The sequence below is a fragment of the Medicago sativa genome, chromosome 6, assembly GCF_051527215.1.
Source record: "Medicago sativa cultivar Bolivia chromosome 6, Bolivia_mono, whole genome shotgun sequence".
Classification (NCBI taxonomy): Eukaryota; Viridiplantae; Streptophyta; class Magnoliopsida; order Fabales; family Fabaceae; genus Medicago; species Medicago sativa.
This window is the reverse complement of record NC_140754.1, coordinates 22,518,087-22,656,282: the sequence shown is the minus strand read 5'-3', so window position 1 is coordinate 22,656,282 and position 138,196 is coordinate 22,518,087. Positions and strand designations below refer to the sequence as shown.

The window sequence follows — 138,196 nt, the reverse complement described above, 5'->3', positions numbered from 1 at the left end:
TTCTTGAAGAGATGTTTCATGTATTCTTTAAAATATAATTTAATATTTTTAAATAGTGGTTTCTTTGATGAGGGATCTCTTAGTTCTTCGGTAAGCGTCCTTTGAGCCATGCGGCACGTCTTTACCTTGATGTGACCTTCAAAACCAAATTAGGCTAAAAAAATTGTCATAAAAAGCTTTTTTTTTTAAATCGTAAATTCTAAATATGTAATCTGGTAACATAACCAAATAAAATCACACTGAGGCACAACATGGTAAAAAAAAAAAAAATAGTAGTGGTTTCTTGAAGAGATGTTTATATTCCTCTTTCATGATTATAAAGAAAACAAACCAGAAAAACGAAAAAGAAATTTTAATTTGAGAGAAATTGTAAGGAGTGAATAAGGAGTGTGTTTTGACCGTGAGAATATATGGAACAATGTTTGTTGCTGGTAATTTTGTGGGTTTGTTGAAGAATTTGAAGATTTTGGGGTAATTATTATATCCCAAATTAGACTCAAATCGCAACATGAATTTAAAATTTCTAATAAGCATGTATTTTATCAACTTGGCAAAACACATATGCATTTTTCCATTGTGAAATTCTACAAAGACCAAAAGTAAAGTAATTTACAATAAGGCAGGTTGAATAAAAAAAAGCATAAAAACGAATGATATTCAATAACTCTAATTTAAGATAAAAATAAATAAATGAGATCGAAAAGCTAACAAAGAGACAAGACACATGTGATATTGATATCACATGTTCACCCTAAAACTTAAGCCATTAGGCACCCTTTCATCCAATATAAAATTTTAACTCACCTTTGGCACATTAACACCTCTTATTCAAGTTTGCAAAGATCCATGTCCATGATTACGTGACAGTCAAATGAGGTCAACAGAGGATGCAATATGCTTAAAAAGGTCCATTGGTGATGGTTTCATTGAAAGAGGTTTATGTTCCTTTCTTACATATGAGAGGCAGGAAAGGAAATTCGAACAGTTTGCTCTCTATCGAAAATGCTTACCAGTATGGAGCCATTTAAACAAAAAACAACGAATCAACTTGCTGTGGATTTTTTATTACAGTTTTATCCTCTATCCATTTCTATATGACCACTTTACCCTTGAATGGTTAATGTTTTTTCCTTGTCAAATTTCAATATATGATCTATCCTTGTCAAATTTTCACTATAGTTCATAACTATTTTGTAAAACATGAGACTCAGATTTGAATTAGCAAGATGTAAACACATGAAAATCACAAATTCGCTAAATGTTTGCTTCATTGAAAAACATATGTTCCTAGTTAGGAAAAAAAAGTAAGTAAAACCAATTTAATATGATGATTTTTTGATTCCAATTTGATTGGCTGATAATTAGAAAAATTATTTTTTTTTGAGGGATAATTAGAAAAATTATTCTCAATGTTGATTGACTGTATTTTAAATTCGTGTTGTTGATTGGTTGATAAAACCTTTATTTTATTTTTTACAGAAAAACATTTAGGTTATTTCTATTATTTACTTATTTACACTCTTATAAAAAAATTACTTATTCACATATTATAGATCACATATTGTAATATCCCGCTTGTCAGTATCGAAATATTACCCGTCAGACGCGTCAGAGGACAAATGTTCATGGAAAGTAAGGGTAATGGAAATGTCTATTAATGGCATAAGTCAGGTATGAGCTAGATATCAGAGATTAAGTGTTACAGAACATCAAGTACGACGGAAGATGTTTTTATGAAATATCAGTCAAGCAGGGGTTTATGTATCAGTGTCAGGTTAAGCGCGACCAAGACGGAGGGCATTAAAGTAATCTCGCACAAGGGAGTATATAAGTGATTTTGGGGGTGGAAACCTCATAATTTCTTCTTCTTTCTCTCTCTAGGTTTTGAGAGAAAGAGTTCTCTCCTCCTTCTCTCTACCATGCGCCCTCCCTCTCTCCTCTAATCATCCAAACTTTCTCCCAATCATGATCAAGCAAGGATTATGTTAGCTTAGCAAGTAAGAACACATGAAGGAAAGGATTAAAGCATGGTTTGGTGGAAAAGGCAAGAATCAAGGATGAAGCCAAAAGCTAGGGTTTGAGCTTGATGCTTGAGGAATTGCAAGAAACTTGTTTAGGTGAGTTCTTAGATAGATTATCCTTCCTTTGGTTTGTGTAATTTTAGCAAGAAAACATGGATTATGATAAGTTTAAGAAAATATGATTTTTGTACCCTTGCCTTTGATCTAGCTTTGTTCATGTTAAAATTGCCATGAAAGATGTTTTATAATGATATATAAGTTGTTGGATGTTTATAGTGCATTGCAGGATCGAATTTGACAAGTTTTGGGTCAAAATTGAAAATTCTGCACTACAGGCCCGAAGAAACTCGCTATTAGCGAAATATACGCTAATAGCGAATTTCTTGAGACATGCTGCACAGAAAATTGTGCTAATAGCGCAGGCCTCTGTCCTTGCCAATATGCTTTTGGCCTGTTGGCCCATTTTAGGGTCGGTGGTGCATTCTGAAGCCTTTCTGTCGATGTTTTACAACTATATAACCCCAAAACAACATCTAAGAAATGCACATAACATCAAATGATTCTTGAAATGAAAATCATGGTAATCTTAACATGTATGGCAAGGTTGTCATAGAGAGTTTTAGCCGGATACTTGGGTAGAAAAGAACTAAGAAAGGGATTAAAAGTAGAGCCTTGACATAGTTTGTCAAGAACTAGAATAGTTAGTAAAGAAATAGAATGCTAGACATGAGTAGTATGCTTGATTAGATGTGAAGTGATATAGAGTATTTCCTTCGTATAGAAGCTAGAGTGCCATACGATTATGGCAAGACGTGAATTGATTAGATGTCTCTTCACATAGAAAGTTAAGCAAGCATTTAGTTTACCTCTAGAGGGATCGTTTAAGGATCCGAGGTAAAATAGATATTATATATAGATTTAATACTCAAGAATTTATAGACTCAGACTTTATTAAAGTTGTGAAGCGATTAGATATCTATTCACATAGAAAGCTTAAACAAGATGTAGGTGTCGTGTCTCTTGTGATCCACATTAGGTTGGACATGAGGGGTTTCCACTAGGTGAAACGGGGTTAGCTGTAAGGATCCCGCACGCCACTGCAGGAGTGCCGTTGGTTATAGCTTAGATAGGTTCCATCAGTTAGATAGGGATTGTGCTCGGGTTTACTCCACCACGGGGCTCTCTGTAAAATGAACTCAGATAGTATTTGTTTGTTACACGCTAACTTAATCAATGAATCTGACTATGCATAATTATTAGACATGCTTATGTTATGGCATAGAGCCTTGACGTAGATCGTCAAGAATTAGTAGAGCCTTGGCGTAGATCGTCAAGAACTAGTATGATAGGAAGATAAGGTATGTTGTTAGACACAACGTAAGTATTCATAGAGCAATAGAGAAAGTTATGCCGATGACGATCTTAGTTTTCCCCTGATCGTCCAGTTTAGAATCGTGTCATGATTATGTTATGCTTAGGCCTCGATACGTAGAGCATAATCTTGGCAAAGCGGTCCTAGAATCCCCTTAACAGCCATGACACGTATAAGAAGTGAAGCCTATAGCAAGGTAAGAAGAATCTTATGACGGCCCTAGTATGCTCGATCGTCTAGGAAAGCAAGTCCCCACACATGTATAATCAACCGGCAAGTTGTATTGTAGACACGTGGTGACCGTAGGTTTCCCCTGAGGTTACCTATAGCCTAGGATTAGGTGGAACTCACTAATACATTATGTCTCACCCCAATCCTTATTTGTTTCAGATTAACAGGTTGGTTTAGCAAGCTAGTAGCTGAATGGATGTTTCAGCAAATGTTCGTTCGTACCCGCTGCAGGACGTCAGGGATTTCAAGGATGCATTTTCTATATTTTGGACTAGTAGTAGAGTTTATTTGATTGTAAGAACGCTCATTGTTGTATAAAATATTCATTCAAAGTTTTGTAGTTGTAAATTTTTAATGTATCCAGTATCAACTTAATGCACATGCTAAACTTCCTAGGTACGTTTAGTATGGGTATTACATTTGGTATCAGAGCAGGTCTATTCTGATCGTGCCTTGGGTCATTAAGTTACAAATAAGGTAGTGGGACCATTGGGTTTCGGGAAGTGTTCTAGTTGTTATTGTTGTTAGTTGAGCCAGATCAAATCAACTTAGCATTCGACGATTAGAACGGATGCCTGAGAGCTGAATAGGACCCAGGAGGAATGAAGAATGTGATGTAGATGAACTGAGAAGTGAGAACTCAGAGCAAATTATAGTAAGAGGTTGATCGTTCCAGAAGGTGGCCGGTGAAGTAGACAGTAGAAGTTGGGCCCTCCGGGAATATAAAGCAACGATAAGATGGAATGTTCCGACAACGTTGGGTGAGGTGTTAGTGACACTTCGTTTATCCGAAGATAAGGAATTGGATATATCTAGATACGACCTGGAGATTCGATAAGATTTATTGTTGGAACGGGTTTATTGTTTAGAAAGAAATTGTATTCCGGAACGTAAGCGCAAGGCCATCAGATAGAAAGAAGTCGACGTAGGTTGTCAGTGTTGGTAGACTCACAGGAATAGTGTTATGTGATTGAAGCTACGGACTTGTATGTTCAGAGTAGACAAGATTCTAGTGTTCGGGAGGTTGCGTTAAGCGGCAATGTAATGAGGTAAGCTACTCGTAGTAGAAGAGTGTTAAGGATTTAAGTGAAAGTTTTATGTTATCAGGACTAAGGCATTAATTTCTGACGTACGGAGAATTGTATCGAATGATGTTGATGTTTGCCATGCATATATTATAGAATGTTTATATGATGTTCATAACGACTGATGTGCATTGGGTTGCTGGAGAAATAATATTTTTATGCAAAAGATGTTTTTTTTTTTTGAAAACTCAGTTGAAGAAACTCGTCAATAGTGAAATTTTCGCTAATAGGGAAATTACTCCAGAGGATTTCGCTAATAGCGAACCTGGGGCGAAATTTCAGTTTTTATTTTCGAAAATTGTCCGTTCGTCTCTAGGGTCCATAGTGGCTATTGAGGGGTTGTCTTCACAATCTTTTATGCAATAAATACCCTTTATAACATCAAGTAACAAATGCATATCACATCCTAAGGTTTCTAAAGGAAAAAGGCATGGGCAACCAGTAACGGAATCAATTTGATTCAAGCTGACATTGGAGTTAATGTGTCAAGAGTCGAGAATGAGCTTAGATCAAGAGTTTAGAGGTTCTGGTATCTAGAATTGACGTCACGTATATGAAGTAAAAGTTAAGTGAAATCACAATATTCTCGGATTTTGTGGAGTTATGAGTTTTCCGCGAACCTATATTTTGCTTGATCGGTATGCTAAGGCTTGTTATGATGTTGAATTATAAAGGTTACAAGATTTTAGAAAGATATACGCATATGGGTGATCGAAGTTGACTTTTTTGAAATTCAAATGAATTTTTGTAGGTACCGGTCTGTTACGAGTCGCGTAGTTTGGGCTAAACTCACTAGGACTAAGATTTGATGACACATACGTGCTATCAACTTGTTTTGTGATTTTAGAGTAACGACTGGGGCCTAGGTTCAGTATAACTTATATATAGTTGAAAATCATCAACGTCAATGACCCGTGTGCTAATTTACGAAATTTTCTTAGAAATAAAAAAATTAACGAGCAAGCATAGGAATTATTAAGCTAAACATAGTATGCGAGATGCGAAAATTCAATGTTATATTTTTAAGGAAGATATGTCCAAGTGCAAGATGAGCTTACCATGGGAAGTCGAAAGGACAATTCATGGATATAGTAGGTATGTAGTAGCAAAGATGTGCTCTTTGAGTTAAGATTGCTCGAGAACAAGTTTGAGTATGACATTGATATGTCAAGAGGTAAGTTTACCTTGAAATGTAACCTTACCAAGCAAGTGTAGAGAAAAGTTACAGAGTTGATTGCAACATAGAAAGTCTTGAGAAGAGTTAGAGAAGATAGTAGTGAAATGATAGAAGGAGTGTGAAGTTCACTTGTCTCAACGAATTAGAGTATTGGATAAAGCCAACCGGTGGGAATCAGAGTAGCGCCACGGAAGTTAATCGGTAAAGTTGTTGATAGTACCCATGGAACATGAAATTCGATAGTAAGAATTTTCATGAAGACGTCCGGTGTAGTAGTACGGATTCAGCTAGAAACATAATGAGACTTAAGCAGTCAGAGATGATCGAATCGTTAAGCATGAAAACCGGTAGTTAGGAAAAGTAGCAACACCTGAGCAATATTCAAGTAAGATACTCTGAAAATTCAAGTTTAGTGTTCCTGGAGAAAGACTAGAGTCACCATAGATGTGGTATTCGGGTTGCCTAATTGGTGATGTCGAATACGTAGATGAGCTGTTGATTAGTCAGAAAGATTATGTGTTATGTTAATGGAGTACGGTACATGAGATATGCATGATGAAGTACATACCCTCCTATACCATACTTGTTAAGTGATAACGATACTTGCTAGAATGGTGTCAAGCCATGATTTTGTAACTTTTAAAGTTAAGATAGGTATTAAGGAACTTGGGAACGATGTTTATTTTAAAAAAAACATGAAATTTCACATGTAAGAAACTGATGAGATACGTCGTAAGCGAGTAAGCTCACTTAAGACGTACAGACTTCAGGACCAACTTGCTAGAGGCAAGTGTAAAGGAGAGTTGAAAAACCTTTTTTTTCAGATATAGAGACTCGTCCTGTGGTTATGCAGTACTAGTATAGACTCGGCTTTAAAATGATTTTTGTTTTAGTCATGTAACTAATCGTTCCAAGAACCTATGTACCAAAGTTTAGAAATTTATTGAAGCAAAATACTAGAACAAGTATCGCTACTAACTGACAAGAGTGGCACGTGAAAGTATGCAACGCTTTGGATGTTAGAGTTTGATGAAGTGAACAATAGTGTTCGCTTATAGTTTGTGTGGAATACACAGGTTTTGCTAAGAGTGTCCAAGTGCAAATGGACTTAGTAGAAAGTTTTAAGAACAAGTGAACCACAAGACTGGTTAATAGATGGTCAGATGAATCAGTGTAATTGATTTCGCTTCTCCAAGTCAAATCATGTGAGTTACCCATGAATTCGGATGCAAAGAATTGTAAAGAGATAAGAGATTCGTAGAATCATCAAGATAAGTAACATAAGTAAGAGGCATAAGTCGCTAGGTGCGGCAAGGAAAAAAAATTTATGTATGCATAATAAGATACAAATAAGCGCTGCAGAGCAAATCCTGAGTGTTTTAGTTATGAAAGGTTACTTATTTGAACGGATAAGTAAGGATCCGAGATCACCAATTCACAAGTAGCAAAGGTAAGTTTCAATCCTGATGTTTTAAGATAGTTTTGTAATTTTGAGAAAATATTAATATTGAAAGATTACGATTTTATGCGGATTTAGAAAGAGGATGAGTTACATGTTTTGACGAGGAAAGTATGCTTCTAGCTCTTTAGAGTAGGTATACTCAGACCTTTTTATAACCGAAGCCAAAGAAGGTAGGTTTTAGACGCAATCATCGATAGATGATCTCTAAATTTCGAGGACGAAATTTCTTTAAGGGGGGTAGAGTGTAATATCCCGCTTGTCAGTATCAGAATATTACCCGTCAGACGCGTCAGAGGACAAATGTTCATGGAAAGTAAGGGTAATGGAAATGTCTATTAATGGCATAAGTCAGGTATGAGCTAGATATCAGAGGTTAAGTGTTACAGAACGTCAAGTACGACGGAAGATGTTTTTATGAAATATCAGTCAAGTAGGGGTTTATGTATCAGTGTCAGGTTAAGCATGACCAAAACGGAGGGCATTTAAGTAATCTCGCACAAGGGAGTATATAAGTGATTTTGGGGGTGGAAACCTCATAATTTCTTCTTCTTTCTCTCTCTAGGTTTTGAGAGAAAGAGTTCTCTCCTCCTTCTCTCTACCATGCACCCTCCCTCTCTCCTCTAATCATCCAAACTTTCTCCCAATCATGATCAAGCAAGGATTATGTTAGCTTAGCAAGTAAGAACACATGAAGGAAAGGATTAAAGCATGGCTTGGTGGAAAAGGCAAGAATCAAGGATGAAGCCAAAAGCTAGGGTTTGAGCTTGATGCTTGAGGAATTGCAAGAAACTTGTTTAGGTGAGTTCTTAGATAGATTATCCTTCCTTTGGGTTGTGTAATTTTAGTAAGAAAACATGGATTATGATAAGTTTAAGAAAATGTGATTTTTGTACCCTTGCCTTTGATCTAGCTTTGTTCATGTTAAAATTGCCATGAAAGATGTTTTATAATGATATATAAGTTGTTGGATGTTTATAGTGCATTGCAGGATCTAATTTGACAAGTTTTGGGTCAAAATTGAAAATTCTGCACTACAGGCCCGAAGAAACTCGCTATTAGCGAAATATACGCTAATAGCGAATTTCTTGAGACATGCTGCCCAGAAAATTGCGCTAATAGCGCAGGCCTCTGTCCTTGCCAATATGCTTTTGGCATGTTGGCCCATTTTAGGGTCGGTGGTGCATTCTGAAGCCTTTCTTTCGATGTTTTACAACTATATAACCCCAAAACAACATCTAAGCAATGCACATAACATCAAATGATTCTTGAAATGAAAATCATGGTAATCTTAACATGTATGGGAAGGTTGGCATATAGAGTTTTAGCCGGATACTCGGGTAGAAAAGAACTAAGAAAGGGATTAAAAGTAGAGCCTTGACATAGTTTGTCAAGAACTAGAATAGTTAGTAAAGAAATAGAATGCTAGACATGAGTAGTATGCTTGATTAGATGTGAAGTGATATAGAGTATTTCCTTCGTATAGAAGCTAGAGTGCCATACGAGTATGGCAAGACGTGAATTGATTAAATGTCTCTTCACATAGAAAGTTAAGCAAGCATTTAGTTTACCTCTAGAGGGATCGTTTAAGGATCTAAGGTAAAATAGATATTATGTATAGATTTAATACTCATGCATTTATAGACTCGGTCTTTATTAAATTGTGAAGCGATTAGATATCTATTCACATAGAAATCTTAAACAAGATGTAGGTGTCGTGTCTCTTGTGATCCACATTAGGTTGGACATGAGGGGTTTCCACTAGGTGAAACGGGGTTAGCTATAAGGATCCTGCACACCACTGCAGGAGTGCCGTTGGTTATACTTAGATAGGTTCCATCGGTTAGATAGGGATTGTGCTCGGGTTTACTCCACCCCGGGGCTCTCTGTAAAATGAACTCAGATAGCATTTGTTTGTTACACGCTAACTTAATCAATGAATCTGACTATGCATAATTATTAGACATGCTTATGTTATGGCATAGAGCCTTGACGTAGATCGTCAAGAATTAGTAGATCCTTGGCGTAGATCATCAAGAACTAGTATGATAGCAAGATAAGGTATGTTATGGCATAGAGCCTTGACGTAGATCTTAGTTTTCCCCTGATCGTCCGGTTTAGAATCGTGTCATGATTATGTTATGCTTAGGCCTTGATACGTAGAGCGTAATCTTGGCGAAGCGCTCCTAGAATCCCCTTAACCACCATGACACGTATAAGAAGTGAAGCCTATAGCAAGGTAAGAAGAATCTTATGACGGTCGTAGTATGCACGACCGTCTAGGAAAGCAAGTTCCCACACATGTATAATCAACCGACAGGTTGTATTGTAGACACGTGGTGACCGTAGGTTTCCCCTGAGGTTACCTATAGCCTAGTATTAGGTGGAACTCACTGAGACATTATGTCTCACCCCAATCCTTATTTGTTTCAGATTAACAGGTTGGTTTAGCAAGCTAGTAGCTGAATGGATGTTTCAGTAAATGTTCATTCGTACCCGCTGCAGGACGTCAGGGATTTCAAGGATGCATTTTCTATATTTTGGACTAGTAGTAGAGTTTATTTGATTGTACGAACGCTCATTGTTGTATTAAATATTCATTCAAAGTTTTGTAGTTGTAAATTTTTAATGTATCCAGTATCAACTTAATGCACATGCTAAACTTCCTAGGTACGTTTAGTATGGATATTACACATATTCACATTATTCTGCGTTATTCTTTTACTAAATTAAATCATGATTCACTTTTATAGCAAATCAATACAATTCAATTGTATTAAGTTAGTTAAACAAATATCAAGATCATATATATGTAGCATATTCCACGTGATATGCTATGAAAAATTGAGATGATCAAATTAAGAAACTAAACTAGGGAGACAACCCGTGCGTTGCACGGGTTTGATTAAATTTTTAGGCTTAAATGTGTGATTAGTCCCTACACTTTCACCTAATTTTGGCATTGGTCCCTACACTTTTTTTGTTTGACTTTAGCCCCTGCATTTTATAAAAAATTTGGTATTGGTCCCTCTGTTAACTTTCCGTTAAAAAAAAAAAAAACAAAACTCACGGAGTGCCACGTGGTCTAATCATTTTACGACACGTGGTACACTAAAAAACAAAAATTCGGAATTAAAATAAATTAAATGAAATAATTTAATGGTTCAATTTCTATTTTTTTTGTAACTTTTTTGTTTATGCTATTTCAACTTCTGTTTGTTTCTATTTTAAATGGTTTAATTTCTGTTGAAGAACAGATATGGTGTTAACCATTGAGGGTAGTGATATCTCGTTAATACGTCTTTGTAGAGGATTTTGTTTTTTTAATTAATTCTGAATAAGGAGAATGCTAATTATAAATCAATTATTTTATTTAATTTATTTTAATTCTGAATTTTTATTTTTTAGTGTGCCATGTGTCGTAAAATGATTGGACCACGTGACACTCCGTTAGTTTTGTTTTTTTTTTTTTAACGGAAAGTTAACGGAGGGACCAATACCAATTTTTTTATAAAGTGCAAGGACTAAAACCAAACAAAAAAAAATGCAGGGACCAATGCCAAAATTGGGTGAAAGTGCAGGGACTAATCACATATTTAAGCCAAATTTTTAACATAAATGAAAAGAAAATGTTGGTCATTTTTTATTTTTAAAATAAGATTATTTTTGCCAAGATTTTTATTTTATTTTTGGAGTTGGGTTTGATGAAGCAAAAGCGCATTTGCATACTATTAGATGTAAATCTGCTGTGATTTTAAGTGGTTAAGAATTAGAGATTATATGTTAAAGTTGTTTTATGTCATGATTTCAAGCAAAACGTGATTTACAACCGCCTATCTAAAGAGACACTAACCATATTTAATGTTGATTAATGTGTCTGAGCGGATAGAAATGAAAAGAATGAAAGATACGAACACATAAACAAGCAGTTTTTTCACATTAAAAAAACATAAAAGGAATTGAAAAAAAAAACACACACACACAACTCAATCCTTTAAAATCCTTCTACCCAATCTGAACTCTGCATGTTATGATTGATAATTTCAAGGGCTAAATCAATCCTTGATCCGTATTCACCATCATAAACGATGTCGGCGGTGTTATTGTCGCAGATGGCTCTCTATTGATGTCGAGTGAACGAACCATGGTTCCACTACAGAACTGTTAACCACCGAGAAGAAGGTGATCTCAACATGTAATCGTTGGTAAGAGCGAGAAATCCATCCCTTTTTTGATCAATCATTTCCCTCTTCTTTCTCCTTTGTTCTTCATTTGTGGGTTACTTTTCGCTGAGCTCTCACTTGAATCCATTAATGAGTTTGGCGACAATTGTCCTCCCACTATTGTTGTACACATGTAGTTCCTTATAGCTCTATGAAGCTAGGCATATAACCCGTGCGTTGCAGAGGTTTCAATAGAGGTGTGAAACTTTTTTAGATGTTAAACATTATGTCAGTGTTTTTTCAAGAAGAATTTTAATTAGTTTACAATGAAGTTAGCTAAATATTACTCCCTCCGTTCCTTTTTAAGTGTCACTTTTGGGGAAAAATTTTGTTTCTATTTAACTGTCACTTTCAAAGTTTAATGCAACATTAAATGTTGTTTTACCATTATTACCCTTATTATTTATTGAGGAGAGAGAAATATATGAAAGAAGATATTAAATGAATAAGGTCATTATGGTAAAAGTATAAATTATTGTATCAAAAGTAGTAACATTTATTTATTGTCTTGGTATGTGTAAAATATCAAAATGTGACAATTAAAAAGGAACGGAGGTAGTAATAAGGAAAAATGTGTCATTTATATTGGTCTTGATATGAGAACAATAAGCACAAAGAGGCTTGAATATTATTTATTTTTTAGTTGATGGCCATATGCCCAATTTTTCTTTTAATCTTTCTTATTTAACTAATTTTGTAGAGGATAAAACATATTAAGAAGTGTTACTTGAAATTACTTTCATTATTATAGTTATTAGATAGAATAAGAAAGGGTGAGAAGTTAATTATAAATTTATAAGATATGTGAGGAGATTTTTTATATGTGAGAATGTTTTTTCAAAAAGGAATTACACTTGATGAACATTAAAACCCACTTCCAAATTTGTCCAAGAGTTGCATCAGGTAATAGAGTTTTTGTTGGCTACTCTATTCGATAGAATAATAGTCGTGAAACTTGTTTAGATCTTACACATTATGACAATATTTTCTGAAGAACAACTGAATTTAGTTTACAAAGAATTTAGCTAAATACTAATAAAAATATGTGCAACATATATTGGTCTTGATATGAGAACGATAAGTTCAAAAAAGCTTCGATATTAATTTTTTTTATCTTCTTTTTTAATATACTTTTTTTAATCTATTCATTTATTCTTATTAAATTAATTTAATGAATGGTAAATAATAACAACAAATTTATTAAGAAGGGATGATAAGTTTTGTAACTTAAAATTGCTTGCATTCTTATAATTATTAGATGGGTTTTTCTAACCTATGCAACATTGCATAGGATAAGGTGCAATAAATGTACCTCTTTTTTCAACAAAAACTATCATATTAATTATCCCTTTATTGAAAAATGATAATTTTCTCTATCATATTAATCATTCACTATTTTTTTTTTATAACTATTTTTTTTAAGTGCATGGAAATTATCCATGAATTAAATGGAACGCTAAGTGCATAGAAGAAAATTTATTTAGATATAGAAGCCAAAAAAAAATTTAACGCAGAAGATTATGAAAGCAACAAATTATGGAAGGACTTAGATAGCAAAGACCAAATTTAACTCCAAAAATGTAGATAGTAGCAACAAATTCAAGGGCTAACCATTCCTTAAAAAAAAAAAATCAAGGACTAACCATGACCACTTTCTTGTTGTAGTTTCATGATACAACTCCAAAAATTTAACTGAGACTTTAAATATAAAATAGGATTTAAAGTATCATTTTCTACATTTTTTTAATCATCAAAGTTTTATTCATGCATAGCTTGAAGATGCCGCACCTCATATGCATAAACCACACTTGTGAAGAGCAAAACACCTAACAGAGACAAAAAAAACATGTTAGCCAACACCTAACAGATGGATGCTACACGTGCTCCTATTGTCCGAAACATAGTATAAACACAGGGAGGTTTTTCCTCTACTCTAACGGATTATTTTTATTTTTTAGTCCTCAAAATACAATAAATAGAGTGGTTAATAGTGGAGAGAGATAAAGGGAAAATAAAATTACTCATCATTTTTCAAGAAAAGGATAATTAATATGATAATTTTTGTTGAAAAAGGAGGTACATTATTGCACCTTATCCTATGCAATGTTGCATAGGTTAGAAAAACCCTTATTAGATAGATATATTAGATAGAATAAGAAAGGGTGAGAAGTTATACTATATTTAAGAATATATTTTTAGAGGTGGCACATATGCATAATTATAACTTCAGAATAATGACTCAAGTTTAGTTTATGGGAAGGTCTTAGAGGTACCACATCAACATCATCACAATTTTGCACCCAAATTTACTCTTAATTTTAGGAAACTCAATTGATGGAAAGTATGAATGTCAGTCAATTCCATGGTCAAGGGTTAAATTTCCATGTTGTCGCTGATAGACGTTTGGCAAGTGCACCAAATACTATCGAAGTAGTAAAAATATCGATCCCACGAGGACTGTTTTTAACTTCAATAATTCAATTGCGTTATAAAAATAAGATGTATAAAAGTTTATTTTGTTTTGCCACTAGGCAGTAGATTTGGTTTGATTTTAATTAAATCAAGTAACAGAAAATAAAGATTTGATTAAGAAAATATGGAGAGAGATGAGATCAGATCCTTCGAATCCTCTAAGTTCCCCTAATTGGTCTACTGCACCTATTTGTTATGAATCCTCTTCTAATTTACGATGATTAACAAAATAGCTCTAATCAATCCCTTGAGTTAGAACCCTCTTCTCAAACTACAGCCCCCAATCCCTTGAGTGATCTAATAATTCTTGAAGGTTTTACCGAACGTTAACCTATTATCACTAACAAACGATTATCTATTCCTAGACTAACCCTGTTTATTAGAACAATTCAATTAGGTCTAAGTCGAAAGCCATGGTCAGTGGTCATTCGTTCTCACGAAATCAAGTTATATGTGATCAAGATATAAAAAGCATTAAGAACAATTGAATTGAATAAACTAGAATTGAATTCATAAACGAAATAGAGTTTCACAGCAACATGTGTCAATTAGGGTTACAAAGATTCATCTCGGATCTAGTCTCTAAGAGATTTAGCTACTCATAATCGAGTTTACAAATAGCATAATCAATGAAATAATTAAAACATACATGAATTGGTAAAAGGTTGAAGAAATCGCCCTTCTAGCCGTCTCCGATGTCTCAAAATCGCACTTTGCTCTCCAAAATCGTAACCCTTGTTCTTCAGATTGAGTGCAGTATTTATAGAAGTCATGGGCCTGACCCGTCAAAATCGCGCCGCGCCTATATATTGGTGTGCTGCGATTTCATTAAAACAGGGAAGATGAATTTTTGCTTCCAAAATCGCAGCACGGCTTGAAATTGGCGTGGCGCGATTTGCTTCAAACAGACTTCAATATTTCAGCTTTTTGCACTCCAGAACAGTATAAATTGCATGAGAACTCTATCAAAATGTCACAATAAGTCCTAAAAATTACGTAATGACAGCATGTCATCAGTCGCATTCAAATCATCAAAACATGATTTTGTCTCTCTAATTTCAGAAAGATCAAGAGCATTCCATTAGTGTTTTGAGTAGATGTGTGCTTCTTCAATTAGTTACCTAGGCATTGATGCTTATTTTTTTTGAAAGAAGGCATTGATGTTAATAACTCTTATAAGAAACTATTCAATTAAAAACATAACACACGGGCTTGGAATGAAAATGAATAAAAAATATTACTTTTTTAATGCATTTTTAATATGTTCCCTTCCACTTCTTTATTAGACTCTTTTTTTTTTTGAACGATTCTTTATTAGATTCTTGATCTTATAACAATGTTAAATAAAAAATAATAAAGGAAAAAAAACTTTAATTTCAATGAAAACAACCACCTTTTCATATATGAAGTGCACTCTCAACAAAACCCTCCCTTTTCTCAAAACTTATGTATGTGAAATCAAAGAAAGGATATTCATTAGAGAATACAAAAAATTATAGAAATATACATATACGAAGCTTGAACAGAAAATCAGAACTATCAAAAAATGAAATGGAAGAAGAAAATGAGGAGCTTTGTAGTAAACTTGTGTGTGTAAGAGGATAGAATAAAAATATATTATAATGCATTCACTGTACAACTTGTATGAAGTGAAGTAAATGCAGTGCTTTTGCAAAAAGAAAATAAATATAGACGTGAGCAATTATCATTACATTTCTTACAACCTTTCATTAACTAATAAAAAGTAACTTTTTAATTTTTTTAATTTTTTTCTTCAGAAATATAAACTACTAGTATGGACACACGTGCCAAACACAGGCTAGAATTTTTTTATATTTAAAATATAGGATGAAAATGTGGTATTATTCTCATTTAAGTGGTTGCGTCTCTATCTAATATGGGTCGACCGACACCAATATGAACTTCCCTATAAGATCCACAGATGGTATCATAGCTTGATTTGACTTTGTGGAGAAGCAGGAGTGGTTCTTGGTGATAAATCTCACATGCAGTCTCGTACTTGAGAGAGATGTTACCATGTCAACTGTGAGTTCAAGTTCTATATTGGTTACAATAGTACATGTTGAATAACATATAAACGATATGACACATATACCTAATTTCTTAAGGTTTATGGTAAAAATACAGTGTCAAACTCACTTGTGTGAATTATCATTATCTAATGTGATGATCAAACTCACGGTAGGATCCCTCAAATGTCACAACATTATGAATTGTTCTTTTGGTTTTTAGATGTCATTTGTCTAATTGCTTATTTTAACATTTAGTTTTTATATGTCATTCTCTTTCATGTGTTTTTTTTTTCATTCAATCTCTATTATTTAAAATTCATTCAGTTTTGAACTTTGGTGGCAAGTGACAATGGAAAACTACATGTATGTTATGTTAAGTTGACAAAATACATGTTTAATTAGACATTTAAAGTTATGTTAGGTTCTTTTATTTGAATTTAATTTTTTTTCGTAAAATAATTAACCAAAAATATCCGACTCCTTCAACAAACCCATAAATTATCAGAAACTCACTACTATCTATACTCTCGAGAACAAAACCTATAATACTTGATTTATTATCTTAAAAATTAGTTTTTATATGTCATTCACTATCATGTTATTTTTTTATTTAGCCTATACTATTTTAAATTTCTTTGTATTTGCTATTTGATGGGATGTAACAATGAAAAAAAATGAAGATGTGTTATGTTGAGTTGACAAAATACATCATTATTAAACATTTTAAATGATGTGATGTGTTTTTAATTAAGTGTAATTTTTTTTGTAAAATAATTAGTCAAAAATCTTCAACTCATTCAACAAACCCATGTAATTAACGACAACTCGGTCTATGTCATGTACTATCGCGGACCAAACACTCCCTACATATATTTTTCCCTTACCATTTCTCTCATGTTCAAATTATATTTTCATATTCGTTTTTTTTTCCTTTATAAATTCCTTTCTCACTTCTTATGAAAGAGATGAACATAAATCACCCTCCGAGAAACCACTTTCCAACCCACCTTTTGTGAACATGTTGTGCCTCCGTTGGACCTTATTTTACTATGTCACATAATTACAAACACATCTTGTTTCACACTTGATTAAGAGATGTTAATGCGTCAAATGTGAGTTGATGTTTTACATTGGATAGAAGAGTAAATTTTAAACTACAAATAAGTGAGATGACTCTTATACCTAATATCTTAAGGTTTTGTGTGAAGATGTGGCGTCATATTAACCTAATATGATGATGCAACCCAATGTAGGCTCACCTGAAAGTCCCAACATTATAAAAACAATTGTTTTGTTATTTCAAATTCCTTCACTTTTGGTGTTCGGTAGAATTTTACCATATAAAACTGCAGTTGTGTTCTGGGAGTTGACAAAATACATGATTATTAAAATTTTTAAAATAACATAGTGTTTTTTTTGTTTAACTTTTTGGTAAATGTTTATCCAAATATCTTAAAATTCTTCAACAAACCCGTGAATTACCAACAACCCACTCTATTCTCTATACTCTCGCTGACAAAGCATGCACATTTTTTTTCTTATCATTTTTCTCATGTTCAAATTCATTTTGTCTTCTTTCTTTTTCTTTATTCTCTCTCCACCCTTATTTAATCACCATCAACCCAACTTTTTTTTTTTATCATGGTATGTATTCTCTAGTCTTATTTAACTATGTTATGATATCATAAAGAGAGCATCACACTTAAGGGAGAGATAATAATACGTAATATGTGAGTCTAAATTCCACATTGAATGTAAGAGCAGAAGGTGAGAAACATAAATGTAATATGGCCTATATATCTAATGCCTTAAGGATTTGGATAACGATGTTGTGTTAATCTCACTTTTGTTCCTACTCAAAGCCTATTTTGATTATCCAACCCAATTAGGTCCCCCAGAAGTCACAATATTATCATGAACTGTTTTTTTATGTTATTTTCTTAATTCTTTTATCATAAATTTAAGTTTTTTGATGAAATTCCCTTTGATGTTTTTTTTGACCCAGTCTCTATTATTTTAAATTCATTCACGTATGGTCTTTGGTGGAATCTGACAATGGTAAAATACAGACGTGTTCTATTGATTTAACAAAATACACACTTATTAGACATTTTTAGTGAAGTGTGGTATCAATGTCACTTGTATGGTTGAATGTGTCAATGAAAAATGCAGATGTATTATGCAAATCTCTACATATTCCTTTTTCTAATTTCTTTTTTCTCGTTTCAGGAAAGAAATGAATAAAAACCTCATTGCAAGAAACAACCACCAACCCAACATTTTTAACATGTTGTGCATCTGTCTGATATTACTTGACTATGTCTCAATATCACAGACGTAAAGAGTCTCTCACTTAAGGGAGGTGTGTTATTGTATCAAGTGTAAGTTAATGTTCTACATTGGATGTAAAAGTAGATGTTGAGAAAGATATAAGTGAGATGACCGATATACCTAATGTTTTAAAGTTTTGGTTGGATACGTGGTAATAATCTCACATGTGTGGTAGCTATTAGCCTAATCTAATTATTCAACCCATTTAGGCTTTCTCAGAAGTCTGAACATTATATGAATTGTTTTCTTTGTTTTTTGATGTCATTTGTTTAATTTATTTAATATTAAACATAAGTTTTTATGGGTTGTTCTCTTTCATACTTTTTTTTATTTAACCTCTATTATTTCAAAATCCTCCACTCTTGGTCTTTGGTGAGATTTAACCATAGAAAAATGTTAATGTGTTATATATGTTGAACTGACAAATTACGCGTTTATTTGTCATTTTTAAATGATGTGTCTTTTTCTTAATTGAGTCTATTTTTTTGGTAAATGAATTATCCAAAAAAATTAATACCTTCATCAAACTCATAAAATTACCAGCAACTTTTGGAAAATATGTTTGACCGAACAATCTCAATCACCAAGGCCAACAACAATTAAATCAATAACTTATTTTAGGAAAATATCAATCCTTTTTCTATATATTTGGGGATTTCATCCTCTAAAGGTTTAATCTAGTAGTAAAAAGACTTTGGATCTAGAGGTCATGGTTTGTGAGCCCTACTGGTATCTTTGGAGATAGGTAAATATAAATTTATTTTTGAGTGCTCTTTTATCTTTAAGGTCTTCCCTACTTGATATAAAATCAACATTTCTTCGTCGTAACTTTTTTGACCAAAGGGAAACTTATTATGATTTTTGTTTTTGAACAACGATATTAAATGTCATACATCAAGAATCATTATGGTCCAATGATTATTAAAGATATATCCCATGTAGATTTATATTTATAAAATTCAAAATATTATTGATTTGTAATGATTTTTTTTAAGGGAAGTATTGTTGAATATAATCAATCAACATAATAATCCTTATTACGGTCAAAAGAAAAAAAAATACAACTACTTAGTAACAAATCAACCACAATAACTTTAGAAATTTAAATAGTAACAAAACACCTGCAAAGTAACAAACAGGCCCGGCCCTAAGGGGGTGCAAACAGCTCAACAGAGCTGAGCCTCCCTCAGCCATGGGCCTCAAATTTTATTTTAATACTCACTAGTACTACTGCCCTCCAATTTTTTTTAATACCCCCAGCCATTTTATGTCCTCTTGTTTTAGCCTTTTAGGCCTATTAGAATTAGGTCCTCTTGCTTTTGGTGTTAGGTGGGGGTTCCTCATGTATACGGTAGTCATTTTCACCTTTGGGTGTACCGCATATATACGGCACCTTGTATTTATCTTTTAAAAAATATAAATAGAACATTGTTCTTTAAAAAAAAATACGTTTTGATTTTATCACTGGCCTCTTTTCATTCTCAGAGCCGAGCCTCCGAATTCTTAGGGACGGACCTGGTAACAAACACTATTTACATCAACATTGATCAACACCTCAGCTAATATGTAGTTAATGTTACTTGTGGACATAGTTAATTTTTCATTTCAATCATCTTGACTATTTTCATTTTCAAATAGTTGATCATACCTTTTTATAAGAGACAACCAGGTCAATAAAAGTTGTTATATTTAATCTATACTAAATAGATCAATTTTTTCTTGTTGGCATAGTTGATCGTAAAATAAGCACTCTCCTGCACAATATATGCACATAAGTTTAAGAAAATTGAGGAGAATATTATGATTCAAACTAAAGCACCAAACGACCAAAAACTGATATGTGATTATTTCAACTGTGTAGTGAATAGTCAAATAGAATAAGAGAAGGTACCAAAATACAGTTGCGGAGCCCTTCATGGGCTGGGGTGGGTATCGGCCCACCCGGAAAAATTAAAAAATCAACGATTATAGGTCTATTTTGCGAGATTTTATACAATTTTGTGTCGGTTTTAGGTTTCGGTTGATCCAAATTTCCACAAAGTGATGTAGTGGCCCACCCGAAAAATCTAAATAATTCAATTGAAGGGCTATTTTGCGAGATTTTATACAATTTTATGTCGGTTTTAGATTTCGGTTGATCCAAATTTCCGCAAAGTGGTGTAGTGGCCCACTAAAAAAATTTAAATAATTCAATTATAGATCTATTTTGCGAGATTTTAAACAATTTTTCAACGGTTAATTTTAGTGGCCCACCCGAACTTTTATTTCTGGCTCCGCCACTGCCAAAATACATATCAAGATTAAATAATATATATATAATATATGCAAGAAAAACGATAGTACATATGTTACTTAAGTGCATATGTTATCAAGATAGAAAAATGTTTTTATAAATGTACTTTATGGTTTTTTTTTTTTTTGAAGGAAATGTACTTTATGGTTTGTACCAATTAAAAATCGTAAAAATTTTAAAAAAATTAAAAAAACATTCATTTGATGTGTGTGAAGAAAGACCAAGTAAACAACAAGTACAGAAAAACTTCCCATGGCAACATGAGTATATATATAATGAAGATATTAGTAAAAATTTGACCAAAAAATAAATACTCGAAATCAATGAATAATTAGTGTGAGACGTTTTTATTTGCATTCAATTTGTTTGATATGAAGAAGGAAATGAAAAATGTACACCCTCCGGTCACAAATATAAGCAAAAATCTATGTTTTAGATTCATTCAATAAATAATGTATGTGGTCTTTATTGTATCTAAAATATGAATTTTTGCTTATATTTGTGACCGGAGGGTGTATTGCATTGAAATGAAAAAACTGCATCGAAAAAGAATTACATTGAATTGGACAACCTATACATTTAACACATTTAATATCAAGACATTTTTATTTTCTCAAATTTTATTATTGAGTTGGACATGAGCTAATAAAATCAACTCCTCGATTGTGCGGGAGGAGGGCATGACACATAGTAATGCTCACATTTAGCAAGACCTTTTTTTTTTTTGAAGAAAAGTAAATTATATCATTTCATTAAAAATCAGATCCGAAATACATGTTGGAATATCATCAAAGACCTGGAGACTAGGATTAGATGTGGCTGCCTTAGTTAAAGTATGAGCAACCTCATTTGCTTGCCTCCTAATAAACTCGACATGAGAGTTTGTTAAATAAGTGCTACAGAACTGAGTACTAGTATCCATAATACTCCCAAACTCGGTGACATCTCCATGACCATTGTTGAAATAACCATCTACTCTTTTTGAGTCAACCTCGAAATCAACATTTGTGAGTTGAAGTTCATGTATCCACCGAATCGCATGGTGTAAAGCCAGAGCCTCCCCAACATCGACAGAACAGACTGGTGTAAACCACATTGTTTTAGAGCGGACATGGGTCCCATCTGAATCTCGGATGCACATTCCAAAACCTACCTTATTTGTGTTGTTAGGAAATGAGGCGTCGACATTACATTTGTATCTGCCACTTCTTGGTTTCCTCCATCTAGAGTTTGTATCCCCAAGATGCGAAACACTCGGAAAAGCAGATGAATTGTCTTGTCTTATAGGAGCTTGCTTGCGATTAGCATTTCTCCAACCATCTAGAAGGTGTCTTGCTCTTTCCAGAATGGTGACAGTTGTATCGGACACCTGCTGCCATAATTTGAGATTCTTAGCTTTCCAGATACTCCACATTATAGTAACAATGTTCTCAATTTGAGCTGCTGACAATCTTTGCAATAAGTTAAAAATGATATCAGGAGCGTTATCAAACTGACTCAAGGACAGGGCGATCAAATGCCAAATGTTAGTTGTCTGCCAAATCTCAACTGCCATTGAGCAATGAAATAGGATATGGTAACTGTCTTCATGAGGGTCTTCACACCTGACACACTCAGAGGGGCAGTTGACACCCCTACTCCGCAGCTTCACCCGTGTTGAAAAACAGTCTCTACAAATTCTCCACACCAAATTCTTGACTTTGGGGGGCACTTTCAGCCTCCAGGTGCCACTCCAATACCCAGGTTTACGCAAGTGGTCATTGTTTATTACCTCTTCAATACAGATACGATAAGCACTTTTTACTGAATAATGCCCATTCTTCTCCGCCTTCCAGATCATTCTGTCTGTCTGAACCTGACGATGAAGAGGAGTATTTAAAATATTTTAGGTCGTTTCGTTAGCGAATAATTGACAGAGTAACGGCTCATTCCAGACTTTATCCTCTTGAGCAATTAGATGACCTACTGAGTAAGGTTGAAGAGCTACCATGTCGTCCCCAACTGGAGGAATACTAGATCATGTCCTAATCCATGGTTCACTAATGATAGGAATGTTAAAGCCATTTCCAATTTTCCAATGAGCTCCTTGTCGAACCACCACCTTGGCGCTGAGAATACTCCGCCAAACAAAACTAGGATTATGTCCCAATTTGGCATCTAGATAGGTACTATTCGGATAGTATCTTGCTTTGAAGATTTTGGAGACGAGGCTTTCCGAATTTGTTTGTAGCTGCCATCCCTGTTTGCCAAGCATTGCCACATTAAAAGCTGTCAGGTCTTTAAAACCCATGGCTCCATCATTTTTGTGAACATAAAGTTTTTCCCAGGATAACCAGTTTAAGCCTTTGTTTCTTGAACCTCCATGACCCCACCATAAAGCATTCATCATCTTTTCTATTTCATCTAACATTGTATTTGGTAACCTGAAGATGCTCATGACATAGGACGGAATAGCTTGAAGAACGGATTTGATCATGATTTCCCTACCTGCTTTGGACAAACATTTGCTACTCCAACTACTAATTCTTTGCCACACTCTATCCTTGATGAAGTTGAAGGTTGCTTTTTTGCTACGTCCTACCATTGAGGGTAAACCGAGATATTTACCCGTCCCTAAAACCGCTCGGACTCCAAAAATGTTTGTGATGGATTGTTGTAATGGTTCTTCAACATTTCTGCTGCAGAAGATTTCCGATTTAGGGAGACTAATGGCTTAGCCTGAAGCTTCCTCATATTGGTTCAAAATATGCTTCATTGCATTCGCCTGACCCTCCTCCGCTTGAAAGAACAAGAAGCAATCATCAGCAAACAGTAAATGGGAAACTCTTGGAGCAATACGACAAACACGAACACCTTGAAGGTCTCCTCTATTTTCAGCATTTCTGATTAAAGCAGATAAGCCTTCGGCGCAAAGAATGAAGAGATAAGGTGACAACGGATCACCTTGTCTTAGACCGCGACCTGGAATGATAGGGCCAACCTTCTCATTGTTCAAAATAACAAAATAGTCAACTGTGTCAACACACATCATAATCCATTGGATCCATTTCCTTGAGAACCCCATTTTAATCATAACATCTTTAAGATATGCCCAATCAATTCAATCACAAGCCTTGCTTATATCCAACTTTAACGCCACACTTTTGTCTTTACCCTTCGTTTTAGTCTTCATGTAATGAACCAATTCAATAGCAACTAAAGCGTTATCCAGAATGGATCTACCAGGAACAAAAGCTGACTGTGAATCCGCAATACATTTGTGTAAAATTTGCTTCAAGCAATTTGCCAGGACCTTTGACAAGAGTTTGTATAGGACATTACACAAAGCTATGGGTCTCCAATCCTTCATTGTTTTTTGTTCCGTACCTTTTGGGATCAGAGCTACATTGGTAGAGTTCAAAGACGGGGAAAATTGACCTTCATTCATCCACTGACAACACTCATTGAAAATGTCTTCACTACAAACCGACCAAAAATGTTGATAAAACCCAGGATTGAATCCGTCAAGCCCCGGGCACTTGTCTGGTTGCATGGAAAACAATGCTTCTTTGAATACTTCTCTACAGAAAGGAGCAGTTAACAGTGCGTTGTCCTCATTATCAACCACATGATTCAACAAATTAATCACAGGAGAACGAATACTATCATGACCTTCAAACAATTCTTCAAAGTAATTCTTTGCTATAGATAGCATCCCACTGTCATCTGTAACATGAACTCCTTCATGGGTTTCAAGAGATAGGATTTTATTAACTTTCTTTCTAAAAGTTGCTGCCGCATGAAAGAATTTTGTGTTCAGGTCTCCATCACGATACCAGTGAGTTTTAGCTCTCTGTCTCCAATACATGTCCTGTTGAACAAGCAAATGATTGAGTTTTTGTCTTGTATTGTCAAACTGGACCTCATTATGGATTTCGTGAACGGTGCGGCTTCTCTGAGCTGTTTCCTGCAATGATCAATCTCTTCTTGTATCTTATTGCAATGGGTTTTACTCCAGTGCGTTAGATTTTCTGTACAATTTTATAATTTATTAATAACATTGCTTCCTGCACTCCCGACCCAGCTATCTCGGACTACATCATTCACCCCCTCCTCAATTCTCCATGCATTTTCAAACTTGAAGGACCTTTCAACTCTATTACTTCGAGCTGTCGGGGTTCTGTCAAGCGAAATAGGAAAATAATCTGATGAAGGAACAACAAGGTTTTCTAATTTGGCATTTTGAAATAATTGCATCCAAGAGTTAGTAACCAAGGCACGATCTAACTTTTCTTCTACTGCACGTGGAGTTCCCAAACTTTTAAACCAAGTAAAAGGATACCCCTCCATGTGAACATCAGTAAGGCCGGCTTCTTGAATGGCTTCTCGAAATCCTCTAATAAGCCAGTTGGGTCTAGTGGCCCTCCCTTTTTTCTCATCAGCATGGAGTATATCGTTAAAATCTCCCATTAGACACCAAGGTAGATTTATTTGTCTAGCCAACCCACTAATAAAGTTCCAAGAATCTCTTATTCTTCCTATTTCTGGAAAACCATAAAATCCTGTGAATATCCAAGCCCTACGGCTGACTTCTTCATTTTTAGCACTAATATGGTTAGTTGAATAATTAACAATACTACAGTTAACTGTATTTCGCCAAAACAAAGCAATACCACCACCTCAACTATTTCTAACAGGTGCAAAACAAGAATCATAACCCAATAAATAACGAAATTCCTCAATTTTATTAGCTTCAATAATAGTTTCACAAAGAAAAAGGATATCCGGTTTATAAAACCGAACAAGGAATTTGATTTTAGGAATTACGCGCAGGTTTCCTAAGCCTCGACAGTTTCAAGCTATAATACTCATTGGTCTCGGCGGGCCTAGCGACCAGGTCCCACCGTTTCATTTTTTTCAAAAATTAGATTATCTATGACAGTCATTGTTTTCTGCCCCTCCTTTCCATCGTCACGTGCTTCAGCAAATTCTGTTCTAGACCTTTTCTTAGGCCCAGCTTCCTCTTGAGGCCCACCATCTCTACTGGCCCCACGTGCACTAGCCATAAAAGAGCCAGGCTGCACTAGGTTACGAGATATGGCTGGCTTGCGCGGCTTCCCATGCTGCTGGATGGCTGCAATTCCCTTGTCTTTTTTGGCGGCTCTGGCTCGGCTTGGCTGGCTTGAGCTGTCTCTTGTTGAGACAAATTCTGCATGGTAATCAGCAGCTTTAAACATGGGGGACAAGACTGATGCTTGGTCATCATTAGGCAATAAATGCTGAAAGTTGTCCACTTTTTGAACCTGAAAAACAACATTATTAGCATTGAAAGAGACATTTATTGGTGCTGTCTCCTTTGAAAACAATTTTCTGTATGCACTTGCAGGCATCTTAATTGCTGATGATTGAGGCAATAATGATTTCAATGATTATTGATGAACATGTGGGTCTGCAGGCTGATGGGACCCGTCAAAAAGTACTAGTTGACCTTGCTTTTTGTGTGCTGACGTCATGTTGTCTGCAGGTGGGCCCCTGCTGTCGGCTAGCTTCTTTCCACCTTATCCTCTTGTTCCACGCGCCACATCCTTGCTGCCACCAACCTTAGAACATTGTGGGCTTCCATTTTGTTGGGCCTCTAAATATATCAACTTCCATAATGCTTCTGCACCTCCTCCATTAGCATAAAGAAACTCATCCTTCTCGTTCATCCCTTCCGCTAATACTTTGTTGACCTGGTCAGACTTTGTAAGGTTTGGAGCAAACACTTTTGCACGGGTTTTGACCTCTTCTTAGGGGGCCCCACTGGTAGTGTCTTCCATAGGACCGATCTCCGTCCACCATCTCACTAAGCCCGTTCCGTCTGATCTTTGACATTCCATATATTTAAAGAAAGTTAAAGCTCTTGTCTCTGCATTAATACCTACCTTAATGCGCCCGTATACCTTGTGATTTGAAATTCCATTCCCATTGAATGCCAATGAATGACTTTGAATGTCATTGATGGCCGCTCCTTCTTCGTTGCGACTGCCGGACTTTTTGCTCCGACCACCGACAATTCACTTGCTTGCTTCCTTGTTGCCTCCACCAACAGCTTTGTTCTCAGCTTTGAGATATGAACCCCATCTCTTCTCACTGCTTGATGAAGCAGATTCAAACTTGTCACTACAAAAGTTTTCTGAGTGACCTATCATGCCTAGGGGTGTAAGCGGTTCGGACTAAACCAACGAAACCGAAGGTCCAAATCGAACCAAACCTAAAAAATATCCGACCTTGTTTGGTTTGGTTTGAAACCGATCCGAACCAATCAAAACCGATCTAGTTTGGTTTGGTTCATGGTTTTTCATTTCGAGATCCGTGAAACCGATGAACCAATCCGATGATAACCCCACTCCTTAGTTTACTAATATTATCATACCTCACACAAACTGATGGTTAATCCCAAAATTAAAGTCCAACATAAAATATTTTTTAATCCATTCACTTTCTCTCATCATTATCTTCATCTCATCTCATCAATCAGACTCTTTCATTTCTACTAAAAAATAAACCCTAGCCATCAACCACACCAAACCAATTGTTCATCACCGTCGGCCACCGCTACGATCGTTTATCTCTTGGTTAGTTTTATCATGTTTATGCCATTGATTTGTTATTTTGACTATGTTTTAATTTTAGGATGTGCTTTTTGGAATTTTTGTGTTTGTTGATGAATGATGCATGGATGTATCATGGATAATTGAAATATTTAAGTTTGATGAAGTTGTTTTTGAAGGATGATGGATGAATGAATTTTGGATCATATGTATGAAATATTGAGTAAGGTTGGTTATGAAAAGTTGTTTGAAAAATAGAGAACATGAAAAAACAAAATATGAAATACAATTATACAAAGTTCTATGAAATATTTTTGTGAGAATATGTATTTTTTTTTTAATTGTATTATTAAACAAACCGATCAACCGAACCAATCCAAACCGAACCAAACCGATTAGTTTGGTTCGGTTTCTTTTTTGAAAAACAGTGAAAACCGAACCAATCCGAACCGATGAAGATTTCATCGGTTCGGACATTTTTTTAACTGAAAACCAATCCAAACCGAACCGTTACACCCCTAATCATGCCACACACAAAACAAAACTTTCCCAATTTCTCATACTTGAAAACAAGTTTAATGTTTTCACCTTCCTTCCTCTCAATAACCAGCTCCTGTTGTAATGGTGCCTCCACCGCAATTTCAGCTCGAACTCGCATAAACTTCCGCCACGGCCCGTAGTTTTTTTCCTCATCGAACCTAATCATTTTACCAACGTGACTACCAACGAGGGCATCCACCTTTTCATCCATGAATCCAAAAGGCAATTGATGTACCTGGACCCAAATCTCCGTAGTATTCATAGGCAGCGTCATAGGATCCTCTCCAACAGCAACTTTTCTCAGAATGATCATATTTTTATCGAGCAACCACGAACTTCGATCAAGGATTCTGGACAGGTCTGCCTTTGAATACAGCTGAACCATAAACTTGTTGTCTTCCATGAGGATCAACGTCATTTGATACTTAGGCTCCCAAATAGGACCGAGCCTCGCCTCCAACGTAGCTAAATGAATGGGTTTGTTAACCATCACTCGACCAACAAGGCAAAGATCAAGCAATTCAGCCTGAGTGAAATTCGGCCTTTTGGATGCAACACCATGATCACCATTGATGTTAAGTCTCTCCATTTGTGTGGCTGAAAGAAATATTAGGATAACAATATATATGTGGAATAGCACGTTAACTTTCATAGAGCAGTGAATAACAACAAGCAATTGTAAAACATTCTTATAAGGCTCGTTGTAAATAAAAACTAGAGACAGCCAAATCTTTACCAATAATGTTGAAATCTTCATGATTAATAGGATGAGTTGAAAACTATAAAGACCAAGGTATAGCCACATAAAGACTATTTCCTTAGGAATGGAATTATTTGAAATCGCAAAGAAGTACACAGACAAAACAAGCAATAAATCTCGTGAAATCACAACACAAAACATGATTGAGCATACCAAATCTTGAAAGATATTGGAGTAATGGTAGATCTGGAAATTAACAATTCTAAAGAAAGGAAACACAACACGTTGACCTACCAAAGAGTGATTAACCAAAAGATTTAAAGCAACCTATTTGAAAGGAGGAAAGACAATCTACACAAAGCGATCAGATTAAGGATAATCAATAGAACAACAACATCTCACTAAGGACAGACAATAGCGAGGGACCTTAGGAGAGAAAAAACCTTAGGATAATTAATCGTTATAAACTCTATATTAGTTCTTCATCTTCAAATCATCACCGCCAATCAACGGACAATGCTCATGAGAATGTGACATGAATTTCAAATGTTGTTTGCATTTAGCAAGACCTTGATCTCTAGCAGATGATAAAAGATTATGATCAGCGCGTAGCAGAGAATTTGTTTGTTCCCGTATTATCCAAAAACCAAAAACAGATGTTAAAAAAGCACCAATTTGATGGAAAGGCGCCTTACCGAACGTGTTCCACGAGTGCAGCTTCACCTCCTGCCCAATGAATATTTTCTTTTGGAATGTCCGAGTGGCTACTATGGGACATGCTGTTCAGGGGGCTATCTGGCTCTCTGCTTTACCGCCAGAGCTGAGTTTTGATTTCTTTCGAGACAGATGTGGTCTTCCAAACTACAGATTTCCCTAGTCTGTGGTAGATTTTATTTTCATGTTTATTTGTTTTGGAGGGTTTTGGCCTATTCCCCCCTCTTTGTACATATTTTCCCCCCTTTTTAATAATATTTTGAGATTGGCGACATAGGATGGAGGTTCCCTAGGGTGCCAACCTAGTTGGGATGTCGGTGTTTCCTCTTGATGTGTGTCCTCTCTCCCAGTTTATCTAAAAAAAAAATCAATTCATAATCAATGATAAAAAGCAAGATTATGCGTCATGTACTTGGAAATTTTTTTAAGGGTCTTGTTATCTTGTGCCCTTAGGGCACAAGTTAAAGAATCCAAAATTAGAAATTTTTCATAGAAAAGAACAAAAGTTTGACTTTGAAAAGTTGAATAAAGTTGAATACACAACTTTTAAGACAATTATTTCTATTTTAAATTCCTTAACATGTACCCCAAGGGCACATGTTAACATTTTCCTTTTTTTTAATGTTATAACTAAAATAACCCATCAGTCCCTAAAAAAACCGATAATCATCCAATCATTATCCAACACCTCAAGTAAAATCACCAAATACTCCAACCAATAACTTTATGTTATTACATTTAATAAAAAATTAATATTTTGATGTTAAATATTACAATTAAAAAAATATGTATTTTGGTGCATGTGGGACTCAAAAATGAGCGGAGAGATAGTGAATATAAGAACACTTATCCTTATAAGCACTCATTTTTCTTATGTCACAATGAATTATCTATTTGACTTGATGCTTATTGGGAGAATGACCTCCAATTATAGATGCTCTAATCAAATGTATAAAAAATGTATCAATTACAAAAGAAAAAGTTAAAAAACAAATAAAGAAAATACACTCTTTATTAGAAATAAAAACATGCATTGATTTATACAAAAAAAAACATGTATTAATTGCATAATAATTATTTTTCATTATACATTTTTTTTTGAGAGAATTTTTCGTTATTACATAATGAGTATGAATCATATTATGAATTTAGATTTCAAATAAGGAAACTTGTGTTTGATTTGTACTAATTATTTGTCAAATAGCTTATAAATCGAAATGTAATCTTTGAAAAAAAATTGTTTTTTGTGAAGTAGTTTAATATCTAGAAAAATGAAAGTTTGGTCCCTCAATTTTAAAAATTGATTTTTGGTCATGTAAATATGTTTAATAAGTGTTTGATAATCTATCTATCTATTATTCTAAATGCCTCTTAAGTCATACAACCACTAATCTCTAATCCTAATTGATGAAATCTCCATTTTACCCCTAAAAAATGTAACCTTAATTTTATCTTATAGACGACAATTCATGATCTTTCTCACTTAACCTTAATCTCCCACTTAACCTAATCCTGTCCAAATCAATACTTAGGGGGCCAAAACTGCCAAAGATTCAATACTTAGGGGGCTGTTTTGTATTTAAATTAGTTAGGGGGCTGTAACCGCAAGTTTTGGAAACATAGGGGGCCAAAAGTGCAATTAAGCCTAAAAAAAATAGAGCTTAAATATTTGACCAATCTTAGAGTAACTTGACTCCCTATCATGTCAAAGAAACAATTAATAATCAAGAGATGAAGAGTTAAAGTGAGTGGAAAAAACAGTAATACAATATTGAAGATGAACTAACCAATTGTTTGCTTGAATGTGGTGATGAACAAAACCCAAAATTTGGTGCACAAAATCACATATTTATACACACAATGTTTCTCAATGACATGAAAGTAAAAAACATGGTATAAGATTAGAACATTTAGATAGCATGGTAGAGGAAAAGTGTAGAAAGATGGTTTGGTGTTATTGACATCAATAGTAGACATGGTGGAAAAGTCAAGAAAAAATGAGGCAAATGATAAAATTGATCATCAACTATTACAGAATGAGCAGAAAGGGAATGAGATTAGCGTTGGTTGTTATATAGGTGAAAGGGAAAAAAGGAAATATGGATGATCTAAAATGTAACATCTTTTTAACCTTTATGTGAAAGAATGTAAAAAGACAAATTCAATGGTGATGGTGTAAATATTATAGCAATTAATCAAGTGTTTTTAAAAAATAGTAGTTGAAGGAGTTATAAGAATGAAGGATGTAAAATTGTGTCCGATAGTTTTGTTTGTGCGGCGACTATTTTTTAATTAAAATAATAATGTTCAGTTACACTTGGTTAACACTGATGTGTATATTCCTATTCTTACTTCTTTCTTATTAAGGTTGCAATTGATTAGAGCATCTACAATGGTGAGGTCTTCGCCATTTAAGTCCTGGTACTTGATAGGTACTCCCATTGTGGAAAAAAAATTGGAGGTCTTAAAAGATCCAAGGTCTAACTTAAGACCCCCATTCTTTAATGGGCCCACATCACTTTTTATTAAAATAATAATTTTTATGGCTATTAAATAATATTTGTGGGACCCTATTAGACTCTTTGTTAGAGGATCTCCATTGGAGTGGTTGAGTACCTATTAAATACTATTATTAAAAAATTATTAAAAAGTGATGTGTCGATGTGGGATCCATTTAAGACCTCAAAATTGAGGGTCTCCATTGTGGATGTGTAACTCTTTTTATCAAAATTATTATGTATAATGGTCTGAGGGAGTGACACATAAGCAAAGTAGAAGAATGATCAAGAATAAAAGTTAGAAAGGGGATCATTGATGAAGTGATATGTAAGCAAAATGTAGCTTAGGCCTTAGAATACATGTATATAGAGATAGAGAAGATAGAGATTTGTGTTGATATGTGGATGCAATTAATGATATTAAGAAAAAAGAATAACATGTGTCTTATGACCCATTTTTTTTAATCACATTAATGGTAAGATAAAGGAGAATAATATTATTGCGGGAGTGCCGTTTGTAACAATTAAACTTACACTATAAACGTTATTTTAATCCCACAAAAATCAATACAATCCAACAAAGTCTTCTAAAATCTCTAAGATTTTCTCTATCAAAATCTTTATTATAAACATTTCCCTTATTTTATTTTGATAGTACACTTGGCATCTTCACCTTACATGTCTCATTTAATGTTTTCTTATCATCCAATCAAAATAGATTATGACACATTTGTTTTATATCAACCAATCAAAAAAGGAGCATGACTCATTATTTTTCATGAGCCAATCAAAATGGATCATGACTTATTTGTAAATTAATACATGATTTTTTTTCCCTATATATAGACAATTCATTTTTCATCATTTTCATCTTTCTCCCCTAAAATATGTATTGTGTGTCTTTTATTTAGATGATGGTGGATTATGGGGTTAATTGCTAATGCTATTTTTGAGGGTTCTATAGGAGAGCATGTTGCTCTAGATTTCAAAAATTGAATCAATTTTTCATTTCAATCCATTGTATAGCTTTTATCATCATGTATTTTTTTTTTTTGCCAAAAGCTTAGATCATCATGTATGTTGTCCAAATATGTAAGTTCATCCTATGATACTCAAGTTCTAATAACTTATCACATAGATCTAATCACATAATTTTATGAATGTTTATGTATCAAGAGAAAAATTGAGAATGTTTATTTGATAGGTATATTGTTGGTGTTCTTTTTATTTAAAATGATTGTAATGACCGATTCTATATTTTATTGGAGTACTTTTTTTCTTCGATGTTTGTGATGTTGATTCCCATTTGCACTCAATCTACGAATGATAATGTTTTTTATATATATAATTATTGAAGAATAATATGTTTTTTTATTTCTTTATTGAATTGTGGGTTTTTATAGATTTTATTGTATTATTCATGTATTCATTAATCCCGATATGGAAATACGGTTTATTTTGTTATCAAATATTCTTTGGATCATCGTTTTTTCGGTTAATTTTAATGTGTGAATGAACTTTTTATGTTTGCAGGATTCAACATCATAAACATAACTTTTGTTTTTTGTCAACAAAAAACAAGACAAATTATGTTTCTTTTACTTAATTATCATAAAATGATTCTTATTGATAAAAAAACATGTTTATATTAGGTGTGTTTCAAAGTTAATTTTTAGAAAACTAATTGTATTTCGGAAATAATTTCAAAAAATAATATTAAAATAGATTATGAATAATTAAGGTATCTAAAATTCCATTTGTGGGCAATAAGTTATTAACATAAATAACAATAACTCTAATACATTTGGTAACACAATAAGTGTGATTGATAACATATAATAATATTCTTTAAAAAAAAAATAATAACATTACTTCTCAGTCATAACCTATCTAAAAAGTTAATTATCTCTATTATAAACATTTCCCCTATTTTATTTTGATAGTACATGTGGCAACCTTATATTGAAATGTGCATTTAATTTTTTATTTCATATACACATCAAAATGTTTTTTTTAATAAATATACACATCAAAATGTTATTTGCTAAAATTCGAAGGAATATTTAATGTACTAGAATGTCAACCGAAAATTTCCATATGAAATTACTCTATGACCCGAAAATTTTGGCAACCAGGGGGTAATGAGCTTCTTAATTTTTTTATTTTTTTCTAATAAACATTGTCTTAACTACTAAGGAAGCATTGAAAGAAAAAACAAAAAATTATTTAGTCATTTGTCCTTTGTTTACAAAGTATTACTATAATCGTGTTTTACAATCTGTCAAGTTAAATGAAATTAATAGCCATGCAATTAATCATTTGTTTCCTTTACTTACTTAACCATCTAATGAACCAAGAGTCATAATCAGTCTATTTTATGTTTCTTAGACAAAACGCAATTAACTCCCATCCCATTGATTTCGGACATCTTGCTTTCACAATTCAAATTCTTTTGATTTAATTTTTCTATATATAACTACCTCATTGGAACCCATTTGCTCAACATTTGTGCATATACAGTCTATGACTCCTCTATGAGTGTTCCTGAGAAAATGTTACTCAGTTTCTCTATCATGTTAGATACTGTTTTCGAGCCTCAATAGTTTCACACAAGTATTGATATTAACATGTGTGAAAGTACCACTTATGTTAGGGAAAATTTTATCTATTGGGTAGTTTTTATAATTGTTGATCTCCCTGAAAGAGTGGTCACCCTTTCGAACCTCAATTGTTTCGAGCCTCAATAGATAATGTTGCTAATTTTATTTTAATTATGTGTGAAAGTACCACTTATGTTATGGAAAACTTTATTTGTTAGTTGTAAGATTTACGATGTTGTATGAGAGATAGAGTGTTTGGCAGTGAAGAACCAACATAAACATAAAGTAAGCATTGTATAAATGAGCAGTGTTGGATCTTGAGTTATTTTATTAGGGGTGCCAATAATGTATTTAATATATATGAAATCGTTTCAAGAAATAGCAAGAAGTAATTAACAGCTCATTGGTTGGGTAGTTTTTATAATTGTTGATCTCTCTGAAAGAGTGGTCACCCTTCCACTGCAGCTGACGGAAATTTAATTATATATTTACGCCTAATATGATATATATACCAAACTCTTGGGGTGTCATGGCTCCCATGGGTCTCCAAAGAGATCCATCCCGGAAATGAGGATGTTGTGTTGGATGTGTTGTAAGATTAGATGAGATAAAATTAGAAATGACAACATTTGAGAGAGTTGAGGTTGCTCCTATAAAAGAAAAGATTATAGAAACTAGACTTGGATGGTTTGAGTATGTAGGGGTAGACCTAGAAAAATTATAAGAGAAAACTATTAAGAAGAATCTAGAGATAAATGTCTTAGAGAAAGACATGATTTTTGATAGAACATTATTGTATGTTTGATTCATGCATGTAATCGATCCCACTCACTAAGATAAGACTTTGTTGTTGTTTTTTAATTATGTACAATTTTTTTCAGAGTCAAAGATTTTTATTTGTTCAGATAATTGTGTTGTTTTTGGATTTCCAAACTGTTGTATTTGGATTTCCAAATTCTATTATCTCATCCTTTTATCGCTGCAGGAATCATGCTTTCTTACTTTTAACATAGCATGTTCTATCACTTGTGACTTGTTATTACCCATTGAACCTATTTCTTGGGATCTCCAGTCATGTAGGTCAGGTTACCATCACTTGTGACCTTTGGGCATTAGTCCCATCCTATTGGATGTGTTTAGGACTTTCTTTCTAGTAATTCCTTTCGTCAAAGGATTGACTAATTCTTTATCAGTACGTATAAGATCTACTTTAACCGTTCCTTTTAAGAGTAGCTAGCTCTCTAATATTTTATGTGTTCGTGACTTAATAATCGTCTCTTACCATTGTGGTAACGATTCTCAATTTTGTAATAGCTGCAGACTATCACAACAAATTAACACTTCTGGAAACGGTTTTATCCACTAAGGGATCTCAACTAGCAAGCATCTTGTCAACTTGCTTCTCCACTAGTTTTCTCTAGTGTTCTGATCTCAGATTCATTCCATAGTGGACTGAGTCAATATCATTTTTTTCAACAAACAACTCCTACAGTGATGCTCAATGTGCAGTAACTGGTCGCTTTAAGACTCATCTGAAGGATGTTCTATCTTGTACCATTTAAGTACAATAGGTTACTCCTCATGAAGTAATCCTCGAGTCATAGTCTTCTTAAGGCACCTCATGACTCTTTCTATAGCATGGCAATGCTTCTCATCCGTCTACTAGTAAACTTGCACAACAATTTCACGACATCGGCAATGTCGGGTCTAATACATTCAATGACATACCTAAGTACTGCCAATGATGCTCACATATTCTGTTTGTCTAACTCCATCTCAAGTGTTCTTACACTTGGATCATAATATATGATTGCAAGTTTACGTTGAAATAATTACATTTTCTTAAGATCTTCTCAACTTGTGAGATTTATCAAAAAAGTTCTCTTTTCTGATCTAGTAATCTTGAAACCAAGAATTACTTCAACTTTGTCTAGGTGTTTCTTATCATTGTTATTGATAAACAATGATTTCACATAATTCATAACATGAATCTTTAAATCAAATATGAGCAAGTAGTCTTCATAGAGGCATATGATCGTGCAAATATTATTTGTCACTTTCATTCACTTTATACTCATTCGATAGCATTAGAATGCCAAATTTTTCATGTCATTCCTTAAGAGTTTATTTTAGACCATACAAAGAATTATCTAACTTATATACCTTGTTTCTTATCCATGAATCACAAAATTTTTCAGGTTGTTCTATATAGATTTCTTCTTCTAGTTCACCGTAAAAAGAGACAACTTTCACATCCATCTGGAGTACTTTCGAGTTATGAATGGCGGCTAAAGGGACTAGTACTCTTATAGATATGATTTTCGTGACTGGTGAATGAATGTCGAAGAAGTCTATATTTTTCTCTGTCTAAAACCTTTGACTACAAGGAGAGCCTTGTATTCATCAACTGTACCATCAGGTTTTAGTTCCTTTTTCCAAAATCCAAATACAACCGATTGGTTTTGCAACTATGAGACAAGTCAACCAAGTGTCATGTTTTGTTAGACTCTAGAAAATTCATTTCATCGTTTATTGTTTTTGCCATAATTCAGCATCCAATGAGGATATAACTTCTTTAAGGCTTAATGAATCTTCTTCCAATGTATAAACCATAAGGTCCATACTCTTTAGCAATTCTAGCTTTCTTACCTCTTTGAGGTTCTATAACATCACGTACGATGTTCTCATAACTATTTCTGATTACTAAAATATGATCAGATATAGTGCCCCCACTAGTTCTTAATATACAAGGGGAATTTAGTTTACCCCCACTAGTGCCCCCACTATTCTTTAATTTACAGGGGTACTTACTTCATAGAAATTAGCATATTTTAATTCGATGATCACTTTAACATTTAGGTCATAAAACCTATATGCTTCGTTATTTATAACATACCTAATGAATACACATTCATAGGCTCTACTAGTGAGTTTATCTCTCTTGGGCTCAAGATCCGAACTTATGTCAGACAATCTCAAGTTCAAAAATAAGACAACTTGGATTGTCTTTTCTTCAAAAATTTCTTAATTAGAATTTTTGTTCTTAGACTTGGGTACTCTATAAATTTCAATTTTCGTTATAAAAATTGAACATTCAAGCATATCAATTTTATTTTCCAAAATTCACAGTCATCAATAAATATGATAAAAACATCATTTTATCATTTTTAATTTATGTGTCATGAAATTCACACATATCATAATTTATTATGTTTAGAGATTCATATTCTCTAAATTCTGATTTATATGAACTTTTGGTTCATATATCTTGACTGCAATAAATAAAATTGTCTAATCATATAACGTTGGAATTAAGTCCAAGTTACTCAAGTTTAAAATTAAACGCTTGTTCACATGTCAAATATTAAAATCACACAACTAACAAAATAGAAGGAGAATTTAATTTTTAACATACCATCGATAAATTAGTCTCTCTTTAAGTCTGAGTCAACTCAGTCTTATTCAATAGAAATCTGAAATTCAGATTTTTTTTCTTTTCTAGCATGCACAACATCCTTAAAAATATTTCCTATATTGCATAATTATAGGAATGGAGCTCTTATGGCCGAGTAGGACTCTGTTCATCTCTGATACCGATTATTCTGGAACAATTAACATTGTTTACTTTTGTACGGTTTTTTCCAAATGAAGCGTCAGCAATTTGTCCACATGACAAATCATAAAACAGTACAAAGAATACCACATAAGTACATACCAGATGCAATTTGCTTATTTCAAATAATTTTTCCCAATTGACATTCCCAAACGATAATAAGCAGCAACACCATCACGCGTCATAATTTTTTACCAAACTATGTGGATGTACCGAGAGACAATTTTCTATCCACAATTAACTTCACGCTTTTACCATTAAAAGCGATATGTGAATTTCTTAATGTTGTTGTTATAACAGCATACACTTCATTGTTTCAGTCGAAAGATGTAATTCTATAGCTTGATTTATCCTTCTTGTATTTAGGGACAATTGAACCTCAATAAGTAACTTCTTCGGTAGACATAGCATATCGAAACGTCTTAAAATTGTTGTTTTTGGATTTCCAAACTGTTGTATTTGGATTTCCAAATTCTATTATCTACCGAAGTTGTTACTAGGTTGAGTCACGACCAGGTCGTTCTCTTTAAGACGTTTCGTTGCACTACCCAAAATTGTGCAAGGTAGACTATCAACCACGCCGCCTCCAGGATAAAACAAGCCCAACTACAACTGTGCGGTTAACTAATGCACCGTAGAAAACCGTTCGAGAATTACACCTTCAAATATGGTACTAAGACCACTCTTTAATACTGAAACCACTTTAATATGGTATTATTACCATTCTATTATGGTGCTAAGACCACTCAAATATGGTGTTACCACCATTCTTACCTTAATTTCTTCAAAGTATCAATATGGTACTACGACCACTCAATTATGGTGATACCAGCATTTCTCCTAAAATAGAAAATATTGAAATAATTTTTATATACCGTTAAGATCATTCTTAATTCTGACGAGACATTGTTTATTCCAAATAGGAACTATGATCTTAAAAGTACTCTTTATTCCGAAGGGACGTATATTACCGAAGGGACTATGAACTTAAGACCATTCTTAATTCCGAAGGGACATTAAACCGAAAAGGGACTATGGTCTTAAGAACACTCTTAATTCCGAATGGACAGAAAGGAGTAGAAAAAGGAGAAGGACTTGTTAAACAAGTCGAAGGAGGGGGAAGAGATGAAAGACTCGTCAACACAAGTCAAGAAAGGGAGAAGAGAGAAAGAGTTCCCGACAACTCAATGAAACTCTTTGGTGTGTGGAATGCACTGTGTGAGCTCTCTATTTATAGAAAAAATTCACAACTAATAAGTGAGAAACTTTGGGAACAAGTAATACATTACTTTGTCATTAAGTAATTCACATATTAGATCTAGTACAAAAATATCTCAATTGAGTACCAAAATATATTAGATTTAGTACAAAAATATTTTAGCCAAACTTGGGGACTAAGAAAGCACTTACTAATTATGATTAAATTAATTATTTAATTTATCATTTCCAAATAATAAAATATATATCAATATATATTTTTCTCTAGTGCTTATGTACCCCCATTAATTAGAGGTACACCCCCACTATATAAACACTACTAATGTGTGTGTTCCATCCGATGTGGGACTTCCACTTTTTTCAATTCACACAACACTAGTTCTACCCAACATGGGAATTTGTGTTTTCTCTTTTTAACTCAATTTCCACACATGTTCCAACAAATTGTACCTTCGATAAGAATAACGATGAGATTCTGGATGCATTCTTATGAACATGTGCGTGTCTGTGTAGCAATTGATCATATAGAAAATAGAAGCCTCAACTCACTACTCCACTATTATTTTTCAATTTGAAGTCACATAATAATATAAGACAATCTCCAAGATTTTTTTTTAATGACAAAGTAAATGTATATACTAAGACAATCTCCGGTTTGAACCCGAGCGAAGCCACCAATAAAAAGTAGCCAAAGAAAAAAGAAGATAGAGTAACGTGTACTATAATAATTCTTACATACACTGTGAAGGATTAATTCAGAGATCCGTGCCAATGTTATTTTTAGTTTTTTTGGAATTTTAAGTTGAGCCAATTGTCAAATATGTAAAAGGGAATTCTCAATTATTTTTTGGCTATATATTAGTCAATTATCAAATATGAAAAAAGGAAATTCCCAATTATTTTTTGGTCATATATTAGAAGTAAGAATAAGAAGAATTGATTCGTTAAATTCTTTTGAATCATATTAATAGTATTTAATAAAATAAGAATGGTTGGATAGGAATTGATAAACCCAACCAACATCTCACAAAAAAAAAAGTCCACCAACATTTCAAATCAATTCAATTTAAATATGTTTTTAATATCTTATTTAAAGCTAAAATGTACCTTTTTTGTACATTTTTTTTTAAAGTCGTAAAAAAGATATAGAATGTTACAATGCAATGAATATTGATCATACTAAATTAACGGATCTAAATAAATACATTGATGTGAATATTATAACACACTATCATTTACATGGAAATTAATTATATGTGTTTTAATTCAAATAAATGTTTCCTTCAAAAATAAATTCAAATAAATGACAAAGGTTCAGTACATAAAGAAAAGCTTAAAAAAAGTTCACAACTCACCACTCTTTTCACTCAACCACAAAGTTGTTGATTCAACCTTTTTTTTTTTGAAGGAAGTTGTTGATTCAACTTTTGTTGCCATCATGATAATCTATTCAATGAGTGATGTGCAAATACTTTTTTAAATACTTTTTGAATCATGAGAGATGTCATCTGATTCAGACGAGTCTTCAGAGTCCAACTCACATAAAAAAATTATCAGAAAAAAATTGTTTTATTTAAATTGTCAATTTTAAATTTCTATAGTAGTCACTAAAAAGCCTCAATTAGTTTTTTCAAACTGAGAAGACTAAATTATGGAAAATTGTAAAAAAAAATATATTATTGAAGAACATGAGAATATCATATAATTATATAAGTTTAATATACTCAAGTTCTAACAACTTATCACATAGATCTAATCACGGAATCTGAAAAAATATTTTTAAGCATATAGTGAGATAGAGGCTAAATTTTCTACTTTATTTTTTGAAACTAAAAAGTACTTTTAATTTTTCTTAGCAACTTGGGTCTCAATTTTTATACAAAACTAAATTTTCTCTTCCCTCAAAATTCAATTGTGTCATCATTCACTATGCTTTTTTTTTGACAAAAATCATTCACTATGCTAACATGTAAATATGCGATATCATATTTCTAATGAAACATTTTTTTTTAAGAAATATATAATATCAACGCAAATGTATACGACAACATGTATTTCAAAGTAAATAAGGATGCAGACTTTCTTTTGTAAAAAAAAAATAAAATAAAATGTGGACTTTCTTGCCTTTTAAATTTGAAACCTTGACCTTTATTTGCATTCCCAAATATTTCATCTATTCAATATCAAAATTTATACATTTTTTTTTGTTGCATACGTATGTAACTCATTTACTAAAGACAAAAAGTGAAGGAATTTGAAACAATATAAGCATGCATTTTTCAGCTCATCATAGCACATTGGTGGTTTGATCCCATCAAAGACCAGACGTGAAGGAATTTGAAATAAAATAAAAAATGGAAATAGTTTTTTTATTTAATATAAAATCCAAGCAAATGACATAAAAAAAGCTAAGAAGACAATTCATCATAATGTTCAGAGTTCTGTGGAATTATACAATAGGTTGGATCACCACATCTGGCTAAGAGAAACCTCACAAATGAGATCGACGCCATATTTTGATACAAAATCTTGAGACATTACGGGTCATCTCGCTAACACGTTGCTTAAAATCTACTCTTGCGTCCAACCTAGAAGTTTTACTCTCACATGACACATCAACATCTTTTTTTAAGTGTGAGACTCTTTGTATTTGTGACTTGGTGAGATAGCCTAATAAGATCAGAGGCACAACATGGTAAAAAAGGTGGGTTGGTGGCAGTTTCAAAGAGGGTTTTTTTTTTCTTTCTTTCATGAGAAGAGAGAAAGTAAATTAGAAAAAGAAATAAGATGAAAAGGAAATTTGAACATAGAAAAGTAATAAGGGAAAATAATAAGTTGATGTTAATTTTATGGGTTTGTTGAATAAGTTGGAGATTTCAGGGTAACTATACTACCAAAATATTAGAGTTATTAAAAAAATATCAATTTAAAATGTCTAATAAACATGTACTTTGTTAACTTAGTATAATACATCTATGTTTTCCTTTTGTGAGATTCCACAAAAGACCAAAGATGATTTTTTTTTAATTCTTTTTTTAATAAAGGAATAAAATGCAAAAGCATCAAGAGAAAGTTACGACTTCTCAACTATGTTGACACCTCATAACTAGCTTTTTCATTTTCTTTTTGTGGTGGCCGGGGTTCAGAGGGTGAAGAAATTTGAAATAATAAAGGTTGAATAAAAAATATTGCATGAAAACGAATGACATTCAAAGTATCAAATTTAAGATAAAATAATAAACAAACGACACTAAAAAACTGACAAAACAAATCATTGTAATGTTTTGTAAAAAAAAAAAAAATTATAATGTTTGTGCTTCCCATAGAGCTTGCATTAGATTGTATCATCGTATTAGACTATGAGAAATCACACACGTGAGATTAATATTATATCTTCATTGAAAATATCTAGGCACATATATATATATATATATATATATATATATATATATGTGTCATCTCACTTATATGTTATTCAACATCTACTATTCCATCAATTGTAGAACTTTAACTCATATTTGACATATTAGCATATATTCCCCAATTGTGTGACTCCCGCGTCCGTAAATATATGACATATTCAAATAAGGTCAAACAGAGGTTCCTTTCTTTCGTGAGAAGCGAGAAAGAAAAATAGATTTTTTTTTTAGATTGAGATAAATGATACAAGTAAAAAAATTGTGTTTTGTCCACGAGGTTATAAAGAATAAAGTGAGTCGAAGAAGTTCAAGATTTTTGAGTAATTAATTTACCCAAAAATTAGACTTAATTCAAAAAACACAATAACATTTAAAAATTTCTAATAAGCGCGCATTTTGTTAATTAAACATAACACATTAGAGTTTTTCTATGTTTAAATCTCACCAAAGACAAAAGGTGAAGAAATTTAAAATAATAGGGATTTGATAAAAAAAAATTACATGGAAGCGAACAACAACAAAAAATTTAAATTCAATATAAAAATTAAACATCCACTCTTATATTGGTCATCTCATTTATAAGTGTCTCAACATCTACTCTTGCATCTAATGTGGACTTTAAATTACAATTGACACATTAACACATCTCTCTTAATTGTGAGACTATGCGTCTATGATCTGGTGACATAACCAAATAAGGTCAGGCGGAGGTACTCCCTCCGTCCCATAATAACTGAGTCATTTGCAAAAACAAAGTGTCCAAAAAAATGTGAGCCATTTCACTTTTCAATGCAATATTAATTACTTTTTTCTCTTCATAATGCTAATTAATACTATTTTCATCACTCCCAATTCAATATATTCCACTTTGTATTTCTAATAGTGGAGAATGCACCAATACTTAACAAGATCACTTAAAACCTTTTTTCTCTCTCCTTCATTTATACGTTTTTCTTGATATGTGTGAAATGAGCAATGGCTCAGTTAATCCGGGACGGATGGAGTATAACAGGATTAAAAAGGTGGATTGATGGTGATTTCATGGAGAGAGGCTTATGATTCTAAATTTCATGAAAAGAGAGAAAGGAAATTGTAAAAAGAAAGAATACGAAAAAGAAATTTGAAAATGAGATAAATGATTGGAAAAAAAGTAGTGTGTTTCGTCCGTGAAAGTATTGAAAATAAAGTGAGTTATTTGTAATTTTATAGTTTAGTTGAAGGAGTTAAAATTTATGAGTAGTTATTTCACCAAAAAAATAGACTCAGTTGTAAAATGTCACATAATTTTAAAATATCGATTTGTCAACTCAGCAAAACACATGCATTTTTTCATTGTTAGATCCCCCCAAAGAGTAAAAGTCATGAAGGTATTTTAAATAATAGAGGTTGGATAAAAACATTTGAATGAAAGTGAATGACATCCAAAAATGTATATTTAATATCAAAAAACTTTGCAAATGAAATTCAAAAACTATCAAAACAGTTCATCATGATGTTCGGAGTTATTAGAGTGCCTACAATGAGTTTGATCATCACATTTGACTAAGAGAAACCCCACACGTGAAATTCACATCACATTTAAACCTAAAACCTTAAGACATTGGATATATTAGTCATATCACTTATATGTTTGCTTATTATCTACTCTTACATATAATGTAGAAGTTTAAATCATACATGACACATTAACGTCTATCCCTCAGGTGTGAGACTATATGTATTTGTGATATGATTTGATAATCAAATAGGCTCAAAGGCACAACATGGTAAAAAACGTGGTTGGTGATAGTTTCATAGAGGGATGTCTTTGTTCCTTTCTTTCAAGAGAAAAGAGAAAGTAAATTAGATAAAGAAAGAAGATGAAAAAGGAATGTGTACAAGAGAGAAATAATAAGGGAAAAACTAAGGAGTGTGTGCTTTATTTGTGAGAGTATAGGGAATAAAATGAGTTGCTGGTAATTTTATGAATTTATTGAAGGTGTTGAAAATTACTGGGGTAATCATGCTACCAAAATAATAGATTCATTCAAAAAATGTCACATCAATTTAAAATATCTAATAAGTGTATTTTGTCAACTTAGTAGAACACGTCTACATTTTTCCATTGTGAAATCGGACCGAAGACTAAAACTGAAGAAATTTAAAATAATAGAGGTTGAATGAAAAAATTGCATGGAAGCGAATGACATCCCAAAACTAAAATTTAAGATACAAAATTTAACAAATGACACCCAAAAACTAAGAAAACAAATCATAATAATGTTGGGACTTTCGTGGGAACCTGTATTGGATTGTATCATAATATTAGACTAAGAGCAAGCACACAAGTGAGATTGACATCACAGTTACATCCAAAATCTTATGACATTATAAGTCATCTCACTTATATATTGTTCAAAATCTATTATATGGCATTCAATGTGTTATTTTAATCCACACTTGACACATTAACATCTCTCAATTAAATATGAGACTCTTCGTGTCTGCGATCCACCACCACGAAGCACTTCCGTTCCCCAAAAATGTTGAAGCGTATATGATATCACCATTGGAACTTACGGGGGAGAACACTTGTGTGATTCGACACATTGCAGAAAAAACAACCACACAAGTGAGAATGATGTTGCATCTTCATCCAATATTTGAAGGCTTTAGTATATGAGTTTTTTTTTCACTTATTTGTTCTTCGACCTCCAATATTTTATCCAATGATGAGATTTAAATGACACTAATTTTTTGTGGTGTCCGAAGTTTGAACCCCGACCCTTGCATATATTATGCATTGTCCATACCAGCTGAGCTAAGTTCATAGGAACTTTAACTAATATTTGATACATCACAATATTCTTTCCATTAAATATGACGAAATTCTAGCCCGTGCTTGGCACGGGTGTCCAAACTAGTAGTCTTTTAAAATCTCAATCCAATACACCCTCTAATACTAAAATAATTATTTCCTTTTTTTTTAAGGAAAAATTATTATTTTCTATCATCGACAATTATAATAATTAAATCTTTTTTTTTGTCAAAAACGTTGACGAAATAAAACTTAATTGTTTTGAATTTTTATTACTCATAACAAAGAATATTGATTATTTTTTAGGAGAAAAATGTTAAAAACTTAACATGATTGATTCTTATAAACAATGAAATGAAATGATATATTTTCGTATTAAATAATGTTTTCTAAAATATAAATATTGATTGACACATTGACCTCACGAAAAAAGAAACTCTTCTACTTTTCTCCTATTTTCTTCATTTCATTTCACGCTCTCTCTCTTTCTGTAGTCCATCCCTACTTCGCCTCTGTTTCATTCTGCCCTTTGTTTCAATCTTGGTGTCTCATCACTATCTAGGTATTGTGTTTTTTTAATCAGATCATTGTTTCTTTGTTTTGTTTTGTTGTAATTTTACTATTTGAATCTAATTCTATTATATGCTTTATTCTGGATCTTTCTGTGTGATGCTTAAAAATTGAATCTTTCTGTGTAATTTTACTATTTGAATCTAATTTTATTATATGCTTTATTCTGGATCTTTCTATGTGATGCTTAAAAATTGAATCTTAGACAGATTGAAAGTAAAACTTGACAAACGGTAATTACACCCACTTTTATCCACCGCTTCATTAGATAGTAAATTAATTAACTTTATCAAAGCTAAAATAGGATAGCATTGGTGTTGAATCTTTATAGAGAAATGCCTGGAACTGAAAAGGAGAAGAATAGGTCTGGAACTGAAAAGGAGAAGAAGAGGTCTGGAACTGAAAAGGAGAAGAATAGGTCTGGAACTGAAAAGGAGAAGAAGAGGTCTGGAACTGAAAAGGAGAAGAATAGGTCTGGAACTGAAAAGGAGAAGAAGAGGTCTGGAACTGAAAAGGAGAAGAATAGGTCTGGAACTGAAAAGGAGAAGAAGAGGTCTGCAACTGAAAAGGAGAAGAATAGGTCTGGAACTGAAAAGGAGAAGAAGAGGTCTGCAACTGAAAAGGAGAAGAATAGGTCTGGAACTGAAAAGGAGAAGAAGAGGTCTGCAACTGAAAAGGAGAAGAATAGGTCTGGAACTGAAAAGGGGAAGAAGAGGAAAGAACTTACTGAAGCTCACGCATCTCCCAAAAAGACGGTCAACGACGAAATCGTCGTATGTGAGGTCGGTTCCTCAAAACCCCCAACTCCATTGCTTGGGTTTCTTTTTGCTCTTTTTATTTATTGATATTGATTTGTTTAACGCAGCTTGGGACAAAGAGGAAGGTTTCTGTGAAGCATTGGAACGAAGGGATTCGGATTGACATTCGCGAATATTACTTAAAAGATGGCAAGCAAAGACCTACCAAAAAAGGTATTTCAATTCATTTTCGTTGTTTATGAAATGTTGTTATAATGGGTTGTTTCCTTATCTTTATATAAAGTGATTGATGAAATGTTTAATGGAATAGCAAATGGACATTGGACCTGATTTTGTTTATCAATTTTGAAAATTGTCACCAATTCAATTTTATGGAAATTTTGGTTAACACAACATTTTTTGCATCATGTTGATGAAATTCAAAAGCCTAAGGACGACAAAGGTTTTTTAAAAAAAGGTTTGTGAGCTGCATTTGTGTTGAAAATTTATGTTTGCTTGCTTCCCTTTCCCTTTATTACCAGGCTCAGTCTAGGGTGGATGAGCTTGATAGGTCTTCCACCGTGGAAGATTGTAATATACGACTAGATTGTGATGTTCCACAAATATTATGATGCACCACCAACGCCTTATACATCTCCTTTCTCTATCCCAGCTTTATCTCTCTTCTCATGTTTGAGTTTGCCCATAATAATGTACCATAACAGATTCTGTAGGAAGTTGCTTTCCCCTACCTTCAAATCACCAACCTTTCCTACCAAATTAACAAATCTCACATTTTTTTAAATGAACCGAAAAAAATAACTAGAAACCAAATAACAACAAGCACTTTAAGGAAATACTATGTATACAATATTTCAATCCCCAAATAAAAATCCAACATTCAATGACAGTGAAATTTGTTTATATGGACTTAGTAATATCTAGAACTTTGGATTGATGCATAAAAGACTTTTTTGTTATACATATTTTTTAACCGACAGACAGTGAGAAGTTCTTGAAACCAAGGATTCTAAGAATTGCATTTTGTCGAATTGAATTAATTATATGTAGAATTGCATTTTGGGGTGCGGGATGTCAAAGTGGTTAATTTGTGTTTACTAGCCAAATGGAGGCGGGGGGTTGGTGGAAGGGGATAACGCTCTTTGGATGGAGGTGTTGGTGGAGAAATATAATACGGTCAAAAGACTACCGAGTTGTTGGTGAGGGGTAGTACTTGGCCGCGCTTGAGGTTGATTTGGCACGCGGCGATTTGGAAAATTTGGCAAGCTCGAAATGATTTCATTTTTAATAATACAACTAAAGGGGTGAAAGAGATAGTGGAGGAAGTGAAAGTTATTTATTGGCGATGGATTTTGGGGAGGACAAATACGAATGGAATTGGAACCTGATGGAATGCTTGTTGCGCTAAGGGTGGGCAGTTTTAGTGCTTGAAGGTTGGGCATGCTGCCTTCGGCTCAATTGTTTTTGGACTACTTGCGGTGCTGCCATATTTTCGGACTGTGCACAGGTTCTGCTGCTGGTCTGTTTTGTGTTTTAGGGGGACAGCCTGTTGCGATTCTCCTGTCATGTAAAACAGTGAGTTGCTGCCAGTTTTGGGTCTTGATGTTAGCTGATTTCCTTTCCTTTTAGGTAGCTGCTGCCAGTTTTGGGTGCTATCGGTTGTTGTGGTGTTTTTTGGGAGTTTTGTTTGAAGTGTATCACATATTTACAACACTTTTGTACCAGTTTCTTCATTCGCGAATTTTTAGTGCGCCTTGCACGGTTCGTCGTTAATAACATTTACTGATTCACAAAAATTATATAGAATATTCTTATTCTCTAATGAAAATTCCGAAATTAAGATTACAATTACTTCCTTATCATGGATGCAACTGTAAATTTAAGTTTGACTCATCCAAGCCATGACCAGAAGAACCTTGTGAAATTCCCAGGTCTAATAATGGTTGCATTAGAACCACCACCAACATCATTATTTTCTTTAAAAATCAAAACTTTTAATTTTTTTTGTAGAAACTCTCATATTACCCATGATTCTTTCTCGAATGGTATCAACGGTTCGTAGTTTTTGAGATCTTGGTTGTTTTTGGGTGAATCGGTTTTTGAGTAATTGTGATTGAGAGGAAAAGGAAAGGAGAACTGTTATAATTAATTTTCCGTTTCATTGATTCATTCTAAAAGAGATAAGGTCCATTTGAGAGGTTTGAAAATTGTTCCATTATCTTAGAAGTTGTGATGGTGGAGGTAGAAGAGAGAGTTTAGATGGAGAGAAAGAGATACGGTGTAGAGCCGCATACCAAGCACTTGCAGATAATTCACTCATCCACGAGGGATGATATGAGTTACCCATCCACCTTAGAAGGTGCCTTATTACCAATCCTTAATTGTCTCTGTATTACTGTATTACTGTTGAGACAGTGTTCTCTTGTAGGGTTATTTGATTGTCTTTTGACCCAATTTACTTTTAGGTGTGTCCTTCGGTTTTTGGATCGAATAAAGTACTTGAATAGATTTTGTTTTCTTCTATTTCATTTGCTGAGTTTTAGTTCTTGATATAGTTCGCTGACATTTATTGAGTTTTAGTTATTGATATAGTTCGCTGACATTTATTAAGTTTTTGTTCTTGGTATATTTTGATGAGTTTTAGTTCTTTTATACTCATTCCCTTCCCACCAAGTTGGATGATGTTTGGTGGTGGCTATTGAATTGAAGTAACGAATTAGCTATGACATTTGTATACTTTCTTTCAGGAACCTCATTGACCATGTCGGAGTTGATGATGGTTCGTAATCACATTGGAAAAATTGACAATGCACTCAATGAGGACTCTTAGGAAATTATGCAACGTGTTGAATTACTAGTCCAAATACTATATATGGGTTTCTTTAGTTCTTTTTTTTTCTTCCCCTTTTTGAATCATTGGAAGCATTAAACATGGTCATATGATGTAGTATCATCTTATTAGTTAAGCGTGCATATTTATTTTCCATTTGATGAATCTTGACACTGCTATTACAACTATCTTATACTCTTGTGTTGAAGACCAATACTTTTGAGGATACATTCCTGGCCAAATATGCATTCTTATAAAAATGTCATCTTTGTTATATTTTCCCTTTAGAGGTTTACTATGATTCTCTATCACATTGATGTGCCAAATATTTGCATTAAAAGTTGAGCGAAATAAGCCAGGACATCGTCGAAAGAAGTACCTGTATGATTGTTGAGAAATTTAATCTTGTTGGAACATTTTTTTTTTATAGAATTATAACACTGAGATTGAGATTAAAGATTGTTTCCAAATATTGTAACCATACGGAACGAACTTTCTCCAAGATAGACAAGGTAGTCATTCATCAATCAAAATCCAAAATGAAACTTTTTCTCTCTTGAATATTCACTATTGGTTTCATCTTCATATTGTTTTCCACAAAACTAGACTATTGAATCATCTTTGATTTCGTAGATGTTACGTAATTTAAGCTTGAAATGTAAGAAAAACTTTACAAAGTAACAAAATAAAAGATGGAATCTGAAAAACAAGTTAATGAACATGAACATGTGACACATATTGGACGGATTCATTATGTTTGTAGATATATAGATTGATGGGAGAATGAAAAACCACAATTATTTCATTTGTTTATATATACAACAAACCTTTGCTGTTAATATAGTTGTTTATATATACAACAAACCTTTTGCATTGTTTTTCTGTGATAATTCTTGAAGCTACTATGTAAGGATAAAGAGTTCTGATGTTGTTATATAGTTGTTTCTATTGCATAAATGCTTCTTTGTAGTTACATCACCTTCGAAGAAAATAATTACATGCAACACTGAAGTGTTCACATATTTAGAAGTTTCTGCATTGGCATGATCAGACATTGTTGCTTCTCAAGAGCTAGCTTGCTGTTTGTCTCATGATAAGAATCAAATAGGTGATGCATTTGTTTAAGCAATGTTTACATTGATTTCAGATATATTTGATTGTGTGTTACTGTAGAATGAGAAATTAATTAAATATATGGTTTTGGAATTAATTCTTTTGCAGGATGTGATGAACTCTATATATGAACTATCTAAGGCATCTCATCGCCTTCGTACTCTGTTTGCATAATTTCTATGAGTGGTTTTGTATCAAAGGTCGTCCTTTGTACTTCAAATGGTCCTTTCACACATAGATTATCGGTCTAATCTGAATCTGTCGATTTAGTTAAATAGTTGAAACTCAAATCTGATGTAGAAATTATACGATCACCATCAATCTCATAATAGGTGAAATTAAACTTGGATGCAAGTAGAGGAACCGAAGCCTAAAAAGAGATATAACAGCGCTACATTTTTTTTTTTAGAATCAGCAAAATATATTACGGCGTGAGTGTGTAAGAAACACAACAAACACGCAGGCAGAACAAACACAATACACAGGTCTCTGATATACAAGAAGACCAGCAGCCATAAAAACAGCAAAACCAAAAACCCACACCAGGTAGAAAACGCGCAGAAACCAGAAAAACTACCTATCTGCTACTGCCAAGGACTTGAGGCTGCCATATACCAATAGGACAGCAAACCTGATTACAGAGCGCAGCAGAAACTAGCATACCCCAGCCTCAATCTCCTAAACACAAAAACCGGAATCCTATCGCAAGAGACACTCTCTCAGGTTCCAACACCATTCATAAAACATATATGCCAGCACCTTGACATGAGTCAATGTCCATCTCCACGACAAAATCTTAATAGATTCCACCATCTCCTCGACATTACAGACTGAATTCTTGAAGATACGATACGGTCATTTCTCACCCTCCAAATACTCCATATGATACAAGTAACATTTAAAACTGGTGAAAAAATATGTACAAATGCATCACATGGAATTTGATCCATATAATTTGAAATCATGATAAATCTCTAAGTTTGGCTTCATGAAAGCCATAGAGTGACTTTTGGTATGAAACTCAAACGTAATAAGCTTTTAAGTCCAAACCTTCTACAATTTTAAATTGGTAAAGTTGATTACGCTGAAAACTATGGGACCAAAATAAAGTATGTATAAATAACTTAGAGTACTACTTGGAATCAATAGTGAAAGTTTGAGGGGATTATATGTTTAGTAGGGTGCTGAGTACTTGAATGATAGTATGTTTTGGTATCTAAAATGGTGCTGATTAGCATATTTTTTTACATTCTCAACCCTGCAAAATTATTATGTCATTTATAATACATTTCATCTTTATTTTATTGGAAGCACAGGAGACTTATCACAAACATGTATAGATTGCACTGGTAAGTAAAGATTAAACACGTATAGAAGGCATGAGACCAACATCACAAGCCGCCAAATCACAAACTCTGCAGCCGCCAAATCTTCCCCACCTTCGAAAGCAATCCATTGGGTTCCAAAATCATTTGTAGTACAAATACGCCGAAATCTTCAGATGAGTTAAACTCCACCGCCACGATAACAAGACATGTTCGATTGTCTAGAATGTCCTATGTACTGATTGCGTGAATGTGGAATCCCCTGACTGTAATAGGGAATCCAAATTCACATGTAGGATGTGTTTGCCATATTTTCCTTCTTTATTTGACATTTTCCTATATCTATTTTGCTGCATTGTTTATAAATATAAGTATAATATGATTTATATTCAATCTTGATCAAATTGAGATTCTTCTTTGTATAGCCATGTTTTCCTTTAGAAGATATTATTATTATGATCTATTCAATCTTGTTTATAAGTATGACATGATTTATATTCACTACCACTGTTTGCTCTAAAACCTTGCATATCCTCATCTCCTCAGGTCTTTCTTTTTTAAAACAAATGAATTATTTTAGGTAATCACTGATATTTGATTCACTATCATTGATTATGGTTCATTATCTATTATGTTTTTAGGAAAATTGGCGATTCAATTCTTCTTGAAAGTCTATGCTGATTTTAAAGAAGCCATTGGTGATGATGTCTTGAAAGTCATAGACAATAGTACAAATGTACATTTTGTTTACATTAACTGACGTGTCAGAATCGGAGTCCGTGTTGTGTTTGGCGTCTGTGTCGATGTTTCTTCAAACACTTGTAAAAAAATGAAAAGTTGAAATGATCTTACGATGACAAAATCTTCTAAATAATTTCTTCTTTACATAAGTTGAGATCAGTTTAATCATCTCACTTTTTTTCTTCATATTTTCCTTTTTCTAATTTCTTCATTGGCATTTCTAAACTTACAACCTTGCATTGCGTATAGTTTATTAAAAATTAGGAATAACAATGAAATATTATTGTTTTGTATTAGTCTCTATGCTAATTATTTCAAACAAAGAATTTGTCACATAGATATGTTGCCTTAGCAATTTTGTCTCACATATTCACTTGATACTCATTACAAAAAGAAGTCTGACTCGGTTGTTCTTATGCCCTCGGGCGCCATCGCCTCCCTTCGGAGAGTTATGAGTCACACATGGTGCTTGTGGCACGTCTAGCTCTTATTTCTTACATGAAATAATTATGATGAGAGAAGTTGTTTGTGTGTGTGTGTGTGTCTATATATATATATATACATATAGGGATTTGCTAGAACACACCCACTAGTTTTTATGTGGGAGTGTTTTAGCAAGCTACACCTTAAGGTGTATTTAACTACTTTTTAGTTATAACTTGCTAAAACACACCTTCTAAAAAATAAGTGGGTGTATCCTAGCAAATGCCTATAGGAGTTGCTAACATACACCCACTTATTTTTTAGAAGGTGTGTTTTAGCAACATTCACCTTAAGGTGTATTTAACAACTTTTTAGTTATATCTTTGCTAAAACACACCTTAATAAAAACTAGTGGGTGTATCCTAGCAAACCCCATATATATATATATATATATATATTCAACCTTGGATCTAATGACATTCCTACCTTAACATTTTAATATAGTTCTTAATTTATTATGGTGTAAGTTGTTGATGGAAAGAATCAATTAAATGAAGTTTTTGACAGTTTAAGATACTTTTATGCGTAATTAATATGTCCATGTCTCAATGCTTATGTCTTCCTATAATTAGGACTCTGCAACATATATTCCCTATCTTGTGAGCATGGTAACTTATGTAAAATTAAAATCTCGGAGCTTATATCCGGTTGTTCCAGACCATATCGCCAGTCCAATAACCCATAATTCTTGCCGCTCATGGAAGGACAGAGAACCACGAGTGATCCGGACAGTCTGTGTGATCTCTAAACACCATGTATAACCTAGGTACCTATTCTTATTATCATAGAATCTGATAGCATACTCTGATAACTGCAAAGATGAAACTTAGCTATATAATTTAAAAAATATTGATTCATTTGATAAAAAAATGACAATATGCATGAGACAAAACAAAAACCTACAATATGCATGCATATGTCATATTATTTTCTGTCATGTTTAGGTTCAGATAACCAATGAATTACAATGTTTTGGTTGAACATCATTAAACTTGCCTGTTGAGTAATATATTTTTGAGCTGACATTATCAAGAATCTCTCGAAGCTTGTCTGCAACAGGGCATGCCTTGTACCTCTCAATAGGTTTGTCTATAATAGTTCAAGTGTGGTTAGCTTCTAAGGCTTGCAGCTCTTCATTCATAGCATCCACCCAACAGGGATGGTGACTTGCTTCAGAGTAACTGGTTGCAATATTGCCATATGATATGTAGTTTTGAATGGGGTAAGTGCATATGGTATTGGTTGAAGAGCTGAAAATGTAGTCTTGAAGGTGGAATGTAGGTTTATGAGTTCTGTGAGAATGTCTAGTTTGGACAGCAGGAGCGTCTTGAACGGGTGCAGATTGGATAGTATTAGGAATACGGCTAATTAAGGTCTGGTGGTGTTTGTTGAATAATATTGGGTACATTTGATTCACTATCAATGATTATGGTCCAAACATTGATGTTGAGTAACAGGAAATATTTGTTTTCATAGAACATCATATACAGCAGCACCTTTCATGTGTTGTTGCTAGAATAGTGGAAATATTTAGGAATGGCTGACTGCATCATGAGGGCTCTAGCTATTCCCAAGATGTGTTGATGTTTTAGCTGCACAAATCTTCAAGGTGAAACTCAGTTCCATTATCACTACACATCATTTTAATTCTTCTAGCAAGTTGATTTTCAATAAAAGTCGTAAAATCTAACACTCCAGTCTTCACCTCAGATTTATGTTTTAACAAGATAGCCCAAGTAAATCGTGAATAATCATCAACTATGGTTAGAAAATACTATTGCTCATAGGGAATGGTAATTTTCTGTGTCGTGCAACATGACATATGTTGCATAACGGACGTTTATTAACAACAACTGAAGGAAAATCCTTACAAAGTAGTTCTAATTTTGAAGAAGAAGCATGCCCAAACCTATAATGGCAAAGGGCATGGGCTGGTACGGTAAAACCATTATTGGTACCGAATAACAGAAGATGAAATGTTACTGCCATATTCCAATTGATAGAGGCCATTGAGGATCCTACCCGAACCAATCTTCCTGGGAGATTGGTCCTGAATTGCACAGATATCACCAGAAAATTCAACACTGGAACACTGCTGGACTGAGTTAAGCGAGGAATAGACATGCTTCTTGTATCATGTGTCAATAGTGTGACCTTGCTTACTGCAGAAAATACATTGTTTACCTTTACCATAAAACTTTTTGCCGATGAGAGCTTTGCGCATCAAACACGCACAAGAATCACCGCATCAAAATTTTGGTTTTTGCGCACCATGATGAAAGAAATAACGAGAAACGCACGCCTAGAAAATTACTGATACCATGATATGATTCAAGGACTCTCGGCCAATCAAGCAAAAGGAACGGTTCAGTTTGTGAACAACAGTTTTAAAATGTTTGTGTAATTTATAGTTATAGATTAAGGGCTGTTAACGAGCTTAGCATCAATGAAAATTAAGTCATGCAGCCCCTTCCCCAATTTTACAAAAAAAAAACTATTTGTTTAATTTTTAAACTTTAAAATATAACAACTGTATATTAATTTTTATTAGTTAAGGATATTTTTATCTTTTAAATAATAACTAGACTTCTTGCTTTCTATTCATCCAAACTAAGAGAAAATGTTTCAGGATTTTTTTTTTTTTTTGTACTTAACAAATGTTTCAGGATTTTTTTTTTTTGAAGGAAAATGGTTTAGGATATTTGTTAACATGACTTAAGATAAATAATTACACGAGGAGTTGTGCTTTGTACTTCAACAACATCTCATGAAGTTCTAAAGAACAATACAAAATGGGAGTTCTACTTAAAGTTTCAACTACTAGGATAATATTTTACACCGGTGAAATAGATGAAAGCAAAAAAAAGTGTCCTTACAAAGAAATGATTAATAATATGGCCAACGATAAAAATACATTATTCATTTTATTTATGATGCTTTTTTTCTTCAGAATAGCTGAAAAATTCAGAGACAAGTGATTGGAAAGTGAACAATATAGTTGATATTGCAACTCATCAAGTGTGAGAGTAAATTGTTGTAACTTCCATAAACAAAAATGTTTGTAGGAATAATATATATTCAAACACAATCAACCAACATTTGTAGGAATGTATCCTCCAAAGTATATTGGTTAAAAGAAAGTTCACAGGTTTTACTACAAAACTGCAACAAAACTGCAACAATTAAAATACAAGTACTTGATTATCCATATTAGCATTTTGCCAAAAAAACAAAACTACCATATCGAACCATAGTTTTCGTGAAGGAAATTCCAATATTCGTTCAGCTTATAATCACTTGGCACAACTTCATCCCACTTGTCTGTACAAAATATAGCATATCCATCCGCCACATACCTAATTAAAAGAGATAATCAATATTAATCAATGTAACGAAAAGATAAATGCAATTTTGTTGTACCTTGAGCTAAATGCAATTTTGGCCTCTCGGGTTTTTTCCGAGTAACTTAGTCCCTATATTTTAAAAATTAAAGAAATATGGTCCTACCATCAGTTGTATTTCACATAAATCCTTTAAAATCTACTTTTTTTTATAAAATATTTTAGGCTCGATGATGGATTTGAGATATAAAGTTTAAAAGTAAGAAATTCGAAAACTTTTGTAGATATAGAGAGTGAGCAACCATGTTCGCTTGCCTCCGAACAAAATCTCAAAGTTAAAATTTAAAGATAGAATATGTCTAATACTAACAACAACTCTACTAAACTCAGAAATGTCATCTCTATATCAGCACAGATAGAACAAATAGCATTACTCGGAACATGTGAATTAATTCCCAGTTCTTGCACCCAGCAGACAACTTTCAACAACGTAGAAGTCTCACATTCTGGAACACTAAATTCAGGCTGGCACCAAGTTGTAAGAACCTTAACAAACTGCCCTTTTCCACTTAGGATACAACATCTAAATCAGCCCTTCATTACGGAAAAAGCCAAGATCAAGGTATTGTGACTGCTAGACACGTTGTTACTGCCTAAAGATCTGTGACTGTCCAGAGGTGAAATCCCTGCATGTGTTTGTACTGCTCGCCATTCTGCAAGCATAGCCTAAGAGGTATAAAGGTGAAATCCCTGCATGTGTTTGTACAGCGGGAATTAATAACAAAATAACTAATAGCAGCAACACAGAAACTTTACGTGCAGTAGAAGCGGATCGCGCCACTAAGAGGTATAAAGGCGAGTCAAAATGCTTTGAAGACAATCTCAAAGATTCTGAAAATATTTCTATTCTCAAATTTCACCCATCATAGATTCGAAGTTAAGCCAAGACTATATCAATTCTAAAGGTCCTCTCACCTTTTCTTCAAATAACATTAGACCCATTTTGATCAAATGTTTGTTCTATATAAAATGTAAAATTTACATTGGAAGTACAAAAGTAAAAGATGTTGACACCACCAAAAAATAATCAACATCATCTATTATCAAACAAAACTCAGCAAAAGCAAACCCGTGTACTCTTTTCATGCTTCATGATTCCTGTACAACAATCAAACAACATTCAATGTCTCCATGATACAAATATCCATAGTCCAACGTTACTAATTTGTTGAGACCTATGAAATGATTGTTCCTTCAATACATGAAAAGATATATTTACCGTCATTAAATAATAAGTTATACTTAAACAAAAGATTATTCTTTTGAGTGATCCTCTGAAGATTCTCTAAATATCATTTGGGTCTGCAAACCATTCAAACAAACCAAAATTGAATACTATGTTAATGAATAAGTAACTACTTAGAATCATAGTATCATCGAGATTTAGTAGAAAAACCTTAATAACCTTATCAAGAATCTCAACCAGTGGTGAATCTGCTCCATACTTTATCTAAAATAATCACCACGTCAAAGATGAGTATGTATTTCATAATTTCGTTTCATCAAAATCAAAGGATAAGAAACGAGGCAAGGCACATAAACAGAGTTTTTTCAAACTGTGTTTGAACCACAGTCACTATAAAGGTCCACAAAATCTCCTCAAAAGAATCCACCATATGGGAAGCACACAGGTGACACATGCAAGACAAATCTAATAAAGCAATATCCAGATTTCCTTTTCAACCAAAATGGAGCAGCGCAGTTTTTCTTTCTATTTTTCATCCTCAACTTCTTTTCCAATAATTTCTTGTATACAGACTAAACTCGGGCTGACACAGCCAATTCATCTCTGTTACAGAAGCCACAACGAATGCTAGATATTCATTTGTCCACAACAATTTCTCCATTCTTAACCAACACTGAATCTAGACATAGAACAGCTAGCAGATTCGATACGAAGTGTTGGCATTGCAGAAACTATTTTCATGTATAATTAAAATTTCTAAGATGCAATCAACAAAAAATAAGCCAACATTCGAACATGTCACAAAGACTAACACTAAAGTGTGTGTCTACACCTCATATATAACAATTTTCATCTATATTGAAAGAAAGCAAAAGTGTGTATAACTAATAACTAAAAGCAATTGAGAGTAACAGCTTGATAACTTAATAAAAAACTAACCATCTTCATGACATACACTTCAATGTATAATTTCAATAACAACATATACTAAAACACATGATCAAAATTTGTATTGTGAAATTACCTTAATGATCCCATCAGCATCCTGTTTCAAAGCTTCTTGGTGTTTATTGTCCAATTCTCTAGCATGAGAAACAAAGGGTTGCTTCTCCTGAAGAGAAAAGGAGATTATGCTCAACAATTTAGACTTATTTGAGCTTATCTAAGTGCTTGTGAGACAAATAAATTAAGTGTTTATTGACCAATTACATAAAGTTAGGGCAGGGAGGTGGTTATTTTACCTCCTTTGACATATTTTTCCACTTTTCAAACCCTATCCTATCAAGTTCAATATTATAATTTTCCATGTCTTGACCCTTCATGAAGCTTTCCCTGATAAAGAAAACTATATAATCAATAATATAACATTATTTTTACCATAAAAATAAATACACAAATCGATCAAACACTCCAATCCTAAATTACTTATAGTCCTTTTCATTTCTTTCATAGTGAGATATTCTAATATCCCAATAACAGTAAAGAGCACCTAACAGAATACAAACCATAGTGAATATCAAATTTCGACATATATACTTTTAACCTCCTACACATATATACCAAATTTCGACATAATTGAGGAGGAATATCAAATTTGGACATTCATGAATCAATGAGGACTGGTGGTTGTAAACTTGTGTCTAAATAGATGAAAAATGTAGACAGTGACTGTATAGCAACTAGTTCGATGAAAAACGGACATAGAAGCAAACACGCTATACATGACAGAGTCGTTGAATTTGTTGTAATCAGTGGGAATTTAGGCATTAAATGACGAGAAGGTTCAAAGTTCGATCTAAGTTGTTGACAAATTTTCTCCCCCAAACAAACTAACCACTAACACCTATATATATAAAAAAAGAAACATTATACATGACAAAGGAAAAAAGTGCTAATGGTAGTTGAAAATATGGAATGCATCAAGTTACATCCCCCAAGATTGTAACAAGTGAAATTAGGAATAAAATTACCTTTGTGAAAATTTAGTTAAAGGTGCTAGCAAATGCAACATATGTCTATTCTCGTAACACATAATGAACATGTTCAAATAGGCAATTAAATACACAAATCAAGCATAACCGCATCTCAATTAGATCATAATATCTTCAAAAGGAAAACATGGCTATACAAAGAAGAATCTCAATTAGATCAATATTGAATATAAATCATGTTGTACTTATATTTGTAAACAATGCACTAAAATAGATACAGGACAATGTCAAATAATGAAGGAAAATATGGCAAACATATCCTACTTGTGAATTTGGATTACCTAGTCCCACATTCACGTAGTTCGGACATAAGTGGTTGTTCGATCAAGATGAGACGGTCCAAAAAAATGCAGATTCTAATTTTAATATGAATTGATCAAACGTCTACAAATGTCTTGACTGCGTGAATGTGGGGAATCCCTGGCTGCATATTGAGTAACATTTAACACTAAAGATGGAATTGAGTGAGAGTGAGGAATGTTACATAAAAAGGCGATAAGGCGAAATGGGTTGGCTCTTCATCAAATGTTGAATGTTTGGGCGAGTTCGCTTGGGAACGATTCCGAGTAACCTTTTGAATTGAATCTTGTTGGAGTCACAATAATGCATACCAGCCAAAGCAATAGCAACAGACATCCCACATGTTTCACTAAATACACACACATTCAATTCAATCATAATAAGTATAAGCCCAAAAAAATGAAAGAAAGTAGAAAAGGAACACTGGATTGAATACATATATATATATATATATATATATATATATATATATATATATATATATATATATATATACCATTTGAAAAAGGCACTTCCATTAGGAGCACGAGCACGAGGAATGGCACAAACCCTTTTTCTAACTCTTCTTCTCCGTGCCATCAGCATTGGTTGATTGATCGATGATGAAACAACTGATGTTTGTCACCAGCTGCTTTAAGGGACAACTGATTTTTTCTTTGCCAGAAATGAATGTGATTCAATCATAATAAGAGGGTACACGTTTTTGCTTTAAGGGATATGATATGAAATGAAACTGGAAAAAGGGTAACACTTTTCCCGCTGATTTGAAGAGTAAAACTTTTCCTCTTTCCTGATTGTTGATGATGATGGGACACGTTAAATAAATGGGTAAAATAGTCCATTGAGTGGTCATGATTTTTTTTATGTCTCAAAGTATTGAAATTAGGGTTAATTAAGTAAATGATCCCTGTTAATATTTAGAATATTGTTTTTAATCTCTATAAAATAAAATCACACTTTTTAGTTCCTATAAAATTTTCCATCAGCATTTTTAGTACATATAAAATTTTTCCATCAGCATTTTTAGTCCCTATAAAAAATTTCCATCACCATTTTTGGTCCCTAAAATGCTTAAGGAAAATGTCACAGGGACTAAAAAGTGTGATTTTATTTTGTAGGGACTAAAAAAAAACTGTGAATATTTATAGGGACTAAAAACTTAATTAACCCTTGAAATTATAAAAGATCGTGCACGTCATTAGTCAAAATAATCTCTACGTTAAAATTGACATTAATTATTTTTATATAGGAATTGATATGATAGTAAATAAGTACTTATAAAAACTGATATGACAATAAATAAATACATTGGAGGACTAATATGATACTATTAACAAAGTATTTTAATGCAATTACTATTTTGATTAACATAGTGTTCAATCGAAGACTATTTTGAAATTTTTATACACTGAGAAACTATTGCGACTACTCCTTACACATTTAGGGACCAAAATGATTATAGTCAATTTTTAAAGGAAAATGATAGATATCAAGAATTATTTTTTCAAGAAAGATTCAAGAATGACATGGTAGAATAATCACCCTTAGATTTCAGTCTTATTTATTAACCTTTCATAAAAAGAAAATACATAACACCCACCACCCCATGATTTCCGGCCAGGCTGAGATTTTATTGGCTAACATTAATTTCGGGACAATTTCTTGATAAAATCTAAGGGTGATTATTCTGCCATGTCATTCTTAAATATTTCTTGATAAAATCTTTCTTGATATATAGCATTGCTCAATTTTTAAATAGAGTTACTGTTGGCTAGTTTTATATATTAATTATAGATGAAATTTAAAATATCTCACATAATTATTTACTGACAATCAATCTAAGTCTGAACTATTATCTAATGAGATTCAAGGTGTGTGTCCATCATATGATATTGTCTGACTTCGGATCCCAAATCGGGTTCGAGTCTAAAAAGATTGAACATTAGCCTAGTTCAAAAAAGGTTGCTCCCCGAACTGTAGGCTGAAGGAGTTAGATTGTAGCTTGATATTTAGATGGAAATAGAGTAAATCAAGGGAATGTTTTAAATATAGCCAGAGTTTTTTGAGGGAAAATATAGACGAGTTTTAAAATTTAGCTTGAGAGTGAGTAAAATAAGAGAATTATTAGAATAAGACTGGCATTCAAAATAAGAAAAAATACGAGCAATTTTATTTGAAATATAATTTTTTTAAAAATATAAATTAATTTTTCAAATTTTTAAATTAATTACTTAAATTAAAATTTCAATTAAGAGTTTTTAATTAATTTTATCGAAAAATATGTTAACATAAAATTAGAAATAAAAACAAAATATTGTTTGGATAGAATGATTATTTAAATGTTTATTTTGTTGAGATATTAATGATATATATATATATATATATATATATATATATATATATATATAGTTATAATTTGTGGATAAGTTAGAATTTTCTTTGAGGGGGGATAAATTGTAATTTTCAAATAGCTTCCACCTACTTAATTTAATAATGCAAAATTATATTTTTCGGTTGGCAGGGACATTGTAGTATGTAAAGATCGGGGTTCGAACCAAATCCCCTACTTATTCACCTTAAATATACATTTTCCTAACCACTAGAATGCTTGACGAAAAGAATATGCTTCACCGTGTGTATCCTTCCTTTTGTTTTCCCTCTCTTTCCCTTAAAAGATTTGGAATGTTACCAACCGATCAAAGTAAAATTCCATTGGGGTTTTGCCATTCGTGTGATCAATAACTACGAATATTAAAACAAAGAGAAAAGTCAGAGGAATTCTAAGCCTCTAAAATTCTGAAACTCTTAATCTTAAACCTACATGCAAAGAGAGAAAGTATGTAGCTGTTGGAAAATTGATGTAAAATTGGAAGAGAAAAAAAATAAAGGTTGGAAGAGTAAACACCAATTAATAAAATTTTGAGTTAGTGTGGTGTGAGTTGAAAAAAATTAGAACATGAACATCATAGACAGTCTAAGATACGCCACTAATTGTATTAAACTGGACATTGCCTATGTCGAACTTACAAAACCGCAGAAGATATTTGACCTAATTTTTATTAGTCAAGGATATTTTTATCTTTTCAAAATAACTAGACTTCTTGCTTCCTATTCAACCAGAGCAACAATCGTATTTCTCTATCTTTATAAAATTGTATTTTTTTTAGCATAACCTAAGATAAATAATAAATACCAATATTAAGATTAGAAAAGCATGCTCTTCAAAAAAAAGATTAGAAAAGCATTTTAAAGTGTTTGTCTTTCTTTAACAAGCTTTAAGCTTTGGTATAACTGAGATGAGATGGTCAAATCAGCTAGTCAAATCTATCCATTTTTCACTCTTCTGTGAAATGCAATTATTGCATCACTAGTTAAATCCCATGCGATTTTCTTCTTTCTTTTTATATTAATTGTGAGACCATCACCTTCAATTTAAATTATTGAAAACTAAGAGTTATTTCTCTCATATTTATTAATGGAATGCTCTATATCTATTCGATGGTTAGGTGTGATTTTTCTTTAAAAAAAAAAAAAAAATTAACAAACAAAAATGGATTATATTCACCAATGGAGAGTCCTTTTTTTGAAGAAGCTAAATTAGCCCATCCAAATTGACACATGAGAGAATCGAACCTGAGACCTCGAGGAGGAGCATACTCTCATAACTCAAGCCAATACAAACAAAAAGTTTAAGGTGTGTCATAAAGAACCTCAAAAGTTTAAGGTCTGCACATAATCAAAAATAGAAAAAAAAAAAAAAAAAAAAAGGACTTAGTCGATGTCCATACAAACAAAAAGGCTTGACCACCACATATGAGAGTTTAAACCAAGATTGATATTATAAGCTTTCCACCACCAAAACAAATGTAATTTGACTTTATCTAGCATCTGGTGAATTGTAGTTTTGTTAGCCTTGAAAACTCTATTGTTCCACTCGTTCGACATAACTCAAATACAACATAACAAAATAAGCTGCAGGAAAGAACGACGAGCTCGCAATCCTTCAGAAGAATGAATAAAATGAACAATGTGATTCTATAGCACATCCGAATTGCTAGAAGATATTCCAATCCAAGATCTAACCAAACACCACAGAGGAGTGAAAACGGGGTAAGAAAGGAACAAGTGATGAGTTGTTTCCAATCCACCGCATCCGGTCACACAATTGAGAGTCATGAGAAATGATGTTGATTTTTCTTAAAATTTGATTTCTATTTTTGTTGAAAGAGTTAGAATTTCACGATTAGGATGAATAAACGTGAAATTCAGAGTTTAACTCTACATTACATATGGTAATGCATTTTTATATTTTTTTGTCAAGTAGTTTAATGGCTAGAAATTCACCTAAGATGTAGAATTCATGGTTTGAACCTAGGCACATGCATATATATTGTCATGTCCCTAGCAACTGAGATAATCACGCATTGACTACTCATTCTAATTTTTTTAATAGTGATTTGGGTCTTCAATTAACATTTATTCATTTTTTTTAGTGATTTAAAAAACGATGTTTGTTCAACTATTATTTTGGAACAACTTTTTGAAACAACTCCTTTTCATACTTTTACTGTGTTCGTATTCTATATCTCTCTCTTTGTCACTCTATTGTTTTTGTCCAATAAAAAGAGAGAAAAAATTCGAATCTTAATATATATAAATGTTAAACAGTGTTGCAAGCAACCCTGATTAACCCTAATCCCGCCCTTTTTTTTAGGGTTCTGAAAAATATTTATGAAAAAAATCCCTCCAGAGATTCGAACTCATGCCATGTTAGTTACTTCAAAGCATTTTAACCACCAAGCCACTTGCTGATTTTGTGATAGCATTTGGCTTCCATTACATGATATCCAATATTAAACTCCCTTTTCAAAAAACCAATTAATTCCTTTTCTTTTTTTCCAAACAGTTTCGAACCCTTTTTTCTCCTTTCTCCTTCGCAATCTAAACCCAAAAGTCTGCGGTTTTCAACCATTTCTTCCTCATTTTTCCTACGACATATGTCTTGAAAAATGAAAATGTAGGTGACCTTATAGGCTTATATGGTTGAATCACTTGATATGTTTCTCATACTAACTTTATACAGTAACTTTTTTCCTTTGATGTGTATTTTGAACTATTTAATTAGCTCATTGTTTAAATTTTGCTCATTGTTTAGATTTTGTATGATGAGTTCCAACTTCGGTGCATTTTATTCATTGTAGTCTTTATTGAAATGTTATACATAATATATTTAAACATGTCGACAACTAATAATATAGTAAGCCTGATTCTTATATATGAAAATCGAAACAAACCCGTGCATCGCACGGGTTAGGGTCTAGTTGTAAATAAATTTTGGATATACCCCAACATGTGGCACGGCCGTGTCACCCTCCAGGCCAACTTTTGCTGCTTTTCTTCAAGCCCAAGTTACCCTGTTGTAGTTTTACTGATTAGCCCTTATAGTTGCTTAGATTTTAAGTCAATTGTAAAGCTATAAATAGAGTAGCACTCCATCATAAACAATCATCTTTTCTTGGAATACAATAAGTGACAATTGTCTTTCTAATAAAAGTTCATCTTTTTATTTACCTTCTTGTTATTTATTTTATTGCTTTCTCTCTTCTTCCCCCATGTCTACGATGAACATGAGTGAGTAGACTTCTCTTGTCTTGGGATTATTGGATAAGGCTAATGACATAATCCTAATCGAACCAAGCTTAAACCCTAATTTCATGTAGCCGTAATTTCCAATCTAGATTCACCGTTTTAACATGGATTAACCATTATCAAACTGTAGAAGCGAAAGTGGAGGGTTTGATAATTGTTAATCCATCATCCCAAATATCAATTCATAATGCGACAGCGGAGCTTTGATATTGGAACAAGTGAATCTAGACAATAATTGCAAAGGCAGCGAAATAGTCTTTGCAATTATTGAGACATGTGTAGTTTCAATCCTTATAAGCTTCTTCTAGTAATCAAGTCAGCGAAATAGGCTTGGTTGCTAGGGGTAAACTCTCACCGGACTTGATTAGAAAGGTGAGGGGCTAAAGGGAAACCGGTCTTTAGAAATTAAGGTGTAAACCATGAAATTAGAAGTTAAAGTCTTGGCTAGTGAAGGATTAGTTATTATGACAAACCAATAATCCCAAGGTATCTTTTTATTATTGTTATTTACTTTCAACAAACTGAAAACCACCTCTTATAAAATTTTCTTCTTCTCTAATCATTCTTCAAAGGTTAATTGAATTGAACAACTCCCTAGCGAAACGATACTCTCTTACTACTATTACTTCGATAGACCGTGCACTTGCGGTTTGGCCTATCAAGTTTTTGGCGCCGTTGCCGGGGAGTTAACTAATTTAATTAACTTTTCTTTAGTGATTAGAATTCTCTCTTCTTCTTTTTCTTTTTGTTTTTATTTTTATTTTTCTTATTTTTCTGTTATTGTTAACTTCTTGGGTTCTCAATTTTTTATGCGAAAAACCAGAAATCGAGTGGTAATAATTCCCGAGATCGAAAGGTATTTGCATAAACGAAAGAGAAATGCACGAATTAACACCATGGCTGATCGCACTCTCAAAGAGTATGCAACGTCGTCGACGGCTGAGCCACAAGCTGTTATTGTGTACCCAAGGGTTGAGGATGACAACTTTGAAATCAAGCCTGCCCTACTTAACTTGGTGCAGCAAAACCAATTTTCGGGATCCCCCATCGAGGATCCCAATCTTCACATCTCTGTTTTCCTACGAATTAGTGGAACCCTAAAAGAGAACCAAGAGGCCGTAAGACTTCATCTCTTTCCCTTTTCCTTAAGGGATAGAGCTAGCGCTTGGTTCCATTCTCTTGAAGTCGGTTCCATTACTTCGTGGGATCAAATGAGGCAAGCATTCCTTGCCTGATTCTTTCCACCATCTAAAACTGCTAAACTTAGGGACCAAATCACACGGTTCAACCAAAAAGATGGGGAATCTCTCTATGAGGCGTGGGAGCGTTTCAAGGAAATGCTAAGACTTTGTCCCCACCATGGCCTAGAGAAGTGGCTCATAGTCCACACCTTTTATAATGGCTTGTCTTATACCACTAAGATGTCTGTTGATGCAGCTGCAGGTGGAGCTCTAATGAACAAGAACTACACGGAGGCATATGCCTTGATTGAAGACATGGCTCAAAATCATTACAAATGGACCGACGAGAGAGCCATCACGAGTTCTTCATCCTCCAAAAAGGAGGCAGGTATGTACGAAGTCTCTAACTATGATCACCCTGCTGCTAAAATTGATGCATTAACTGAAAAATTTGAAAAATTCATTGTTAGTGCTATCCCTTCTACTCCTGCATCTTCTTCTTGTGAAATCTGTGGTATAACTGGTCATGTTAGTGTTGATTGCCAACTAGGTAGTGCTATTAATGGTGTTGAGCAAATGAATTATGCTCAATATAACCAAGGGATGAGACAAAATCAAAACTTTTATAAAAATCAAAATCCCTATGGACAAGTAGCACCATCTGGCTATGCGAACAACAGAGATTCGCTCAGAAATCTAATTTGGAAATTTTGTTGGAAAATTCTATTGCCAACCAAGACAAACAACTTCAAGAACTTAAAAACCAAACTGGATTTCTGAACAATTCTCTTTCCAAGCTCAATACCAAAGTTGATTCTATCGCTACTCACTCTAAAATGCTTGAAACCCAAATCGCCCAAGTAGCCCAACAAGTGGCTGCCTCTTCCCAAACACCGGGAGTCTTTCCTGGTCAAACCGAAGCCAATCCTAAAGCCCAAGTTAATATCATATCTTTTGGGGGTAGTAAGTTAGGAGAAACTTTTGCTAAGGTTAAAAACATTGGGAAAGAAAGTGTCAAGCTCTTAGGTGATAAAACTGTGATAGAAAATGTGAAACCACTTGATGAGAACAAAACTCCATCCCCTTTAAATATTGCTAAGCTTAACTTGGAGGGCAAGTTTGAAAAATTTGTTAACATACTTAGGAAGATTTGCATTAAACTTCCTTTTGTAGAAGCTTTGTCTTGGATGCCTCTATATGCCAAGTTTTTAAAGGAAATTATTTTAAAGAAAAGGGCTATAGAGCATAGTGAGACAATAGCTTTGGCTAAGGACACTAGCGCAATCATTCAGGAGGCACCCCCTAAGCTTAGAGATCCAGGTAGCTTTGCCATACCTTGTGAAATTGGGAATGAAACCATAAACAAAGCCTTGTGTGACTTAGGAGCTAGTGTTAGTTTGCTGCCTTTGTCTCTCTTTAAAAAAATGGGGATAGGAGAATTGAAACCTACCGAGTTAGAGTTGAAGTTAGTTGATCGTTCTACCATGAAACTAGTGGGATTTGTTGAGGACATACCTATTAAGATAGAAGGGATATACATCCCAACTGATTTTGTAGTCGTTGACATTGATGAGGACGATGACGTCCCTATAATCCTAGGTAGACCTTTCCTCGCGACTGCGGGAGCTCTAGTTGACGTTAAGAATGGTAGGATAGTCTTTCAAGTGAGTGACAAAATGGTAGGATTTGAGATGGAAAATGTTATGAAAGGTCCAGCTCTTTACTCATGTTGCATGATTAAAGATCATGATGTGAAAGAACGTTTTATAGCGTCATCTACACAACATGATCTCTTTGATCCATTTTAAGGACTTTTTCTAACCGTCAAGCTAATGACATTAAAAGAGCGCTTCGTGGGAGGTAACCCACGCATTTAATTGCTTTTGTTTTGTTTGTTTTTTGTTTTAAGTGTTTTGTAGGTAATTGTCCGAGTGTGATTCAAGAAAAACTGAAAAATTTTGAAGCCCTGTGACCAGAAGGTTGACACGGCCCGTGCTAAAGTTGGCACGGCCGTGCCAGAGTTTGAAGCAAAAAAAGGGGCCAAAGTTCCAGAATGTTGGCACGGCCGTGCCCGACTCCTACACTCCTATAAACCAAATTTTTCTCTTCTTCTCCATTCATTCTCACATACCAACATCTCTCTACCTTCAAACTTCTCTCCAAAACCTCCATAACAATCAAACCTCAAACCTTCATATCTCCATCAAAACTCCACCAAACCAATTCAATTCTTCCACAAATCAATCACAAACTTCATCCAAAACACAAACCACCAATCATAAACAACTTTCATCCACCCAAACCTATAATTCACCAAACCCTTATATCCATAAACCCCAACCTTCACCAAAACTCAAAAGTCAACCCAAGGTCAATGGTATAATGACTTCAAGGAGAAGTGGCAAGGAACCAGCAAGCTCTTCCGGAAGACCTCCACAAAAGAAAAGAGCATCGGCGAAGAATCATAGCATAGTCTTCAAAGATGACACCCAAAAGGCTAGGTATAAAGTTCTAAACTCTAAACCATTGCATCCTTCTAGATATCCTGATTCCCATTGTATGAATATGCTAGGCATTAGAGATGATGTCAATAGGTTGCTAGGAAGGTTAGGCTGGACTGATATGTTGACACCTATGCGGGGTTATGAAAATTTCACTTATGAATTTTTAAGCTCAATTGTTTTCACTAAAGATAAGTTGAATTTCAATAACCCTAACCATAAAGTTGTTTTCCGGTTATTGAATATTGATTATGACATGTCTCTTCAGCACTTTTGTGAGGCCTTAGGCTTTGCAAACGATGGGTTTGTTCATGATCATTGGGATCCTAGTTTAAAGCCGGTTGACTATCAACCCGCTACCTTTTGGGAACGCATCACTAGTCTTACATCTTTTGTCTCAAGGGCCAACAAAGCTAGTAACATTCATAATCCCGTCCTTAGGTACCTTCAAAGGGTAATGGCTTGCACTATTTGGGGTAGAACAGAGTTAGGTAACACTAGAACCGATGAGCTCTTCATGTTGTGGGCAATGCTTTATGACCACCCCGTGAACACTTGTTTTTACATGCTTGATTACCTTGACTTTGTAGGAAGAAGACCTGCTGGAAAAGGAGATATAGTGGTAGGTGGCATCATCACATACATAGCTAGGTGTTTTGGAGTGGTGAGGATGAGGGGATAAAACCAATTGAGGGAAACAATAGGCTGAACATAGACACCCTCACTGCTATGAATTTCATAAAACTTCATCCACCCATGCAATACTACCTCAAGCTTAATGTGCCTATTATGTTTTTACTTCCCAACCCATCTCGGACTACCGCCGAGGTGGAAGAAAATTGGTTGTATGTTGATGATGTGCAGGTACTTGAAGAGCAAGATCAAGATGCGGGAGAAGGTGCTCACTTGCACCATAATGAAGGAGAAGGTGCTAACTTGCACCATGAGGGAGAGCACCATGACCATGAAGCCGGAGAGCTAAATAACAATGAAAGATGGGCATGGATGCGAACCGAGGTTGAGAGAATAAGCATCGAGCAACAAAGGCAAGGTGTAGAACTTTTGGGGCTAAGAAATGATGTCCAAAGAGGCAACCGCATGTTGGAAGAAAACAATGAGATGCTCCGAAGGATGATGCACCACTTTCATCTCCAAGGTCCTCCCTATGGACCTCAATGAGAAAATGTGAGCTTTCCTCTTCCTCTCTTCCATTCTTTCTTCTCTCTTTCTCCTACTCTCTCTATCTCTCTCTTCTACTCCTTCTTCTTCTACTTCTTCTTCTTTTCTTTTATTTTCTTTTTCTTTTGAATCATTGAGGACAATGCTTCCCCTGAGTGTGGGGGGGCCTAATAAAGTGTCTAGAGTCGTAGTGTTCCAAACTCCCTTGAACTTTATTCTTTTGTATTGTTTTTATAGCGAAAGGCATGATTAAGTAGCTTGTTTTTTAATGTATATCATGGCATAAAATTTTTGTTTTGTCTTCTCTTAAAAAGGTTGTTTCGTGTGCATGAAAGTAATTTCTTGTGTTTTAGGTGTTCTTGCTATACCCACATCATGTTTTATTGTGAAAATTCTCCAATGAGAAAAGCACCTGGTTGCAATCTTTGAGTAAATGTATGAGTAGGTATTTTAAGGAGCACATTCTATCTTTAGTGTTAACTTAGACCCTTAAAAGTCTTTAGAGTAAAAGTAATATAAGTTTGTGTGGGAAATAATCAATGTTCTTTATTGTTATATTCTCTAAATTGTTAAAGTTAAAATGGGGCGGGAGAATGGCACCAACGCGTGGGGGAAAGGACAATCCCTAACTTCCTAATTGTGGTGGTGACTCCCTAATTGAACTAAAGTTCCAAATCCCTCCAATAAGGAAATAAATTCATCAATGCTAGGGGGAAAGGACACCCCCTCCAAAAATACTTCCTACGCGGAGATGAATGAAAATTTTGCAGCACTACTTAGGGTGATCTTGAATCTAGGGGGAAAGGACACCCCCTCCAAAAAGACTTCCTACGAGGATAGATAGCCCCTAAGCATCTGCAGCCCCTTTGTGCTTAAATTGTTAATCTAATTTAATTTTAACTAAATTTCCATCACTCTTATATGAAATGAAGAAAGGACTTTTCTCGGTTACTTTAGCATTAGGGATAGAACCTGTTCCTCATAATATCTGTCTTATACAGGAGCAAGAAAAGGGTTGGACTGCACACACACACTCACTTAAGACTTGTTGTTGGGTTGAATAGGTTCACAAGGAATGCTTGAGGTCGTGATTAGTGTACTTGAAACAAAACCTTAGGAGAGACATGAGTATTTCAACTGTGTTGCCATGTTTAATCTTTCTTGTTGCTACTATGTCTATTGCCTTTTTCTTGAGGAAAAGTGTAACACCCCAAAATTTTTAATTAAAATTTATGTATATGAATATCTTAATAATTATGGGATTAGTTTCTTTCTGTGTGTTTGCTAGTTATGATGATAATATAACCTTAATTTATTAGCTTTAGTCACTACTACAGAAATAAGTTTTCACATCAGTTGGAAACTACTTTTCACATCAGTTGACAACCGATGTAAAGTGATATGATGTGGAATGTGCACATCATTTCACATCAGGTATGAACTGATGTGATAAATATATTTCCACATCAGGCTTTTTTCCCACTGATGTGATACGTTCTTTTTAAGATTTAAGATCAGGGTTTTCACATCAGTTTTGCGATAGGCACTGAAGTAAAATAATTATATTTATCATCAGTCTTCTATCCCACTGATGTGAAATCTACACTTTTATTAAAAAAATATTATGCTTTATTAATACTGCTTACAAAATCAGCTTGAGACCATGTGCTACCACACTAGATGGTGCACCCGCGCTTCGCTCGGGTCGATAATGAACACAGTAAATTAAAAGCATGTTAAATATAATCTAATTGAACTTTCATTACAAAATCACATGAGAAACAATAACAAGAATTAATGATTCATTATATCAGACACGTTAAATACAACAAAGTGTTCTACACCCGTGCGTACACATAATAATATCAGTCACTAACAACAACTAAACATTTTCCTTCAAAAAACATCTAAAGATCCAACTGGTACCGTGCGAATACGTTTGCATCTTTTATTGTTGTCTTGCTTATGAGGGCTTCCAACTTGCAGATTAGTGTATGATATATACAATTTTACCTGTAAGTATACAAGTAAAGAACTAAACTTATTAGAGAAGAAATGACAGAAAAAATAAACAGATCAGCAGAATCCCTGTTTACAAAATAATGAAAAGAAATTGGAGAAACACATTTTTGAAGAAATTGGAGAAACTAACAACACTACTATAAAGTCATGATCACAAAGTCATGATCACAATAGAGATCACATTTATCTATCTATAGTTAGATGCATAGTAGTCATCTTTAATATGTCAACTTATAAAGAATTGAATACAAAATGCATAAAAACTCATATGGCCTCCCATTATAGATGTCATGGGTAAAGAAACTTCTCGTGCTAGCAAACCAATATGCACAATATATTGTGAATATCAAATATTGAGTGGTAAACTTGTCAGATAGAGTATATCAATAGCACACAATAAAGATTGAAGAATAGAAAGAAAAAAAAAATGTCTTCAAAATGAGAAAATGATTTAATCTACATGACTATGTCTAGTGTAAATCTAGCTATGCAAAAAGAAGTAGCTTGATATGCATAGTAAGACAAATTGTGATTCCTGAAATATATATGGTAATAGAAACAATCAAAATCAAAATAAGTGATATTTGTGAAGTAAAAACATGCACAATCTCATGTTATTTAGGAAAAATAAGTACATATAGGAGGAAAAAATAGAAACAACTTCTAAAGTCTACAATCTGCCCACCTGCTATATCAGCAGAAATTGGCTGCACACGGCCTAAATTCAGTTGTCGAGAGTTCCTTGGGCAGCAGCCTGTCATGTGCTGCTGCTGTACTGAGTTGCTGGGCACATTCTCGGCCTGCCTGGCTGCTGTAGCAGCAGTACTGGTCAGCGCTTCTGCTATATCTGGAGGCTGAAATGCGTCTGCACCTCCGCTAGATTGTTGTTGCTGCAACACAGGATTGCGGGGCAGGTTTGCAGCCTGCTAGTCTAGATAGATTGTGAGTTCAACAATAAATTTCAATGTAAAAATCACGTTTAGAATTAAAAATAAATTTCAATAAGATGGTGCTCCTATCCAATAGGAAGTTGATAAAAACTTCCAATTAAGAGGCTCTATGTTACGGGAGAGAATGATGCAAACATAATTCTTTTTTATTTTGTTTGTCTGATCCAGTTATTGTCAGGAGTAGGTCTCATGTTTTGATGGCCGTACAAAAAATACAATCAATAATAAACAATATAGTAGTAGGTGTGTGGATAACATTTTTATTTTCAGCTACGGTATGCAATCAACTTGATATTTTACCTGTTTAATTCAAACAAGCTGCACTACAGCAATAACCCTTTGGGGCCCCATTTTGTAGAAGATCAGCAAGCTCATCAAATAGCAGAGCAGTTCGCCAACCCCATCCTTTAGGAGCTTTAGGTAGAAGAGTGCCCGTTTGTTTAAAGCTTCCGATACCGTGTAGTCACCTTTTCACGTGAGTCAACATACATATGTACCTGATAACAAATTTCAAAGATATACCATGATGTAAAGTCTAACATCTAATTTAAAATTTACAATGAAAGTTGTTAGCAATCAGCTTGCAAGTATATATGTCAGGCCATGTAATAAATTTATAAAAGGGATAAAAAAAAAAGGTCGCTTGCGTGGTAGTAAGGTCGTTACTATTTTACTGGTACTAAAATAAACTTTTCAAATTTCAAAGCATAAATATAATACCCAACTTAGGCCCAAATAATTGAAATATATGAAAAGCAGTCCCGCTAACCTTCTTGTGCATATCAGTTATCTCTGCCTTCCGACGGTGAAGAAACAATCCTGCATTATCATTCAAACTATTTACTATTATTACTACTGCTGATATTTGTTCACATCCCGAAGATGATAATTTTGATGTAATAAAACATTACCAAGGGTGCGGCGTCCCTGGGGGTCTTCATCATTAAAAGCCTGAATACTGACCTGAAGATTCAAACAAATAAAATGTTTTCAAACCAAGACACTCAAGATCGTCTTAGATGAATATAACGAGTAACTGATGTACATGTTACCTTCCACGAAGAACAAGCATAGAAAACTTCTGGAGAATGCTTGACCTGGCCATCACCAAGCCTGTGCACTTCCTCAAAACTTACACTGCAAAATCAACAGAAATTTTCAGAACATTTAAATAAACTAATGAAGCTTAGTACTCACAAATTTAGGAGCCTTATAAAGAAGGGGCTTGCTAACAAGTTCCTTAAGGGAACATGTTACAGAACCAAATAAAGGGATATAGTGTTGAAAAGAACAATTTATTAACTTTTAATGAACTGAATACACCACTTCCATGACAAATATGTCTATTTTTTGATTCCTTGACATGTGCCCTTAGGACACATGTTAGTATTTGCCTTTAGTAAAAGCAAGAAATGAGACAGAAATAGTAAAAGCAAGGAAAAAAAATATATAAGTTAAACAATTGAGACAGAAATACAAGACATGATAACAGAAATTACAAGACGAATCCCACTTGAATTGTAAGGCAGGGGTTCCATGCATTCAGGAAATAGCAATGAGCACTTTTTGCCAGGAATTCCATGTGCAGGATGTTCAACCTTGCAGTGAGCACTTTTTGCCAGGAATGTGTGGAAAGCCAATTCAAACCTTTTCATGAAGCATTAGAAAAGTGTTATGCAGTTTGCAAAACTCAATCTGCTAACCACAAAACCCAAATAAAGGCCTATGATACACTTACCGCTTCTCTTCACAGGGTATCCACAGATCATTAGAGGTCAGTAATGCATGTAATGTATGAGATGAAAGTTTAGGAAGCACCTGCAACAAGTAAATGTTGCCAAATCAAACATAATCTTTGTATTCATAAGAAACACATAATCAAGAACCAAAACCACCAAATGAAGCGAAGCATGCACTTGGTTTTCCTTGTTACCTCTCTCAACTCCATGCCGCCACTTTGACAGAGGTAGCCCCAACAAGCAGTTATAACACGCTCCCCATGAATGCCATAATCTTGGTTCTCCGCAAACACCTACACAGTCACACACAACCAATAACTGACCAAAAACTGTATACAGTATTGGTTAAATTTCACCAATGAGGCTATACAAGCATCCGGATTTTTGAACCTGATAAGCCAAGAAATTTGAAGTCCACAGCTCAGATATAATGAAATCTGTACATATAGCACATAAATCCTACATAGATGTAATGATACACCAAATAAAAACATTATAAATCTGAATATCATGAAAAAGATTAAACGGTATTAATGATCATGCCTTTACGAAAATGATTTGAATATTTTGTTTCAAGCCATTAATGTAAACAACAACATACCTGAAGATCAAGAAAGGATGCGGTAACAAGGACACGAAATGCATTATTATCATTAAGTTTAGGGTGGTTCCCATAAAGATATGCCAAAGCAATTGCAATAGCCCAGTCATTAACATTGTTATCATCGATTTGCAAGGTCACAATAGCAGCACTGGCTTCTTTCCAGGGACCATGAAGCAAGTTCCTGAATCACAAACACCAGATAACAAAAATGTATTTTAAGTTTTCAATAATTCACTTCAAGATGATCTAGAAAATTCATGCTTCATATAGATGATCATAACCTCGTTTTCCAATCTAAATTATACAAATATACAATATAAAAGCACTAAAGCTCTAATATCAAAGCACTAGTAATCAAATATACTCCTCATTGCTCTTGAGCTAGAAAGTTACTTGTACAGTTAGCAATGAATGGAGCCTTATCCTAAAATACACATAAATCACAAAATCATTTAAAATCAAAACACGAATCAAGATTTATATTAATTTTCTTCAGTCAAACAGAGGTGAAATTCTCAAAGCATCCTAACCTAATTCAACCTTTATATCCATTCCATTCCTTTCCTCCAGCTTTCCCAACCTAATTCAAATTTACCCTAAATCACGTTAAAAAACTCAGTAACATTCAAAATTTCCCAACAATCAAATCCAACTGTAAAACTATATGCTTCACAAAACTCACCACAACAACGGATCTGTTGCTTGGATTCTCTTTCTCAAACCTCTCTTTGAATTCAGACCTAAAAATCGCAAAACAAAAATCATCAGAATCAAATCGAACTTCAACGGAACAAATTCATAATGTAAACATTTATTACTGACTCGAACTTCACCGTAGCTGAAAAAAAAACGTAAGGAAAAAAAATCAGAATTAAATCGAACTTCAGCGTAATTAAACAAAAATTTTACAACATTTCAAACAGAGTTATTAAACTAATAGATTGTTGAAACCTAAACATAAAACTAATTAAAAACGAAATCTGAGATGAAATTGAAGAAATTTGAAAAAATGGACCTGAACGTAATCAAAACTCCAGCGATTGAAGAGCTTGAATTCGATCAGGGATGGATCTGAAACGACTATAACAGGTTCTTCAATGACGTAAGTGGCAGAGAAGAAGATGGTGGTGGTACGGCGGAGAGAGAGCTTCCGATTGAGAGAGAGAGAGTTTGGACGGTGAGAGCTTCCGTTTGAGAGTGAGAGAGCTTGGACGGTGAGTGAAGAAGTGTGGATGCCTTTTACGTTCTACGATTGAGGAAAGGGATAAGGTAAAGTGAAAAGGTGTTTTTCCCTCGGGCAGTTTTCACCACTGATGTGAAAAATATTAGCCAAAGTTTTCACCTAAATTGCGAATATGCCACCGCGTTTTTCTCCCATCATTTCAATTATCAACTGATGTAAATGTTATGTGCTATTAGTAATTCCCCTCATTTACTTATGTCAACTGATGTAAAAAACCACAATATGTATCTTTCCCTTCAGGTATTTTTTGTGCTGATGTGAAAACAGAAACCCCCTTGATGTTAAATGTATATTTTGTAGTAGTGAGTGTGTGTATATAGAAATATATATGTACGACATTGTACGTACATATAGAATATCCTAGCATATTTAATTATTTTTTTAAGATGATAGTTATTTTAATAAGTGACAAAAAAGAAAAAAAACGAGAGAGAAAAGAAAAGGGAATTGACTTGTGCCCCACCCTTCGTATATGAATATATACATAAACTAGTCTCTAACCTAATAGCCTCCTTCAACAATTAACCTAAATATGCCGCACCAGTATGAATGTATCTACAGCACCGTTTTGTGTGTCTTGACGAAAAGGAGATGTAAATTGTGAACTGTTTGGACTAGTTGACGCGGTTGAGTTTGCTATTATGCGAAAGCTTCAATCCAGGTATGGGGTGAGAGAGAAGAGTTCGAGATCATGAGTGTAAATTAACTGAGATGAACGAGAAAACCGTATTTCTCAAAGTTCATTCGGGGCTCGCCGCGACGGTTGTAGAGAATAATTAAATTAATGTGCAAAGTTGGAAGTGTAAGGTTAAAAGAGAATTTAGAAACATTATTAAGGTGTTCTTTGATTTAAGTTATGTGAATATATGGTGTTCGATGTCAATGATAAATTCTGTGCCTCATGCCTGATTTGCCGCAACTATATGGATTGATGGATTATTCAATGATTTATATAATGTGTTGATTGTTGTGGAATTATAATTTTTTTTTGCCACATGTATATAATGACTATTGATATTGAAATGTTGGTTGAAATATGATTATTTGAGATTGAAAATATGGTATGTGGTTTGATGAATGAGATGTTGATTTAAGATATAAGTATTGATGATATTCTTCTTTATATGACAAAGTAGTGAGGACTCCCGCTTGTATTATAGACGGTGTTCTTAAGGAGTATCTTAGATCAACGAGGGGAGATTATTTTACTCATGGGTATTTTAGCAGTCTTGGATAGAGGGGTTTGCCCTTAACCCCGCTTCGGCCTTATTAGGTGTTTTGATATTTTTAATAAATTGGTTCTGATTGTTGTGTTAAATTTGATACGTGATTGATAGTGGGATTTATAGACGAAACTTTTAGATTGGATGTTGACTGTAATAGATGAACTCCCTAGTGTGGTGTAGGTACTAAATCTTGTGGTTTTGAGTAATTTTAGGTGATGAAATTTAAGAGATTGATAGTGAGTCTTAATTAATGGAAAAGGTTACGTGAGAACTGGGCATAATTTTAATATTGATGAAGTTAGGTCCCCACTAATTATTTAGGACGTATAGTCTGTTGAAATTATAGGAGTGAAGTGATTTATGATCCTATTAGTTTAGATTAATGTTGGTTCCCTTGGACATTATTATGTTAAATTTATATTGCAGGTAGCTACTAGTTTTAGAGTAAACATGTAGAAATCTGATTTTATAATTGCACAGGGCAGCTACTTATAAGTATAGCATGTCGCATTTTATAAAGAACAGGTTCATTTTTAAATTTAATATTGATCAGCGCTTTTAAATTTAATATTGATCAGCGCCTGGACTAAGAATTAAAATCATTTTGTAGCCATATATGCCATGGAGGGAAAATAGGTTGATGAGAAATATAATGATGCTATAATTGCAACATTGACTAGCTGTAATGACACTTTATTTTACGGATGAATCTTTGTTGTCTAGCTCAGCTAATTTTGCTACACATGATTCTCTTTTAATCTTATAGGAATTGGGTGAATTTTGATTAATGATAGTGAAATGGAGATCCTGCTAGATAATATGCTCCTAAGATGTATAATAAGGTCCTAAATTAATAAAAATTAAACGAGAGGAGTCTAATTAGGTGTCATAAGAATAGTTCCTTAAATCCATGATGAAATCAATGCAAGAAAAGGTTTAAAGGTGCTGTAGACAATTTAAAGAGAGATGTGAGTAGTACAATAAGGAATTAAATGAAGAGGAGTGAATATATTTATGTATAATGGTGTGGTTAATGACTTATCTATAATATATTATGGAAGATGAGATGTACGATATATACATTATAATGATGATGTAAATGATGATGCTTAAAATTGCTTGATGATGAGAATAATGACGTTGATTAAAATTTGTGGTGTGAATGACGATGTATGTTCATGATGACGATGTTATCTATGATGATGATGAGTTTGTTGATGATTTGTGTGCTTGCTTTAGAGTCGTGCATTTTAGGGGCAATCTTGCATTAATATGTGGATTATGTGATTAAGTGTATATGTGTAATACTTGCGGAATTTAATGGTTCGTGTCCATATAGAGTCTAGAGCATAAGTCTTGCATATGTGGGAGAAAAGTCCAGTAACATATCTCTGGCAACTATGTTGAGAAAAGTCCAGTAACATATCTCTGGCAACCATGTTGAGAAAAGTCCAGTAATATAACTCTGGCAAAACGATGAGTAGGTGTGGTACCACATTCATATAGGTCTTAGGACTGAGTCCATATACATAAAAATTGATGATGATTTGTATTTGATGAATAAGTGTGACTGTGTGAGACTTTGAAGGTGATTATCTGTTGATGTTTTTATGAAGATGGTTGTTGGTGACTATGTGTTATGACTATTTTGGAAATGAACTGTGACATTGTGTTTGTGAAGATTTTGGTTCTAATGCTGTAATGATATTTCTTTTTACTAATGTTGATTAAGTTGATATAATATATTATTCAAGGTTCTGAATATCATGTTTGTGATGTGATACGACTTTGACTTAATTGCTTATATGTTCTTCTCATTTATTTTATACTATTACATGTTCTCGAAACTCACCCCTTCGTTGTTTGTGTTTGCTGGCTTGGCCCTGCGGTAGCGAAACCGTAGTTTTATAGGTTATGACTCTGGGAGTCAAGTACATGCCTTCCATGAAGACTTGTTTTGTGTCATCTGTTATTTTGGGGAAACACACCGCTTTGATAGTGACACGGGAAAAGGGATATGCTTACTTATCTAGGTTTGTAGAAGTAAACCATACCATTGTACATGCCTTCCATGAAGAACTTGTTTTGTGTCATCTGTTATTTTGGGGAAACACACCGCTCTGATAGTGACACGGGAAAAGGGATATGCTTACTTATCTAGGTTTGTAGAAGTAAACCATACCATTGTATATGATGTAAAAGAAAGTATTTTTCAAAAACAAAAGATTCGATGTTAATATCATTATGATTTTCAAGGAAGTAAAATGTGAATTATGTTTTTTTGAGTCTTTGTGATATCCTAAATCTTGTGGAAGAATTCCTATATTAATAGAGCAGTTTTTATTTTACATTTTCCGCTGCAAATCAAACTCTATTTTTAATTAAATAATAGTAATAATTTGCTTTGGGATTTAGGGTGTCACAACAAGCAAAGATTCAAGTGTGGGGTTTGATGAGTCTTTATTTAGTCTATTTTTATGCATTATTTAGTATCGTTTTATTTAGATTTAGTTTTATTTTATTTTAATTTTATTTCCTTTTTGAATCTTTTACTTCAAATTGCATTTTATTTTATTTCAGGAACGAATATATGATGGAAGGTGTCTTGGAGCAAAAGAAAGAGGACTAGAGCAAATATAGTGCAAAAATACGAAGATACGGAGACAAAAATATGTCTCCCACAAGTCAGAAGCTTGGCACAGCCCGTGCCAACATGTGGCACAGCCGTGCCACCCTCCAGGCCAACTTTTGCTGCTTTTCTTCAAGCCCAAGTTACCCCGTTGTAGTTTTACTTATTAGCCCTTATAGTTGCTTAGATTTTAAGTCAATTGTAAAGCTATAAATAGAGTAGCACTCCATCATAAACAATCATCTTTTCTTGGAATACAATAAGTGACAATTGTCTTTCTAATAAAAGTTCATCTTTTTATTTACCTTCTTGTTATTTATTTTATTGCTTACTCTCTTCTTCCCCCATGTCTACGATGAACATGAGTGAGTAGACTTCCCTTGTCTTGGGATTATTGGATAAGTCTAATGACATAATCCTAATCGAACCAAGCTTAAACCCTAATTTCATGTAGCCGTAATTTCCAATCTAGATTCACCGTTTTAACATGGATTAACCATTATCAAACTGTAGAAGCAAAAGTGGAGGGTTTGATAATTGTTAATCCATCATCCCAAATATCAATTCATAATGCGACAGCGGAGCTTTGATATTGGAACAAGTGAATCTAGACAATAATTGCAAAGGCAGCGAAATAGTCTTTGCAATTATTGAGACATGTGTAGTTTCAATCCTTATAAGTTTCTTCTAGTAATCGTGTCAGCGAAATAGGCTTGGTTGCTAGGGGTAAACTCTCACCGGACTTGATCGGAAAGGTGAGGGGCTAAAGGGAAACCGGTCTTTAGAAATTAAGGTGTAAACCATGAAATTAGAAGTTAAAGTCTTGGCTAGTGAAGGATTAGTTATTATGACGAACCAATGATCCCGAGGCATCTTTTTATTATTGTTATTTACCTTCAGCCAATTAAACCTCCTTTTTATAATCTTTCTTCTTCTCTAATCATTTTCTAAAAGTTAGTTAGATTGAACAACTCCCTAGCGGAACGATACTCTCTTACTACTATTACTTCGATAGACCGTGCACTTGCGGTTTGGTCTATCAGATGCTAGGTTGGAGAGATTGAGTTCTTATTAGGTACTACTATTAAAAAATTATAAATAAGTGATGTGTACACGTGGGACCCATTTAAAAACTAAAAAATGGATGTTTCCATTGTGGATGCTCTAATAACCGAAGAAGAAGGAAAAAAAAATAGAAAGAAAAACATGAGAGAAATCACTACCTGGCCACCACCAGAAATGAGCTAAATGGGTCGGGTCGGGTCAGAAATGGAGAGAGTGAGAGAGCGCGCGCTGTGGAATGTGTAAAGGGCAGCAGCAGTGATGAGAAAGAGAAATGCAATGTGGTTTTAAGCTGTCTACCTACGAAACCCATTTATTTTCTTTTTTAACTTTTTTATTTTTCCCTTAAAAAAAACCTTTAAAGGGAAATTTTTATTCCTCCATAATGTAATTTTTTTTGTTACTAAAATGAAATTTTAATACCTACGAGCAATTAGATTAGATGACATAGATCTTTTCTATTTTAATTAAGATATTGAGTTCGAATTCAGTCTTTGTCATTTAGCCGTGTTAAATTTTTGGGAAGAATTTGTCGTCAATTTTAGTCCCACAAGACTCGAGGGATTAGTCTCCGCAAATTGCACGCGAAAATACCCGATTTACAAAAAAAAAACTTTTTATTTCAATTTTCACAATTTTTAATCCTTTACTTTTAAAATAACACAATCTACCTCTCTCTCTGTCTATAACTCTTTTGCAAAAATATCGGTCCCCTTTAATTTTGATTAAGTTAATGTATACGTGTACACAAATTTAACTTAGTTAGAAACATGTGTGCAATTTTTTTCTAAAATAAAAAAAAAGTTCATTATTGATTGAATTAAAATAATTGAAAAATAAGAGAAGATAATGAATGTACCGATTGATTGCCCAAGTTTAGTGTTAAAAATGTTGATTCCTTAAAGATATGGATGTATCCTCCTCCTTAGTTAAATATCACTCTGCCGGCGGATACCTCTTGAGTATTTAAATAGCGAATTGCTTAGCTTTTTATTGTCTTCTTGTCCAAACCAAATAATGCAAAATCATTCCTCCCCTAACCACACCACTAGTCCACCATAACACTCATAAATTCACACATCACAAACACCAATAATTAGTAGGGTTTGTTCATCCCGATCACCATGATTTTGTTAACTATCAATAAGAGATTGAGGCGAACAATTCCATCATAAGTAACCAGCAATCATAACAATGGTGTAAGCCATCATACCCTATTAGTTATGCCGCAACAATAACGTGTATTCAAGGTCCTTTTGGAGTACGAAGAATTCAACGAGGTAGACTTTAAGACTTAAGGAACTTAACACAGATATTAGAAGTTGAACTTATGTCCTCGCATAATAACTCCTTATTAAATGAACTTATGTCCTTATTGATTTATAAGCTTTTAAGAAAAGAAAATCATTGGGCAGGTGGTGACGGGCCATATCAGACATTCCTATAAAGCAAAATCATTGGGCAGGTGGTGACGGGCCACCCCTTGTACGAGTGTTATACGACGATTTTCCTAAAACTTGTTTTTTCTGTGCTTGTTGTTGCTTCTTGGAAAGAACTTGAGTGAATCCTTCCTCCACGGTGCGTTTGTCATATTCACGAATTCTAGCCTATAAATCCAAGTCATTCTGGACATTTCTAGAAATCTAAACCTCACGGTGTTGAGTAGGGGTAACCCGAACTGGCTGCATAGTGTTATCATCTATGGTGTGCGCCACTGTTTGGGTGTCAAGGGGCAGTGGTGCGGTTTACTCCATATCCGTAACAAGAATGTCAGAAACAAGGGTCTCATGAACATCTTCCTGAGTTCTCAATTGGGTTTGTTCCATTACCTTATGTTGTGCGTTAATGTGCTCTACTGCAGTAACCTTCTCCAAAACATGAATGGATGTGCTTGGTAACCGAGTCGTAGCTGCCTGAGGAGGTGTGATATGTGTCGAAGTGTCGTCATGTTGCTTTCCTTCAACATTAGAAGGAGCGGATCCCAAGTCTTGTCTTGTGTCTGTTCATTCCAAACGGGCCAAATTTTCTTGTTGCACAGGTTCGAAATTGGTTGCTTGCTGCTGTGTTGGAATAATTTGTGCCTCCATTGCAATGATTGTCGGGTCGACAATATCATTGGCATTATCGTTTCTATCATCAGTTTGTTATGTAGGTGCCGCCGTACCAAAGGCCTTTGATGAACCAATGCCATCCGGGTTGTCTTTCGGCTGCCACCCTTGCTTCGGTCTTTGAGAATGAGTCGGCTTCTTACCCTTATCAATTTGCTGCTCCATATTGTTCTCCCTTCGTTGGTGTAACCAACGACATGATGATACGTTGTGACCAATACTCTTATAGTGGGTGCAAAATTCCGGCAGACCCTCATATTCAATTGCTATGGGAAACGCATAGCCCTCCCTCTCTACCATGACTTCGTAAAAAATATCCTTCGACAGATCCAAGTCCATAAGTATCGATTCCGGCTTTTTTAAAAATGAAGTAATTACAAATCGATTCTTGAATTATTTATTAAAAGTCAAACTAGTCCCTGAATCATGTTACTCACTATCAAATAAACTGATCCCTAATACAACTCATAAACATTCAACCATCAATAGAATCACAACCCATATTTGCCAAAGAATCGTTGCAAGCGTTTGTTTCACGATATGAATGAAAAATTGGATTTATGTGATTGTGTTGCGAGGGATAATTGCAACCATATGAATAAAGGTCAGACAAAAAGGAAAAACATAACATGGGACAACGTTGATTCAAGATATGTCTCATTTATAGTCTTGTAATGAGAAGAAAATGAAATATCAAATTCACTTCAATGTCCTTTAGAAATAGAGAAATGATATTTTGACAACCACTTTTTGACAACTTTCTCTCTCATACTCACATGATGTTGTTATCCTCTCTCTTCCTTTTTCTCTCTCCATTGTTTTTGACCAATAAGAAGTGAGAAAACCAAGGTTGTCAACAAAGTTGTCATTAAATGGATGTCAAAATATCATTACTCTTAGAAATATGCATGTACATATAAAAGAGTATGACCATCTCAATTCTCATCACTCAATTATTATTTTTTAATTAATTATCACAGTGTCATGTCGGATACATTAGTAAAATGAAAAAAAAAATTGGTCAACATGAGACTTGTAATAAAAGATGATTGTCCCAGTATCTTTTGAAAAATTGAAAGTACATCTCACATGTGGTTTGACATAATCACTATCACTCAAAGTAAGAAACAAATTCCAAAACATAAAAAAATTGAATTCGTCTAAGCAGTAATTAGAAGAAGTAATGAAGGGAAACAATTAATATAAAGGAGTTCTTAATTAGATGAAATTGATGATTAACCTCTCTTTCATATTTTCTTCTAAGCATCTCTTCTCTTGTATGAACTTGAATTTTGAAGGATGTGATGTCTTTAATTTATTGAACTCTGCATCATATGTTGATTCAAAAAGAGGGCTGAATCCATGTTGATTATAGAGATTACAATTATAATAACTACAATTAAGATGAGTAAAAAAATGGTGGAGATGATATAGGTGTTTCTACCTATTGAATCTTTTCCATACTTACCATCTTCAGGTTTTAAATCTCATCTGATTCTTCATCTATTGTGAATAAAAACCTCAAATCACAAAAAATATCATCGTGATGATGTTGTATTCTGCTTTGATTCCACCTTCACCATAGGGTTCAAAAAAGAAACTTTTTGCTCGTTTGTACTGGGTAATGGGCAAAATTCATTTGGACAACATCTGGGTGACATTCTGGTGCCAATGTCATGAAATATTGGCTAACCATCTTCTCATATTGGGTGACATTTGGGTGATTTGGGTGACATTCCAGATGGATGAGTGAGTGTTTAGAATGCATGCAAGGGATTTAGAAGCTTCTGCATAAGATATTGAGTGACGTGGTAAAATTTGAATGAGATGGCGTATGAAGGATGACGCGTCGGAGTGTGGTTTTGAGGGTTTGTTTTAATAAATTAAAAAGAAAATGTATGAAAATTGGGTAGGCAACAATTAATTATGATGGTAAATATAATAACATATGTAGTGATATATTCATCAATGAATAATGATGTATCCAAATAGGAACTAGAAAATTATGTGGCGGATTTGATGATTAAGTTTATAGGTTAAGAGAAGATGAGTAAGTGCGTGTTTAGAATGGATGCAAGTGGTTAAGAAGCTGCCACTTCGAATATTGAGTGACATGGTAAAATTTGAATGAGATAGCGTATGGCGGAAGAAGTTTCAAAGTATGGTTTTGAGGGTTTGTTTTAACAAATTAAAAAGGAAACGTATGAAAATAGGGTAGGCAACAGTTATGATGGTAAAGTATAATAACGTATGTAGTAATATATATTTTTTATTTTTTTATCAAAGCACTGAAAATTAAAAGTCAGGAGATGCCTGAACCGAATACAAAAAGGTTTCAAAAAGGACTACAAAGAAGAGAACCTAGAGTATGGTACACCACTATTATCTCTAGAAAGTAACACGTAAAAATAACGGAGGGTCATTCCACCATTGAGATGTAGACCCTGTCCATTTTTAGTCAAAGCGTCCGCCACCTTGTTTCCCTCCCTAGGAATATGGGTGCAGACAACATTCAATCCTATAGCCATGCGCATGCAATTGTTCCAGCGATTTCTAATTTGCCAAGGCACATTAGCAGTCCCGTTGAAAGCTCTAACTAGCAACAAGGAGTCGCTTTCTATCCAAACATTCAGAAGATGAAGGGACTCCGACTTCTCAATGGCAAACATTGCTGTTGTAAGCTCAGTTATAAGAAGAGTAGCATGTCCAAGATGCTGAACAAAACCTCCAATGAAATCACACTACGAGTTTCTGAAGACACCCCCTATAGAACCATAAGAAGGGGAACCATAGTGAGAGCCATCAATGTTGATCTTGGTCCATTCTGCAGGGGGGGATGCCAGCAGATAGTAATGCGGTTACTCATGGGTTTCTGCTTCAGAGGGATGTGAAAGAGATGAGATATTTTCAAATCAAGCATCGAAGAAGTAGTATCCTAGATGGATTTAAAGCTGCATCCAATTTCCACAATCACAGATCGAATCAGCTTCTCAATCGAAGTGACCTCATTGTTGAAATACCTTGCATTGCATTCTATCCAAAATTTCCAAACAATGTGCAATATGGCAGCGATCAAGATTTGCTGAACCATTTTACTCCAATTCCCGACGCAGCTGTTGATAAGAGGCAACCAATCAGAGCAATCTAGATTCTGGTCAATCCCAGCACCCAACCAATTCCATATTTTCTGAGTTTCCAAACAGCTAAAGAAGAGATGAGAGGAAGTTTCAGCATGGTGGTTACAGAAACAACAGATTGAGACAATATTGCAGCCTCGCTTTCTGAGATTGTCATCCGTGGGCAGCTTGTTATGCGCTAATTTCCAAAAAATGAAAGCCCGTGAGAGAGGGACATAGCTGTTCCAAATAAGCGCACATCAATTCAACTTTGGACCTGAAAGGCGCATTGAGTTATAAGCAATATTACTAGTTAACTCTCCATCCACAGAAGCCACCCAATTAAGCCTATCCGAACAGCCCTCCACAGGGAGAGTAATAGAGAGAAGTTGTTGAGCTAAGCCTGTGTGTTTTTGAATCAAATAGTCCGCGATGTTCCAATGACCATCCAAAATATAATCTGACACCATCATATTGAGATTAGAGTGCAGGTGTGTAGCAATGTTCAGAGATTCAACAAGAGGTTTGGTCAGCCATTTTCCCATCCAAAAATTGACAGATTTACCGTTCCCTATGGTCCAAGAGGAGTGCTCGTATGTATACTAAACTGAGGTGAGATTTCAAACCTGACCAGATAGAGGAAGCAATGTTGTAGTTTATAGGCTTACCATGCTTTAAGTATCTAGCATTACTCATATGAGCCCATTGCTCTTCAGAAGTCACTAAAGACCAACAAAGCTGCAGAAGAGACATAGTAATATATTCATCAATCAATAGAATATACATATGTATCCAAATAGGAACCGGAAAGTTAGGTTGCGTGGTTATGATTAATTTTATAGATTAAGAGAAGATGGTTGAGTGCCACGCGTCACCATTTAATAAAAAAAAAGGCAAAAATTTCTTGCGAAGAGAGAAAAAAACCACTTGTGACATTGTGAAGAGAGAGAAAAACCATGTGTCCTTCAACGTGCATACATATTGAAGGATGAAAAAGACTAATGACTCAAATAAATAACTTAAAGGTCTTACTAACGAGTGTCCTAGCAATGAGATACGTTAGGACCGGAAGCATGGAGAAGTACTACAAAAAAAGTTTAAGTTTTAAGAGATTACTTTGCTTCAGAGTATTGTGCAGGTTATATTTAGACATAACTCAACCGCCTGAGACAATGCGGTTCGTAACATTTCTTCCTACCTTTGCCTACTTTGAGTTTCTTCCGTTTGAGATGAATGAATGATGGAAGATGTTGGTTGTTTCCATAATTCATGGCCTCAAGTGGAATTTGTGATGAGGGCTGCCGAAGTCTTCAGCTGAGCTTCTCACAGAGAAAGACTTGATTTCATTTGTTGAAAATTTTCAGCTTCCACTTAGAAGTGATATGAATGTTTACACAATTGAGGTTGTTGAATATGCAAGTTTCTTGGTTCAATTCAAAAGGTTACTCGGAATAGTCACCAAACGAACTCTCCCAAATATTTAACAATTCATGAAGAACCAACCCATTTTATCTTACCATCTTTTTATGTATCATTCCTCACCCTCAATCAAATTTCAATCTTTTAGCATTGTTACTTAATGCGCAGTCAAGACATGTTCGATCGGTTCATATTAAAATCCGAATTTCCTTTTGTTTAGAGATCGAACAACCACCTATGTCCTGATTGCGTGAATGTGGAATCCCCTGATTGTAATAGGGAATCCAAATTCACATTTAGGATGTATTTGCCATATTTTCCTTCTTTAGTTGACAATATCATAATATGATTATAAATATCTATTTTGTTGCACTGTTGTTTATAAATATGTATAATATGATTTATATTCAATCTTGATCTAATTGAGATTCTTCCTTTTGAAGATATTATTATTATTATGATCTATTCAATCTTGTTTATAAGTATGATATGATTTATATTCACTACCACTGTTTGCTCTAAAACCTTGCATATCCCTCATCTCCTCAGGTCTTTATTTTTTAAAACAAATGAATTATTTTAGGTAATCACTGATATTTGATTCACTATATGGTTCATTATCTATTAGATTTTTAGGAAAATTGGCGATTCAATTCTTCTTGAAAGTCTATGCTGATCTTAAAGAAGCAATTGATGATGATGTCTTGAAAGTCATAGATAATAGTACAAATTTAGATTTTGTTTACATTAACGAACGTGTCAGCATCGGAGTCCGTGTTGTGCTTGGCGTCTGTGTCGGTGTTTCATAGGATGGAATAGAACTGAATTTTCTAAACTGATACAAATGGTGTGACTGATAACAGTGGTATGCAATATAAGACCAGCAGCTGCATTGATACTCAACTGATTCTTAAACATCCTTTAGTAAGAGCCAGTTCGGATAAAAATTTCTTCAAACAAATGTAAAAAATGAAAAGTTGAAATGATCTTACAATGACAAAATCTTCTAAATAATTTCTTCCTTACATAAGTTGAGACAGTTTAATAATCTCACTTTTTTTCTTCATATTTCCTTTTTCTAATTTCTTCATATTGATGTACCACTTTTGAAGAAGCTTTAATTCTGATCAACCTAGCCTAGTAATTTGCATAAGGTTTTAACAGAAGAAGCATTTAATGATTTAACTTGTTTGTAAAGTATCAATTATTTCTAGCTTTACATAGATCAAGGGTTGTTAATGAGCTTACCATAAGACTTCTAGCTTTCTATTCAACCAAACTAAGAGAGACAATCATATTTCTCTATCTTCTATTTTTCCTCATCTTTCACTTGTATAAAAACTTAAGTCAAAATCTACTATATTTGGTAAATTGTTTCATATAACAGCAAAATAAGAGATACAAAGAAAAGAATATGTTATTAATTTTGAAAGGACAAAAATTGTGAACTAAGATTATACGTATTATATTAATTTTTGATCTACTTTTAGTGCATACGATTTTTTATTTGATTAGATTATTAATTTGATATGAGTAATTTAATTAACGAAAATGCTAATTGGTGTCCCCGGGACACTGGTTAAGGATGCTAAAAAAGGAAATTATATAATAGTTATTGCATTGAAAATTGTGTAATTAATACTAAAAAAGTCATCCTTAAAAAAAAAACTAAAAAAGTCAAAAATATTTTCTTTTATGATAGTAATGTCCTTTTTTGCCATCCGCAACCAGCCAGCCCCGGAGGCATTGGTTAGCATGACCCTTTAATTAATTAGTGAATTGTTAATTTAATTAAGTAATTGATTAGTAATTTAATTTAATTAAGTTTAAAAAGAAAATTTTATCTTAAAAATTATGCATTTAACATCTTACAACTTTCTTGTAAGAAAATTTTATCTTAAAACATTTTTTTTTGACAGAAATTATCTTAAAACTTTGAAAAATGAATTTTTTTACATAATTTTTTTTTCTTCTTATTAAGATTACCAAAGAGGCAAAGACTTGTTGTAGTGTCTTTCATTCTTTAACAAGGGACACTCTTTTTTCAACACTCTCTTTAACATTCACTTTCTTATTGGATGAAATTATTGCATGGTTCTGTTTGGCAAGGCCTGGAAGCTAGCTTATAGCGGATAGCTTATAAGCTCGTTTGATAAAAATAACCTATTTGGTTACGGTCTTTTCACAATGAGCTTATAGCTTGTTTCATGAGCTTATAGCTTATTTTTCATACGCTATTTCAGTAGCGTTTGAGCATATAGCATATAGCTTATCATTTTTTCTATTTTTACCCTTATTATTTTATCTAAATTCTAGTTTTACCTTTTATAATTTATATAATAATAGATATAATTACGTTATCTTTCAAAAAAAAAAGAAGATATAATTACGTTATAAATATCCATTGCCTTGCGTTGTTGTATTACTTGTATATATTTTGACTTCCGTTGTTTCTTGAGTGCAATATAGCTTTAGGGTCCGTTTGGATTGACTTATTTTGAGCATATACGAGCTTATCTAACATAAACCTTTTTAAAAGTGTTTGGGTAAATCAATAAAAATAGCTTACCACAATTTCATAAGCCGCTTGTGTCAAATTTGAATAAGCCCAAATTTTGAGCTTAACAAAAAGCTTATTACGGAGCTTAAGCAAATACAAGACCTACTTCGATTCCTGCAGTACACTTTTTTTACAATGCCTATATTTTTTTCATTGTATAATTATCTTTTCCAGCGATTAGTTATATACATATCTTTGTTTTATCTTAAAGTAAGTAATAACACACGTAACTACCAACAAAAATAAAGAATTTTTCAACAATGTATAGGACTATCAATTTTTTTTGTTTAGGGAGTGCAGGACTGTCAAACTTTTGCCTATGTTTCATTATTTCTTACTTATATATTTGCATTAATATACTTTTTAAAAAAAAAGGGAATTTGAATTATTATACTTGAGAATATTGATGTTTAGACTATTTATTTACACCTTTAATGTTAATTTTGTTATATAAGAATATTAATGATTTTTTATAGGGTAAAATAAATTTTTGGTCTCTAAATATATTTAATTTCGTTTTTAGTCCTCATAAAAAAAGTGACATGTTTTGGTCATCATAAAATTTTTTAGCACATAGTTTTAATTCCTATAAAATTAAAATTTGTGTAGTTATGTTTAAACTTTTAAATTTTTTGAAAGTTTTTTTTACAAACATGTTAAGAATATTATAAGAAACTCTTTTACCCAATATTATAACTTTTTAACATCTAATGAATTAAATGTGATTTTTTTAAAACGTCAAAATTTTAAGATAAAAGTAGTAAAATCTTAGACTTAAAAATCAAATTTTGAGCTCATTTATTATAGAGGAACTTATTATAATGTTCTAAACAAATATGTTAAAAATCATTCAAAAGTTTCAGATTTTAAACATAACTAAACAAATTTTAATTTAATAGTGACTAAACTATGTTCTCAAATTTATTTTAGGGACCGAAACATTTAACTTTATTTATGAGGACTAAAAATGAATCTGACTATATTTTTAAAGACGAAAAGCTTATTTAACTCTTTTTTTATGTATATTAAAATTATTACTACATTTTAATATCGTTCTTTTTACAACTTTAAAATCGTGTTTGATTCCTTAAAAACAATTGTGGTTTTGTTCCTTGATTTTTTTTAAATTAAAAATATTTTAACATTTCATAATTGTTTATGTAATGACACATCCAAACACTTCAATTTCTGTAAGTACTTTATAGTGTACATATCCAAACGTAAATAGCTTATTGAGTATAAGAGCTTATGGTGTAAGCTCTAGTGCTAAAGCTATAAGTATCAATATAAGCTGTTTATCCAAACGGGGCCTTAGTGCAATATTTTTTTTCTTTCATATATCTCCACTACAGTCCGTTTAAATATTTTTTCTCATAAATTACGTTTTTCATTCCTGCCATTTTTTTAACAAGCTTCCTGCCATTTTTATGGAATGGAATATTAAGCTTTGGAATGGAATACGTTGTTGTATAATTCTGGAGTGGAATATTAATCTTTGTGAAAAAGTTAATGACATTGTTGTATATCTATTTTTTTCTCTCTTAAATTATGTTATATCCATTGCTCTTTATACTTTACTAATAATACATAAAAAAATTATTAAATTAATATTAAATTATTACATTATAAACACTTAAATATAAATTAATAAATTTTACTATGAATAAATAATGTCCTTTTATGTTATTTTATATTTATAAGTTAGTTGTACCGTTAATTTTACCAAACACTTCAACTAGCTTATCAGCTATAAGTCATCAGCTACCAGCTATCCGCTATTAGTCATCAATCATCAGCTATAAGTTATCAGCTATCAGCTATCCATTATTTTTACCAAACAGAGCCTATGTCCCACCACTTTAAGTGGAACCCATTTTCAAAGTGTAAGACTCACCTTGATTAAAACCAATAAAAAAGTGAGTGTTTGAGAAGAAAGTGTTGCTTTGGTATAATAGAGATAGCCAAGGGACTGTTTGGTAAAGTCATGAAACGAGCTTATATGTTACAGCGTATAAGTTTGTCCGGTAAAAAATGATCTGTTTGGTAATGATCTTTTCACAACGAGCTTATAAATTATTTCGAGATCTTATAGCTTATTTCTATACGTTATTTCAAGTAGCATTTGAGCTTACTAACTTATAACTTATCATTTTTTCTTCCATTTTCAGACTTATAATTATCTCTAAAATCCATTTTTACCCTCTATAACTTATTATAGTTTAAAATAAAATATATATTTATTTTAAACGAATGAGCCAAACACCTAATTACGTGTTAAAATCCATTTTGCCCTCTACATTAAATGGATGATTCACAATTATTTTGCGTTTTTTTACTAATGAAAAAATGTAGGCATGTCCATTTTCTTTTATAATTGTAGGATCCTTTTTTTTTTCCTTCTATTTGGCGGGAAAACTAAAAGATAAAATTAATGAAAATAAAAAGAGAGAGAATGAAAAAACCAAACAAAGCAAGTGACGCAAGTGACGGTACAGTTCCTCTTCCAATTCTGTCTCAAAAGCAAGCTAGCTTGTTCCATTTACAAAGATTTTCATTCCAATCACGATCATAGAAATGAGTACGTGGGAGATATTCTCCGATGCGGATGCCGACGATAGAAATGAGTATGATCTTCTTCTTCATGCTTCCACCTCACACCTTTTCCAACCTCAAGGTAACTCTCATTCTCATCCTTGAATTCATTAACCTTATAATTTAATTTAATTTTTATTTCTTCTTTTTATAATGATCATGATAACAATTGATTAGTATCAAATGATAATCTGTGTGTTACTATAATGGCCCCAAATCTGTTATTTTATAATGATTTTTATTTCGATTATGAACATGATAATGATTAGTGACTGGACGTTGCTCGGTTGCTGCTAGTGTGGGATAATATATGTCCTGGTCTAATGAGGCACGTATGCGGACACGAACACCAGACACGATACATACACTGGCACGCTGACACCGCTAATAATTTAAGAAAATCACATAATTCGGTGTCGGTGTCGGACACGACACATGTCTGACACCGGGACACGTATAATCTGTGAAGTGTCTATGCTTCATAGGTTCTGGTTGATAAATACATGAATAAATAAGGGTCCGTTTGGATTAGGCTTATTTTTTGAGCTTATGTAAAACAACTTACGCAAATAAATAAGCTTTTATGTTAATTTACAAGGTACTCATTCTCAAATTCATTAATCTATTGTTTTCTTTTCAATGATAAGTTAAGTTGTGCCCTCATATTGTTAATCCATGTTTCAGAAATTTTCATATTAGATTAGAAGATTCAATGAAAACACCATAGAAATGAAGCGTTAGAATCAATAATCAGTTAGTAATTACTAAATAGAACACTCAAACATGAATAGTACTAGGAATCAAGGTTTTAAACAACGGTCGCCGTTTTCGTTGGGGTAGCGTTAAGGTTTCGTGATTTCAGCTGTTAGGTATTCTGTATTATTGATTGTGGTTGTTGTAGTGTGAATTAATCACAACAATGCACAAGTATTATTAAAATTTTCAATTGAAATAATGTTTCATACATTATAACATGGTTCAAATAAATATAATAATTACAACTTTACAACACGAAAATAGGGGTTACTGCTCGCTCATCACAATCTCTCATTTTCCATTTTTTCATATGAACGGTGTTGTGTTCTTCGCTTCCATAACGGTGTGTCGCACTCGCAACGGAGTTTCACGGGTGTATCGGCGTTTTGTCACGGTTTTAACCGGTGTTTCGGTGTGATTTTACTTTCCACCTTGAAAATAGTAAAAACGGTAATGGTGGCTACCTATACCTTTTTGTCGCAGCCATTTACGCGGTAATGGATCCGTATTTAAAACCTTCCGTATTTTTCTTTTTTGCAGATGAAGAAAATGTGATAGATGACAATTTTGGCTTCTCGAATTCTCTTTTCAAGACTGGTTCAGGAAGAAAAGTTACTCTATCTTCTAATGGTCTTGTTAGAGCAAAGACGTTACTAGGATTTGGATTGCAAGAAGAAATCATTGATAGTAATAATCATACCCCTAAGAATGCCAAGAAGTTTCATGGTTATGATGAAGAATCACCTCCTTTCGTTAGCAAATTGAAGAATGGTTTTGAGAATAAAATTGTGCAAATAGAGAGTGATAGTGGTTATAAGAAAGCTCCGATTAAATTTCAAACTCCTCAGAGTGCTAGAAGTTTTAATGTTTTTGAAGAAGAATCACCCCATTTACAGTTTATGAAAAGTTGTAAAATGACGAGTGCTGCGTCATTTCAAAGTCCTTTAGTTGGTAGATCGAAGAGTGGTTTTGAGAATATAATTGTGCAACCAGATAGTGGTAGTGGTGCTAAGCAAGCTCAAGTTAAATTCCAAACTGCAGGGGGGAGGTCATTATCCATTTCCAATGATGCCTTAAAACGTGCTAGGAGCCTTCTTGGTGACCCTGATTTGGGAGATTTCTTTGATGGAGAGGATTCACTTTTCTTGTCTTTGGATATGAGACAAACTAGCAAAATCACATCCTCTGTTGGTCATCAAAAGACACCCGAAAACAATCAAAATCACGTGACAAAAAATTTCACATACCCTTTGCAGCCTTCCAGACAAACAGAATTTTCAAATAAGTTGCTTGGCCATGAAGGTAATGGGAATAATTTAATCATGAAATTTGATGATGTTGCGAATGAAAGTGATTATGGCTGTAAAAGTAGCAACACTCTTCGACAACAGAAACCCTTGTATAACATGAATGAAGTTGTTGACTTAACAAGAAAAAGTTCTTCATTGAACGACTTTTCTTCAAGAATGGATTCATGTGGAAAACCATTAGGTAGGACATTGGTTGATGTTTCCAATACTACTAAGACAGCTCCTACGTATAATAAACAACCTACTATTGGGAAAAGGAGACTAGGATTAACTGCAAATGTTTCTTCCTTCAAAAAGCCTCGCATTTCCAAAACTTCTGCCTCTGGTGACCAACATGTTCAAAAATTTCATAATGGTATGCATGATTTAAGAGTTTTTAGTACATTCCTTTCACTTTTATCTGTTGCAAGATCGATTAAACTCATTTCAATATGTGTGGTTCTTAAGGTTTGTCTAAATTATCATCTGGTGCTTCTGGATGCAAAAGAAAGGTTTCCACCCGATATCCATCTCGGCATGCAAGGATACACATAAAGGAATTTTTTGCAGTTCCTCCATTAAAGAAAAAAGTGGTTAGTTAATCAATATATTATCAATGTTGTTTACCATATTCTGCTAGGACCTCATTTGTTATTGTTATAAACTAAAATGAAATTCATTGCAGCATTTTCCGAACCCGGTCAGACAGGTGACATCTGGTAATGCAGGAGAGTACATATTCAATGATGGCTCTGATGATAATGGTATTGGAGGAGAAGCTTTCATCCATCTATTGGCACAACAAGGGGCTTCCCTGCATTTTGCTTCAAAAGAGTAAGTTGCTTCTATCCTCTGTGGTTAAATTTCATAATTCAAGTACGTGAGTTGGGTACTTGGAAGGCACTTTGTATGTAATCTTTTGCTTAGTCTTAATTGGCAGAATTTTTTCACTTCCGTTGCATATCTCTTTAGGTGGGTATTGAATCATTACAAGTGGATTGTATGGAAACTGGCATGCTATGAGAGATACTATCCAGCTAGGTGTGCGGGAAAATTTCTGACTGTATCAAATGTGCTTGAGGAACTGAAGTACAGGTATATAACTGCTTTTAGACAACATATTTTAGGTCTATAAAACTAATGGTGAAATTTGGTGTATAGATATGAAAGAGAAGTGAATCATGGCCACCGGTCTATCATCAAGAAAGTTCTTGAAGGGGATATACCACCTTCTTCAATGATGATTCTTTGCATATCTAGCATTCACTCTAATCATGTGACCGTAAGTGGGACATTATTTGAGGCACAAACCGGGAATCAGAGCAGGGAGGCAGTAAAAGTTGAACTAACTGATGGATGGTAAGAATTTCAACTGTGCCGTGTGAAAATAAAAGAGGTTCCCTAAAACACAAAGTGATTTTCTTTCACAGGTATTCTATAAATGCCATTTTAGATGTTCCATTGTCAAAGCAACTGGATGCTGGAAGATTATTTGTAGGACAGAAGCTTCGGGTAATGTGCCGGTCTGAATTTTGTCTATGGCTACAACACACTTAATACTTGATACTGAATTTTTTTTTCTTCATATTTTTTGTGCAGATCTGGGGAGCAGAATTATGTGGCTGGAACGGGCCAGTTTCACCCTTTGAGGTTTTTCTGGCTTAAGATTATGATTGAGTATCTGTCTGTAATGTCTTGTTGGAAGGTTTCCTCATATTCTGCTATAATATTAGGTGTCATCAACAGTTAGCTTATTTCTTCACATAAATGGAACATATAGAGTTCATTGGTCCGAGCGGTTAGGATTTTGTAAGCATCTTTTAGTTTGTGGATGTCATTCTTTTTAAGTTAGAGAAAATTAGTATCTTGTTCCTTGAGCTTATCTTCTTGAGCTAATCATAGGTAAAGTTGCCGGTCCGCCTTTGGCTTTCAAATGCATAAAAAACAATGGAGGTTTAATACCTCAGACCTTGGCAGGAATTACCCGTATATATCCCATTCTTTACAAAGAAAGGTAACTTAAATTTGTTTTCTGTAGATATATTTTTTCATTATACTATCCAAAAAGTTAAGAACTGATTTCCTTGTTAGGTTAAGCAATGGACAGTCTGTTGTCTTATCAGAGAGGATGGAGAATAAAATGATGGAGCTGCATAATCAAAGGTGACTTCTCATATTGCCATCAATCTCTTTTTTCTTCGTCTGATGCGAATACTTCACTCTGTGTAGGTTTCACACTAGAACACATTAGATTCTGCACACAATTATGGTTTGGTAGGCATAGTATCTAGATTCTGCACGTTAGTTTTTTATTTATCGTGTTATTTTTCATCTGATACATAGTATACACATAATTCTAAGAAGTGTTTGGATTTATTGAATGCTAACTATAAGTGTGCAATACAATTAAATTCTATTGATATCTTATACTCTGAGATGGTGACATGTACTTGTTCTCACGTTTTTTTATAATGTCTGAGGTGAACTCTATTCTACCTTCTCATATCTGCCTTGAAAAGCATTTTTGTTTTGGAAAGGAATTTGGTGTGTGACAGAATTTACTATCAATAAGCGCCAATTCTTTTTATGTTTTGATCTCAATGGATTTCTTTTCAAATATGCCTGATCTAATAATTAAATGCTGGAAAATCGAGTCACAATGCAAGCATTCAAAAGAAGAATTTCATTAAAAAGGTGTCGAAGAAGTGGAGCTTTTCATTAACTGGACATTATAGAAAACTATTGCATGATAGCAGTAGTCATTAGACATATAGAAACCTGAAATTTCTGAATGCAAATTTAGTTTGAATTTTGAAGATTAATGGGCCTCCATTGAAAGTAGCTATAGCTAAATCCTTTTCAAATTATTGCTTGCATTTCAAGAATTTATAGGTACTCTTAAATATTAAATAGAATTGGTTTCATTTCTTAGCAGAAAAAGGTTACTGGAAGGTTTTGTTTAAAAAAAAGCTTGTTTGGTTCATTTCCAAGTTCCTGCAGCCCATAAAATATTTGATTTTTATTTTGACATTCATTGTTCCAAATCTTTTACTATAACTGCAAAAGTTTTACATTCATATATATTACTTGTGGTTTAGAATCCAAATCCTATTTATAGCTTGTCTTGTTTCAGTTAGCCATGTAATATTCATTATCTAGCATAAAACTTGTCTTTCATATGTGTTTTGTTGCAAAGAAACTAAATTGAACAACTCAATTGAGAGAGAGAGAGAGAGAGAGAGAGAGAGAGAGAGAGAGAGAGAGAGAGAGAGAGAGAGAGAATGAAATGAGAGAGTAATTTTCTGATTTCTCATCTAAATGATAATGTGGCCTCATACATCTCTTTATTGCTTGTGTAACACCCCAAATTTTCCATAATATATATTTCTAACTATCGTCTTATTTAATTATTTATTTTATAAATGATTATCTTGGTATCTTAGTAATACTTTGATTATTTTTCCTTATATGTGTAGTTGTTATTCTGTGATGATTTTATACGTATTTATTTGATTTAGAAATAATATAAAATGTTATATTTTATTTATTAATTTATTATTTTAATCATTTAAGAAAGAAAAAAAAAGTGACAGTAGTGTATATGAGTATCTTTGGGATAATAATAGTTATGAGTGAATAAAATAAAATTAGTTTATATTATTAGTGGGTGGAGAGAATTAATGAATGGGTGTATATAGTTGAGTGAGCCTAATTAGTAGAAGAGAATATATGCACCAATGAGTGTTAGAATAGATCGACCCATGTACAATATATTTAGAATAAGAGAGACATAAAACCCTAATAACCATAGCATGTTACTGAAACCGAAGGGAGAGAGAAACGGTTGAGTATGTGACCTAGTATAGAAACGGCGACCCTTTTCATCTCTCTTTCTCTTAGAAATTCATTCATTCTAATATAGATGCTTATCACATGTCTCCATCTAGTTCCTTTATTGATGAGCCTTGCACGTTATTTTCTTTTAGTTGAAGATCATCATATTATTTCTTTTAGGTGGATCTTGAGACATCCAATTCATATTATCCATTAGCTAAACTACGATATCAGTTTTTGGATCCATGGTTCATTGATATTTCTAAGTTTACATGCTTATCTATCTCCCTTTAAACCAATGATTTTCCTATTTCCCCGTTGGCTTTTGGCTACCATTTTTCAAATAGGATCTCTAGAGATAGGAATTCACCTACAAATTCTCACCAGCACCATATTCGTTTGGAAAGAAACAAATCGATTTTAGATTCCTTGTGTTGGAACCTTCAGAAGGAATTTTACACAATTATGTGTTAAAAGTGAAGTTGAAGTCGGATCCTTTCGGCACTCTGCCGCGCTGTTGCATTTTATTGACGTTGTGAAGCCACTGCCAAGCAATTTGATTTGGATATGTTCGTTGTGCACTGTCGACCTTGTGTTGTTGCTGTGAATTATATTTAATTCTTGTATTGCACGTGATCGTCAAACCAGGTATGGGGTGAGAGAGAAGAGTTCGAGATCATGAGTGTAAATTAATTGGGATGAACGGGAAGGCCGTATTTCCCAAAGTTCATTCGAGGCTCACCGCGACGGTTGTAGCCCTTTGAGAGAATAATTAATTAATGTGCAAATTTAGATGTGGGAGGTTAAAGAAGAATTAGAAACATTATTAAGGTGTTGCTTGATTTAAATTATGTGAATATGTGGTATTTGAAGTCATGAATAAATTTGTGGGTGCTTATGCTTGATTTGCTGCAACTATTTAGATTGATGACTTATTTAATGATTGATATAGATGTGATGTTATGTATTTGAATGTAATTATTGGTATGCCACATGTATATGATAACTATTGGAATATGATTATGTGTGATTTAAAGATGTGATATTCAATGATGTGCTTCTAAATGGTTATGTGTGAATGATATGTATTTTGCTAAATGTCTTTTTGATATTCTTAAATGTTGATTGATTATCATTTGATACTGTTATATTATGATGTTGATATGCTATGAATTAATATGTGCTGTTTAATGCTGTTGATCATTTAAAAGTTTGAAGTTGCATGAGTCGGTCTAAGTTGCAAGAATTTAAGAAGTTATCCATGATTATGAGTTGTATAAGATGATCACGTTGTTGTCTAAGTTGTAGGAAGATTGAGTCCATTGCATACTCATTAAAGTTGGGGGCTTTAGGCCCGGCAGCCTTTGTGCTCATTAAAGTTGGGGGCTTTATGTAACACCCATACTAGACGTATCTAGAATGTCTAGCACGTGCGTTAAGTTTAGTATTGGATACATTAAAATTTTACAACAATACAACTACGAATGAATATATATACAACCAAATGCGTTCGTACATAATAATACAACTCAACTTTTCTAAAAAAATTATGAATGCATCCTTGATTATCCATCTCATCCTGCAGCGGGTACGAACGAACACTTGTCGTAACATCCATTCAGCTACTAGCTTGCTAATCCAGCCTGTTTATCTGAAACAAATAAGGATTGGGATGAGACATAATGTCTCAGTGAGTTCCCCTAAATTCTAGGCTACAGGCAACCTCAGGGGAAACCTACGGTCACCACGTGTCTAAAATACAACCTGACGGTTGATTATACGTGTGTGGGGACTTGCATACTTAGACGGTCGTGCATACTAGGGCCGTCATAGTCTTATCTTACTTGTTATAGGCTTCACTTCCTATACGTGTCATGGCGGTCGAGGGGAATCTAAAACCGCATTGCCAAGAATACGCTCTACGCATTAAGGCCCAAGTCTATCATAATCATGACACGATTCTAACCCGGACGATTAGCGGAAACCTAATATCGTCAACGGTATATCTTTCTCTATACTTGCTCTATGCATAACTATGTTGTATCTAACAACATATTCCATCTTGCTATCATGCTAATTTGACGATCTACGTCTATGTCCTACTATTCTTGACGATCTACGCCAAGGCTCTACTAATTCTTGACGACCTACGTCAAGGCTCTATGACATAACATAAATATATCTAACAAATATGAATAGTCAAGTTCATTCTTAAAGTTAGCGTTTAACAAACAAATATTATCTGAGTTCATTTTACGGAAAGCCCCGAGTGGAGTAACCCCGAGCGCAATCCCTATCTATCCGATGGAAACCTATCTAAGGTATAATCAACGGCACTCCTGCAGTGACGTGCGGGATCCTTACGGCTAACCCCGTTTCACCTAATGGAAACCTCTTGAACCAACCTAGTGTGGACACAAGAGACACGACACTACCTCTTGCTTACTAAGTGACATGCGGGTTCCTTACGGCTAACCCCGTTTCACCTAATGGAAACCTCTTGAACCAACCTAGTGTGGACACAAGAGACATGGCACCTTAACTTAAAAGTCTTGGTCTATAAATATATGCATGAGTATTAAATCTATACTAGCTATCTCTTTTACCTCGGATGCCTACACGATCCGACTAGAGGTAAACTATATGCTTGCTTTACTTTCTATGTGAAGAGATATCTAATCAATTCACGTCTTGCCATACTCGTATGACACTTAGCTCTTATGCGAAGATAATATTCTATATCACTTCGCGTCTATTCAAACATACTACTCATGTCTAGCATTCTATCCTTTACTATCTATTCTAGTTCTTGACAAGCTATGTCAAGGCTCTACTTTCATCCCATGCCTAGTTCCTTGCTACCCGAATAATTCGGCTAAAACTCTCTTGAGCCATCCTTGTAATACATGCTAAGATTGCCACGATTAATGATGCAAGGATCAATTGACGATGTGTGCAAATTTTCAATACTTTCTAAAGACCGAAAATGCCATAAACCCAAGTTACGAGCCGTTTATAAATTTCATGATTTGATAAAGCCAAGCTTGTTCCAGTAGAAAGATAAGTAAAAACAGTACAAGAATACACCGAAACGATCGCTACGGACCCCCACGCGACTGCCCCCATGCACCCGAGCGCAGAACAACGCGAACGTTGTCCTGTCTGGGGCGCCTGGCGCCAGAGGGAGGGCGCCTAGCGCTGGCTCCCTGACTTGTGGGCGCCTAGCGCCCTTGTACAGGCGCAGCGCTGCGAATTTTTGCGTTTCGGTGCTTTCGGCTACGGGTTTTCGCCATTTTCGACCCAAAACTCGACCAATTGGACCCTGTAATGCACCAATACATCCAACAACATATATAGCTTCATTTAAACATATCTCATGGCAATTTTTAGCATGTAAACAACAAGAATTACTTTGGGGTTACTTAAATTTCATGAAAGCAAAACTAACATAAAACATGATTTTCTACAAGATTACACAAGCCCAAAGGTGGGTATTCTATCTATGGAACTCACCTAGGTTGATTCTTGTGTTTGCCTCAAGCTTCAAGCTTCTCAAAGTTCAAATCCTAACTTGAATCCAAGCTTCTACTCATTCCCTTTGTTGTTTCTTGCCCACAAGCTTCTTTGATTCATGCTTGCCTATCCCTTGATGATCTTGGAAGAGTTTGAGGGGCTAGAGAGGAGGAAAGGGGGCGGTTCCATAGAGAGAGAGAGGAGAGAACTCTTTCTCTCAACCCTAGAGAGAGAAACAAATGAGAAAATGAAATAATTTTGGGGCCAATCCATATAAATATCTTTTCCCATGCAATTACCTCTTTGCCCCTGCCTCAAGCGTGTTTAATGCGACACTGGTACTTTACCCGTATTAAGCTGGCATAACATAATAAATATCTCCATTATACTTACTTCCCAAAACATAACTCCTCTGATGCATATAACAGGTAAAATTTCCATTAGCAGACGAGCGGGATGTTACACTCTACCCCCCTTAAGAAATTTCGTCCTCGAAATTTAGAAATCATCTACAATCATTGCAACTAAAATCTGTCTCCTTTGGTTCTTGCTACACAATATCTGATCAAAACCACTCTAGGGAGGTTGTAGGATACTTTTCTCAACAAAGCATGCAATTCTTCCTCTTTCTTATTCTGCGTATAATTGAACACGGTCTCTTCAATGTTACTATCTTCCTCAATCACAGAACTATCTGAGAACATAGTGATTAAAACTAACTCTTGTGATATGAGGATTGCTTGTCTCGGATCTATGCCTTCTCTGCTTAGCATGAACTCTGCATCTAAGTAACTTTTCTCTATCTGAATCACTCAGGATTTGCCTTTAAACTGGAGTTCTACTGATATCCAGGTTTGCCCTGTAGTGCTTACGTGTATCTAACACATCTTATCATGCATACATCTTATCACACATAGATAATCTTTCTTGCCGCACTTTGCGACTTTTGCCTCTTACTTGTTACTCATCTTGATGATTCGGCAAATCTATCATCCCTTTTCGGAGTCTTAAGAAATCTTTCTATCTTTCATAACCTCCCTGTACTGCAATTCATGGGTAACTTGTCTAGCTTGGCATGAAGAAGTGAAATCAACTACACTGATTCATCTGACAATCTATTAACCTGTCTGGTGGTTCACATGCTCTTGAAACTTTCTACTAAGTCCATTTGCACTTGCATTGGACACTCAAAGCACAAATCCGTGCATCCCGTATGACATGAGTATCACATGGGCATTGTCATTCATAAAACTTTATCTTCTAGTATTGGCATACTTTTTAGTGCCATTGCTTGTTAGTTAATAACGATACTCATTCTAGCTTTTGTTTCTAAAATTTCTAAACTCTGGTACATAGGTTCTTGGAACGAATAGATGCATGACTAGAAAATATCATTTTAAAACTGAGTCTATACTAGTACTACAGAACCACAGGACGAGTCTCTATATCTGAAAAAAAAGGTTTTATGACTCTCCTTCACACTTGTCTCTAACAAGCTGGTTCTGAAGTCTGTACGTCTTAAGTGAGCTTACTCGCTTACGACGTATCTCATCAGTTTTAACAACGTGAAATTTCATGTTTTTAAAATAAACATCGTTCCCAAGTTCCTCTATACCAATCTTATCTTTAAAAGTTATATAATCGTGGCTTGTCACCATTCTAGAAAGTATCGTTATCATTTAACAAGTATGGTGTAAGAGGGTATGTACTTCGTCAGGCATAACTCATCAATCGTAATCCATTAACATAGCACATACTCTTCCTGACTAACCAACAGCTCTTCTACGAATTAGACATCACCAAAAAGGCAACTCGATTAATTCATCTGTGTTAACTCTAGTCTTTCTCATCTTACCTGAGTGAAGATGCTTTCTTTAAACTTTTACTTTAATCATTACTGGCTGCATAAGCATCTATACTTACTTAACATAACGAGAACTCCTCGCTTTCCACTTAATACTTCTCACTGAAATGGTATTTCTATCTCGAACTTTTTTTTTTTTCACGAAGATTCTTACTACAAAAATTCCATGTTCCATGGCTACTGTTCGCAACTTAATTAATTAATTAACTTCCGTTGCGCTACTCTGATTCCGTTGAGACGAGTGAACTTTATTCTTATTCTATCATTACATTAATATCTGCTTGAGCTCTGCTCGATACTTCTATGTTGCATGCTACTCTGCAACCTCGCTCTACTCCTTGCTGGTAAGATTGAATCTCAAGGAAACTTACCTCTGGACATATCAATGTCACACTTACTCTTATTCCTGAGCAACTTAACTCAAGGAGCACACCTTTGCTATTCCATAACTACTATTCCATGAAACGCGCTTACAACATCACATGGTAGACTCATCTTGCACTCAGACATACTTCCTTATGCATCTAACATTGTGGCTTCGTATCTCGCATACTATGTTTTGCTCAATCCTTCCTATGCTTGCTCGTTAATTAAATTTTTTTTTTCTTTCTAATAAAATTTCGTAAATTAGCACACGGGTCATTGACGTTGATGATTTACAACTATATATATAACATATACTGAGTCTAGGTCCCAGTCGTTACTCTAAAATCCCAGGACTAGTTGATAACACGTATGTGTCATCAAATCTTAATCCTAGTGAGTTTAGCCCAAACTACGTGAGTCGTAACAAACCGGTACCTACAAAATTTCATTTTGAATTTCAAAAATGTCAACTTCAATCCCCCATATGCGTATGTCTTTCTAAAACCATGTAAACTTTACAACTTAGCATCCTAACGAGCCTTCGCAAGTTCATCAAGCAAAACATAGATTCGAGGGGTACTCTTAACTCTGCGAAATCCAAAATCCTCGTGATTTCACATCTGTGACTTCCATTCTAGATACTGGTGCCTCTAAACTCTTGGTCCAAACTCATTCTTATCTCTTGACACATTAACTTCCAAAGTCAAAAACCGAATCGATTTTCGTTGATGGTTGCCCATGCCTTTTTCCCTTTTGAAAACTTTTGGGGGTGATATGCATTCGTCACTCGATATATATATAAAAAAAAAAACAATTTCTCATTGCATAACAGATGGTGAAGACAACTCTCCAATAGTCACTACATTCCCTATAGACGAACTGAAAAATTTCGTTCCGGGTTCGCTATTGATGAGTTTCTTCAGCTCAATTTTTTTTCAAAACATAGTTTGCATAAATTTTTATTTCTCAAGTAATTTAATGCACATCAGTCATTCCCAACATCTAAAATATCCTACTACATATGCATGGCAAGCATCAACCTAATTCGATACAATTCTCGGCACTCTAGAAATTAATGCCTCATTCCTGATAACATAAAACTTTCACTGAATCCTTTTTCTACTACGAGTAGCTTACTTCCCTGCGTTACCGTTTAACGTAGCTTTCCGAACACTAGAACCTTGTTCACTTTGAACATTCAAATCCATAATCTCAATAACATAACGCTAATTCCTGAGAGTCTGCTAATCCCGTCAACCTACGTCGACTGCTATCTATCTTGTAGCCTTGCGCTTACTTTCTGGAATACAATTCCGTTCTAACTACGACCCTTACTGAAGCTTCAGGTCCCGCTAAAATATTTCCATATTCTTCACTTACGGGTATATGAAGTATCAACAACAACTTACCCAACGCTGTCTAAACGTCCTTTCTTAACATTTCCTTACATTCCCGGAGGATTCATACTTCTACTTGCTTAGTTCATCGGCCACCTACTGGCACGATCAACTTCTTACTAATACTCATACTGAATTCTTGCTTCTAAGTTCACACCTTCCGGTGCACCTTCTTCACATACTTCGTCCCTCCAGGGTCCTATTCAGCTCTCAGGCATCCATTCTAATCGTCGAATGTTAAATTGAGTTGATCAGGCTCAACTAACAACAACAACTAGAACATTCACCCGGAACCCAATGGTCCCACTACCTTTGTTGTAACTTAATGACCCAAGGCACGGTCTGAATCGACCTGCTCTGATACCAAATGTAACACCCATACTAGACGTATCTAGAATGTCTAGCACGTGCGTTAAGTTTAGTATTGGATACATTAAAATTTTACAACAATACAACTACGAATGAATATATATACAACCAAATGCGTTCGTACATAATAATACAACTCAACTTTTCTAAAAAAATTATGAATGCATCCTTGATTATCCATCTCATCCTGCAGCGGGTACGAACGAACACTTGTCGTAACATCCATTCAGCTACTAGCTTGCTAATCCAGCCTGTTTATCTGAAACAAATAAGGATTGGGATGAGACATAATGTCTCAGTGAGTTCCCCTAAATTCTAGGCTACAGGCAACCTCAGGGGAAACCTACGGTCACCACGTGTCTAAAATACAACCTGACGGTTGATTATACGTGTGTGGGGACTTGCATACTTAGACGGTCGTGCATACTAGGGCCGTCATAGTCTTATCTTACTTGTTATAGGCTTCACTTCCTATACGTGTCATGGCGGTCGAGGGGAATCTAAAACCGCATTGCCAAGAATACGCTCTACGCATTAAGGCCCAAGTCTATCATAATCATGACACGATTCTAACCCGGACGATTAGCGGAAACCTAATATCGTCAACGGTATATCTTTCTCTATACTTGCTCTATGCATAACTATGTTGTATCTAACAACATATTCCATCTTGCTATCATGCTAATTTGACGATCTACGTCTATGTCCTACTATTCTTGACGATCTACGCCAAGGCTCTACTAATTCTTGACGACCTACGTCAAGGCTCTATGACATAACATAAATATATCTAACAAATATGAATAGTCAAGTTCATTCTTAAAGTTAGCGTTTAACAAACAAATATTATCTGAGTTCATTTTACGGAAAGCCCCGAGTGGAGTAACCCCGAGCGCAATCCCTATCTATCCGATGGAAACCTATCTAAGGTATAATCAACGGCACTCCTGCAGTGACGTGCGGGATCCTTACGGCTAACCCCGTTTCACCTAATGGAAACCTCTTGAACCAACCTAGTGTGGACACAAGAGACACGACACTACCTCTTGCTTACTAAGTGACATGCGGGTTCCTTACGGCTAACCCCGTTTCACCTAATGGAAACCTCTTGAACCAACCTAGTGTGGACACAAGAGACATGGCACCTTAACTTAAAAGTCTTGGTCTATAAATATATGCATGAGTATTAAATCTATACTAGCTATCTCTTTTACCTCGGATGCCTACACGATCCGACTAGAGGTAAACTATATGCTTGCTTTACTTTCTATGTGAAGAGATATCTAATCAATTCACGTCTTGCCATACTCGTATGACACTTAGCTCTTATGCGAAGATAATATTCTATATCACTTCGCGTCTATTCAAACATACTACTCATGTCTAGCATTCTATCCTTTACTATCTATTCTAGTTCTTGACAAGCTATGTCAAGGCTCTACTTTCATCCCATGCCTAGTTCCTTGCTACCCGAATAATTCGGCTAAAACTCTCTTGAGCCATCCTTGTAATACATGCTAAGATTGCCACGATTAATGATGCAAGGATCAATTGACGATGTGTGCAAATTTTCAATACTTTCTAAAGACCGAAAATGCCATAAACCCAAGTTACGAGCCGTTTATAAATTTCATGATTTGATAAAGCCAAGCTTGTTCCAGTAGAAAGATAAGTAAAAACAGTACAAGAATACACCGAAACGATCGCTACGGACCCCCACGCGACTGCCCCCATGCACCCGAGCGCAGAACAACGCGAACGTTGTCCTGTCTGGGGCGCCTGGCGCCAGAGGGAGGGCGCCTAGCGCTGGCTCCCTGACTTGTGGGCGCCTAGCGCCCTTGTACAGGCGCAGCGCTGCGAATTTTTGCGTTTCGGTGCTTTCGGCTACGGGTTTTCGCCATTTTCGACCCAAAACTCGACCAATTGGACCCTGTAATGCACCAATACATCCAACAACATATATAGCTTCATTTAAACATATCTCATGGCAATTTTTAGCATGTAAACAACAAGAATTACTTTGGGGTTACTTAAATTTCATGAAAGCAAAACTAACATAAAACATGATTTTCTACAAGATTACACAAGCCCAAAGGTGGGTATTCTATCTATGGAACTCACCTAGGTTGATTCTTGTGTTTGCCTCAAGCTTCAAGCTTCTCAAAGTTCAAATCCTAACTTGAATCCAAGCTTCTACTCATTCCCTTTGTTGTTTCTTGCCCACAAGCTTCTTTGATTCATGCTTGCCTATCCCTTGATGATCTTGGAAGAGTTTGAGGGGCTAGAGAGGAGGAAAGGGGGCGGTTCCATAGAGAGAGAGAGGAGAGAACTCTTTCTCTCAACCCTAGAGAGAGAAACAAATGAGAAAATGAAATAATTTTGGGGCCAATCCATATAAATATCTTTTCCCACGCAATTACCTCTTTGCCCCTGCCTCAAGCGTGTTTAATGCGACACTGGTACTTTACCCGTATTAAGCTGGCATAACATAATAAATATCTCCATTATACTTACTTCCCAAAACATAACTCCTCTGATGCATATAACAGGTAAAATTTCCATTAGCAGACGAGCGGGATGTTACACTCTACCCCCCTTAAGAAATTTCGTCCTCGAAATTTAGAAATCATCTACAATCATTGCAACTAAAATCTGTCTCCTTTGGTTCTTGCTACACAATATCTGATCAAAACCACTCTAGGGAGGTTGTAGGATACTTTTCTCAACAAAGCATGCAATTCTTCCTCTTTCTTATTCTGCGTATAATTGAACACGGTCTCTTCAATGTTACTATCTTCCTCAATCACAGAACTATCTGAGAACATAGTGATTAAAACTAACTCTTGTGATATGAGGATTGCTTGTCTCGGATCTATGCCTTCTCTGCTTAGCATGAACTCTGCATCTAAGTAACTTTTCTCTATCTGAATCACTCAGGATTTGCCTTTAAACTGGAGTTCTACTGATATCCAGGTTTGCCCTGTAGTGCTTACGTGTATCTAACACATCTTATCATGCATACATCTTATCACACATAGATAATCTTTCTTGCCGCACTTTGCGACTTTTGCCTCTTACTTGTTACTCATCTTGATGATTCGGCAAATCTATCATCCCTTTTCGGAGTCTTAAGAAATCTTTCTATCTTTCATAACCTCCCTGTACTGCAATTCATGGGTAACTTGTCTAGCTTGGCATGAAGAAGTGAAATCAACTACACTGATTCATCTGACAATCTATTAACCTGTCTGGTGGTTCACATGCTCTTGAAACTTTCTACTAAGTCCATTTGCACTTGCATTGGACACTCAAAGCACAAATCCGTGCATCCCGTATGACATGAGTATCACATGGGCATTGTCATTCATAAAACTTTATCTTCTAGTATTGGCATACTTTTTAGTGCCATTGCTTGTTAGTTAATAACGATACTCATTCTAGCTTTTGTTTCTAAAATTTCTAAACTCTGGTACATAGGTTCTTGGAACGAATAGATGCATGACTAGAAAATATCATTTTAAAACTGAGTCTATACTAGTACTACAGAACCACAGGACGAGTCTCTATATCTGAAAAAAAAGGTTTTATGACTCTCCTTCACACTTGTCTCTAACAAGCTGGTTCTGAAGTCTGTACGTCTTAAGTGAGCTTACTCGCTTACGACGTATCTCATCAGTTTTAACAACGTGAAATTTCATGTTTTTAAAATAAACATCGTTCCCAAGTTCCTCTATACCAATCTTATCTTTAAAAGTTATATAATCGTGGCTTGTCACCATTCTAGAAAGTATCGTTATCATTTAACAAGTATGGTGTAAGAGGGTATGTACTTCGTCAGGCATAACTCATCAATCGTAATCCATTAACATAGCACATACTCTTCCTGACTAACCAACAGCTCTTCTACGAATTAGACATCACCAAAAAGGCAACTCGATTAATTCATCTGTGTTAACTCTAGTCTTTCTCATCTTACCTGAGTGAAGATGCTTTCTTTAAACTTTTACTTTAATCATTACTGGCTGCATAAGCATCTATACTTACTTAACATAACGAGAACTCCTCGCTTTCCACTTAATACTTCTCACTGAAATGGTATTTCTATCTCGAACTTTTTTTTTTTTCACGAAGATTCTTACTACAAAAATTCCATGTTCCATGGCTACTGTTCGCAACTTAATTAATTAATTAACTTCCGTTGCGCTACTCTGATTCCGTTGAGACGAGTGAACTTTATTCTTATTCTATCATTACATTAATATCTGCTTGAGCTCTGCTCGATACTTCTATGTTGCATGCTACTCTGCAACCTCGCTCTACTCCTTGCTGGTAAGATTGAATCTCAAGGAAACTTACCTCTGGACATATCAATGTCACACTTACTCTTATTCCTGAGCAACTTAACTCAAGGAGCACACCTTTGCTATTCCATAACTACTATTCCATGAAACGCGCTTACAACATCACATGGTAGACTCATCTTGCACTCAGACATACTTCCTTATGCATCTAACATTGTGGCTTCGTATCTCGCATACTATGTTTTGCTCAATCCTTCCTATGCTTGCTCGTTAATTAAATTTTTTTTTTCTTTCTAATAAAATTTCGTAAATTAGCACACGGGTCATTGACGTTGATGATTTACAACTATATATATAACATATACTGAGTCTAGGTCCCAGTCGTTACTCTAAAATCCCAGGACTAGTTGATAACACGTATGTGTCATCAAATCTTAATCCTAGTGAGTTTAGCCCAAACTACGTGAGTCGTAACAAACCGGTACCTACAAAATTTCATTTTGAATTTCAAAAATGTCAACTTCAATCCCCCATATGCGTATGTCTTTCTAAAACCATGTAAACTTTACAACTTAGCATCCTAACGAGCCTTCGCAAGTTCATCAAGCAAAACATAGATTCGAGGGGTACTCTTAACTCTGCGAAATCCAAAATCCTCGTGATTTCACATCTGTGACTTCCATTCTAGATACTGGTGCCTCTAAACTCTTGGTCCAAACTCATTCTTATCTCTTGACACATTAACTTCCAAAGTCAAAAACCGAATCGATTTTCGTTGATGGTTGCCCATGCCTTTTTCCCTTTTGAAAACTTTTGGGGGTGATATGCATTCGTCACTCGATATATATATAAAAAAAAAAACAATTTCTCATTGCATAACAGATGGTGAAGACAACTCTCCAATAGTCACTACATTCCCTATAGACGAACTGAAAAATTTCGTTCCGGGTTCGCTATTGATGAGTTTCTTCAGCTCAATTTTTTTTCAAAACATAGTTTGCATAAATTTTTATTTCTCAAGTAATTTAATGCACATCAGTCATTCCCAACATCTAAAATATCCTACTACATATGCATGGCAAGCATCAACCTAATTCGATACAATTCTCGGCACTCTAGAAATTAATGCCTCATTCCTGATAACATAAAACTTTCACTGAATCCTTTTTCTACTACGAGTAGCTTACTTCCCTGCGTTACCGTTTAACGTAGCTTTCCGAACACTAGAACCTTGTTCACTTTGAACATTCAAATCCATAATCTCAATAACATAACGCTAATTCCTGAGAGTCTGCTAATCCCGTCAACCTACGTCGACTGCTATCTATCTTGTAGCCTTGCGCTTACTTTCTGGAATACAATTCCGTTCTAACTACGACCCTTACTGAAGCTTCAGGTCCCGCTAAAATATTTCCATATTCTTCACTTACGGGTATATGAAGTATCAACAACAACTTACCCAACGCTGTCTAAACGTCCTTTCTTAACATTTCCTTACATTCCCGGAGGATTCATACTTCTACTTGCTTAGTTCATCGGCCACCTACTGGCACGATCAACTTCTTACTAATACTCATACTGAATTCTTGCTTCTAAGTTCACACCTTCCGGTGCACCTTCTTCACATACTTCGTCCCTCCAGGGTCCTATTCAGCTCTCAGGCATCCATTCTAATCGTCGAATGTTAAATTGAGTTGATCAGGCTCAACTAACAACAACAACTAGAACATTCACCCGGAACCCAATGGTCCCACTACCTTTGTTGTAACTTAATGACCCAAGGCACGGTCTGAATCGACCTGCTCTGATACCAAATGTAACACCCATACTAGACGTATCTAGAATGTCTAGCACGTGCGTTAAGTTTAGTATTGGATACATTAAAATTTTACAACAATACAACTACGAATGAATATATATACAACCAAATGCGTTCGTACATAATAATACAACTCAACTTTTCTAAAAAAATTATGAATGCATCCTTGATTATCCATCTCATCCTGCAGCGGGTACGAACGAACACTTGTCGTAACATCCATTCAGCTACTAGCTTGCTAATCCAGCCTGTTTATCTGAAACAAATAAGGATTGGGATGAGACATAATGTCTCAGTGAGTTCCCCTAAATTCTAGGCTACAGGCAACCTCAGGGGAAACCTACGGTCACCACGTGTCTAAAATACAACCTGACGGTTGATTATACGTGTGTGGGGACTTGCATACTTAGACGGTCGTGCATACTAGGGCCGTCATAGTCTTATCTTACTTGTTATAGGCTTCACTTCCTATACGTGTCATGGCGGTCGAGGGGAATCTAAAACCGCATTGCCAAGAATACGCTCTACGCATTAAGGCCCAAGTCTATCATAATCATGACACGATTCTAACCCGGACGATTAGCGGAAACCTAATATCGTCAACGGTATATCTTTCTCTATACTTGCTCTATGCATAACTATGTTGTATCTAACAACATATTCCATCTTGCTATCATGCTAATTTGACGATCTACGTCTATGTCCTACTATTCTTGACGATCTACGCCAAGGCTCTACTAATTCTTGACGACCTACGTCAAGGCTCTATGACATAACATAAATATATCTAACAAATATGAATAGTCAAGTTCATTCTTAAAGTTAGCGTTTAACAAACAAATATTATCTGAGTTCATTTTACGGAAAGCCCCGAGTGGAGTAACCCCGAGCGCAATCCCTATCTATCCGATGGAAACCTATCTAAGGTATAATCAACGGCACTCCTGCAGTGACGTGCGGGATCCTTACGGCTAACCCCGTTTCACCTAATGGAAACCTCTTGAACCAACCTAGTGTGGACACAAGAGACACGACACTACCTCTTGCTTACTAAGTGACATGCGGGTTCCTTACGGCTAACCCCGTTTCACCTAATGGAAACCTCTTGAACCAACCTAGTGTGGACACAAGAGACATGGCACCTTAACTTAAAAGTCTTGGTCTATAAATATATGCATGAGTATTAAATCTATACTAGCTATCTCTTTTACCTCGGATGCCTACACGATCCGACTAGAGGTAAACTATATGCTTGCTTTACTTTCTATGTGAAGAGATATCTAATCAATTCACGTCTTGCCATACTCGTATGACACTTAGCTCTTATGCGAAGATAATATTCTATATCACTTCGCGTCTATTCAAACATACTACTCATGTCTAGCATTCTATCCTTTACTATCTATTCTAGTTCTTGACAAGCTATGTCAAGGCTCTACTTTCATCCCATGCCTAGTTCCTTGCTACCCGAATAATTCGGCTAAAACTCTCTTGAGCCATCCTTGTAATACATGCTAAGATTGCCACGATTAATGATGCAAGGATCAATTGACGATGTGTGCAAATTTTCAATACTTTCTAAAGACCGAAAATGCCATAAACCCAAGTTACGAGCCGTTTATAAATTTCATGATTTGATAAAGCCAAGCTTGTTCCAGTAGAAAGATAAGTAAAAACAGTACAAGAATACACCGAAACGATCGCTACGGACCCCCACGCGACTGCCCCCATGCACCCGAGCGCAGAACAACGCGAACGTTGTCCTGTCTGGGGCGCCTGGGGCCAGAGGGAGGGCGCCTAGCGCTGGCTCCCTGACTTGTGGGCGCCTAGCGCCCTTGTACAGGCGCAGCGCTGCGAATTTTTGCGTTTCGGTGCTTTCGGCTACGGGTTTTCGCCATTTTCGACCCAAAACTCGACCAATTGGACCCTGTAATGCACCAATACATCCAACAACATATATAGCTTCATTTAAACATATCTCATGGCAATTTTTAGCATGTAAACAACAAGAATTACTTTGGGGTTACTTAAATTTCATGAAAGCAAAACTAACATAAAACATGATTTTCTACAAGATTACACAAGCCCAAAGGTGGGTATTCTATCTATGGAACTCACCTAGGTTGATTCTTGTGTTTGCCTCAAGCTTCAAGCTTCTCAAAGTTCAAATCCTAACTTGAATCCAAGCTTCTACTCATTCCCTTTGTTGTTTCTTGCCCACAAGCTTCTTTGATTCATGCTTGCCTATCCCTTGATGATCTTGGAAGAGTTTGAGGGGCTAGAGAGGAGGAAAGGGGGCGGTTCCATAGAGAGAGAGAGGAGAGAACTCTTTCTCTCAACCCTAGAGAGAGAAACAAATGAGAAAATGAAATAATTTTGGGGCCAATCCATATAAATATCTTTTCCCACGCAATTACCTCTTTGCCCCTGCCTCAAGCGTGTTTAATGCGACACTGGTACTTTACCCGTATTAAGCTGGCATAACATAATAAATATCTCCATTATACTTACTTCCCAAAACATAACTCCTCTGATGCATATAACAGGTAAAATTTCCATTAGCAGACGAGCGGGATGTTACACTTTAGGCCCGGCAGCCTTTGTGCTCATTAAAGTTGGGGGCTTTAGGCCCGGCAGCCTTTGTGCTCATTAAAGTTGGGGGCTTTAGGCCCGGCAGCCTTTGTGCTCAAAATACGTTGGGGGCTTTAAGCCCGGCAGCTTTATGCTCACTTGTTGAAGAGCCTAATTACGCTCATATATGTTGTTGAATGGTACCACATGCATTTGCATATCAAGAAGTTTCACGATGATTTAAGTTGTTAAGTTGTTAAGAGTGCATTGTCAAGTTGAGTTGTGTTGTCGAGTCAAGTTGTTAAGTTGTGATGTTTTAACGAATTACTTTGTGATGTCTATTAATGTAATTGTGTGAGACGATGAAGGTGATTATTTGTTGATGTCCTTATGAAGATGGTTATTGGTGACTACATGTGTTGTGACTAGTTGGAATTGAATTGTGACATTGTGTTTGTGAAGTTTTTTTTTGTTCTTAAGTTGTAATGATATTTTCTACTAATATAGATTGAGATGATATAGTATATTCTTCAAGGTTCTGAATATTATGTTGTGATGTGAAACGACTTTGACTTAATTGCTTACGTGTTCTTCTCATTTTTTTTATACTATTACATGTTCTCGGAACTCACCCCTTCGTTGTTTGTGTTTGCTGGCTTGGCCCTGCGGTTGCGAAACCGTAGTTATATAGGTTATGAGTCTTGGAGTCAAGTGCATGCCTTTCATGAGGACTTGTCTTGTGTCGTCGATTATTTTGGGGAAAAGCACCGCTCTGATAGTGACACGGGAAAAGGGATATGCTTACTTATTTACTTTTGTGCAAGAAAACCATTGTCTATGATGTAAAATGAAATATTTTCAAAAGAAAAAGATTAGATGTTATTATTACTATAATTTTTAATGAAGTGAAATATGAATTATGTTTGTTATGAGTCAATGTGATATCCTAAATTTTGTGGAAGAATTCCTATATCATTAGAGAAGTTTTTATTTGACACTTTCCGCTGCGTATCAAACTCTATTTTTAATTAAATAATAGCAATAATTATTCTTGGGATTTAGGGTGTCACATATTGGTATCAGAGCAGGTCTGTCCAGTCAGACCATGTGGGTCACGTGTCAATCATGTGTCAATCAAGTGTGGAACGTTGAATAAGTTGAGTTTACATGTGTATGTCATGTATGCGTAACTTATTTGATTAGAATAAGTTCTTGGAATCTTCTTGTGATGTGAATTTAGTAATTGAATAGTAAACCTTAGCCAATTTTTTTTCTTGTTTCCATTCTATCTATTTTAGAGGTATTGGTAGAAAAATATGAATGTGGTGAAACATAATTTGGCCATTGTTTAGACGTTAGTATTTTTGAGGAGCAAATGTTTTTGGTGTTTCTTTGTGCTTTGTTCATGTTCTCTTATGTGTGGCAACCATTTTTTTTCTGGTGTGGTTTATGTTTGGTATAAAGAATAAAAAAAGTAGTTCTTCCTTTTTTTTTTCGATGGGGTGGCCTTGTTTCTTATTAGTCGGTTGTCAAAGCTTTGATTTGGATATGTGAAGAAATTTTGTTTTTATTTTTCTCATAGATGTGTCTTACATGATATTCTAAGTATTTTGTTTTATACTGAATAGAACTTTTATTTTAAATATGTTGCTCTAATCTAAATAATCCTCTTTTAATATATTTTATTTATTTTAATTGGACCATTGTGTAATTTTTTTTTATGATCATGTTTGAAATATGGTGGCAGTATCCGACTTTTTAGATTGTATAATCTTTTCTTGAGGGGCTATATGACAGTAGAAACTTAGATATTTTGAACTAGTTATAATGTATTTTCTATATGTTGAACTGTGGTGTGTATGCATTGTTTTTGTAACGTATTTTGTTAGTATAAAATATATAGTTTAAGTCCATGGTTTACTTACTTTCTGGTGATAGAGTTTGAGGTAATAAGCATACTTTGATAGTTAACTTGCATTTCACTCCAATTTTAGTGTTCGTAGTAAGTCTTGAATAATATGGTAAGAGAAGTTGTAAATGTATAATTGTGAGATTAAGAAAAAGAATAATCAACATAAATAAGTAGATATTTTTTTTAAAAAAAAAAATATAAAAAAAAAGATACATGTAGCGTGCTGGCAGGGTTTTAGAGTCTTATTTCAACTTTTTACATTACACTTTTAAATTAGTGCAGAGAGTCTACATGTTGTAGTTTACTTCAGTGTAGGAAGTAGGTTTTTGGTTCTCTATTTAGATCTCTATTTGTTGAGATTCATAACTTATGTATGAGTTATAACATGTGTTTGTTATGAGTGGAATTATGATGGGTTAGTAGCTCTTATTTTCATCTATTTGTTTGTTGTTGTCATGAATTTAGTTGTTTAAGCTTGGTGTTGAGGCCTTATGGCAAATTTATTTGCCTTTGTGATTCGTTAAGTTTTTCCTCTCGTTGTTGAGAGTCTTTAGGGAAAAACTTGTTTTAATTTTTTTTGTTATATTATTGTGAGACTTATGGTGAGTTAGTGTTTGAAATACTTTATAGTTTAGTGTATTAAGCGATACTTAAATTCAATTTCTATTGTGCTGTGAATTTCGAGGACGAAATTCTTTTAAGGGGGGTAGAGTTGTAACACCCCAAATTTTCCATAATATATATTTCTAACTATCGTCTTATTTAATTATTTATTTTATAAATGATTATCTTGGTATCTTAGTAATACTTTGATTATTTTTCCTTATATGTGTAGTTGTTATTCTGTGATGATTTTATACGTATTTATTTGATTTAGAAATAATATAAAATGTTATATTTTATTTATTAATTTATTATTTTAATCATTTAAGAAAGAAAAAAAAAGTGACAGTAGTGTATATGAGTATCTTTGGGATAATAATAGTTATGAGTGAATAAAATAAAATTAGTTTATATTATTAGTGGGTGGAGAGAATTAATGAATGGGTGTATATAGTTGAGTGAGCCTAATTAGTAGAAGAGAATATATGCACCAATGAGTGTTAGAATAGATCGACCCATGTACAATATATTTAGAATAAGAGAGACATAAAACCCTAATAACCATAGCATGTTACTGAAACCGAAGGGAGAGAGAAACGGTTGAGTATGTGACCTAGTATAGAAACGGCGACCCTTTTCATCTCTCTTTCTCTTAGAAATTCATTCATTCTAATATAGATGCTTATCACATGTCTCCATCTAGTTCCTTTATTGATGAGCCTTGCACGTTATTTTCTTTTAGTTGAAGATCATCATATTATTTCTTTTAGGTGGATCTTGAGACATCCAATTCATATTATCCATTAGCTAAACTACGATATCAGTTTTTGGATCCATGGTTCATTGATATTTCTAAGTTTACATGCTTATCTATCTCCCTTTAAACCAATGATTTTCCTATTTCCCCGTTGGCTTTTGGCTACCATTTTTCAAATAGGATCTCTAGAGATAGGAATTCACCTACAAATTCTCACCAGCACCATATTCGTTTGGAAAGAAACAAATCGATTTTAGATTCCTTGTGTTGGAACCTTCAGAAGGAATTTTACACAATTATGTGTTAAAAGTGAAGTTGAAGTCGGATCCTTTCGGCACTCTGCCGCGCTGTTGCATTTTATTGACGTTGTGAAGCCACTGCCAAGCAATTTGATTTGGATATGTTCGTTGTGCACTGTCGACCTTGTGTTGTTGCTGTGAATTATATTTAATTCTTGTATTGCACGTGATCGTCAAACCAGGTATGGGGTGAGAGAGAAGAGTTCGAGATCATGAGTGTAAATTAATTGGGATGAACGGGAAGGCCGTATTTCCCAAAGTTCATTCGAGGCTCACCGCGACGGTTGTAGCCCTTTGAGAGAATAATTAATTAATGTGCAAATTTAGATGTGGGAGGTTAAAGAAGAATTAGAAACATTATTAAGGTGTTGCTTGATTTAAATTATGTGAATATGTGGTATTTGAAGTCATGAATAAATTTGTGGGTGCTTATGCTTGATTTGCTGCAACTATTTAGATTGATGACTTATTTAATGATTGATATAGATGTGATGTTATGTATTTGAATGTAATTATTGGTATGCCACATGTATATGATAACTATTGGAATATGATTATGTGTGATTTAAAGATGTGATATTCAATGATGTGCTTCTAAATGGTTATGTGTGAATGATATGTATTTTGCTAAATGTCTTTTTGATATTCTTAAATGTTGATTGATTATCATTTGATACTGTTATATTATGATGTTGATATGCTATGAATTAATATGTGCTGTTTAATGCTGTTGATCATTTAAAAGTTTGAAGTTGCATGAGTCGGTCTAAGTTGCAAGAATTTAAGAAGTTATCCATGATTATGAGTTGTATAAGATGATCACGTTGTTGTCTAAGTTGTAGGAAGATTGAGTCCATTGCATACTCATTAAAGTTGGGGGCTTTAGGCCCGGCAGCCTTTGTGCTCATTAAAGTTGGGGGCTTTAGGCCCGGCAGCCTTTGTGCTCATTAAAGTTGGGGGCTTTAGGCCCGGCAGCCTTTGTGCTCATTAAAGTTGGGGGCTTTAGGCCCGGCAGCCTTTGTGCTCAAAATACGTTGGGGGCTTTAAGCCCGGCAGCTTTATGCTCACTTGTTGAAGAGCCTAATTACGCTCATATATGTTGTTGAATGGTACCACATGCATTTGCATATCAAGAAGTTTCACGATGATTTAAGTTGTTAAGTTGTTAAGAGTGCATTGTCAAGTTGAGTTGTGTTGTCGAGTCAAGTTGTTAAGTTGTGATGTTTTAACGAATTACTTTGTGATGTCTATTAATGTAATTGTGTGAGACGATGAAGGTGATTATTTGTTGATGTCCTTATGAAGATGGTTATTGGTGACTACATGTGTTGTGACTAGTTGGAATTGAATTGTGACATTGTGTTTGTGAAGTTTTTTTTTGTTCTTAAGTTGTAATGATATTTTCTACTAATATAGATTGAGATGATATAGTATATTCTTCAAGGTTCTGAATATTATGTTGTGATGTGAAACGACTTTGACTTAATTGCTTACGTGTTCTTCTCATTTTTTTTATACTATTACATGTTCTCGGAACTCACCCCTTCGTTGTTTGTGTTTGCTGGCTTGGCCCTGCGGTTGCGAAACCGTAGTTATATAGGTTATGAGTCTTGGAGTCAAGTGCATGCCTTTCATGAGGACTTGTCTTGTGTCGTCGATTATTTTGGGGAAAAGCACCGCTCTGATAGTGACACGGGAAAAGGGATATGCTTACTTATTTACTTTTGTGCAAGAAAACCATTGTCTATGATGTAAAATGAAATATTTTCAAAAGAAAAAGATTAGATGTTATTATTACTATAATTTTTAATGAAGTGAAATATGAATTATGTTTGTTATGAGTCAATGTGATATCCTAAATTTTGTGGAAGAATTCCTATATCATTAGAGAAGTTTTTATTTGACACTTTCCGCTGCGTATCAAACTCTATTTTTAATTAAATAATAGCAATAATTATTCTTGGGATTTAGGGTGTCACAGCTTGCGCTGTAAGTAACTGAAATTGGTCATATCTCTTTAGTGTGGCCTCCAAAGAAGAGTGACCTTAAAGGCCATCGATCTTCTGCTCAGAGAAGTTGAGCTTTTCATCTAACAATAAAACTAACACTCTCCTCTCTATTTATTGATCATCTTGCATGATACTGATAGTGGTAGTTATTAACCATATAGATTTTGGTTAATCCTCTGAAATCTTTGCCTACAAATCTAGTTAGTATTTAGAAGATTAATAGGGCCCCATTGAAAGCAGCTAGTAATGCGGCTTTGTCGATTACTAGTGAAGCGAGAAGTTCGTAGGTTATATATATAAATGTACATTGTTATATATATGGAAAACAATCTTATAGTGGCAGTACAACTTATTTAGGATGTCTTCTTTACTGTAAAGGGAAATGCTTTTCAATTTTCACATTTTCCAGAACTTGGTTTGTAGAAAATGACTATCTAGTTGTTAGTTTATTCTTAAGTATTTAATAATTTGTATATCATAGCTATTCATTTCAAGTGGTTTAATTTGGTTATTTTTCATGTTCATTTATCATTTGTTCATTTCCATAAAAACACTGAAGGAGGTGAGAAAAAATAAACAACGACATCAGAAATCCAATCTGCTACATGCATTCATTTTAGCTATAGAGTCTTAAAGACATCGACACAGTGTGTGTGTGTGTGTGGGGCTTGGTACCATCTTAACAGTCTTTACTTTTATCCCGTTAGACGCTCAGCTGTTGTGGATAACATTGTTTCGGAGTATCAGAAGGAAAGAGCGGTTTCACATGTTTATGATCATGACGATAGTGAAGGGGCTAAGATTTATATGATGTTGGAGACAGCTTCAGAACCTGAATTCTTAATGGCGGATATGACTCCAGAGCAGCTTCGTTCTTTTGCTGCGTATAAGGCCAAATTAAATGTGAGGTTTTATATTCTTGTTATTTTTATTTTATTTTTTATAAGCAACCACTTTATTAGTTGGGAGTGCAAAGCATACTCAATCCCAAGTTAAATGAGTACAACTGTTAAATACATTCCAAAGGATTTAATATGTGACGCTATGCCACTTACATCCAAATGCACTAAACTGTAGCCATCCACACTAAATGTAAGAATTTCCCATCTTTCTTACCACCTTTGATACCACAGTGTTGCAATAAATGAGAACATGGGTTCTGGTATCGAACGAGTCGCATGTCAAGCCACTCCAGAATGTTGCATTCTGGAACTTCCAAGCCATCCATGAATTTGATTCCACACAATAATACTTATTGGACAGGAAAAAAATGTGTTGGGCAGATTCTGTGGTTGAACTGCAGCAAACGCAGCTGAGTTGATGTTGAGACGTTAAGATGCCTCTCTCGTACAAATTTTCCTTCGTTGCCAACCCGTCATGCAACAGCCTCCAGCAGAAAATGTGAATTTTGCTAGGGACTGCACTGTTCCACAGTTTCAACCAGACCTGAGTCGGGACGTCGTCATTTGAATTCACCCTAAAAATGCCTTCCTTTGTCAACCAGAGGTAGCAAGATTTAACCAAGAAGCCTCTAGCAGCGTCTGACAACCAAACTCAGTAGTCTGGTGTATTTATAACCAGTGATATGCCGACACTGCAACATAGATACCTCACCTTCCTCCCTATCTAAAACAGTTCTGCTCCAACATAAATTTCACTTCCAACTCAAACCAGACCAACAACCTGATTCTGCAACAGTCATATTTTTGTCCGCTGCAAGCAAAAAGAGGAGAGGAAACAACTCTTTTAACGCGGACGCATCAAGCCAAACATCTTTCCAAAAGCTAGTTCTTTCGCCGTCGCCCAACCTGAATTTAAAAGCACCAGCTAGCAAGACATTTTATATTCTAGTTTATATGCATGAAATATATTTATGGTTTCATATCCATCTTCAGGCAACTAGACAATTACAGATGGAAAGTTCGATTGAGAAAGCTTTGAAAGATTCTGGCTTGGGAAACCGAGATGTAACGCCATTTATGAAATTGCGGGTCGTTGGATTAACTTACAAAAATCGACGAGATAAGCCTAAGGAAGGCATAGTAACAATCTGGAACCCAACACAGAAGCAGGTGAGTCTGATCGTCGAATTGCAAAGAATAATCATATTTCCCAATGACAACAAATTTTCAACAATTTTCTAGCTAGTTATTATACAGTACTTGATTTCCTTTCTGTCAATTCCTTAACATACATGTTTATCATGGACATCGGAAGATTGCTCACAATTTCATTATATTGTGTAACAATGTGACAGTGTCAGGAGCTGGCAGAGGGAGAAGCATATGCAATTGCAGGACTCACACCATATGGATCTGATTCGGATGTCCTTCGTTTGCAGACTAGAGGATCTACTACCAAGTGGTTGCCATTATCTTCTAACGCAAAGGAACAATATAGGTAGGCATCTAACAATCAGAATAGGACAGAAAAAAAGAGAATTTCTACTTCACTTTATTATGGTTATGTCAATTCTAAACCCATCTTGTTGTTGTCCCTTGCAGTTCATTTTTCAATAGTCGGAAATCAATCCCATTGTCAAGTTTGCGTGACATCCCTCTTTCCAAGTAATTTTATCGCCCTAGTCCTTATATACATATATCTTTCTACTAGCAGTCAAAAAAGAACATCCAAGAAAATATCTGACGTTGTCTTATTATTCTTATACAGCGAGTTCGATATGGGCTAGCAATTCTAGCTTGGTATGCATGATGGAACCTTATTGATCTAAACTTGAGTTGCACGGTTCAATTTCTAATAATGACACTTTGTTTCTTCTTTTTCTGCAGATAATACAGAAACTTAAGGAAAGGTTGTTGTGTATAGAAAGAATTGTCTAAAGATATGTGCATGTTGTTCAACTGTCTACGTGTTTTGGAAATTCATGACCACGTTGACGTAGTTAATAGTTAACAGGTGTGTGTTCCTTTTGAATATCACATGATGAGTAATGTATTTATCTACGAGATATTGATAAACTCGGATTCGTGATTATATATTATGGTATGTATTTCATTTAGATTATGATGGGAACAGTTTCTACGAAGAGGTTTACTATAACACTCAATCATATTGAAATGCCAAAATTTCGCATTGCAAATTGAATTTTGTTATGGTTCTAGTGCGAAGGTTAGGAAGTTTGATGCATTGCTAGGGTTCGGTCTGAGCTTTAGGCACTAACTCATGTTTTTAGATTTGTGTTTGAAGTTGTTGTGGTTTAGACAGATCTTGTTTTGAGGTTCTTTCATGTGCATGACTTTTGGTTTGTTGGTTTGTTTTTTTACCATTGTTCCCTCTTGTATGTCATGACATGATGCTATTGCAGCTTTATTGTACTCTTGGATTCCCATAAAATAGAAAAGAGGGAAATATTAGAGAGAGATATGAGAGAAGTTGAGTAGAGATTTCGTATTGTTTGGATGAATAGAAATATTGGTAGAGAAGAAAGAAACAATAAAACTTATATGTATTCCCTTTTTGTTGCATATATAGTAAATTATTTATAGTAAACACGGTGTTACTATATATATATATATATATATATATATATATATATATATATATATATATATATATATATATATATATATATATATAGTAAATTAAATTTCATTAAAATGCTAAAATAAGGAGAACATAACCAAATTAGATAAGTTGGGCTTTGAAACTCCATTAACATTTCAAGAGAAAAATACATGCGCTATCGATACATGTAGAAATTTCAGAAGTTAAAAGGACAATTCATCGGACATCTTTTTAAGGATGTTTCATTTTTATAAGGACATTTCAAAAGTTAAAATGACTTTTTTTTTTTTTTTAATGGCCAAGTTAAAAGGAGATTAACAAAACAATATTTTTAATCCTAACAACCAGATTAATTTCTTTCACATATAACCAATGGTTAAGAATAATTTAATTAGTCCAGTGTAACGTAACATAATATTTCATCTCAAACTAATCTCACCATAGAGATATTTATTGTTTTCCCTATTTTATTCAAAACAAGAACAGTTGAGAAGGATGTGCTTAAAAAAGACTTGCCAAAAGAAGTTCAAGGATAGTCAACATGACTCGCATTTTCTCAAAATTTCCAACATGTTGAGGCAACTTCTTCAGAATTCATTCAATAACAATAAAATTCTCAGAATTTTCAGTTTTTACAAATATATGAAATCTGAGATGAATTTTCAGTATAGATAAGAAAGAAATTGATGAAAGCATGCTTATGAGTTTAAGTCAAAAAAAGTATACACGCATCAAAAGAGGCGAATTTAGAGATTACTAAGAGTTTATACTATGAATAAACAATATAAAACAAGCAAAAGTCTACTTTATGATCAACTATCATTCTCGGCATATCCTTACCATATCGACATTTGTTTATATAAACCAGAAAAATTGAAGAAGGAAAATTACAAATCCCTTAAAAACATTTTTTATGGAAGATTTTTCAAAAAAATAAAACCAATCAATGATGTATGTATGTGGCATTAAATTTTTCAATGCCATTTTCCCTTCAAACCCACATGACGCTAAGAACAAAACAGCCTTGCAGTGGATATCATAAGGAACGCCGCTGATAGAGACACTCCTTCGATAATCCAAAAGAACAAAAGGAATATTGTAGCAATCAGAATGCTTTTCTGCCAGACAAATATTATGACTAGTGCCATCAGAAATGTGGTTATGAACATTACCGTCATACAAGCAAGTCCTGCAACCAAATACTCGGAAAACTTATTACGGATTTCAATTGAAAACATGTATAGGCAAAATACAGATCTGAAAGTTTGTTCATTTATCAATGCAAAACTAACATTTATATTCATAATCGGTAGCAGACAAAAAATATGGTAAACGTTGGACTCACCAAAATAGCACAAGCAGGACATATAATTAAACTATACTTTCAGTTTTTTCTTTAAGAGGGAAATTTGATTTGGACTGAGAAAGTAGAACTGATTATAGTGAAATGTTCCCATCAACAGGGCGTCATATTAGTTACACTTATCAGCTTAATTAAACGAACCAACTCAAAAGCAGTTTGAGTCTCGATTCGATAATTAACCATTGAACTCGGTTCACGAACCAAATAAGTAAAACTTAAGCTCGTTAAATAAGTGAGTTGAACTTGAGCTATACAAAGTTCAACTCGTTTGGCTCATTAACCAACTCAATGTGTGTGTGTGTGTGTGTGTGTGTGTATGTTCTGCATAGCGCTTCAGCTTTTATACTTTCTGTGTTCTGGCTTCTCAATTTTCATTAATGCAATCTCCCTATAGTTTTGGTTTCAACGCTAAACATAGACTGTTTCAAAACTAAATATAACTTACCATATCAAAGCATTTCCAATTAAGGTTATGTCCTGAAATCCATTGGTTTCAGCAAGAGTCAGGACCATAAGTATCCAGTTAATTTCTGGGATGTAGATCTGTCCAAATATGTGTTTCGATGTGTGTCCGATTTTGACGCGGGGAAAACAACCAAGTGCATGACACTGCTTGATGATGGAGAAAGTAGACGTGATAGTAGCTTGACTCCCAGCAATAACAAAAACAGGCCGCCAAAATACAGGTCCTGCAACACAAGGCAAAACATTGAAAAAAAACTATGGAATCAATATCAATTGTCACAGAAACTCGGAATTACTAACCAGGTATTGAGTCGTAAAAACTATTATGAACGGAGTCGAGGTTTTTAGACAAAAAAGGCTGCTTGGCCCATGTATTGCATTACCAAACACGGGTATATAACAAAAGCAAAGGCAAACTGCGTCCAAAACAATAATAATGTTAAGAAATCTCGTAAATTTGATGCATAAAATTTAGTCTAGCTACAAGCTCCTGCCTTTATTGACGAAGCAGTAAAATGACCAAGATCTGCAAACATAGCTTCGGCTCCTGGTGAGACACAAAAATGACATAATCATTCAACTTAGTAACTTACTTTAAATCTCATCTTCTAGTTAGTCAAAGCTCACTTAAATTTAAATTTATAAGGGTAAATTATTTTTGAAAAGGTCCTGCCATGTGCAGTCCACGTAAGATGAATCAATAGTCTAGCTTTGGTTAAAACGATCTAAAGATCAAGACAATAGTAAAAATATTCAAGAGAGAAAAAGTTTTGAAACTACTATAGCTTGATCCATAATGAAAGAATGCAAGTGTGTATAACTTATAACTAACAACAATTGAGAGTAACCAACCACTTAATAACTGAATAGCAATTTAACTTACTTCAAAACAGAAACTAGTCATTAGTATCATTGATCTGAGTAATGAGTTTGGTTACATTTACTCATGCGGAAGACCAGCAACATGCAATGACAGATGGTCCGTGGTTCATCTATGACCACTATTTAACAATTCGAGAGTGGAGTACTCCAAATTTTCATCTTTCAAGCGACTCGATTGAGAAGCTGGCGGTGTTGGTAAGAATTTCAGGATTACCTATAGAATATTATGATCTCAAAAGTCATGTATTTCACTGGAAATAGAATCGGTAGAACCGTTAAAGTTGACAAAAACACTCCTTGCAATGTTCTCCATTAAGGACAGATGTTATAAGGTAGAATATGAAGGCTTACATTTGTTGTGCCTAACTTGTGGCAAATTTGGAAAACTCGAGAGAGGGACGTTTCAAAGCCGGAGATTGAAGGAAAGGCACCGGAATTAAGCATGAATGGAAAAGAAACAAGCTTCAAGATGAGTTATCTAGTATTCTCAAGCAAGAAGAACTTATATGGTTTCAAAGATCTAGAGCGAAATGGCTCACGGATGCGATCGTAATACACGATATTCCTGTCTTAAGACAATCACTCGTAGAAGAAAGAAAAAGATTTTAGTTCTTAGAGAAGAGAATGGGAAATGGGTGGAGGATGAGAACCAAGTTAGGCTTATGGTTAATACCTTCTATATCAATCTTTTCACTATCGAAGAACCTGGGTGTGATTGGTTCCAAACTAATTTTACATTTCCCATAATTGACACTAAGTTGTTTGAAAAAATGAGGCAGCCCATAAAAGATAAAGAAGTTCAAGATGCCGTGTTTAGCGTGGGACCATGGAGGCTCCGGGTCCGGATGGCTTTCCTGCCGGTTTTTACCAGCAAACTTGGGAGATAGTCGGAAAGAATACTTGTGATTTTGTGAGGAAAGCGTGGCAAGACCCTTACTTTTCTAAAAAATATCAATTATACTGATATTTATTTAATTTTAAAGAGCAATCGACCAGAGTTTGTTAATCAATTTCGAAGTTTTGTTCCTGGTATAAGCATTCATGAAAATATCGAAGTTGCTCAAGAAATGGCTCATAGTATGAATAAGATGACAGGAAGCATTGGTTATTTTCCTATAAAAGTGGACCTTAACAAGGTTTATGATATGTTAAAGTGGTCCTTTATTCATCACATTCTGAATGAAGTTGGATTGTATTGACAGTTAATTAAGGTGGCGATGGAGGGAGTTACTAGCGTTCAAACTAATGTCAAATGGAATGGTGTGAGAGCAGATTTTTTCAAAACTCAGAGGGGTATAAGACAAGGTGACCCCATGTCCCCTTACCTCTTTGTTCTCTGTATGGAGGATATGTTGTCGCATATTATTTCGGAAGCGGTGTATGATGGGGACTGGATAGTGTCACATTTAATGTTTGCAGATGATTTGCTTTTGTTTGATCAAGCCACAGGTCGACAAATGCAGTGTGTTATGAATATATTGAATAAGTTTTGCTTGCTATCTGGTCAGAAAGTTAGCATTGAGAAGACTAGCATTTTATTTTCGAATGATGTGCGAACGTAAACCAGAAATCAACTTAGTCAAATATACGCTGGAACTGTGTACGAAAAGAATAAACAGGTTGCACAATAGGAGGAAGTGCTATGTAAGGCCAACAACCAAGGTTGTACATAAATTCCCTTGTCCCAGCCACTGTGAGTTATGTGGTAATGATAATTTGGGTAATTTGGCAGAATTGCAATGAGTGGAACTGGGACCTCAAACACATGCCTCTGGTTGCTCAATGGTTTGGCAGAAAGTTATGTTTGTTCGGAGGCAGCGAACAAGGTTGCTCCATAGCCATTTCTTATGAACACCGCTAATGATTTCATTCTTTATTCTGATGAACATGAAAAAGGCTGCAACACAGGTATAGTATATTTCCTTCTAAAAATGACTGTTTGATCTCAGACGGAGTTTTGGCTTTAAAAACTTTTGGGAAATATTTTGCATTTCAAAATTAATGTTTCAAAAATTAAATGAGATTAAAACAACTAAAATTCCATGTTACGATTGGACAGATAAATCATGGTTGAAGTAGATAATATTCAAATTTAGAACATGCCTATTTCACATTTTAATTTGTTCAATTGGTTGGTTTAGTCCAATTTGTAAGCATTATTTAAGAGAACAATCTTCAGACATTAAAAGAATAATATTCCGACAAAAAATAATTTAAATATACACTATATCATGCAAATTAGCAAGCTGTCACAACAACTACGTTTGATTGTACCACTTACGTACCACGGATGTATGGCCTACAAAGCATGTTCTTTCACAAGACGATGAGACTTATCGAGTCTCATTCACATTTCCATGCCTGTGTTTATTTAATAAGAGAAGAATAAGTTTTCAGTCAACATCACGTTATTTATTCGACAGTTTGAATTTCAGGTAGCTTTTTCTATCGGCTAAACATCCTAAACTAGAGTTATAAATACCCACTTGAGTGGTATCATCTTGAGTGGTAATTTTCACCTAAGAACTAAGAGTAGCATCGGCAGCTTGGCAGAAAGCTCATTTATAATGTGGTTAAATTGTGATTGTGGTCGTTGCACTTACGCTGCAAACCTGCAATCATTTATAATGTGGTAAAATGCAAGAAAATGTGATCGCAATTGCAATTGTTATATCGTTGCTAAAAGACCTATAAAACTATTATATTGCAGCTGTAATCGCAGTTATAGACCGCAAATAGAAATGAGTTTACAACATTCACACACCTGCTTCATTAACCACTTGTGCTAAAAATAATACGGTCATTCCTAAGAAAAATCTTGTTTGTGCCTAACAAGATGTCAAAACTGACTAGCTTAACAGACTGACATGCTGAACTGTGTTCGTGCTAGCTTCTTTGAACTGTTTGGAACTCTCAACATTATCTAAGGACTGCAGTGCAATATTTGTACTAACAAAAAGACTTTCACCTTCCACTCTATAGGGTCCATACGATTGGTATGGGACTCATTATGTTCCTTACAACCACTTGATAGCTGAATAGCAATCCAACTTGCTTCATAGCAGAAACTAATTAACAAACAAAAATTTGTCTAGGGATCAATTTTGTGGTGAAATTCCTAATAGTTTAGCGCAAATTGATCGTCAAGTGAAATGGATTTGCACACAATAAACTCAGCATACATCTAAACTCAACCTATCAATAAAGATTTAAAAAGAAATCTTGTATTAAATAAGCAATCATCCATTTCTCAATTAAGCAACAAAATAACAATTCCAACATTACTTGCATATAAAGGAAACACGATAATTAAGGATTAAGCAACATCATCAAAACATCATCCACAATCCATGTGTTGCATTTTTGCTTGGAAACATAATCTAATCAAAACATCACTAACAACAATTGTTATGTCCTACATGCTCTTTACCTATCTAAGACGAAGATGATCCTTGCAATAACTTAGAAATGACGTCAATCGAGTCCTTAATTAACCGTGCACGCTCCAAATCCAATTCCGGCTCTTGAACTTTCAATTCCTTCCACATTTCATCCAACTCTATCCGATCCGATTCCCCAATCAACTCTTGTCCCCAAATCTTGTGAGAAAGGTAAATTATTTCCTGCTCAAGATCATTATAGAATCTAGGAGGAAATTTTTGGTTTTCCTCTTTCTTCATGTTCTCATATTTTTGTTTTAACTTCCATATCCTCTTTCTAAGCTGCCCTGGTGTGGTTTTCACAGTAAGCAAATCTTTCACAGAGTTATAAAAAAGTGTGTAATCTGTCATTGCATTTTGACCCAAATTGGATTTGAAATCTAAGAAGCCATTGAGAATGAGGATTTCGTCATCGAAAGTGAAGGTTTTCTTACGTGAGTTTGATGTTTGCTTCTTTAAGGAAGAAGAGGGTTTCTCTTGTTTTGGATTTTGGGATGAAGAAGAACAACTTGATTTCTTTGCCATTGAAATTAAGGAAGAAGAAGCTGAAATGAAATTAGAGAAACAACGAAATTAAGGAAGATGAAGCTGAAATGAATTGAAATGAAAATGGGTCACCGCGCCAAATATAGAAACTCTTCCCACTATGAAATTAGGTCACCGCGCCAAAAAAACTTTTCCCACTTTTGCTAAAACTCTTTTTTTCACTATCACAAGAAATTAGGTCACGGCTAAGGCTAAAATTTTGGTTATTTTTTAACAAATATTTTTTAACAAATCTTTATAACTTTGAGTTAATAGCCTATCTCCTATACATACATTTGAACATGTTCAAAAGAGCCAATTCACATGGCATTTAACAATGTTTCTAGCAAAGCTATTGCCACATGTCCTCCTCTTTGCAAACCATTCAATCATCTATCTAAAACAATGACAAATGTCATTATGTTATACAAACCTTAAATAATTTTTTATTACAAATAAAATAACACGGGAATCCTAAAAAAATACGGCACACCTATTAATCACTGAATCTTAATAAAATAACACAGGAAAAATATTTGTTATTAGTAAATATTATTATTTTTAAGAAACAAAGTTGATGCTAGATATTCCCTAAAAAAAGCGATGCTAGATGCATTACCCAAATGCAGATTCTAATTTTAATATGAATCGGTCAAAATGTCTTGACTGCGTGAATGTGGGAAATGCATGACTGCGTATTGAGTAACAATACTAAAAGATTGAAATTTCATTAGTACTCCCTCCGGTCACTATTATAAGCAAAAATCTACTTTTTAGGTTCCTTGAATAAATGATGTATGTTCTCTATATTTATGGCCATTACAAGGTTACAAGTAATGAATGTGCCATTCCAAGCAATGAGTGATCGACGATGAAAATAAATAAAACAAGTAATGAATGTGTGTTTGCTTTTTGGTGTATGGTGAGATTCAAATGAAATAAGAAAAAAGGTACTAACTTTTCCCGCTCTGAACCAAAACCTTTCATGTTCTCTAGTTTTGGCACACAACATAATTTGATGGGACACTTTTGTTTTTTTGTTTTCGAAAAGAAATTAAGTTAGGGCCTATTAGCTTAGATTGATTAGTTAAGTTAGGGGCACTTGTTAAGGATATTAGATAGTAAATTTTTATGAAAGCTTATGTAATTAGTGAATTGAAAATTGAAAAGTTTAACATTTTAAAAAATAAATACTTAATTTAGAATGTTTAAAAAGTGTTTGGGGACACTTGTTACTAAGACCCTTTACTTATTTATTTGAGTCAATAGGCTTTTTCGTCCTTCAATGTGTATGCACGTTGAAGGACACATGATTTTTTTTTTCTCTCTTCAGAGTGTCACAAGTGGTTTTTTTCCTCTCTTCACAAGAATTTTTTTCTTTTTATTATTTTTTTTAAAATAAATGGTGACATGTGGCACTCTGTGGTTGGCCAATGTCTCATGTAAAAGATTAATTCTAAATTAGTAATTTAGAAATAAAGAAGGGATAATGTGTAAGGATTTTAGCAGACTCATTGATATGTTGTTACCAATTAGTGCCTATAATTTTAATAACCGTTCAGTTTTGGATATAGTGGCAGTGTACGATTAATGAAATTTTTAGCAAGAACTTGTATCTAATGATAGAATAATTTAGAAACTCAGTGTCAATATGTAACAGTATTGGTGTCTGGTGAACATAACGTAATGCAGACAAACTCTCTGTGACAGTATGTCAAACAGAGGACCTCCCTTGTCCCATAATTAAAACTTTGGTGTAAAATTTTCGAGTTGAGGTAAACTTTGATGTTGATTATCTGAAGTATGACATTATAGAATAAATCCTACAGTTAGATAGTTGAAAAACGTTTCATAGAAATATTATAGTTACCATGTCATTAGGACCATTTTTTTTCATTTTTTTTCTTCATACTAAAACATTAAAACTGCTATAATATCATCATATTTGCCCATGTGTTTTTTTAATCAATTCGAACACATAGTGAACCTGGAAATGGTAAAAAAAAATCATATAGCTAGAGCTAGGGAACATTATCATGAAATGCTAGGAAAGACTCTATTTACTGTTGAACGGTGTGCACCTACCACCTATTCTACCCACATAATACTCACCACAATGTTCATAATAGCAAACATAATAAGGCTTTGATTTGGGAGTTTTGAAATCATCATAATAGAACATTGAAGACTTTATTATTTTTGTTTGATCTTTTCGTTATAATAGTCTATCTTGTGTGGTGTAAGGTTTTCTAGTGACTTAAACCTAGTTCAAACTTTTCTTCCACTTTGTATTCTATTGATTTTGAATTTTTCTAAAAGGATTTTGATTGGTTCATTCTTAGTGACTTGTGCTTTACTACTTTGAATTATCTTTTTTGTTGCATTTTTCGTCCTACCCCCCATTTTATCCTCCAAAAACGCTGATATGGTAGAATTTTAACTGATATGGCAAATAAAACACATGTGGCAATGCATATGTGGATAATATCATTTATAAAATCACCAAATTAATTATATTATTATGGAAAAACATTTTAACATTTTCAGAAATAACAACAAATTAAAAATTCTTTCAAAAAAAAAACAAATTAAAAATTGCAATAATTTCCAGAATTTGTTTTACATTGATCTGGGTTTGAAAAAAAAAATAACTAATGTTTATCATTTCTTCATCAGATTTCTTGCAGTGTCCATGTCTTCTCCACTTCAAACTCATATCTCCCCCATTTATTCACCTTCATCTTCAACAATCACCATTCAAAACTCCTTGTCTCTTCTCTCCTGCCTTCCTCCACCAACATTATCATCTTCCTCTTCTTTGGCTTATACTCGTCGGCAGCTTCATCTTCTTCTTCCAATCTTCTTAAAAAAAAAAAAATTCTTCCATTCAAATTCGAAATCAATTCTTCTTGTACTTCTCCCATTCGATTTTGTTTCCTTAATCGAATTCAATTTCATTTATGTTTCAGGGTTAACTGCAGATCTGAAAATGGATATTTGTTGGAATTCGATTTTTTCTCTCCCAATTTCAGATTTGGAAAACTCATAATCCTTGAACTCACTCTTTTCCATTTTTTGTTTAAAATTAGTTATTTTGGGTTATGGGTTTTGTTTTGGATGTGAAGATTTGTGTGGGAAAGAGAAAGTTTGAAACAGCATCGATGAAAATGAGGGAGAAAAAAATGGTTGAAACAACATCATATTATATTGGTTATGCGTTTCGTTTTGAAGTTTGTATATAATTTTTTTTTGATAGATATAGAGGATTTAATTGTGGGTTGATATTTGTTTGATTGGAATAAAGAGATGAAGATTTGAGAATATGTATTGTTGAATTTGTTTTCCTAGTTTTTTGGGTATTTATGAGTTTGAGTTGAAGATGATGAAGATTCATGAGTTTGGGTTTGAATGGAAGAAGAAAAACATGGAGGAGTATGTAGAAGATGAAGAAGCACGATGGAAAAGAAGAAGATTGAAACCCTTGAAGAAGCACTTGAATTTTATCTTTCTTTCAATTTTATTTCCATTTTTTCTTTCAAATTTTTTTATTTTAATTTTTGAAATGTTTAAGTTGTTTTTTTAAATTAAAAAATGTTGTTTTAATGACATGTTAATGTCATTTTCCCAGTTGGCACTGCCACATAGGTTTTTCTTTGTCATATCAGCGTTTTTGGAGGATAACATGGGGGGTAGAACGAAAAATGCAACAAAAAAGATAATTGAAGGACAGTTTTGTTCTGTTTTAAAAGGGCAGAACCATTTTCGTGAGTAGGCCAAAACATGAGGACCAAAAATGTAATTAAGCCTTTATTGTTTGTAGTCATTGTTACTATGTAATTATGTCACTTGGTTTTTAACAAGAGTTCTGATGATATTATATAGTTGTTTCTATTCAATAAACTTTTGTATTTATGACTTGTTTGTAAAGTATTAATTATCTGACTTAAATGCACTTTTGGTCCCCCTATTTTAACTTAATTGCGACTTTAGTCCCCTTATTTTTAAAACCACTATTTTAGTCCCTGTCTATTATACATTTTTTGGATTTTTTTTTAGTCCTTCATCAATTTTGATGATTTGTCACTCTCGTTAATGATGTGGCACTCACGTGTCATATGAGTGTTGGCCTTTTCATTTTCCAAGTCATCTATAATAATTAATCAATAAACTTTTGTATTTATGACTTGTTTGTAAAGTATTAATTATTTGACTTAAATGCACTTTTGGTCCCCCTATTTTAACTTAATTGCGATTTTAGTCCCCTTATTTTTAAAACCACTATTTTAGTCCCTGTCTATTATACATTTTTTGGATTTTTTTTTTAGTCCCTCATCAATTTTGATGATTTATCACTCTCGTTAATGATGTGGCACTCACATGTCATATGTGTTGGCTTTTTCATTTTCAAAGTCATCTATAATAATTAATTTACTTACATAAGAAAAACTAATTGATTAATTATTAAAAATAAAGAAAATAATTAAAACATAAAAAGGAATGGAATTAGATTGAGGAACTAGGAACCCTAATTTTTAAAATCTCCAATCTTCATTCATCCTCTCCTTCTTTTCTAATCAAACGAATTTGAATTCCTCAATTCCACAATTTCTTAAACGTGAATCATTGCTAAAGTTGTCTTAGAACAAATTTTTAGAAGCTCACTTGTTTTTATGTACTAACAATACGGTGAATAGATTGCACATATTAAATCGTTCAAACAATCAATTAATAAGAAAACTACCTGATTGTTAAAAACATATGAAAACATTGGAGTCTCTAGATTTGAGTGGCAATACTTTGTTTGGTGAAGTGTCATCCTCAATGGGATCATTACTTGAACTTTGGATATTGATATTGCGGAAAAATAGTTTTAGTGGGAAGTTGCATTATTCCTTGAAAACAAAAATAATCATGCTATATCTTGAATGAATTCAAAAACGAAAGAGGGGATGAGGAATTCGAACTCTTTTGATTTGAAAATAAGGAGGAATATGAATGAAGATTTAGGATTTTAGCAATTAGGGTTCCTAGTTCCTCAATAGAATTCCATTCCTTTTTATATTTTATTTATTTTCTTTATTTTTAATAATTAATCAAAAAACATTTTTTTATGTATGTGAATTAATTATTATAAATGACATGGAAAATGAGAAAGCCAACACACATATGACATGTCAGTGCCACATCATTAATGAAAGTGACAAATCACCAAAATTAACGGGGACTAAAAAAACCAAAAATTGTATAGGGGGACCAAAATAGTGGTTTTAGAAATAGGGTGACTAAAATTGTTGTTAAGTTAAAATAGGGGGACCAAAAGTGCAATTAAACCTAATTATTTATAGCTATAGATAGATTAAGCCATTAAGGGTTGTTAATGAATTTTTCTTAAAAATTGTGCATTCAACATCTTACAACTTTCTTGTTTAAAAACTTTATCTTAAAACTTAAAAAATGAATTTTTCTACCTAAAATAATTTTTTGCTTTCTTCTTAGCAAATATGTTGGTGATCTGTCCGGTGAGGATGGATGAGATGCAACAGTGTCGATGAGTCTTCGCGGTGGAACGAAAGGTGCATGCAGACACATTAGCACTCCAACACTCAAGTGAGCAATGAAACTAAGAAGAGAATGTGTTGAAAGTGTGGTAAAATAAAATGATCTAGATGAACCACTGGGAAAATTGAAGCCATCCGGAGCGCAAAACCTTGAGAAATGTAGGTTATTCACCTTGACCCTCAAAGAAGGAACCATGACACTACAAAGACAAGCAACCCAACTACATAGACTCTTGGGAGGTACTCTGCCGGCAATTCACCTCCCATTTTACAGCCTCTTAGTGACACCTCAAAACTAATGAAATCTTAGGGGTCATCGTCTAAGGAAAAGAAGAAGAACTATGGAGCTACATCGAAAACTATGGAGCTAAGTAAAATACGTTGATGAAAGGATGAAGTTTTGTTTGCTAGAATTGTGGCTATTACCTAAAAACCTCTTTTCAAAAGAAACTAGAATCAGACCAATCTTGACAATTTGTTCGTTAGAGCATAAGCTTAAATCCAATATGAGGAAAAGCTAGGTTTAATGAGTCACACAATAATAACCAATGATATTGCTTATGTTGCCACTGAAAATGTGCATAGTGCAAACCATATCTATGGTCGATTGTTTGCAACCGTGCATTCTTGTAATGCATTTAAAATGATGAATAAGTTAACCACCGATCAAATTAAATTATATTTTTCTTCAAAAAAAACCAAATCAAATCTTAATTCAATGTGATCCCTATGCCAATATGGGTTTTCAGTACACTTTACTACAATGCCAAAACTTTCCTCTCACCAGTTCTCACACATTTGATGCCATTGTGGCGCAATAGATGAACGAAAACGAGTGCTATTATGAAGAGAAATGAGTATTATTGTACAGAAAGCCTAAAAGAACACTGTGCCCACAAACATAACTCAGTTAACAGAGATATTGTATTATAT

The 138,196-nt window shown here is 34.2% G+C and overlaps 4 protein-coding genes, 7 long non-coding RNA genes and 1 other non-coding gene across 18 annotated transcripts; 4 read left to right on the top strand and 8 right to left on the bottom strand.

Annotated features, from left to right (window-relative positions):
* The first annotated feature begins 45,794 nt into the window (after positions 1 to 45,794).
* On the top strand, positions 45,795 to 53,042 carry LOC146913769 (uncharacterized). Of its 7 annotated transcripts, XR_015013812.1 has the most exons (5): positions 45,795 to 45,930; positions 46,270 to 46,720; positions 46,804 to 46,909; positions 50,497 to 50,634; positions 50,748 to 53,042. XR_015013812.1 is itself a non-coding variant. In XM_085716974.1 (4 exons), the coding sequence occupies exons 2-4, from the start codon at positions 46,274 to 46,276 to the stop codon at positions 52,722 to 52,724; spliced, it is 672 nt and encodes a 223-aa protein (XP_085573100.1). In that variant the 5' UTR covers positions 45,795 to 45,930; positions 46,270 to 46,273; the 3' UTR covers positions 52,725 to 53,042. The 7 variants fall into 7 exon arrangements, 6 of the variants coding, with proteins under 6 accessions (XP_085573100.1, XP_085573104.1, XP_085573105.1 ...); XM_085716974.1 differs by lacking the exon at positions 50,497 to 50,634 and having other exon boundaries at positions 52,606 to 53,042; XM_085716978.1 differs by lacking the exon at positions 50,497 to 50,634 and having other exon boundaries at positions 51,956 to 52,377.
* Positions 53,043 to 57,452: 4,410 nt separating this feature from the next.
* Positions 57,453 to 60,409, bottom strand: LOC146913768 (uncharacterized). The gene is made up of 4 exons (XM_085720439.1): positions 60,251 to 60,409; positions 59,017 to 59,107; positions 58,800 to 58,886; positions 57,453 to 58,039 (listed from the first exon to the last, which is right to left on the bottom strand). The coding sequence occupies exons 1-4, from the start codon at positions 60,400 to 60,402 to the stop codon at positions 57,875 to 57,877; spliced, it is 495 nt and encodes a 164-aa protein (XP_085576565.1). The 5' UTR covers positions 60,403 to 60,409; the 3' UTR covers positions 57,453 to 57,874.
* A 6,565-nt stretch (positions 60,410 to 66,974) lies between these two features.
* Positions 66,975 to 67,081, bottom strand: LOC146913767 (small nucleolar RNA R71). The gene has a single exon (XR_015017035.1). It is a non-coding gene; the product is annotated as a small nucleolar RNA R71 (small nucleolar RNA).
* A 5,270-nt stretch (positions 67,082 to 72,351) lies between these two features.
* On the bottom strand, positions 72,352 to 73,999 carry LOC146913766 (uncharacterized). The gene is made up of 3 exons (XR_015016434.1): positions 73,849 to 73,999; positions 73,284 to 73,529; positions 72,352 to 72,589 (listed from the first exon to the last, which is right to left on the bottom strand). It is a non-coding gene; the product is annotated as an uncharacterized LOC146913766 (long non-coding RNA).
* A 988-nt stretch (positions 74,000 to 74,987) lies between these two features.
* On the bottom strand, positions 74,988 to 77,103 carry LOC146913765 (uncharacterized). The gene is made up of 8 exons (XR_015016433.1): positions 76,907 to 77,103; positions 76,574 to 76,631; positions 76,422 to 76,471; positions 75,889 to 76,072; positions 75,678 to 75,746; positions 75,482 to 75,580; positions 75,287 to 75,366; positions 74,988 to 75,195 (listed from the first exon to the last, which is right to left on the bottom strand). It is a non-coding gene; the product is annotated as an uncharacterized LOC146913765 (long non-coding RNA).
* Positions 77,104 to 93,721: 16,618 nt separating this feature from the next.
* On the top strand, positions 93,722 to 124,210 carry LOC146913759 (protein BREAST CANCER SUSCEPTIBILITY 2 homolog B-like). The gene is made up of 16 exons (XM_085716972.1): positions 93,722 to 93,928; positions 95,143 to 96,267; positions 96,360 to 96,484; positions 96,577 to 96,725; positions 96,864 to 96,986; positions 97,053 to 97,250; positions 97,322 to 97,403; positions 97,491 to 97,541; positions 97,625 to 97,700; positions 97,794 to 97,905; positions 97,983 to 98,054; positions 122,213 to 122,408; positions 123,401 to 123,577; positions 123,763 to 123,905; positions 124,010 to 124,072; positions 124,176 to 124,210. The coding sequence occupies exons 1-16, from the start codon at positions 93,829 to 93,831 to the stop codon at positions 124,192 to 124,194; spliced, it is 2,811 nt and encodes a 936-aa protein (XP_085573098.1). The 5' UTR covers positions 93,722 to 93,828; the 3' UTR covers positions 124,195 to 124,210.
* On the top strand, positions 99,653 to 116,862 carry LOC146913761 (uncharacterized). The gene is made up of 2 exons (XR_015013809.1): positions 99,653 to 100,373; positions 116,609 to 116,862. It is a non-coding gene; the product is annotated as an uncharacterized LOC146913761 (long non-coding RNA).
* Positions 101,117 to 103,461, bottom strand: LOC146913764 (uncharacterized). Its single transcript, XR_015013808.1, has 2 exons — positions 103,239 to 103,461; positions 101,117 to 101,376 (listed from the first exon to the last, which is right to left on the bottom strand). It is a non-coding gene; the product is annotated as an uncharacterized LOC146913764 (long non-coding RNA).
* LOC146913763 (uncharacterized) lies at positions 106,220 to 109,819 on the bottom strand. Its single transcript, XR_015013806.1, has 3 exons — positions 109,655 to 109,819; positions 109,356 to 109,578; positions 106,220 to 107,493 (listed from the first exon to the last, which is right to left on the bottom strand). It is a non-coding gene; the product is annotated as an uncharacterized LOC146913763 (long non-coding RNA).
* Positions 112,337 to 115,936, bottom strand: LOC146913762 (uncharacterized). Its single transcript, XR_015013807.1, has 3 exons — positions 115,772 to 115,936; positions 115,473 to 115,695; positions 112,337 to 113,610 (listed from the first exon to the last, which is right to left on the bottom strand). It is a non-coding gene; the product is annotated as an uncharacterized LOC146913762 (long non-coding RNA).
* LOC146913760 (uncharacterized) lies at positions 118,958 to 121,342 on the top strand. Its single transcript, XR_015013805.1, has 2 exons — positions 118,958 to 119,678; positions 121,089 to 121,342. It is a non-coding gene; the product is annotated as an uncharacterized LOC146913760 (long non-coding RNA).
* Positions 124,211 to 131,174: 6,964 nt separating the features above from the next.
* Positions 131,175 to 131,752, bottom strand: LOC146913758 (putative transcription factor At4g01260). The gene has a single exon (XM_085720981.1). It carries the CDS (start codon positions 131,703 to 131,705, stop codon positions 131,175 to 131,177), a length of 531 nt encoding a protein of 176 aa, XP_085577107.1. The 5' UTR covers positions 131,706 to 131,752.
* Positions 131,753 to 138,196: the final 6,444 nt, after the last annotated feature.

Bases quoted from the DNA above. Each gene is read 5' to 3' on its own strand.
- LOC146913759 (XM_085716972.1), top strand. From the start codon at position 93,829: ATGAGTACGTGGGAGATATTCTCCGATGCGGATGCCGACGATAGAAAT. The intron at 93,929-95,142 runs GTAACTCTCATT...TCTTTTTTGCAG, and splicing joins ACACCTTTTCCAACCTCAAG to ATGAAGAAAATGTGATAGAT. The intron at 123,906-124,009 runs GTAGGCATCTAA...TGTCCCTTGCAG, and splicing joins AACGCAAAGGAACAATATAG to TTCATTTTTCAATAGTCGGA.
- LOC146913758 (XM_085720981.1), bottom strand. From the start codon at position 131,705: ATGGCAAAGAAATCAAGTTGTTCTTCTTCATCCCAAAATCCAAAACAA.
- LOC146913768 (XM_085720439.1), bottom strand. From the start codon at position 60,402: ATGTCTGTTGCTATTGCTTTGGCTGGTATGCATTATTGTGACTCCAAC. The intron at 58,887-59,016 runs GTAAAATAACCA...TTTTCTCTTCAG, and splicing joins GGAAAAATATGTCAAAGGAG to GAGAAGCAACCCTTTGTTTC. The intron at 58,040-58,799 runs GTAATTTCACAA...TGATTATTTTAG, and splicing joins ATGCTGATGGGATCATTAAG to ATAAAGTATGGAGCAGATTC.
- LOC146913769 (XM_085716974.1), top strand. From the start codon at position 46,274: ATGCCTGGAACTGAAAAGGAGAAGAATAGGTCTGGAACTGAAAAGGAG. The intron at 46,721-46,803 runs GTCGGTTCCTCA...TGTTTAACGCAG, and splicing joins ACGAAATCGTCGTATGTGAG to CTTGGGACAAAGAGGAAGGT. The intron at 46,910-52,605 runs GTATTTCAATTC...TTATGTTTTTAG, and splicing joins GCAAAGACCTACCAAAAAAG to GAAAATTGGCGATTCAATTC.